This window comes from Carassius auratus, chromosome 6 (assembly GCF_003368295.1).
Source record: "Carassius auratus strain Wakin chromosome 6, ASM336829v1, whole genome shotgun sequence".
NCBI lineage: Eukaryota > Metazoa > Chordata > Actinopteri > Cypriniformes > Cyprinidae > Carassius > Carassius auratus.
The window spans coordinates 8,240,595-8,384,773 of record NC_039248.1 but is presented as its reverse complement, the minus strand read 5'-3'; the positions used below and the strand labels follow the sequence as shown (position 1 = coordinate 8,384,773).

The 144,179-nt window shown below is 36.7% G+C and overlaps 3 protein-coding genes across 4 annotated transcripts; all 3 read right to left on the bottom strand.

Annotated features, from left to right (window-relative positions):
• Positions 1–66,542: 66,542 nt before the first annotated feature.
• Positions 66,543–72,089, bottom strand: LOC113088450 (augurin-B-like). Its single transcript, XM_026255770.1, has 4 exons — positions 71,940–72,089; positions 70,749–70,796; positions 70,015–70,181; positions 66,543–67,140 (listed from the first exon to the last, which is right to left on the bottom strand). Exons 1-4 carry the CDS (start codon positions 72,007–72,009, stop codon positions 66,991–66,993), a joined length of 435 nt encoding a protein of 144 aa, XP_026111555.1. The 5' UTR covers positions 72,010–72,089; the 3' UTR covers positions 66,543–66,990.
• An 8,598-nt stretch (positions 72,090–80,687) lies between these two features.
• Positions 80,688–120,804, bottom strand: LOC113093990 (cytoplasmic protein NCK2-like). Of its 2 annotated transcripts, none has more exons than XM_026259626.1 (4): positions 120,570–120,804; positions 100,182–100,423; positions 85,022–85,737; positions 80,688–81,850 (listed from the first exon to the last, which is right to left on the bottom strand). In XM_026259626.1, the coding sequence occupies exons 2-4, from the start codon at positions 100,405–100,407 to the stop codon at positions 81,656–81,658; spliced, it is 1,137 nt and encodes a 378-aa protein (XP_026115411.1). In that variant the 5' UTR covers positions 100,408–100,423; positions 120,570–120,804; the 3' UTR covers positions 80,688–81,655. The 2 variants fall into 2 exon arrangements, with proteins under 2 accessions (XP_026115411.1, XP_026115417.1); XM_026259632.1 differs by lacking the exon at positions 120,570–120,804 and adding an exon at positions 100,501–100,714.
• A 4,514-nt stretch (positions 120,805–125,318) lies between these two features.
• On the bottom strand, positions 125,319–126,755 carry LOC113088437 (DPH3 homolog). The gene is made up of 3 exons (XM_026255767.1): positions 126,568–126,755; positions 126,143–126,217; positions 125,319–125,749 (listed from the first exon to the last, which is right to left on the bottom strand). Exons 1-3 carry the CDS (start codon positions 126,673–126,675, stop codon positions 125,675–125,677), a joined length of 258 nt encoding a protein of 85 aa, XP_026111552.1. The 5' UTR covers positions 126,676–126,755; the 3' UTR covers positions 125,319–125,674.
• Between the last annotated feature and the right edge of the window lie 17,424 nt (positions 126,756–144,179).

Below are 144,179 nucleotides of genomic sequence, written 5' to 3'. Positions count from 1 at the left end.
CTGTAGTCTTAAATATTAAGATACCCAGGGATGTTAAAGAGGCAATGTGCATATGTGCATTATACTGTAGTCTTAAATATTAAGATACCCAGGGATGTAAAAGAGGCAATGTGCATATGTGCATTATACTGTAGTCTTAAATATTAAGATACCCAGGGATGTACAAGAGGCAATTTGCATATGTGCATTATACTGTCTTAAATATTAAGACACACATCACTTAATAACATCATTTCATATATGTAATTAAATGAGAAAAAAAATGAAATTGTTTAAATATTAAATATTAAACTGTAACTATACTTCCACTATTCAAGCTCGCTGATTGGTTTAAGAATAAAACGCCAATTTTTATCTTAAATATTTTTGCTGCACATGCTACAGAACAACAACAGTTGGGCTAAGTGGTGCCAGCCCAAGTTATTTTCTGTTCATTGCCAGTTCATTCAATAAAGACAGTTAACAATCTAGGTTCTGAATACTTAGTTATTAACCCAACAATAGCAGGGTTAAAAAAAATGTATTTTGTATTTATTTATTATTTTTATTTTTTTTTGCAGTGGGGCACGCAAACATATGTGTTTGGTTGTGTGGGCCGCGAGTTGAAAAAGATTGGGAACCACTGGTCTGCATCATCTTTTCAGTCATATAAATACTTATGAAGAGGCTTTTTTTACATAACTTGGCTCTGTTTTACCTATAGATGCAAGGCAAAATGTTGTTAACTGCCAGTACGATTCAATCAATTATTGAGGTATTTCAAGCAGTTCATGTTGATGGCATGCAGGCCATGCTAGTTAGACTAAAAGAAAAACTGTTATCCTCATCAGATATACCTTCATGTGACATAGACAAACTTATTGATGAACTTACACAAGATCTTTTAACTTTGTTCAATGAGGATCAGTTAAAGTCTGACAAAACCAGAAAACAATTTTTCAAACAAAAGTTTAACTTTGTTGAGCCAAAACAGATATACCTGGGCACTGACAAAGCTGGTTAAGAACGCTTTTTTCAGTATGTGCCAGTTAAAGAAACCCTTCCATCTCTGTTTAGGCAAACATCAGTTAGGGAACAGTGCAGCCAGTCAGAATGTATATACATTAAATTAAATAAAACTATTAAAATAAACCTTTTTAAAGGGAGCATTGCTAAGTTTTTGCTGGGATTTTTTTTTATGTTGTTTTCAAGGAAACTTCCACCAAGATGTCAAAAGAGACTGAGAAAACCCTACCAGCCACACCAAGGCTCATCATGATTGGTAAGCATAAAATATATAGTAGACAACCTATATGTTTCTTTGCCATTTTTATGGTGACTTTTCATATTTCAGGAGATAAACTTCTAACTTCATCTAAGTTGGAAGTCAGCAATAAGAGGAAAGTGACACATTGCATTGAAGAGAGGCTGGATTTTGCTGCAGCACTCTCTGCGCTTTTTGGTTGCTTTTATGTTTTTAATATTGAGTACCAGGTGTCAGACAGTACCACAATTGAGCTAATTCAAAGGTAAGTGTTAAAAATCATCATGTCCAATTATGGTTTTATTTAAGGAATGGCTAGTCCAAATACACACGGTAACAACTACTGTTTTGAAACTTTTTTTGCCAATATGTTTTTGCTGTTGTACTTGGTTCACATAATACAGTTTGATTATTTTTATTTTTATTTTTCTAAATGATAAAATGGATGTCTGATTTGAGGATTAGGTTCTTTGTGAGGATCTACAGTCTACAGTTAAAAGAAAGGTTCAAAATGTGAATCCACATGTCCATATATTTTTGCAGAGCCTTACCGAATTTGAATGGAAAACATCTTATTAATTAAGCGAAAGCAGTATTTATTAAAACTTTTATTATAAAGACATAAACTGGTAATTTAATTTTGTGTTGAATTATTACAGGTTTGGAACAACTTGTGGGTCAATTGTGACTGATTATTATATTTGGATGGTGTATATTTTTTATTGTTTAGTTTTTTTGTTATCATTATATATTGTGGTGATGTGATGTAACTATTTTGTCAGTTATGTTGGAAATATGCCAGGTAAATTGCTAGAATTCACTAAAATGCACTGGTTTTGTTAATTTATATATATATATATATATATATATATATATATATATATATGTGTGTGTGTGTGTGTGTGTGTGTGTGTGTGTGTGTGTGTGTGTGTGTGTGTGTGTGTGTGTGGGTGTGTGTGGGTGTGTGTGTGCGTGTGTGTGAGTGATTGATTTATTTAATTTGCTTTTGCATTGAAAATATGCTTGATGAATTAAGTTACTAAAATATACTGCCGTTGTTGTTTATTTATATTACTTTTGTTATTATATTGTTATAAGAATGCTTGTATTTTGTTTATAATTTTTACTGAGGTTGTAAGATGTCATTCAGCCAATTCTATAGATAATGTTGTTGTTTTTTTTTGTCTTTTTTTCATTTTAGTTAAGTTCTGATTTGTTTAATTTTGTGATATATTTCATGTTATGTATTTGTTTTTCCCAAATTAATAAAATATATTTGTATGAAAATGTTATATGCTTTCTCTTTTTAAAATTCTGTTGTTACACAAATGTTATATACAGTAAATTTATACGCAGTATTATACTGATTGGTTTTGTGTCATTACAGTCAATAACTGCCAACACTCCTGCCAGTTATGCACTGTAATTCTTTATTGTAAGGTGTAACAGTGCAGGGGGGCCAGTAGGCCAGTAACTAGCTTGTGGTTACATGGTCCACAAATATCTCCCCCAACCCCCTCTAGATACCATATGTTATTACAATATGTGTTATTACATATATGTTATTATAAACATATATGTAAATCAGATATTGAAGTTCCTTCTTCAAGGAAAGATGAATACGGTTTGTTACCTTGTCCTGTCATTTTACCGTGTACCAAATACTTTAATATATGGATTTATGCTCACCATGACCCTGTCTGTTTAGTCATGCTCTGGCAATTTATTCCATACATAAGGTAAAACTGTTTTACTGAAGGCCTCTAAATTCATAATGCATTGATTATTCTTGTTATTTGTCTTCCCACTGTCTGACATCCAGACATCAGCCATACATATGCAGTAACTACATCACCACAGAGCACAATATTACATGGTGCACATTAAGGGCTGAGTGACATGGTGTCAATACAACAAGGTTGCCTCCGCAATAAAAAAAACAGTACCCTCTGTATCAGAGATGTTAATTCAATTATTTACTCAACCAAAGATATTGTATTGTTGTAACATAGTGTAAAAGCTCTCACATAAGGATTCAGAATTTTCACATTCACCGATGCATGCTGCACATTACATACCAGGGTTTCTGCATTTGAAAACAAGCACTTAAGATTCCTCACAGCCATGACTCACAGGTATCTGAAAGGTGAGCAATATGACAATGATCTCATATTATAAGAAGTCTGACATTTGAGATGGTCCAGAGGAACATTAATGAGTCTCTCTGTAGCGCTTATGGTCATGAAGTGTGTGGAGTGCATGACATGACATATCTGAAAGAAATGCAAAACAGACCAAACCGTCACAAATCTAAAACGTCTAGCCTGATTTGATAGCAAATGCTGGGAAATTGATGATGGGATCTTGTTACAAGACTTGGGGCTCTGAATTTAATTGGAAAAAAATAGTTTAAAAAGGTAACAAATTGTTATACATATGCTCCAGGTCAGTCAACTGACAGATTAATGAGGATTTTCTTGGTATGAACGTAGTTTCTCACATCATCAGTTATAAGTTCAGTCTTATGTTATTTATGTGATGACTTAATGAACTCACTTTCATTTTAGCACTTTTTTTATTGCTGTGAACACAATATAACATTTTATTTCTTATTGTTGTGACTATAATAATAATAAGTGCATCTATTGTTAACATTTGTATGCTGCAATAAATAGTTCATAAAACTTAGAGAGGGATTAAAACCTTTAAAGGGGTCATATGGCATTGCTAAAAAGAACATTATTTTGTATATTTGATATAATGCAATGAGTTTGTTCAGTTTAAGAATCTTAAAACACATTATTTTCCAAATAATGAACATTACTGTTGCTCCTCTGTGCCCCGACTTTCTGAAATGTTTTATTGTTCTAAAAAAAGTGAGGTATATGCTGTTTGTGTCACATTGTCTGGGTTGTGTTCCCTGGGTTTCCACTAGGTGTCCTCCTTTCCCACGGTGTCTGTCACCTTATCAACTTCCTGTTCCCTTATTTGGTCACCTTCCTCCTTGTTTGAGTTAATTGATTGTTCCCCACCTGTCTCCAGTTCCCTCATCACCTTCTGTGTATTTATACCCGGTCTGTCTGAGTCTGTGTTACGGAGTCCTTGTTTAACGTCTAATGATTATTCATGTCCGTCAAATCAGTCTTGCCCTTGCCTTGTCTTCTTGTCTTGTTTTCATGTTTGGATTGTGTTTGGTATTGACCCCTGCCTGGACTGTTTACCCCTTTGGATTGCCCTTCAATAAATGTCATACCTGCAATTGGTTCTCTCTCCGTGTTTCCTGTAACACCGATCGTGACAGAAGGACTCCGTCAAAGTAGGAACCAGCGGTGTGTCGTTTTTCCGTTCCCCAGCCAAGATGGCGGAGTGGAGAACCAAGTATCTTCGGTTGTCCGCCCTCCGCCAAGAGGGCAATGAAGTGGGGGCCCTGGCTCAGGTGTTCTGGTCCCTGGCCGAGGGCATGGGTTACAACGATGCAGCCCTAAAGGACTATTTTAGTGGCGGGCTGGATGACCCAGTGTCTCAGGAGAAGATGGCATTTTCAGAGACACTGGAATTCTGGGAATTTATGCGTTACTTGCAGCATCGGCTTCAGTGGGATGCCCCAGCCATTCCGGTCTCTTCCGTTGGGGTGGTCGTCAGCCCAGCACCACTGCCCAGGATGGCTACCAGCCCAGCCCCATTGCCTAAGATGGCCGCCAGCCCAGCGTCACGAGACAAGATGGCCGCCAGTCCAGCGCCACAACCCAAGATGGCCGCCAGCCCAGTACCACAGCACCAGATGGCCGCTAACCCAGCGCCAATGCCCAAATTGGCCACCGGTCCAGCGCCACAGCCCAAGATGGCCGCCAGCCTAGCGCCACAGCACAAGATGGCCGCTAACCCAGCGCCAATGCCCAAATTGGCCACCGGTCCAGTGGCACAGCACAAGATGGCCGCCAGTCAAGAGTCATGGCCCAAGATGGCTGCTTGCCCAGCGCCGCTGCACAGGGTGACAGTCACAGCTGACCCTCAGGAGTCGAGTCAGGTTCCAGTGAACTCTCCGGAGTTGAGTCAGGTTCCAGTGAACTCTCCGGAGTCGAGTCAGGTTCCAGTGAACTCTCCGGAGTCGCGTCAGGTTCCATTGAACTCTCTGGAGTCGAGTCAGGTTCCCGTGAACTCTCCGGAGTCGAGTCAGGTTCCTGTGAACTCTCCGGAGTCGAATCAGGTTCCCGTGAACTCTCCGGAGTCGAGTCAGGTTCCCGTGAACTCTCCGGAGTCAGGGCTAGTCACCGCTGATCTTCCAGAGTCAGGGCTAGCATGGACTTTCCAGAGACAAGACTGGTCACCGTTGACCTTTCAGAGTCAAGTAAAGTCACCAATGATCTTCGCGAGCAGAGTCAGGCCAGCACCGTTCTTCTGGAGTCCAGTAAAGACACCAGGGGATTACCAGAGTTTCGTCGTCCCATTGGTCCGACCGCACGGAGGTCTGCTCCGCCTTGGGGGGCTCTCGTCCTGACCACATGGCTGTGGTGGTCTTCTGCTCCACCCTGGGGGGCTTCCGCCCTGACCACACGGTTGTGGTGGTCTTCCGCTCCACCCTGGAGGAATCTGGCTTCGACCACAAGGACATGGTGGTCTTCTGCTCCGCCCTGGGGGGCTTCTGTCCTGACCACACGGTTGTGGTGGTCTTCTGCTCCCCGTTTAAGGACCAGCTTAAACCAGCTTATGACCAACCAGCTTAAACCAGCTGACATCTTTCAAAATATACCCTTTTTCAACAGAGATGTTATAATCAATGAGGCTTGAGGTTTTAATGCTCAATAAGTAGCATATTAAGCAGTGAAACCTGCACAATCCAGTTACAAAAATCATTTTCCTCAGATTGTTACTTAAACAAAGTGTATGAGGGGCTGGCTCGTGGCAGATATATTGTTTGTCTTGAAGGTACACTGGCAGCAGAACATGTCATTACTCAAATGAGAGAGGATATTGGGGTATCGGCACTTTAAGTGAACTGGGTATTGACATATTCATTCATTTCCAGCAGTATTATGTTGAAGTCCATGAGAACTGAAACATGAAGAGGTAGCATGTGTACTCCTTTACAGAGATTATTCATTAATTTGAAATTTGTTAGACTAGCCAGCTGAGCTCATCTTGTTAAATCATGACAGTCTTCTGATCCCTGAAGTCTCCTGCCTTGCCAAATGTGCAGAGAAATACAACTGTTCCTATGGTCTACATCCAAATCTTCAGAACCTCTGTGACCCATTTGCTCAAGGCTAATTAAAATGAATCTCTTTGGGAGAGAGATTTCGAAAGCTCGGGGAGGGATCAGTTTACCATGAGAGATACAGATCCTGTAAACAGACAAACATTCACACCACTAGGAAATACAATGAATCATCATGTCTACAGGCAGTCACAGATGACCATGAACCCAAGCTGACCCAACTATACTAAAAAAGCTTTTATAAAGAAGTGTTCCACCAGAAAATCTGGACACCAACTACCTTACATTTTTAAGTGAAGTCACTTCATGTCATGGTTAAAAGCAGAGAATTGCTTTTTTTTCCCTTGTCACTACAGGAAAATAATGAAATCCAAGTTTTTCTTTTCTCATAAAACACCTGAGATATTTGCCCTAAGGATACTTTTAGACTATTTATTTTTGGATATCCTTGAGGCTAGCATAATGTCAGAGTCAAAAAAATAAAGGAAAGATAAAATAAAGGAAATAAAAGAAAAACCTCCCTGCTGATCATTTCCTCCTAGCAAAATAATGCTTTGCTTTTTTCTATCGCTTTAGGTAGTCAAGAAACCATAACAAATAAATAACATTATAAATAACTATATAACCAGTTTTATAGAAGATCAGAGTAATTGCTTCATGTCTCTTTAATTGTTACATTTCTTGCAAGAAAGTATAGACACCAGTCAGAGTGTCTGGAATTGTATGTTTGGATTTTCAGATGTTTGTGTGCCTCTCTGTAACACATTGCTGTTTTCTGATGCACACACCAACCCTACACCTAAACCTAACCCTCACAGAAAACTTTCTGCATTTTTAAATTCCTTTTGATTTGTTTACCCACTGGGAACTCAATGTAGATCCCTACAGTGACACAAGTCCCCATGAGTCAAGTGTGTATTCAGGTTTAAGCCTCCACCGGAATAGAAAAAACATGTACACACACACACACACACACACACACATACACGTCTATGTTACTAAGAGGGGACTATCGCTCTACACTGACCAAGAGGGGACCAGTGTTTCTGGTCATTTTTAAAAAACAAAAATTACATACAAAATTTTCATTTGAGGTCTTTTTTCATAATATAACTGAAAAAATGCATTTTTAATTTTTTTTAAAAACATGCCAAGTGGGGACCTGAGTGACGTCTACCTATCCAACAGAGGACCTCCATAGACTGCAATGCAACTGTGTGTGCAAACATTAGGGCAATTGTACCAAGTGTTTCTTTACAATCTAACTGTATTTAAATGCAACTCTAAACTTTGAAACATTCACACTATATCACCACTGAAGAAATATTCTAATAGAAATCCAAAATGTTTAATAAATTAGTATGACATGCAGATATTTTCGGGGCTTGAGACTAATACAAATACACTTCTCAATATATGAATGCAATCACACAGATAATAAGACAAAACAAGCAAGACACTATAGTTAATTTGAGGATAGCAAAAATAAAGTAAAATAAAGAGCTCTTTAAGGTAACAATTGCATGTCCCCAGTTAGATGGTGATGTGTGATGCCTGTTAGACTGAATCACCTCTTCTTACATCACAGACACATTGTTAACATTATATGTTAAGTTAAGAAACTACATTATATGTTAACTTAAACAATATTATATGTTAACTTGCTGCATTGAAAAATTTCAGTTGAGTTCAGTAAAACACCTTTTAACCATGCTACTTTAGCTGTTTAACACTGACATTTTCCAGTGGGCTCAATTATTTTATGGTATTATCAACATTGCCATTATATTCAAAAATAAATAAATAAATAAATAAATGTAATTTGTTAAATGTAAAGGCAACCAAACAGATCACGTCATACTTCACCATCTAACTGGGGACCGGTTTGATCTTGGAGGCCAATTTGTGAATTTTTTTAATAGAAAGATGGATGGATGGATGGATGGATGGATGGATGGATGGATGGATGGATGGATGGATGGATGGATGGATGGATGGAAGGAATAATGCTAATGTTGATCTGAACACGTAGGTCCCCTGTTAAATGGTAAACTGCGACATCTCTTTGGTTGCTTTGACATTTCTTGCCAATTTCATGTTAACTTTGAAAATATTCAATTGGCTAAATTTCTAAATCAATGTTACAATCAACATATATTGTAACATTATATTATCATCCTTGCCATAGCATTCAGAGATGGTGAGAATGTGAAATATTGTTAAATGTAAGGTCAACTGATCAGGCGTCACACTTCACCATCTAACAGGGGACCAGTGTGCTTTACTCTAGTGAAATCACCACTACATGCACAGACCTGTTGCCGTGTATGTTTAATATGTACAGTTTAGCCTGTGTGGAATTGTTTTCATTATTTGACTTTTTTCTGTTCAACACAAACAAAAATGACCCTCATTGGCCGATAAGAAACATCAAAGGAGGATTCGTTGTAGAGTGTCTGACAAAATTAATGTCTTGTAATGTATAATCTACGCTCAGCACCGTTGAGTGTTCCCGCGATCATTAAATCGAAACATGCACGCATATTTAAAAGCAATTTTAATACCCCGCATTTTGAGAGTGACTCCCTAATGCTCGCAAGTTAGGCTTCATAACATATCTAGACTGTTATTAGTATGTAGGCTATAACAGGTTTTGTATTTGTCTATAGATCTGTTATCTTTCTCTATTTGAACTTTGAATATATAGAGAGCACTTATTGTTTCTACTTAATACGACTATTATGTTATTTGTTATGTGTTTATTTGTATGTTCAGTTTGTGAAAAGAAGTTCACTTTCAGTCATTCACTCTCAACGTCACATCGGTGATGACTGACTGACAGTGATCCTACTTCTAGAAGCTCATAATTCATGACCGGTTCCAATGTCTAAAGAGACTCAGATAAAATCATGCAGGAGAGAATCCAGGCAGTTGAACAAAACCTTTTACAGAGCTTGAGTGTTGTTGTTTTTACTGCATATGATAATTCATACTCAGAAAGTAGAAATTTTTCAGAGGCTCCATTTTTTTTTAGGGTATTATCAGCATTGCCATTATATTCAGAAATAAATAGATAGATAGATAGATAGATAGATAGATAGATAGATAGATAGATAGATAGATAGATAGATAGATAGATAGATAGATAGATGGATAGATAAATGTAATTTGTTAAATGTAAAGGCAACCAAACAGGTCCCCTGTTAAATGGTAAACTGCGACATCTCTTTGGTTGCTTTGACATTTCTTCAGAATTTCATGTTAACTTTGAAAATATTCAATTGGCAAAATTTCTAAATCAATGTTACAATCAACATATATTGTAACATTATATTATCATCCTTGCCATAGCATTCAGAGATGGTGAGAATGTGAATTATTGTTAAATGTAAGGTCAGCCAATCAGGCGTCACACTTCACCATCTAACAGGGGACCAGAGTTTTTTTATTTTTTTATTTACTGCATTAAAATCTTCAGTTGGCTCCAGTAAATTAAATGAACTGAATGTCTTTCAACATTTGCACATTTGTGGATCCAACTGAAAATTCTCAATGCAACAATCAATAAATAATTTTGAGTTTTGACCTCCACATGTGTATTAGTGCCAGGTGTTGTATGGAGAGCTACAATAAAATACTTTTTAAGCATTGGCACTTTAGTCGTTTAACACACTGACATTTTTCAGAGCAGCACTTGATTTAGGGGCTCCATTTTTATTATCAACATTGCCATTACATTCAGAAATAGGCAGAATATTCTAAACATTCATGTGAAATGTAAATTGTTAAATGTAAAGGCAAGAAAACAGATAACCATTTGGATCTTTGGAGGTAATACATACATACATATATATATGCAGACTTCCTGCATTGAAAAGGATATTGTGAAAAAACAAAACAGCATTTTGAATGAAATCAAGTCAAACTTTATTCTCATAATCTCTCTAAAAATAGCTCTCAGGGTTTATGGGCTCAGTACTGTTGACCCAAACTTCTCTTAACTGAAATTATTCTGTTGAGCACAAAGTATTTAACTGTTTTCCAGTCTCTTCCATTATCCTTTAGAATCCTGTTTGCATTTATGCATCTTTCACAGTCCACTTTTCCAGGAGCCTTCATTTCCTCAAAGTAGATCTTGAAACAGTGTTCTATGACTTTCCTCTCTGTTTCTGACCAGGGCTTTCTGGCTCTTGCTATTTAACAAAATTACAAGATAAAATATATATATAGTGAATAAATATATGAATGAATGAAAAAAATGTAATGTCAGTAATACATACTTTACAAAGTTGAAAACATGAAAAGACAATGATCTTCAGCTCTTCAGTATTGTTTATGCTGAATGGAACATACCGTTTTGATTTAATGGCACTAGTGATTTACTGATGTATCCGAGACTGAAGGCTGAAGTCTTTTCTGAATTGGCATCCCTTATTTCAGAAAGATCATCATTTGTGTCACTATTTCCTGAAACCACATGGACATTGCTGTAGCTGTTTTTGGTTCATATTTGATAAGACCAGTGATCAAAACCTGTAAATTCACACCAGTATTTATATCTAATCATTTGAATGCTTATTGTAAACTCTACAATAAGTCTTTGCACATAGTTTTGACTTCCTGAAGGCTTTCCTCAATAGTAGGATGCTCTTCCACTGATTTGCTCATCACTCTGCTTAAGATAGTCTTTCATCCCATTGAAGACTGAAGTTACTCGTTCTGACATGTAGAGACAGACCAAGTGGATCCTGGGTGTAGGGTGTAGTTGTCTGATCAGGGTGTTGTCCATCCGTCAGGATGTAATGGACCAAGCATCCTGCTACCTGTAATATAGAAGATTCATTTATAACAATCTCTAGTAATGGCCACCTGACTAAGCTGTACAGAATTAATACAATTAATAATGATATTGTCATGAACGCTGAAAGTGACATGCAGAACATTTCAACAAGTGCTCTTTTTTGTAAAACTGATTTTAATCAATGCTTTAATTAATTATTTTAATCATATTTGTTACAGACTAAAATTTATTTAAAGTTTCACTTTACAATAAGTCAGGTCAAGTCAATTTCTATTTATAGAGCACAACATTAACACAACCATCATTGATCCAACGTGCTTTACAAGAAAAGGTTAGTTTAAAAGCAACAGAGATCAAAAATTAAAATAAAAAATATGTATATATACACATTTAAAAAAATAAAAACATACATCAAAAGAACTGTTCACAGCATCACTCAAATGCAAGGGTGTAAAAATGAGTCTTTAAGTTTGATTTAAAAACACTGAGCGATGGACAGGACACATTAACTAACAATGAGAAATACATTTGTTTAAATATTTAAGCTTTGTTAACATTAAAAAAAATACAACTGTTTATTTTTTGTTAATGTTAGCTCAACTACATTAAATAATATTTATTAATACATTATTAAAATCAAACATTGTATTTGTTAATGATGAAAGTAATGTTTACTAACATTAATAAACACTTTAAAAGTGATTTTCATGTTAACTAGTGTTAACCAATGACATCTTATGGGAAAGTGGTACTATTTTATGAAATATAGTAAAGACCATACCAATGCGGATTGTTTTTTCTTCACTTTGATCAGTAATCTCTATTGTGCTGTAGTGCTATCTGCTCTGTTCACGCTCTCTTTCTCCCCCGCAAACATCACACCTCTCACAGGATCAACACCTGACCAGTGAGTCTGGGATCAGGAAGACTGGTTTAGTGTTTTTAACAGAAGACTTTTCTGCTAATCAAGGCTGCATTTACCTGATCAGAAATATTGTAAAATGAATTTAAAATTGTGAAATAGTATTACAATTTGAAATAACTTTTCTTATCGAATGTTCTTTAAACTGTAATGTATTTCTGTGAAGTGCAGCTGTATTTTCAGCATCATTCCTCCACTCTACAGTGTCACATGATCTTCAGAAATCATTTGAATTAGCTGAATTGATGTTCTTTTATGATCAATTATTATTGGTTCTCAATCATTAATAATGATTCTTATATTATCAGTGTTGAAAGCATCTTTTCCGTCTTCATAGTTTTGTGGAAACTGTGATATATAGTACTTTTTAGGATTATTTAATGAAAATAAAGTTAAAAATTACAGCATTTATTTAAAATAAACTGAATAGACCTATATAGAGATATCTATAGATATATTGTCTATATATACAGTATACGTATAGAGAGAGAGAGAGAGAGAACTGTTACTTTAAACTGTGATAATATATCACTATTATATAGTTTTCACTGTACTTTTTATTATTAAATAAATGAAGACTTGGTGAGCAGAATATACTTTTAAAGACATTTAAAAATCGTACTGATCCCAAACTGATTTAACATTGTTTGTAACAAGTTTGCCAGGTTAATTCCATTATTTTACATTAAAACTCAAAGGAAGTTTGACTACTACAAATAAATAACAATTCATGAAATAACTCTGAAATGTGAGCTAAAGTTATTGAAATAGAAATGTACCTGTCTCCATGGCCAGTCAGGATCTCGGCAGTCCAACATCATTTCTTCTCCTTTAGTGATGTTTGTGGTCACAAATGCACACAAATGTGCTCTTTTCTGTTCATCAACAATCTGTTGGTCACAAACACATACACACGCACATATTAGCTTTAGAGAATACATACATTTATGATACAAGTTTAATATGTGTCCCAGTTGTTTTCGAGTTCCAATGATTATCAATATTTAATATTTTATCAAGTATGATTATCAGTACATTACAATCTTTATAACTGTGCATCAAAATTAAAATACACTAAATATTCAAGCCACTGATTATCTATAATTTCTGTTGTTATTTTTTCACACTGCACACTATGAACTAGTAATAACATTGCACAGTGCACTTCTTGAAATTCATAAGCTACTATGCCAAGTATTTAATTAATATTTGCAGTCATACAGTATTGGAGACAGAGTCTTAAATGATAACTTACCATTCTCTTGACTCTTGACTGAAATATGTCTTTATCTTTCCCAGATGCGATGAATTTCAAAGCTTCCTTTTCAGGACAGTCTCTCCTGGGTCTCATTTTCCTGTGAAATATTCAAGATTTTTTTAGGGTTCACTGCATTTGCCAAAATGAAAAACAATATTTAGAAACAACCACAAAAAAAATCTATCAACAAATGAACAAATATATACAGTAAATAGAGATTAAACAGCACTAACATTTACTAAGAGACTACATACTGTACAAATTTTAACAGTCTGCATGCATTTTTGCCAGACATTTATTTTTTAAGGCTACCATTTACATATTATCAGAATCTAAATTCAGAATGTATAACTTACCTTTTCAGTCTTGAATGGAAAAAAGAGATGAGAAATGGCCTTAGTAGGCTTTGTTGTATGTGGTCCCTTGTAGGCAATGTAGGAATCTCAAAAAGCAGTTTGTCCTTCAAGGTTTTGGAATTTTATTTCACAAAAAAACTAAAAAATTCAATGTAGATTCTGTCAGGAAAACAGTATATATATAACCCCACCCAGATATCTGGAGCGTGATTGGATGAGACTCAGTTTTTGGTACTGTTGCTGTGAAGGGCAGGTGATAATGCTCAGGAATGTGGAGACATTAGTGTTATTAGCATAAGAAGAGAGCACAATCAGTTTACCAGACGCTGTTGGGGGAATCGGGGGATGTGGGGATTCTTTAAAACAAGTCACTTTGACCGGGATTGGTTTGCTTTTAGATTATGTAGCTTGAAAAATAATCAGGGAATTTTTTTTTTTTTTACACTCATGGGCATTTAGTGCTAGAAAGATTATAAAAGTATTAAAAACTATTTGTGCTGTATTCAAAGTCTTCTGAAGTCATACAATAAGTTTATGTGAAAAGTTTCAACATTGAGGTATTAATTACTGAAAATAATTCCACTCTATAAACACAGTCATCATGAAATACAGCTGAATTTGAGTTTGAGATAAAAGACAACAAAACTGACGTAATAAATGTCCCTGTCCACAGCGTCTGTTGATGCAAAGGTATCTCAATGAAACCAGTGAAATACCCTGCACATGGAAAAACTGCACTAAATGGACAAACTAAAGATTGACGCCAAGGGCTCCTGACCAAGAGTCAAGGATTGAGAAAGTGTAAAAGACGGTCCCCAATGAGACTGTGAATTGTGACGCCTGTTTGGTTGCCTTTACATTTATCAATATTTCATATTCTGTTTATCTATGAAACAACAATGTTGATAATAACACTAAAACAGCCATTCTTGCCATCAGAAATAGTTAAACTTAAGTAAAAACATAAGACATAGAGTGACTCGTCAGGTCGAGATGCAATGCATAAGAGAATGGCCAGCATGCTGATGACTGTTCATACAGAAGCTGATCATACAGATGACCGGTCATACAGACCGCTTCATACAGACAGTGATCATATCCTGATGTAACCCATCGCTCTCCAGCTGGAGGAAGTGCTGCTTTATAATCACAGAACATTCACTCACTATTAAAATGATTCTGGCTGCTAGAAGGGAGAACATATCCTACAACATGAGTAAGTTCTACATTTTCTAATCACTTATTCTACAAATGTTGCAACTATGTTTAAACATGTTTAACAAAACTGTCTTTACTTTTTTCTTTTAAGAAAAGTCAAGTCAACAGTTCACATTGTTCACTCTAAACAAGAATATCACTTCATCAGAAAGTTCAGTCCTCAAGAAAAGGTATGTTGCTACTCGATATATTTTGAGTATAAAATGTTCTGAATACAAAAATATATACTCCCCAAAATGGAATTGCCTCAATCAACAAGAATAATAGATGTCAATCTCATTTCAAGACAAGTAAACCTCTTAGTGTTAGTGTGTATTCATCTGAATATCTTTCAGTTTCAGGGACCAGCTTTAACGTTTAAACTGTGAGTTTTGGCTGTCCATGTTAAAGACTGGAAATGTAACAATAAAATAAACATCCTATAAACACATTTTTCAGCAATTATGGAACCTCCAAAGATTTGAGCCATAATTAATAATTTGTATTGTATATTTTCTATCAGCTGCATGCAGAATCTGGATTGTTGGGACTGCTACATTGGTCGTGGTGAAAAGCGAGCAAGGGAAACCATGGGCACCAATCTCAGTGTGTCCTCCCAGGTCCAGTGGTTTGGAGTGACCTCCTTCCTTTCTTCCAACAGTGTCTTAAAGAAAGAACTGAACAAATGAAGATTATGCTTTCTTCAATCGACCAGAGGCACCACTGGAGGAAAGGTGGACAGAGTCAGGAAGTTTGTGAACAATGTGATGGCCAAGTTTGTTCTCTGTTTTAATGGAGCATTGTCCATCATCCACACATAGTGTTTGACAAACCTGAGCTATATTTAAATGATGAGGTTCATTTAAGCCCTAAGGGAAATGATATATATATATATTTTTTACTGATATTATCCAGTGTTTGAGAGACCACAGAGCATAAGCCTGATGCCGGATTGGTGCATGTTTTGGGAAAGAAGGTCTCCTGTATTTTTAAAAAGTACCCAGCAGTGTGTTCAACAAATGCCTGACTTAATAAAAGTATTCCCCGGACTTACTGCTATGATCTTATTTTATTTATCTAGTATTTTAAAATAAAATAATATACAATGCCTAAAATATAAACAGCTTCTTTGCAAAAATGTTGAGTTTCAACCTAAATTTAATAATAATAAATTAATATCTGGTATAATTAAATACTATTTGTATCATTTCATTTATAAAATACACTTAAATAGACCTGCTTTCTTTTCTGGGCTTTGCTTGTATGTCCAGATACCTGCTCGCTGTGAGAGGCCAGGTGATAATGTGGAGACATTAGTGTTATTAGCATATGAAGAGAGGAGACCATCAGTTTACCAGACGCTGCTGGGGGACTGGGGGTGTGGGGATTCTTTAAAACAAGTCACTTTGATTCAGATTGATCTGCTTTAAGATTATGTAGCTTGAAAAATAATTTCATTTCTACACAGGTCATTTCTACACAGACTAAACTGAACATGCTAAACTTACACAGCAACAGGTCTGAACCTGAACTGTACTACTAACTTAAAAAGATTAAGAACACTGCAATTAAAGTCTTTTAAATCATTGATGCAACTTATAAAAATTACATTTTCTGAATGAGGAATTGTTTTATTTTTTTGTGTGGCTTAACGTCGGGTTTTGAGTAGACTTTTCTATTTAAATGATTAATTTTAAGTTTACTCCGTGACGTCACGTTGTTGTTCTAATCGACGTTCAGAAGAATCCATTCAACACGGCGGGTAATCACAAGTGACTGGAGCAAACTTATGGAACAACTTGTAAGTACATCAAAACAATTGTGAAAATGTCTTATTGAATATCAAGATAAAGGGATGTTTTTATTTTTGGGAAATGCTGTTTTTACACAGCGCCCAAGTGCTTTTGAATGTGCATTGATTTGGATTCTATTTTAGCATCACTGCTTACAGTATGATGTTAACGTCTAAGAAGGACACTAATCTTAACGTTAGCTGGCATTTCGTCACTAAACGATCTGAATGTCACTGATGTTAACTGTGATGTTCAGGACTGCGTTTCTCAAAAGCATTATGAGCAAGTCGATTGTTGAGACCATTTGGTGTCAAATGTTTCTACGCTCATCTTAGCCATACAGTGCTTTTTTGGGGAACTGCCCTGATAAACGTGAGTTTGTTTGTTTTTTGGTCTGTTTTTAAACAATAAGCTTCTAAGAGTACTAATCCAAAATTAGGTTTCAGCTTATACACAGACATGAATATTGTAATATATTAAAATTACAAAAGAAATGTACAAACTTGTAGTAAACCTTTACAAATCTTTCTTAAACTGCAGGCTGAGCTGGATGCTGAATAGAACAGAGTGAGCCTCAACACTTCAGGTACTGTAACTTCAAGTTGTGTGAAGTGTCCGAACATAACAGGACACAGACTTGGCTTTTTCTTTTCCAATGTCGGTTAAACACTTTACGTTTTTGTGGTTTTCTAGGTTTCACCATATCAGAGACCTGCAGGATTTCACAGACATTCATGACAGTCTAAACGTCTGATCTTCATTTGAGGGCAAATCACAAACACTAACTGCCTCCATCACTGTTTTTTTATTATTATATTTTTTTTTACATGATGTCAACATTAAGGAGCCCTTCATGCTTTCCCAGTGTACATGTGTGAGAATAAATGTTCTTTAGGACATAAAATGTAAGAATTAACTGCCATAATAGATCTGAAATAAGAGTGGTGGAACTATGACGTCAGAGCTGTGCGTTGCTTTGAGATTTTCATATGTTTTTTTTTAATGGAGTTTTTCAATTTATGAATAAAATAATGCCTGTGGTAAACATAACTTGACGATGCTTCTATTTATTTTCTACAGTGTAAACTGCACACACTCACAGCGTAAAACTTTCTTATTTAAATTAAAATTAAATTAAAAATTAAATGTATGCATTTAGCAGACGCTTTTATCCAAAGCGACTTACAGTGCATTCAGGCTAACAATTTTTACATATCATGTGTTCCCGGGGAATCAAACCCCCAACCTTGCGCTTGCGTGCTTATTTTTATTATTTTTTGCTTATTTAGCTATTTATTAAAAACATCGTTTTTCAAAAATGAACATAACTGCTTCAATATTTGTGTCTGATGTTGTCTACACTGGATGTGACACGATCCCCGTCAGTGAAATGATGCTCGTTCTGTTTATGATCAAATTTACTGACACTACGTTCAGATGATGTGACACTATAGTGTGATGTCATCAACTCTGGACACACTTTTAGCTCAGCGGGGCACAGCACAACTCTCACGTTCGGTGTAGACACGGTTAGACAGTGTCTGCTCTATTACAAATAATTTATATTTAAATCAATCAATAAATAACCTAAACCTGTGGCATTACAAGATGGACAATATAGCCTAGAAAATATATTTCCACTTGCTCTGTCCTCCATCCATGACACTGTCTAACTGCGGAGCTGCAGTTTAATCTGAACAGCTCTGAACGCAGAGTGGATGGTTAGATGCATGATGGGCTAGTATTAAAAACAATAAGGTCTTTCCAGCTTTAAGGTAATTCTGCCTTTATATATAATCTTGTCTCAGTTTTAAATTTGACTGTTAAATTATAAAGAATGACATTTTAACTGCTTTGGAACTACTTCTTTGTCATCTGAATATTGATTTTAAGTAGGGGGAAAATCAATTAAAATTGTAAATCAGATTTTTTGTGTGAAAAAATTAGTTTTTTGTTTGTTTGTTTTTTAGGCCATATCGCCCAGCTCTAGAACGATCCCATGGTGAATTACTCTTCTGGGTTCTGATGTTAAAGTTCCCCCCACTCTGTTGGCATTACATATTAATGTCTACTTTAGTCTCTGACGATAAAGTTTTCCTCTCTGTGCTTATTCCAGGATGAATTGAGTGAGACATCACTGACACAAGCCCCTCTCCTGCTGATTGTGTTATCATGGACAATGTCCTGCAAGCACTGCAGCTGTGATGAGATGATCTTCCAGTGTTTCACATTCAGAAATACACAGATCGTGCGGTTTAAAAAAGGCTGAATATTTTTTTGAGTTTTTGATTATTTTTTTAGTTAGTATTTGTAATTTATAAAGTACCAAAATAATTGCTAAATGAAAAACATTATGTATGACAGTTTTAAGTACACTGCACTTAAACATTAAGCAAAAAAAAAAAAAGCTTTTTAGCTTGACTTGACTAAATTAATTCATGTAATTATTAAAATGTATAAGTAAATAAAAAAAATAGAGTTGCTTAATTATTCTTTTTTTTTTTTTTTTTTTGATAATTGGTGTCCACAAAAAAATTGAGTATTTAGAACTTATGGGTTTTTAGAGCGTAGAAGTGATTTCACTAAACTAAAGCACACTGGTCCCCTGTTAGATGGTCAAGTGTGATGCTGGTTGACCTTACATTTAGCATCTTCACTATCTGTGCATGCAACGCCAATGTTGATCATAACACTAAAATACCCGTTCAACAAACACTGTAAAAAGATTTTAGGGTAAAAAAATAAAACCATATTAATACTACTAGTGAACAATCAAAAGTAATTTAAGTAATTTTTAGTAATATAAGTAATATACTAATATACATTATAGTCAAAATTGTGTATAAAGACAGATAATATGTGTAACTCATATGTCATTATTACATTCAGAAATAATGTAAAAAAATGGCTAAATAGAATTAAGCTTAGTAGGCTTCTCAAGGGCAAAATCAGCTAAATAGACGTCACAATTCACCATCTAACTGGGGACCAAAGTCATTCTAACAGAATCTCTTGTGTGTCTATTTCCACACTGCTTAAACTCTCAAGCGTTCTCAACCGGTCACATACTGACAGAAAACACTGTCTATCCACATGCAGGTGCTCCATGGCTTTGAATGAGAAACCTTTAGCATCAATATGCAGAATCCATGGCCAAATGTTATTTCCTGATGAAATAATATATTGGGGTACACATACTCATGGACATTTAGTGCAAGAAAGATTATAAAAGTATTAAAAACTATTTGTGCTGTATTCAAAGTCTTCTGAAGTCATACATTAAGTTTATGTGAAAAGTTTCAACACTGAGGTATTAATTACTGAAAATAATTCCACTCTATAAACACAGTCATCATAAAATACAGCTGAATTGAGTTTGAGATAAAAGACATCAAAACTGACGTGATAAATGTCCCTGTCCACAGCGTCTGTTGATGCAAAGGTATCTCAATGAAACCAGTGAAATACCCTGCACATGGAAAAACTGCACTAAATGGACAAACTAAAGATTGACGCCAAGGGTTAACTGTAAACTGACATTAAGAACTTTTACTTACAAACTGTTGTTAAAATTAAATTTAAGATTTTAAGATGAAATGTAAGATTTTTTCAAGCATTTTTTACAACATCTGCTGAATAGTTAGTTAAATATGCTACTCATGTCAAACAAAATTGTTTTTGACAGAAAAAAAGTTGTGTTTCATTAAACTCGAAATAATGTAAAATTTGCGTATTAAACGAATAAAAACTATAAACACCGTAGTCCACGATAAACCCTTTAAATTTAACAGTATTCGTCAGTAATAGAATTGTTGAGTTTTAAGTTCCAGAATCTTTATAGTGCGTTTGTTATTCGAGAAAGGGCAAATCAGCCAGACATGTGTCGCACATCACCATCTAACTGGGGACCAAAGTCATTTTATCAAACAAATGCACTCTTTACTATTAAACGTACTGACCTGCAATTGTTACCTTAAAGAGCTCTTTCTGCTGCTTTTACCCATACAATGTCAAAAGTTTTGTTGGTGAAAACTGAAGTGTAAATTTGGTTCAATGATGTTCAATAATTTTTTTCACTTGAACAAAATCAGTTCATTTCAATGTTTCCATGTTTAGGTCACCATTTTGTTCACTACTGCATGGTCATTTCTACACAGACTAAACTGTACATACTAAACATACACGGCAACAGGTCTGTGCATGTAGTGGTGATTTCACTAGAGTAAAGCACACTGGTCCCCTGTTAGATGGTGAAGTGTGACGCCTGATTGGCTGACCTTACATTTAACAATAATTCACATTCTCACCATCTCTGAATGCTATGGCAAGGATGATAATATAATGTTACAATATATGTTGATTGTAACATTGATTTAGAAATTTAGCCAATTGAATATTTTCAAAGTTAACATGAAATTCTGAAGAAATGTCAAAGCAACCAAAGAGATGTCGCAGTTTACCATTTAACAGGGGACCTACGTGTTCAGATCAACATTAGCATTATTCCTTCCATCCATCCATCCATCCATCCATATATCCATCCATCCATCCATCCATCCATCCATCCATCCATCCATCCATCCATATATCCATCCATCCATCCATCCATCCATCCATCCATCCATCTATCTATCTATTAAAAAAATGCACAAATTGGCCTCCAAGATCAAACCGGTCCCCAGTTAGATGGTGAAGTATGACGTGATCTGTTTGGTTGCCTTTACATTTAACAAATTACATTTATTTATTTATTTATTTCTGAATATAATGGCAATACTGATAATACCCTACAAAAAAATGGAGCCTCTGAAAAATGTCAGTGTTAAACAGCTAAAGTGGCATAGTTAAGAGGTGTTTTACTGAACTCAATTGAAATTTTTCAATGCAGCAAGCTAACATATAATATTGTTTCTTAAGTTTTAACATATAATTTTGTTTCTTAAGTTAACATATAATGGTGTTTTTAACTTAACATATAATGTTAACAATGTGTCTGTGATGTAAGAAGAGGTGATTCAGTCTAACAGGCGTCACACGTCACCATCTAACTGGGGACCAAACTCATTTTATCTAACACATGCACTCTTTACTGTCAGAAGTATTGACATGCAATTGTTACCTTAAAGAGCTCTTTCTGCTCTTTTTAACCCATAAATTTGTTTTGTTGATGTAAATTAAACAAACTAATAATGCTTTACTTGAGAAATTAATGTAATTATTTTTCTTCTCGCCTTTTATTGTTTGATTAGCATTAATGCCAACACTTAACTCAAGCCACAAGACAAGATTTTTACAGATATAAAAAAGGAATCTTAATGACCAACTTCTGGTCTAAAAATGTTTGACTGGAAAAATCATCTTGTAATCAATATAATTTCAGTTCTACTTTCTGAGTATGAATTATCATATGCAGTAAAAACAACAACACTCAAGCTCTGTAAAAGGTTTTGTTCAACTGCCTGGATTCTCTCCTGCATGATTTTATCTGAGTCTCTTTAGACATTGGAACCGTACATGAATTATGAGCTTCTAGAAGTAGGATCACTGTCAGTCAGTCATCACCGATGTGACGTTGAGAGTGAATGACTGAAAGTGAACTTCTTTTCACAAACTGAACATACAAATAAACACATAACAAATAACATAATAGTCGTATTAAGTAGAAACAATAAGTGCTCTCTATATATTCAAAGTTCAAATAGAGAAAGATAACAGATCTATAGACAAATACAAAACCTGTTATAGCCTACATACTAATAACAGTCTAGATATGTTATGAAGCCTAACTTGCGAGCATTAGGGAGTCACTCTCAAAATGCGGGGTATTAAAATTGCTTTTAAATATGCGTGCATGTTTCGATTTAATGATCGCGGGAACACTCAACGGTGCTGAGCGTAGATTATACATTACAAGACATTAATTTTGTCAGACACTCTACAACGAATCCTCCTTTGATGTTTCTTATCGGCCAATGAGGGTCATTTTTGTTTGTGTTGAACAGAAAAAAGTCAAATAATGAAAACAATTCCACACAGGCTAAACTGTACATATTAAACATACACGGCAACAGGTCTGTGCATGTAGTGGTGATTTCACTAGAGTAAAGCACACTGGTCCCCTGTTAGATGGTGAAGTGTGACGCCTGATCAGTTGACCTTACATTTAACAATATTTCACATTCTCACCATCTCTGAATGCTATGGCAAGGATGATAATATAATGTTACAATATATGTTGATTGTAACATTGATTTAGAAATTTAGCCAATTGAATATTTTCAAAGTTAACATGAAATTGGCAAGAAATGTCAAAGCAACCAAAGAGATGTCGCAGTTTACCATTTAACAGGGGACCTGTATATATATATATAGTTAATTATTAGAGGCATTACCTCTGCCCTTGAACTGTTGACAGCTGGCTGACTCTAATTATATTACTACTTTTTATTACTATTATTATTATTTGAAAAATAAAGAAACTAACTATAATGACACTTCTCAATGTATCAGTATTATAAGTACATATACGTATATTGTGTATGTATACAGTAAAAACTACATTTATTCAGACACCTTGAACATTTCAAACGCTATCACAGTTTATTTGCTATAGTTTAGATAATGGTAATAAAAGATGACAAGAACTCAGAGTTAACCTGTCAGAACAAATTCATCTTGATAATATCAGATAGCACTTAAGCAAAAAATGGTCAGGTCTATTGTCAGAATAATTTTTATCAAATTTACTGGTAGTCTACTTTATGAGGAATTTTTGGTTATAATATGTCAGTTTTTCAGAATTATATATTGATTGTTGCATTAAAAAAAATAAGCACACTGGTCCCCTGTTAGATGGTGAAGTGTGACGCCTGATTGGCTGACCTTACATTTAACAATATTTCACATTCTCAATATCTGTGCATGCAATGGCAATGTTGATGATAACAATAAAATACCAGTTCTTGACATTCAACATACACTGTTAAAAAAATTTGGGGTAAAAAATATAAAAATAAACTTTTTTTAGCATTAGAGTGAAATAATAATGCTAATAATTCAGACACTATTTTGCCTCACTGTAATGTGGTCCTCCTGGATGTTTGAGAATAGGAATGTTTTAAGAGTTTAGAAGAGTTTAGGAGTTTAAAAGGCTGGTTTGTGTTCAATCTCCTCTCAGAGCCTCAGAGTCTCTCTGGAACAGCAGGCATTCAGACAATAGAGGAGTGTGAACGACGTGTGTGAATTTGCCCTTACAGTTCCTGCCCCGGCCTACAGGGGTGCTGCTGAAAATGAGTTTAAACACACACACACGTCCAGGTCCCCACTTGGTCAAAATTAAAAAAACTTCACCAGGGGCTTTTTCAGTTAATTTTAGCATGATTTAAGGCATGTCTAACAGGGGACCTGAAAAATGTCCCCTCTTAGCTCTGAGGTCCCCTGTTGGTGAGTGTGTAACGACACCATGGTCCCCTGTTGGATAGGTAGACAAGTACACACACACACACACACACACACACACACACACACACACACACACATACACACATGCATTGATATCTAAAAACTGATGTCAGAGTCTGTGCATCAGTGCACTCCACTGGGCAAAGATCTAAAGGCATAAACATTTCTGACAGACATAGCATTTGAGTTGGATAATTGTGTTATTAATTTTTTACCTGGACATAATGGATTGCTAGATAGAGATCTATCAACACCCAAGTATTGTTTAATTCTCTCCAAATATGACAGTGTTTTACTGTTAGACTAGAACTGTTAGACACTGTGTACAAAGAATAAATGAGGTGACATTTTTTTTTACGGTTTCATAGTATATAATGCTTATCACATGCTTATGTTTTTACAGCTTGCTCAGGTGTTGTGGAGACACTTGCTGAGATGCATTGTCATAACTCAAATAACTATAGAAATACAAAACTTAATGCATGTTCAGAGCTTAGACCTATACTGTAGGTTGCGTCAACATGAAATGAAACATTTAGACTTGGCCGGATGTTGGGAGTTGCTAGTGGACAGAAAAGAAAGATGCAACTGTAGCAGGCAAGAGCAAGAGGTTAAGTAAATTATTTTGTTCCTTTCATTCCTGTTCTTCGGCCTATCAAAATAACTAAAGGGATAACTAGGTCACACCTGGTGGTCTTACCCAAAACCACCTGGACAGCAAAACAGCTACCCTAATTTGTTGATGCTGCATATGTTTTGAAATTTCAGAGAGACTTGCTTGTGATACATTAGAAAAGGAAATCAAATAAATAATTTCTATCATATTCTGACAATAAGGTTGGTTATTCTTTACATGCTTTATGATGATTCAAAGACGAGCCTTTGCTGTCCTACTTTGGAGAATACAGGCCGCTTGGTGAGCTTCTAGTTAGAAGTATTTAGAGACAGTTGTGAGTATCCTGACAAGGATAACAAATCATCAATCATGTTAGTGTTTAATTACCCATCATGAGTGTTCAACTCCTTAGAGCAACACAGCTGAGGACACCAGTATTCACTGACAAAAAATGAAGCAGTTTTTTTGTTGTTGTTGATTTTTTGGAAGTGATTTTGAGAAGAATTTGTCTGTTTCCTATTGAGTTGTTTGTCAGTTTAACAAATGTTTGGTGTATTTTGTCGTTGACGTACTGATGAGGGTTTAATGAAATTCCGGAAATATATCAGCCTCAATAAAATCATTCTGTCAAGCATGAACCAGAATAAATATTTATTTGGTTCTGGCCATAAATTAATCAAGAGACTATGGAGTTACCTTACTATTTTACTAATATTTAATATGCAACAAAAATATGCTATAGAGAATATGCTATAGAGATATACATATCCAAATACATATAGATATATACATTTCTAAAATGCACTCTTGATCAAATTGCACATGCTTTGTACTTTCTTTCTTTTGTGCCCAGAATAAGTTTGTTAGGATTCCGCATTGTGTTGTGGTGTTGCAGGCCAGAGATGTGCAAAAAGCCTTTTTTTATTATTTATGGGTGTTGTTTTTGTGGACACTTTTGGTTCTGTGGACTTTTAGAAAATACACTTTTGCAGAAAACACTTTTCACACCCTCATTATTTCATTGAATTTGTCCACTAACAAAGTTCAACAGTGAATATGCGGTCTACAGATCAGGAGGATTTTATTGTCTTTTATTTTCCAAAAATAGTGAAATTCCATTCAGTGTCATTCATCGTTGTATTCTGTTATGTTAGTTACAGTGGTTTAAATTACATTTTGAAACATGCAATGGAATACAATAAGCAACTTCTTGCTATGTCTAATTTCACAGCTTGCACAACACCATTAAATTGTATTTTCACACTTTTTGAGAAATGTGACAAAATTCCAACTTGAATGGAAATGATAGACACTAAAATAATGTTTTAAACTGATATTTACCCTGGCTCTGGGTTTATTTTTTAATTAGCTCTGTTAAATAAACTTAAAACTGAAATTAATATTTCTCATTCCATCAGCAGAGAAGAGAGAGAATTGACAGAAACATCTGGAGTTAATTATCATCAATAAAAGCAAAGCTATGAGACATTTATTATAAAGTTTTGGGATGATTAAGTTCATTTAAATCAAAAGTTATTATAAGATCGATCATATTCTGTTATTATTATTATTATTAATGCTAAATAAAAACAGTTGCCTAATAATTTTCAGTTTCCTTGTTAAAAGTTCTAAATGATTTAAAAATATTTTGAATGCCTATAGTTAGTTGTTTTTTTGTCTTCAGTTTAAATTAACATTTTGTCATCATTTACCCACCTTTTTGTTGTTCCAAACCTGTACAAGTTTCTTTCTAATGTTGAAGATAAAAGAAGATATTTTGAAGAATGCTGGTTGCCGCATTGACTTCCATAGTTATTTATTTCCCTACTATTGAAGTCAAAGGGATCCAAAAACTGTTTGGATCTTCAGAATTCTTCAAAATATATTTTGTGTTCAACACAAGAAGGACACTTATGCACGTTTGGAATGACATGAGGGTGAGTAAATTATGATTTTGGGTGAGCTATTCCTTTAACAAAGGTACTTGTACTTCCAGTACAAAAATAGAGGTGCTTAAAAGGTTCTCCACAGTGATATCATAGAAGAACCACATTTGGTGCCACAAATCAGTGGTGGCTCATTGGGGGAGGTGGGGGAGGCAGGGGAGGCACGGCTTCCCCAAAATGTTGAGATGAAAATGGGAGGATTTAATGTTAATGAAATTCACAATTAATTTCAGTTCATGTCTCAGAATGCATATTTTTGTTTGTAATTTCACAGCTGTATTCAGAGCCGGTGTTCTGTCGATTTTTCCTACCCTTCAATTGTTGCTACCTCCAATTAAAACAATGAGATATAGTCATGAGATATAAATGAATAAGTGAAATAAGTATTAATAAATATATTTAAGCATTTATAATGTGAAGCATTACAATTTAAGCATTTAAAAATGGTTTGCTAGTTGGCAGGTATTGCATTAAAATCACCATTTTATTCATGCATTTATAGCTGCTTATCAATGATTTATAATGCATTTGTTAATGCGTTATTAGTCATTTATAAACACCTTTATAAACCCTTTATAAAGGAAATCTTAATATAAAGTGTTACCATAATGATAATAATAATCATAGGCAGGGATCCCCAGACCAAAACAATTAGTGTGCCTCTATTTTAAAACCCATGAGCCTCCATTGCCACAAAGAACCATTCAGTCAAAGATTCTTTAAAAAAACATATCTTTCTTACCTTTTTATAATCCAAAGAAACTTTTATGAAACAGAGTTTCTTCAAATGTTAAAGTTTTTTTTTATTTTTTTTTTATGAACCATTCAGACAAAAAAGGTTCTTCTATGGCATCCTGTAGCACCTTTATTTTTAAGAGTGTACACTTGATTGTATTTGGCAATATTAATAATGATATATGCCATTATGCCATTAACCCCATAACTGTCACCGTCCCACCTGTCTTTTTCTCTATAAAATCTTTTAGTAATCATCATTAATCATATATCATTTGAAAGCTCAGAAGCCCAAGATTCATCCTGTGAAAACCATTTTGACATCGCACATTGCTTTACCATGGAAATGGTACTTTAAAATCTAATAGCGGTCACCTCCCCCTTAGTAGGCAGGGTCAAGTGTCATAAAACATAATACATTACGGTCTTCTAGAACTAAAACTTTTTATAATCTTGGCAACAAACATATCATTGGAAATGTGTCTCAGGATTACATATTTGGGGGTTATTTTGAGGTAGAAGTAAAAATTCACAGAGAAATCTATAGAAAAATTAATTAAGCAAAATTCTAAAAAGTTTTGATGACTGCCAGTGGCTGTGTGTGGTATGACGCCCTAAATAAAATCTCACAGGAACCTCAATTTTTTTCATATCAAATTCAAATTTATAACATAACTTATTTAGACACAAGGCTTTAATTTCATACCAATTTTAGATTAAAACCTGTTAAGTAAAATATTTATAATAAATAAAATAAAATAAAATATATCGCATATTATTTACAGTACATTTAAACTTCTATAACTTTTTGATACTTCAATTTTTTTTCGATTTCTTCTTTAAAAAGAGACCAACCTTATGTTAATATTCCAAAGTGTTCAGAAATTACAGCAATTTTAGTTTGAATAGTGCATGTTAATGCCTATTTAAAAAAATGGGGGGTGACAGTATGTTACATTTATGTTCATTCTGCATGAATTTGGGCAATAATGACATATGTTTAGTTGGGGACGAGTTTGTGTGAGCAAAACAGTGCAAAAGGACAGAATCAACTGAATTATGTAAATCCTGTTTGGCATGATGCTTGGATGGCCATGTTTGTGGTCAGTCATCTCATGGTGTGTGTTGCCCTATCCAGTCTGTTGTGTAAAGTTGTATCTGCTGTTTCTATGTACTGTAGACTTGGTTCTTGTTTTCTATGTCAGGCTTTAATAGGTAAAACAAATCTTGCATCAGGGGAAAGCAATGTGTGATTATCAGAAACACAAACTCTCTCTTTCTGTTTCTAATTACAAACAAGATTATATTATTACTCATAAACTTGTTGTTCACACATTCTTAGGTTTCATGGCCAGGGGAACTTTCCCTTTCCATTAGGGCAGTATGATAATTTGACTGATGTTTTCTAGCATGACTGTCCATCACATCATCTAGATGTGACCGTAAGCGGAGCAGTTAGAGTCTGGCTGGCACTCAGTGGCTGATCTATCCCGACATCTCCCCAGAACCGTGCTGAGTTTCAGACCCTGTGCATAGCAGGTCTCTTGTCTGTCATTTCTTTGAATTTCTTAAGAATTTCTTTCTGCTGACAGTAGCACAACATTACCAAGACCAAATCAGTATATTTACATCATGTTTACTAGTTTCAGTTGTGGAACAATGGACATTTAAATATTAGATCCATTGATTGATGATGCCATGTCTGCCACAAAATGGAATTATGTTCTCCTGTCATAGTGTTCTGTACACACATGGTGCCATGATTCATTGAATTGTTCAATTTTGTCCATTAATATCCAAGGACTGCTTCCTGGGTCACCAAAGGTCAGTAAGTGCACTTCCTTTCACTTAAAGGAAATCTCACAGACTGACCAGGATAAATAAAAGATACAACACAGCAGGCCAGGTTAAATTATTCTTTGTCAAACAGTGTGGGAAATATTGCATAAACTAATACATGGGCAGCACTGTAATAATGCAATGGAGGGCTCATAGTTTTTAAAATAGAGGAGGGTCCGTGTAACGCTTTGCAGTGCTTTGTTCAATTTGCACCATCAAAATTAACAAAATGAAAAATTGGCTTCAAACTTTCATTTTCCATTTCAGCATTATGTAAGCATTATATCATAAATTAATCCCATTTATGCTATGGCCAAGATATGCTAGACATGATGTTGTGAGCATGTAAGATGTAGTTGCTGCAGCAGTTGTTAGAGTATAAATAATATCTGTAAAATTCTAAAGTTCAATGCCAAGCGAGATATTTTATTTAACAGAATTCGCCTACAAAAAACAACCTGTTTGGACTACATCCCTCTAGTTCCTGCAGTAATGACATCACTAAAACAGCTTTTTGACTAACCTCTGCCCACAAAAAGGGAGGCGTGGCCTTGTTGCGCTCCGACGTAGAAGAGGAAGAGCTGCGTTTGTGTTATTTTCATCTCTGAGTCCAATCACCTTTGTTTGGGCTTCCCAGGGACGATGAACTTGGAGATTAATGGTTACAATTTATGTTTAACTCGGTTCCCGAAAATTATAATCCACATGTAAAACTATGTGCAGCACATTTTGCTGAGGACAGCTTCCTCAATCTCAATCAGTTTAATGCCAGATTCGCACAAAGATTATTCTTGAAAGATGGAGCAGTTACTTCTTTGTCTGGAGACGGTGTTGTTTATGGACCACAACTGGTAAGTGTATTTTATTATTTAAGTTGGTGTGTTTAACAGTTTCTGTAACTTATTACACAAAGGGCAACACTGTTTAGCTTTGTTAACTAGATGTTAAGGTTGTGCAAAAAAATCAAATGGGATTTTCATGCGCATCTCGTCAGTAAAAACGCTCCTGTGATTATAAGTACATCTCCAGCACATGCTCCTGCCCACTTGCTTCTCAAACCTACTCCAAAACTAGAATCGTGTTTCCAAGAGGGCCGCGTGCACTAAGCTGCTGTCGAATCACAACACAGGAACCGCTGGCACAATCAGAACTGGTTACGTATTTCTGAAGGAGGGACTTTATAGAACAAGGAAGTCATTAGCCTGTTTTTATGACAGTGAAAACAGCGGTATACAGATAGGTGAACTGTGTGAAAAATACTGGCTTTTTTTTTTTTTACGCGAAACATGAACACGTTATATTGCACACTGTAAACACAATCAAAGTTTCAAAAAAGCACGAAAAACAGGACCTTTAAAGGCTCTCAGAGAGCACACAGAGAGGACAGGTTCACAACAAAACATGGTAAAGTCCAAGAATGTTAGTACCAATTATCTCTATGATTTACTTGTCTTGGCAGAATAGATCTGCTTCACATGTTACTATTGCAAATCAAGTATCTCTTGTGACAGCCAAGACAAAGACAGACACGGATATGCAGTAAAAGTGGTCTGACTCATAATATGTATCTTGGGTGGGAAAGATCAGAAGTTACTTAGTGACTTAATTAGTATTTTTCAGGATGATTATGAAAACATAATTACATATAACATGTAATTATATGTAATCACTAATTCTCAAATCTCAAATTCTAAAAGAAAGTATTTGTCATTAGAATCCCAAACTATTAACTGACAGATTTACTGACAGCTTGTAGCCTAACATCTTGCAATTTTTAGCTTGCACTTCTAAAGGCATGTGAGAAGATGTCTTAACCCAATTTGTATCTGTGTTATTAGTAGATTACCCACACTTGATTATCACCAACCCTATGCTAATTTGAACGGCTCTTGGTAGATTGTGTCGCTCATTATGGATTTAATCTGGCTTCATCTGTGTTCTTTAAACTTTACATTGTCAGTAGGTCACCTGCAGAACTTTCATCTGTACTTTTATGTGATTGCACTCTCACACTAATTTGTTTAGAAAATCTGGTCACAGTTGTCTGAAATTCAAGAATGATCTCATAAACCTCTTACTTCAAAGAGATGTTGTTTATTCTGAAAGAGTCCATATACAATTACTTCACAGCTTTGAGAGAAAGCATGCATGAGCAAGCATGCTTTTTAACAAAACACAAAGAAACAAAAGAGCATGAGAGTTGCGTTTATTTTAAGCCTTTATTTATATTGTTATGTATTATTTTATTTTAAATAGAATAGAATAAATATCTTATTTAGTGCTAGTCTGTAACAGGTGCTTTAGAAACCCACCACCACCACAAAAAAAAAAAAAAAAAAAAAGGTTTTTCTGGGCCTAGATATTTCAGATAATTTAAGTATTTTATTCTTTATGAATCTCTTCAAATGAACTTTTAAAATAAGCAGTTAAGCAATAACTCAGTATGTGTGCTTTTACAAACAGCACATATGGAATCTTTCATGGCGGTTTCCCTCCTTTTCACGCTTGCCTCATTGATCTACTATGGGAAAAGTGTGAGGGCATAAATATGTTGGCTAATACAATTGTTTGTGGGATGCAGCTGGGTGCTGCCCAAGAATGATATGATCAGTTGGAGTGAAGACACACACAGTCCCTCCTGGTGCTTCAAACCATCAGATAAGCCAAAAGTTCTCGAAGCTCCCGTGCACTCTGCCCTCGGCAACTTCTGGGAACATGATTTCCCCAAAGAAATATGCAGAACACTATGCTCAAATTTTGTGATGTGCAAGTGGGGGAAATTATTTATTTGGTACTCAGATATAGTGTGATGAGTGCTTTTTCAGCAGCCCCTTTAGATTTTCAGAAAGAGGAAGCCATAATTTTCCCTGACAGTACACCACTTTTCTTTTTTTTAACTGTCACATTAAAATGGTTATTTGTAGTTTGTTGTTAAAGAAGAGGTCAGGGGAAATTTCTCCACCAGAAAGTTCTGTCTTTCATTATAATATGAAAAGGAGTCAATAGTGAACATCAATAAATACTAAAAAGTACAGTGCCACATAGATTAAGATATTTTTTTATAAAACACTAAAGGCAACAGTAGCCCCTACTGGCACATAATGGAGGACAGAGGTGTGAGGTGATGGAATGGGGGATGGTAATTGTGTGGCTGCTTGCTGAGTCTAAGAAATTTTATATGTGCTACAACATTGTGATCCATACAGCTGATCCCCAGCTTCCAGAGCCCCTGCCCCCATGTTAACACTGTCAGACTCATCCAATTGCAGGGAGTAGGACGAACTTTAATTGAGCTTGGTGTCATCTTGAACCTCTTATTTTTCTGTGAAACACTGCCAAGCTGCATCCAGCAGGAGTGATTCTAGGATTTTCATTTCAGGGGGCTCAGCCCACAATATATATATATATATATATATATATATATATATATATATATATATATATATATATATATATATATATATATATATATATATATATATATATATATATATATATATATATATATATAGTGACAAGTCAGCTGCCTCCTCCCTGATTATCATTGGCACCCCGTCCTAAATCGCTGCCCTTCACCAGGCTCCCGACAGGAGTGGGTGTGTGAGAGAGGAGGGGTGCTGGATAAGCCATGGCTGGCGACGTGTGATGGGGCACACCTGAAGGAGCCTGAATGGAGCCTCATCACCGCCGCTGTTTAAAAGCCCAACGCGCCTCTCCTTGAAAGACCGGTTTCTTCCCCGTGCATGCATACTGGTGTCCTCGTGGTTCCAGGAAGGGAGCGTTGAGGGACTCCCGCACCACCAGAGACGTGAGCCACCGGACCCGCGGTCCGGACGAGAACCGCACCTGTTTACACAAACGACGACCAGAATGCTGGACCGTCTATCCCCTGCAAGTGCCGTGCCTGACGAGAAGGATGCGGCCACTAGAAGAAGCCTCCACCCCTCGGGCCCTGGACCAAAGAGGGGAGCGCGTGTGTGTCAATGAACACTGCCCGACCACATGAACCCAGTAGCATGTGAGGACAACGGTCCCCTGTTTATTTTGGACACTCTCCCTCTTTTGCCACGTTTATTCACTCTCTTTTTGTTTTATTTTCTGGTAATAAAAGCCCACTGTTTCTCTCATTGGCTCCTCCCATTACTATATATATATATATATATATATATATATATATATATATATATATATATATATATATATATACAGTACAGACCAAAAGTTTGGACACACCATTCAAGTTTTCAAGTTTTCTTTATTTTCATGACTATGTAAATTGTAGATTCACACTGAAGGCATCAAAACTATGAATTAACACATGTGGAATTATGTATGGAATTATATACATAACAAAAAAGTGTGAAACAACTGAAAATATGTCATATTCTAGGTTCTTACTTTTGCTTTGATTAATGCTTTGCACACTCTTGCCATTTTCTTGCCAAATGCACAGACACTATTTAAAGTGAACAGAGATGACATACCTGAATTCAATGATGAACTGCCTTAACTATCATTTTGCATTATTGAGACACTGTTTTCCAAATGAATGTTGTTCAGTGCTTTGACGAAATGTATTTTGTTTAAAGCACTATATAAATAAAGGTGATTGATTGATTGATGAGCTTCAAGAGGTAGTCACCTGAAATGGTCTTCCAACAGTCTTGAAGGAGTTTCCAGAGAGATGCTTAGCACCTGTTGGCCCTTTTGCCTGCTGTCTGCGGTCCAGGTCACCCCTAAACCATCTCGATTGCCAGGTCATCTGGCGCAGCACCCCATCACTCTCCTTCTTGGTCAAATAGCCCTTGATGCCTTCAGTGTGACTCTACAATTTTCATAGTCATGAAAATAAAGGAAACTCTTTGAATGAGAAGGTGTGTCCAAACTTTTGGTCTGTACTGTATATAAAACATCTACATTAATGCGTTAACACATGCAATTAATTTTACAATACTTAGGGGTCATATGATGTGATTTCCAGTTACAAGCTCTTGGTGCATAAAGAAGATCTGTAAAGTTGCAAAGACTATAGTATCAAATTCAAAGAGATATTCTTTGTAAACGTTAAAAAGGGATAATTATAACATGCCCCATTATTTGAATAATGCCGCCCAAATGTTCACACAAAAAAAAGAAGGGTTAACTTTTATTCTCACTTTTCTCACTGCTGCCATGTCCTGGAGAAGCTGTGTTTTTCATTGTGAAAGTGAAACTATTTTGTTTGGGCTTCCAAAAGAGGACACAACTAGAAATCAGTGGATAAGTTGTATTTACAGCAGTGTTCCAGAACATTTCAACCCAGATATGTGTGCATAGCATATTACAGAGGATGAGGACTGTTTCCTGTGAGAGTACCCTGCAACGTGATGTTTTATGAACAAATTACAGGAGGAGCATGAACAAATAATCAACACGTAATAACAGCATCATACTTCCAACCACGAGAGATAATCAATGCGGCTAATCAACCATCAGTAATCACATCCTCTATCCCAGTGCTTTCCAAACCTGTATTGGAGGCCCCCTGCCCTGCACCTTTTGTATGTCTTCCTTATCTAACAGACATGATTCCATTAATCAGTTCGTTTGTAGAGACTGCAAGAACAAAATTGGGTGTGTCTAATAAGGGAGACATACAAAAAAGGCTGCATCTGAAAACTTAGGCAGCTGATTACCTTGATGCCATAGACACCTCATGAAACTGATTTCGGACAAATTTCTGAGGCAGCATAACCAGGGGCGCTGCACAAGATTCCGTGCCCTATGCATAGGCAGTCCTAATGGCCCCCCCTCCCCTTGAAAATATATATTCCAGACTTTTCAAAGGCCCTCTCTTCCTTTGGGGCCCTGCAGCATTTTAGGGCAGGGGGTCCTCCAGGACAGGTCTGGGAACAGGTCCGGCACGTGGCATAGGCAACATAGGCAGTTGCCTAGGGCACAAAATGAATTGGGGGTGCGGCAGGAAAGTAAATTTTTTTTGTTCAGAAGTGCGCCCTCTTGTGACATATTGTGCACGCCTAAACCCACATATTAGGCAAAATTATTTCTGAAGTTAAGATAATTTTAGTACTAATCGATCATCAAATTGATGTTAGAATATAATAAAAAATAAAATAATGTTAGAATATAATAAAATTGGCATCAATGAAAAATCATAAGATTTGACAACATTATGGGCTAATTTAAATATTTTCTGCTTCATGACGTAATTATGATATGTCATCATAATGCATTAATTATGCGTGGCGCGCGCAGTTAAAACCCATTTAATCCCATCGGTCACAAAAGTGACCATAAAAAAGGTTTTCATTTATAAACTCGTTGATGTTTTAGTGCACTTCCTGCAAATATGGAAAAACATAAAGGGTAATTAAATATGTGCAGTTTCACATGATTTCACAGATTATTTCCTGTTTGCACCTTGAGAAGATGATGGCTGCATCAAAGCTTCAAACTAGTAAAGTGTCTCAACATAATGTCAGGGGATTGAAGACAGGAAGCAAAATGCAAGTAACGGTTTATTGACAAATGAATGTGAAAGGCTTTAGCTGATGGCTGGTGGCACAGGGACCTCGATGACAGCACAGGACAGGTGAGAAGGTGAGTTGAGCGTGCTGGTGAAGGATGATGAAAGGTCCAGGTGATGATGAAGTAATCCACAGTGAAACACAGAACCGGAACAAACCCACAAGAATGAATGCTGTACAGGAGGGAAACAGACATGCAGCACGGAGGACCTCAAACAATGATCTGACAAGAGACGAAAGACAGGGCATTAAGTATGCTGTAGGAATTAGATGCAGCTGCTGCTGATCACTGATGATCAATGGAAATGCCCGCATCAAACAATCAGTGTGAAGTAAACACCTCTATGCAAAGGCGTGAATGGAGGGGGCCGCGACTTCGGATTTCAGACTGTGAAAAATTGGTGGTATCCTAAACTACATTTGAACGGAGATAGGCCCATAGATGATACTGGTACCATATTGTGTACTCCACCATTGACAGTTGTTGGCTCCAAGAGGAAGGATTCTTGGAGACCAGACATCGCAACACCCTTTCCAAATCTTGGTAGGCTCTCTCGGTTTGAGCATTGCTCTGGGGATGAAACCCTAAGGAGGTCGTTTCCCGCAATCTAAAAAATTCTGGCCAAAATTTGGACACAAACTGGGAAACCAGAAACCACGTCTGTCAGGAGGCCATGTAAGCGAAAAACGTGCTCTACCACAGTCAATGCATTCTCCTTGAGGCAGCAGTTGAAATAACCCATCTGGGGGTCGATTGGAAGTCTTACCAGTGGCACAAACCCGAGCAAGCCAAAATAAAACTGTGAACGTCGCAAGCCATAAGTGGCTACCAGAATGATTGCTTGACCACAAACTTAGTATGATTAACTCATGGATGACAAGCCACATTGGAACAGTGTCCCCACTGAATGACGTCAGACCGTAATCCCCCCAGCTCAAATAACCGATTCTGACAAAGAATCGGCTTTGATGTTCTTGGAACCCAGTGGTATGAGAGATTAAAATCAAAACGTCCAACAAAAGTGCCCACTGAGCCTGCATGAAGTTCAACCTTTTGGCGGTTCTAATGTATTCTAGATTCTTATGGTCGGTCCATACTATAAAAGGTACCCCAAGGCCTTCTATCAGTGGCAGCATTCTTCCAATGCCAACTTTACTGCCAACAACACTCGGTTACCAATATCATAATTACGTTCGGCAGGGGATAACTGATGGGACAAAAACTTGCATGGGTGCACAGTTTCGTCTTTGGGAGAACATTGGGATAGACCTGCACCTATCCCCACCTCAGATGTGTCGACCTCTTCCACAAACTGATGTGATGGATCAGGGGAAATCAAGATGGGGGCTGAAACAAAGCAACCCTTCAGTTTGGCAAACACAGCCTCGGCTGTGTCTGACCACCTGAACGTAGTTCTGGGGAAGGTCAAGGAGGTCAGAGGTGTGTCTAGTTGGCAGAAGTTGAGAATAAAACACCAGTAGAAGTTGGCGAACCCCAGAAACCTCTGTAGGGCCTTACAGGAATCTGGACTTGGCCAATCTACCACAGCCTTATCCTTCTCAGGATCCATACACATTCCCTCAGTCAAAACGATGTACCCCAGAAAAGGAACAGACTGTGCATGAAAGCGCATTTCTCTGCCTTGACAAAAAGCCCATTCTCCAGCAACCTCTGAAGCACTCATCGGATGTGCTGCACATGTTTCTGGAGAGAAGAGGAAAAAATCAATATGTCATCCAGAGACATATGAACTGGTCGACCATATCACGCAGTACGTCATTTACGAATGACTGGAAGTCCGCTGGGGAGTTGGACAAGCCGAAAGGCATTACCAACTATTCAAAGTGCCCTCTGGGGTGTTAAAAGTGGTCTTCTATTCATCCCCCTACCTAATGCGGACCAAATGATAAGCATTAAGTAAATCCAATTTCGTGAAGATTGACGCTCCCTGCAACCTCTCGAAGGCTGAAGACATCAACAATAAAGAATAAGTATTCATCCCCCATGATGCTCTTCAGTACCAGATAATCAATACAATGTCACAGAGACCCATCCTTCTTCCTGTCAGGAAGTTCTTGGCCATTGAGGGCGTGGTTTGTGAGTGAGTGGTTTGAGGGGAATCTGAAGTTTGTGCGCAAGTGCATGGTCCATGAAATTACCTTCTGCCCTGGAGTCCAGAAGTGCTTGACAGTCGTGAACCGTGACACATGAATATATGACAAACACATGATCTTTAGGGTGTTTAGTATTAATATATGCATTCACATATATTTATGTTGATGGTCACAATAGTGACTATAATAGTTTGATTACAGTGAACTCAGATATACAATATAAATCAGATTGCAGTTCCTTGTGAAAATGACAATAAAATGTTGCAATGACAAAATATTGCACTAAATGAAAAATTCAAATGTTACAAAAAATGTAGCAAAAACTACGACTTTATTCAGCATTGCCTTCTCTTCCGTGTCTGTTATGAGAGAGTTCAAAACAAAGCAGTTTGTGATATCCGGTTAATATAAAAATTTTATGTTATATTTTACAAAAAAGAAAATTTTAAATGCAGTGATGGTTGATTTATTTATTTATTTTTATCTTGGTGTGCCTATCAGTGTTGCATAAGTTTTTTAATGCATAATAGTAACCCTATAATGTGATCAAACAGTTTAAAATAGCTATCAAGATATCCAACGATTTTAATGACTGCAGAAAATTTTTATTTCAGTACACACATTGTCCCACCGGTCACAATTGTGATTGAACATAAAACACAATTTTTTTTTACTTTTCCCAAAAAATTTAAAAAAAAGAAGATTATTTCAAAGTGTTACTAATGACTCATCATTTGGATATTTTCATGTCTGGGGAAAAATATGGTATTAAACAGGTTAAAATAGTTTTGCTATTTATGTGCTCTTAAAGTATTATTTCTAAAAAAATAGTGAAAAAAATAAATGATCTTGGGCACAAGGCATTAAGCGACATCAATAGCCTACAGAGATTTCAGACAGGAACCACTTTGGCGAGTTTAATTGAGTTTATTAAACACAATTTATCTTTGGTGGTATGGTTCCTTATGGGGGTTCTTGCTCCCAAAAAAATTTAACACACAAGAGCTTTAACATTAACCCCCCAGAACCATGAGTTTAGAAATACATAACAATTAAGACTTGTAATAAAATCTTTAAGCAACATTGATAATCATGTAGATGTGGCAGTGGGACGTCTATCCTGTAGCCTTGTTATGAAGATGAGTGTCTCTCCGCAGTGAGGTCCATAGCAGCTAAGATTTTGGAAGTCTTAGTGATCTGAAACAAAGAAGACTACAGCCAGAAGGTGCGCAGTAATGTGCTCATGCTTATAATGGGGAGGGAGGGAGGGTTGTGAGCCATTGAGCATACTTACCGAGCAGTAGTGCCAAGTATATATATGTCCCGTGTCTAATAGGAGAGTGAAAGTGATTGGAGCAATTTGACAGCTGACCGCATCAGCTGTTCACAGCCTTGCCTCCGTAGCCTGACTAAACTAACACTGCTCTCGATAAAAATTACAAGTAAACGACTATGTATTAGCCCGTGGTTTTTATGTAGTATTTTGAAATAGTCTATTTAGAACATCTTAACTGGCAACACTAACACCATGGAATGGGTTGAGTTAACTGCTTAACTGCTTTATTTTCTTTAAAATAAATTTAAGCTTCCGTAATGTTGTTTTAATTTCAGTTACATTACTGCTTGCTTTTAATTCACCAAAAAGTGTCTCTTTTGAAAAAGAACAGGACAAGGACTATAATCTAAATAAAGAGCTAAATAAACTTATCACTGTATCTAAACCAACAACATGTTTATTAGATCCTGTACCCACTAAATTACTGAAAGAACTGTTACCTGTAGCCGAAGAACCGCTTCTCAATATCATAAACTCGTCGTTATCTTTAGGACACGTCCCAAAACCATTCAAGCTGGCGGTTATCAAGCCTCTTATTAAGAAACCAAAACTAGATCCTAGTGTACTGGCAAATTATAGGCCTATTTCAAATCTTCCATTTACATCTAAAATTTTAGAAAAAGTTGTGTCTGCTCAATTGAGCACCTTCCTACATAAAAATGATCTGTATGAAGAATTTCAGTCAGGTTTTAGGCCCCACCATAGCACAGAAACTGCACTTGTTAAAATTACAAATGACCTGCTCCTTGCGTCAGACCAAGGCTGCATCTCATTTCTAGTCTTACTTGATCTTAGTGCTGCGTTCGACACCATAGATCATGACATACTCATAGATCGATTACAAAACTATACAGGTATTCAAGGGCAGGCTCTAAGATGGTTTAGATCCTACCTGTCTGATCGCTACCATTTTGTTTACTTAAATGGGGAGTCATCTCATTTATAATCAGTAAAATATGGAGTGCCACAAGGATCCATCCTAGGTCCCCTTCTATTTTCAATATACATGTTGCCCCTTGGTAATATTATTAGAAAATACGGAATTAGCTTCCACTGTTATGCTGATGATACTCAGCTATATATCTCAACGAGACCAGATGAAACTTCCCAATTATCTAAGCTAACAGAGTGTGTTAAAAATGTAAAAGATTGGACGACAAATAATTTTCTCCAATTAAATTCGGATAAGACAGAGATACTAATTATTGGACCAAAAAACACTACACAGAATCTTGTAGATTACAATCTGCAACTAGATGGATGTACTGTTACTTCCTCTACAGTCAGAAATCTGGGTGTTGTATTAGACAGCAATTTGTCTTTTGAAAATCATATTTCCAATGTTACAAAAACTGCATTCTTCCATCTTAGAAACATTGCCAAGCTACGAAACATGTTATCTGTTTCTGATGCAGAAAAGCTAGTTCATGCATTCATGACCTCTAGACTGGACTATTGTAATGCACTTCTAGGTGGTTGTCCTGCTTCGTCAATAAACAAGCTACAGGTAGTCCAAAATGCAGCAGCTAGAGTCCTTACGAGGTCAAGAAAATATGATCATATTACCCCAATTTTACAGTCTCTGCACTGGCTACCTATTAAGTTCCGTATCAGTTACAAATTATCATTACTTACCTATAAGGCCCTTAATGGTTTAGCTCCTGCGTACCTAACTAGCCTTCTACCACGTTACAACCCATCACGCACCCTAAGGTCACAAAACACTGGACTTTTGGTCGTTTCTAGGATAGCAAAGTCCACTAAAGGAGGTAGAGCTTTCTCACATTTGGCTCCCAAACTCTGGAATAGCCTTCCTGATAATGTTCGGGGTTCAGACACACTCTCTCTGTTTAAAACTAGATTAAAAACACATCTCTTTCGCCGAGCATTCGAATAATGTATCTTTTAAATTGTGAGTGTAGTTGCATCTGATCAAAAGTGCTTTTTTATTCATTAGCTTGGGTTAAACTAATTTTACTTTGTTGGATCAGCAGCTATGCTAATAATGTCTGTATTTTGTTTCTATGTTTCGCAACGGGATTTACATCCCGTGGTAACTAGGATTTACACAAGCTCCAGTCTGGATCCAGAACACCTGAGAAGAGATGATGCTGACCCTCAGAGGACCTCAGATGATGCTAACCCTGAATCAACAAACAGAACTAACAATTATTGCTAAATGTGTGACTGAATCATATAATAACTTAATTAATAATATTGATAGTTCATCGTCTAGCTGACTACGTCTTGTATTATTATTTTTATTTTTTCTAAAATCCTGTCAAATGTGCACAAACTACTAGCTACTACTAAATATTGTAGAAACATATTTTTCTTTAAAGTTGCTTTGTAACGATTTGTTTTGTAAAAAGCGCTACAAATAAACTTGAATTGAATTGAATTGAATTGAATCTAGCATTCATAAAATGAAATAAATGTGTATGTTTGAATGTCATTTTCCACTGTATGCACAAAAGTGAAATTAAATTTATAGACTAGCTAGCTAGCTGGCAAACATGTAAAAATTAATTACAACATGTAGCCCTTATTTTGTTGCCTTTGTCATCTGTTCAACTGTTTTCGGCATTTCATATTGCTCATATTTCTATTTGTTTTAATAAGTACTTGTCACTGTAAGCATAGTTGTGGGAGTAGCTCATGTCTGGTCTCTTCAATAGGCTATTTCAACAGATTCACTCATAAAAAGTCACTTATTATAACTATTTATTTACAACTTATTTATGTTAATCCGTATTTCTGATATATTTTATTATAGTTAAGATTTTTTTTTTTTTTTTTATCTGCATTTTCAGAATTTTGTATATGTGGGGGCCTAGGGCACCAACAGAACCTGGGCCAGCCCTGTTTGGGAACCACTGCTCTATCCAACCACCAGGAGATAGAACAACACAGAAATTTGTGTACAGTTTTATGGAGAGTCATTTTAGTCATTTTTAGTGGGGCTATAGCTACGCCCATGGCATCCAGATTGGAAAAGATATTTATGGTTTCTCACTCCCATTTTGATACGGTGACTTTGGCAAGTATCATTGTGATAATCTGACAGGAAACCACATTGACAATTATAATGGGGTAACTTTCTAAATTCACACATTCTATGAGAAAGTTGTGGCTGATGATGATTTTTTAGCACAGCTGTAATTGGGGATGGGTACCGAAACCCGGTATTAAACTGGCCCCAGGGCTAATTTATGAAAGACCGTAGTATCAGTAAGATCTGATGGTATCGGTTCTGCTTTCGGTACTGGAGGAAAAAAAAAATAATGTACTATGTACTTTTGCTTAATAATGTTGTCGTGCACATTGAATCTCGACAAACATTTCTAATGTGCGATCATATTAAGACATTTGTCCGTGAGATCTGCGTGAACTCTCATGCACGCCGCGGAGGCTGTCTGTCAGTCACACACACACACACCACAACGAGCGCACGCACATGACTGTACGTAAAAATCCTGCTTAATAATAAAGAGTGACGATGGCGAAGAGATTTGCTTAATGTTATCGTGCACATTTTATCTTAGCAAACATTTCTAATTTGCGATATTATTAAGACGTTTGTTCTCTGTGAGATCTGCAAGAACTTGCATGCGCGCCGCGGAGGCTGTCTGTCAGTCACACACAAGAACGAGCGCGGTACACGCATAAGAGTACGAAAACTACTGCTTAATACAAAGAGTGACGATGGCGGAGAGAGCACAACGTTCCTAACTGTGGTTATACTTCACTAGAGTTAATGCTGACAACCTCGTTGTCATAAGTGCAAAACAATATTTGCATGTAAGGGCGGAAACACAAGCAATCCGTCAAAGCAAAAGTGCATTATGTGTATCGACTGCCAAGCTAGCTCGTTTCTGGTTGTTGCCCCATCTACGTCAGGTATGTATGCAGCTACTATGAACCAACCAACTCCTCCTAACACCTCTGGTCCAAGACAAGCCCATTATTAATTTTACATAAAAAAAATAAAGAAATGTTAATTCTGTTCTCAACTTGTTCTAAAAAAAACACACTCACACAACACATAGTACCGATAAGAATACCGTTAAAGTACCGGACCGTTAACCAGTATCGGTAAGAGTAGTAATACTGTTAAAACCTTAACGATACCCATCCCTAGCTGTAATGGACATGTGCATAATACAGTATGGTATAATTTGGACTGAAGACAATTTTGTCTTTGGTTTGGTAATAAATATTAGTGTGAATTTTAATAATTTACAGGCTTCTGTGAATACAGTGTGTCCACCCAATACTTGCAAGAAATACATCAAAAAGCTCAACTGTGAAAGCACACTTTGTGAAAGTATGCGTTACGTAATATTAAAGGGATAGTTTGTCCAAAAATTTAAATTCTGGCATCCTTTATCAGGAGAATACAATCAGAGTTATTTGTGAAAGTTATCCTGGCTCTTCCAAGCTTCATAACGGCAGTGAATAGGTGTTATATTTCAGTAGAGCTAAAGAAGTCAAATAAAGCGTATACATCCATCATAAAAAGTGTCCCACATGGCTTAGGGGTGGGGGGCGAATAAAGAAAGTCTTTTTGTAAGAAAGTTATTTATATTTAACACATATAAACAGCCATGTTTAGCTTCAGCTAACTGTCGTACCCAAGTTCCCATTAGAAAACCGCTCTGGGCAGATGACGTACTGTACTGCATGTAACAGCAACATGAATCAGTGCAAACTATTCAAATGCATATTAATAATGTATGTATATCTTGTAGACATATGATTACATTATATGAAACCATATAGTTATCTCTGGATTATATACACTAGATAACAATCAATTGCAATAAAGATTTCCTCCATCTGCTATTTGCGATTTTGTAATTATGTCTAATAGTTCCATTACAATAACCATTATTACTTGCTCATGCATTTTAATGTATAAATGGTAATAAATGGTCAAGGTGTGAACAACTATCCCACACAGCTTGCATCTGAGTAATGTGTGCATAATTATATTTGAGACATATAGCCTTCTTCATCACCAAAGCTCTCAACATAATGACAATTCCAATCCTTTTAAACCTCAAATTATACCACTTATCTATATTCCCCAGTGAAGACTGTAGTTGAGCGTATCTAGGTTTTCCTATAATGAAAGTCAGGATAGCTCACTAGATGAAATGGGAAATTGTGTTACATTTCTGGCCTGGTTGGGAAAATGAGAAACACTCTTTTTGTTAGATAGAGTTGAGAGTGATTAGAGTTCTGGATTCTATCTTTTATTCATCTTCTGAGGTTCTTTTGATCCCTTTACTTGTTGCTCTGGCCAAAAAGTGTGAAAATAAACCCCATCACAATTGATTTTTTGTTCATCAATATAATAAACCCTTGACAAAATATTATTCTTACAGTGTCAATAAAAAAGCTATACCTTACACAAACATTCCACGTGCCATGTGGGTACATAAACAGTAATGACTGAGATAACGAAAAGGAGGGAAACAAAAGGCAAAGAAATGGGCAGAAATCAATAAGTGCACCAATCAATGGCAGTTATTTCAGATGTCCATATGGTGCATATAACATCTCTAACAATGTTTGCAACAATTCACATATTTGACAGAACCATCCATTGTAATTACACAATGCAACCCACAAACACATTATTTTTTGTCTATTTCTGTAAAGCAAAAATTCGGTAATGTAAAGAACAAATACATTTCATACAAATGTGTTGTAACACCTTGTAACACAATTTGTATTATAATTGTATTATTATTATTATTATTATTGTTGTTGTTGTTGTTGTTGTTGTTGGAAATGCCTTTTTACAAGCAGATAAAGATGAGAATTGCATACATGCTATCTGCTGATTAACAGTCTCCTGAATGTGAAAGAGCAGTTTTTATAAGGTGCTCTGAATAAGAACATCTGATAAATGGCCCAAATGTCAACATAATTGTGCCTTAAAAAATATATAGAAATTTCCCTTTACATTTGGAGATATTTTTGAGGAGACACATCTACTTGATTTGTCAATATATCATATTCATGCAAGCACTGTAAGAAAGAAAAAAGTCTATGAAGAAATGGATGTTGTCATATTTTTATATACCAGAGTATATTTTTTGAGTGTGTAGACTATGAGTGTTAGAGAGTGTTTTTATTTAATTTTAATGATTTATTTTTTAAAACAGCTATTTCTATTTTTTTCTCTCATTTTAATAATGGCATTCTGACATTTTCACATTGTTAATATGAAATCCAGTGACAAATATCAAATAACTGCTTACTCCATCAACATACTCCCAGAGTTGAGCAAGATACTTGGAAAATGTAGTTAAGCTAACAGTTATTCTTCATTAAGTGAAGGTTCATTTAATGAAGAATAACTTACACTAAATGTAACAGCCCTGTGAAAAGTAGCAACATGGCAAAAGTAGCTTACTACATCTAAGCTATTAATCTTTATATGTATATATATATATATATATATTGAACCAACATCATAAGCCAATGCTCTCTCAGTGATAAAAAAAAAAATCATCCGTCAAGCAGATAGGCTGGCATAATAGTTCAGTTTAATTGTTTATTCAATAACTGTTCCAAACCTATTTGGTTACAAACATCAGTATCATGTACAGTGCCCGATTGACTTCATAATGTGCAAAATAATTTTTTACTGTCAGCCAGAAACCCCCTATTGTTGGTATTGTGGCTTTATTGTATACATATACATTTATATAAATGTTTATATATTATTTGTAATAGGGCCACACCCATTACTTCCATAAATCTGGATGTCCAAATCATGCCCGTACCCAAGTCAGCAGGATGTGTCTGTGAAGACACCTGCCAAGGGGGCCGAATAACAGACTGATGAATTCCCGAGAACCACGTCTGGGTGGGCCAGAACGGTGCCACCAACAATAGACATTCCACTTTGACCATCTGTACTCTGAACAGAACCATTTTAGAGCAATGTCAGTGGGAAGGCATAAAGACTGGTCCTGGGTCATTCTTGGGCTAGAGCGTCCAATCCCAGAGGCGACAGAGGAGACAAGGAAACCAGAGCAGGCAATGTGTATGCTGTAAGCAAACAAATCCACGTCAGCTGGGCCGAACCTCTGCCATATCAGACTCACCAGCTGAGGGTGCAATCTCCAATCTCTAGCCTCCAAACTTTCTCTCAGGAGCAAGTCCGCTTCTGAGTTCTGGTGACCCGGGACATGAACCGCATAAAATAAAATAAAAATATGTATAAAAAACATATCAAAACATATCAAAAGTTCTGTACACAGTATCACTCAAATGCAAGGGTGTAATAATTAGTCTTTAAGTTTGATTTAAAAACACTGAGCGATGGAGAGGCCCTGATAGTAAAGGGTAAACTGTTCCAGAGTTTAGGGGCAGGAACAGCGAAAGCTCTGTCACCTTTAAATTTATAACGAGAACAAGGGACAGATAGAAGAAGCTGGTTACAAGATGTTAATAACCTAGAGGTTGTATATGGCTAGATGGGGAGTCGTGGCCTAGTGGTTAGAGAGTTTAAAATTAACTCTGATTTGATAGGGAGCCAGTACAATTAAGCAAGAACAGGCGTAATATGCTCCCTTTGGCTGCTGCAGTCCAGTCACACTAATGGGACAGAATTCCTCCCAAACGGGTGGTCACCATAGAAGCTTGATGGTATAACCATACAATAGACAGATCTTCCCTCATGAGGCCCAGATACACCTGAGTTGTGGGAAAAACCTCTGAAACATGAAATGGATACTAAAATCAGGCAAGCCATCACTAACTACAAAAGTGGGGCTTGGATGTCAACATAGACCCTGCACCAACAGCGATCCCTGGAATCTCCAAAAGCTATGGCACGGAGAATTTGACACAGGCAAACTCACTTATAGGTTGCTTACATTCATGCAAAAGTTCCAGCCCAATGCAACAGCAGGGGTGAAAAGAACAGAGTAATTAGTCATGCAAACCACTGCTTTTTAGCATGAAGCACCCAATGTTTCTATAGCACATAATAATGTATGCTGCAGTCACCTACTGCAGCTAGTCATGAGAATCAGTGTTGGTAGCGAAAGTGCCGCATCGATCACATGAAGTAGACTGTCCAAGGTGAGCATTGTAGGTTGCCATAAGAAATACTCTACACGTGAACTCATTCACAAAGTAGTTCAGTTTAGTGCATCTCATTTGGGTTGACAAGAATAATAATTAGTCATGCAAAAAGTTTTCATAGCCTGAACTGTTAAAAACCACGTTGCACAACAAATGTGTGTTGGAAAACTCCTCAGAGCCAGCTCATAGGACCGAGTCAACTATTTGTTCCAGCCAAAAGCAGCTGCATAACTGAAATAATAATAATTTTTAGTAGCATGAAGCGTCCAAAAACCATAGTGCATGACGTAAGTTAGCTGCCTAAAAATATTCACAGGAACAAGATTTGGAAGCGTAAGAGCCAAAAATAAATTTACGTGCCTTCGTTAATGCAGAGAAATAGTGAGAGACATGAAAAAAAAACCTGCTCACTCTGCAGTCCGAGTCACTATGGCAATAGGTGCAAAACAGGTTGCCATACAAATTACTTTACATTACTCTAGATACGTGAGCTCACCCACTGATTCAAAGCAGGAGCAGAGCTGAAAACAAAAAAACAAAAAAGTTAACAGCAATAAAAGAAAGATTTTTTTTCTAAATATATATATATATATATATATATATATATATATATATATATATATATATATATATATATTTAGAAAAGTATTTTCTTTCTTTCTTTTTTTTTTTTTTAAAAAGGTCATTTAATGAGGACATGAAGTGCTTTATTCACACTGTCATTGACATTTTCAGAGCATGAAAGTCAGAAGGAGTTTACTACATGTTCACCTGTGACAAGCTCCCTGAGGGACATGCCAGTGTGTTTCTATCAACTGTTACCTCTCCATGCATCTCCCCCATCTAAAGGCCAGAAATGATGGCATGATGGCATGTTGGCATGTCTAGTGTCAGTGGGGGATCTAGAACACGGCTTGTGCATTACTGAGAGGAGCTGATATTCTTCCACTAGACTTTGTGGTAAGCTTGATGTCAATTTAATTAACAAATTAAAATTAATTTCATTTTGCCTACTAGATACAATGGAACCATCATCACACAACTCTTAATATCAATAGCACTGACTTCGCTTATTTTATTAAATAATTAATTAATAATCACATTATCACATCAATAATTATTAATTAATCAAAAACTTAAGTGTTAAACTATTACTACACAAATACACACACACACACACACACACACACACATACAATCAACAATAAACAATAAACATGAATATATACAGTATTTATATGCATCTTTATATATATATTTATATATTTTACCAAACATCGACATTTTAAAAACTGTATTTATTAAGTTGACTTGAAAAAGACAACTTACTAAAATCTGATTTAAACTTCTTCTTCTTCTTAGACCAAATTATGACTATTTTGACTCAGACTACTATATCTTTTCCAATTTACGGTTATCATATATCAAACTATCAAAACAACAACAAAATGTTAGTCACTTGCTAATAATCCTAGCAACATGCTAGTTTTTTGCCAATCATGCTGGAAAGTGACAAGCTAGTTACTTGCTAATCATGCTAATGGCATGCTAGTCACTTGGTAGTCATACTAGTCACTTGCTAATCATTCTAACAACATGTCAGTAACTTGCTAAGCATGCTACCAGCATTATAGTAACTTACTGATCATGTTAGCAAAATGCTAGACACATGTAAACAACATGCTATTCACTTGCTAATCATGTTAAAAACATGCTAGTGACTTGCTGATCATGCTGGAAACATGCTAGCGACATGCGAGTGTAATGACCCTTATGAAAATTAACCATGGTTTTACTACAAATAAAACCAAAAAACCATGGTTACTATAGTTAACCCATGGTAACCACAAATTAACCATGGATTTGCTAAATTAACCATAGTTTAACCATGGTATTTGTAGTAAATCTGTGGTCATACAAATGGTAGTCAACACACCAAAAAACCATGGGTTACTACAGTTTTACTATAATAAAACCATGGTTATTTTTCGTAAGGGGAGGAGTCAGTGGCGTTGGGATCCATGTGCAGCTTTATTAACACAGGAAACAAGTCAAACAGGCAGAGTTAAATCAGTAGCGTCAAGTACAATAAAGGCAGGGCAAAATCATGAACAGGGTTCTTGCAAATGGTTGATGCAGGAGGCAAGCAGAGTCAATGAGACAGGCAGCAAACGATCAGAAACTGATAAACAGTCCAGACTGGGCAACAGAGAATCACGCAGGGTATAAACACTTAGAAATGTCAGCAATAGAAAATCAAAACTGCGCAATGAGAGTGGGGGAAGGCACTGTTTAAATAGTCTGGATAATAAGAAACACAGAGGCAATCAGTCTCAGGCATGGGGTTATGGGAAATGCAGTCCGAGAAGACTGGTTAGTACTCCGCAGACGGTTCCTTCTGGTGGTGATAAGATGGAGCCACAGTTAGGGGTGTGACGGTTCCTATATAACCGTGAGACCGGCGGTTATAGTTGAACACCGTCATTAGAACTCAATAACCGCCAAAACCGTGTCATTAAAATATTTTTTACAAACATTTTTTAGATAGGATCATAAGATGCGCAATATATCGGGAGACATGGTTTTTACCACTTAATGAAGTTTTGTAAATCGTCAGACATGATATTTACCACTTCATAAAATTTTGCTTTGTAGAAAACCTTTCTTAAAAACGAATTTCGTTTTGTACAAATTTTGTCTTAATTTTAATAAATGTTTCATCAACCAATTGCATGTATTTTAATAAATAAAAAGCAAATATAGCAGACAATGATAACCGACATGGAAGCACCAGCGCGCCGCGTTCACTTTCACTGCACTGTGAACTAGAGCGCATCTCATCGTAAATGAAACTCAGCGTAAGCCTATGCCTCATACATTAGCAATAAATATCTTTGCTGCATCCTTTCTAGAACAGACAATGGCATTTTTTTGCGGCTCGCATCAGCAAAGCACTGCATGGCCATAGACCGCAAAACAATCAGCGGATGGCGGGCGGGTGCGGCTTTGAAATTTGCTCAAAAAACGTTGGCGTGGATGATGAGTTTTGTGACCGATCTCCTTAATAAATGGAGGTCTGAAATCTCTGCCCCTTTACCGATCAGAGCGCGCGCTGACACGGAGTTAACCCGCTATCTCCAAGAACAACCAATTGACTCTATGGCAGATCCACTAACCCCCCCCCCTCGACGGTTATGTTATGAACCGTCACATTTGACTCACGTCATAACCATCATCACCAATTCTGAAACCGGCACACCCCTAGCCACAGTGACTGAAATTGTGAAAGAGCCCCCTCCCTGTGAGCAGCTACAGATGCGAGGAGGCAAATGACAGCGGGGTCTTCTACTGGATCTCGTGGCAGGATTTGTCTGGGTGGTTCCTATAAAGGTCTGTTGTGAGAGAGGGATCCAGAATGTCCTCTGCACTGACCCAGGGCCATATCCCTCCCAGTCCACTAGATACTGGATTATTCTAAGATTATAAGAGTCCAGGATCTCATGAACTTGATATGCCTCCTCACCATCTATGATGAGCTCCCTGGTCACCAGCCTCCTCCTGGACCTCTGATCCTCTTTGACTACCTGTGGGCATAAGCAGAGACACATGGAAAGTGGGTGAGATACAGTACTTTGAAGGCAGAGCCATACGGAATGAAACAGGAGTTATCTGTCTGAGATTTCTGATGGACCTACGTACCTGGGACTAAGCTTCTTGCAGGGAAGTCGAAGACAGAGGTCCAGAGTGGACAACCAGACCTATTGGCCTGGCTAATAGTTGGGGTTGATATGCTGACGTCAATCAGCTTGTTCCCAAGTTTGGCAAATGGCTCACTGGAGGTAAAAATGTGCCTCATTCCAAGTCTCCTCATTCCATTGAAGCCATGAGTTGACGGCTGGTAAATCTCAAGGTTCCACAGACCATAAGAACAAAGGTGGTTGAAAACCCAGAACACATTGTAAAGGGGTGATACCTGTTGCAGGTTTGCGGAGGGAGTTCTGGGCATACCCGTCCCAGAATAGGTTGCGGTTCCAATCTGATTCCTGATTCCAATGACAATATGAGCAGAGGAAATTTGTGAGTTCCTGATTCAGACATTCTACCTGTCCATTGGACTGAGGATGATAACCAGAAGTGAGGCTGACATTTATGTTGAGTCTATGGCAGAAGGCAGACCACACTCTGGAGGTAAATTGAGGTCCACTATCGGAGACTACGTCCCTGGTGAGACCAAATAATTTGAACACAAAATTACATAAGGCCTCTGCTGTCTCTAGAGATGTGGTCAGTTTTGGGTCAATTACTGTGAGTATGGTGGTATTGCCCCATGATGGAAGAAAATCCATGATGAAGTCTATAGCTATGTGGGTAGAGATTGTAGGATGCTGGCAGGCAGCTGATGAGAGGGTTTAGTCACATTACAGGTGGAACAGTTTTAAATGAAGGATATGGTATCAGCCTGCAATATAGGCTCCCAGAAGCGATTGCTGAGCAAATGAATTGTGGCTGTGATGCCTAGATGCCCAGAGCTGGGGGTAGCATGAACCAGATGAATGAATCTTTGTTGCAGAGTAAGTGGTATGTATGCAAGATTGGGTGGCATTTCGGCTGGTAGGGGGTCGGTGGTTAGAGCCTCAGTGGTCTCAGTCATGATATCCCATCGTATGGGAGCCAGAATAATGTTGGGAAAGTGATGGTTTCCTTGTCTGGAGGTAATGTGGATGATACATTGAGTCTGGACAGAGCATCTGCCTTGGTATTTTGAGGGCCTGGACAACAGGTTACTGTGATGTGAAATCTGGTGAAAAACAGAGACCATCTTGCCTGTCTAGTCTAGGATTTCAGATATTCAAGATTGCAATGGTCATTGAGAATGTCACTCCTCAAAGGCTACTTCTGCAACAACAGCAGCTTAAAAGAAATTATCAGAATTATTTGAATTACTAATCATTGAAAAATAATAAATAATAAATAATTTAAAGTATTTCCATTACATAGCCATGCACAATAAAAAGGCACTCTGGATTGGTTTTGATCAAAACAATACAGAACAACACAGAGAGCAGGAAAATAAAGAAAATTTCTAGGAGGGAGAATTGGACAAGGAAGAGGACTAGTTGGATGAGGAAAATTACTGGTTGGACCAGGGAGAGAACCAGGTGGACTATGGAGAGGAATAGTTGGATCAGGACTATCTGTTTTGGTTGATCTACCAAATCAGACATCAATAAACTACAGCAGACAGTCAGGACTGGAGAGAGGATTATTGTTGGCCCCCTGTCCAGCAACCTCCAAGATATTTACACCTCCTGAGTGAGGAAAAGGGCTAAGAAAAACACTTTTGGACCCCACACACCCAGTCCACTCTGTCTTCCAATCGTTGCCTTCTGGTCTGTGCTAGAGAGCACTGACCACCAGAACAGCCAGGCACAAGAACAGTTTCTTCCCACAGGCTAGCTTCAGACTGAACAATTAAAACATTCATAACAATACAAAGTCCATCATAGTTGACACATTTATACAAACCCAATTCCAAAAAAGTTGGGACACTACAAATTGTGAGTAAAAAAGGAATGGATAAACGTATGTATTATTCACAATAGAATATAGATAACATTTCAAATGTTTAAAGTGAGACATTTTGAAATGTCATGCCAAATATTGGCTCATTTTGGATTTCATGAGAGCTACACATTCCAAAAAAGTTGGGACAGGTAGCAATAAGAGGCTGGAAAAGTTAAATGTTCATTTAAGGAACAGCTGGAGAACCATTTTTGACATCTGTCTCTTAGAAGTCAAGATGAGCAGAGAATCACCAATTCCCCCAATGTTGTGGTGAAAAATAGTGGAGCAATATCAGAAGGGACTTTCTCAGAGAAAAATTGGAAAGAGTTTAAAGTTAACATCATCTACAGTGCATAATATCATTGAAAGATTCAGAGAATCTGGAACAATCTCTGTGTGTAAGAGATTGCAAGGCCGGAAAACCATACTGGATGCTTGTGATATTTCGGGCACTGCATCACATACAGGAATGATTCTGTAATGAAAATCGCAACATGGGCTCAGGAATACTTCCAGAAAACATTGTTGGTGGACACAATCCACCATACCATTCGCCGCTGCCGGCTAAAACTTTTTAGGTAAAAAAAGAAGCCATATATAAACATGATCCAGAAGCGCAGGCGTTTTCTCTGGGCCAAGGCTCATTTAAAATGGACTGTGGCAAAGTGGAAAACTGTTCTGTGTTCAGACAAATCTAAATTTGAAGTTCTTTTTGGAAAACTGGGATGACATGTCATCCGGACTTAAGAGGACAAGGACAACCCAAGTTGTTATCAGCGCTCAGTCCAGAAGCCTGCCACTCTGATGGTATTGGGTTGTATGAGTGCATGTGACATGGGCAGCTTACACATCTGGAAAGGCACCATCAATGCTGAAAGGTATATCCAAGTTCTAGAACAACATATGCTCCCATCCAGATGTTGTCTCTTTCAGGGAAGACCTTGCATTTCCCAACATGACAATGTCAGACCACATACTGCATCAATTACAACATCATGGCTGTGTAGAAGAAGGATCCAGGTACTGAAATGGCCAGCCTGCAGTTCAGATCTTTCACCCATAGAAAACATTTGGCAGATCATAAAGAGGAAGATGCAACAAAGAAGACCTAAGACAGTTGAGCAACTAGAAGCCTGTTAGACAAGAATGGGACAACATTCCTATTCCTAAACTTGAGCAACTTGTCTCCTCAGTCCCCTGACGTTTGCAGACTGTTATAAAAAGAAGAGGGAATGCCACACAGTGGTAAACATGGCCTTGTCCCAATTTTTTTAGATGTGTTGATGCCATGGAATTTAAAATCAACATTTGATATGTCATTTATGTTGTACTCTGAAAAAAATATTGAAATTTAAAACTTCCACATCATTGAATTCTATTTTTATTCACAATTTGTACAGTGTCCCAACTTTTTTGGAATTGGGTTTGTACATAGAAAACAGAAAATTGTTCATTTGTGAACTGCACACTAACATATCTGTACATTCATTTAAACAATGTTACATGTTTTTTTTCTCTATATTTCTACTTCAGTATATAGTGCATATAATTTTCAGTTTTTCTTATATAAGTGTTTGTAATAATAAAACTTCCTAATCATCGGGAAGAAGGAGGCGGGAACCGGCGGACAGTCAAAACAAAACTTTAATAATCAAAATAAACACAAAACAGCGCATCAGCCCCTCATGGACGACTGATGCGCACAAATAAAAAGCAAACACAACTAAAAGCCCAGGCCTGGTCCTCTCTCGTCCTTCACTGTCGTCGCTCCTGTTTTATATTTCCCCCCATCTCCTCCGTGGGACTCGAGACCGGTGAGTGTCGCAGGTGTCGCTCATCTCCAATCACTCCACCGGCCTCGCTCGTTACCACGTCCCTCGGCCCCGCCCCACTCGTCACAGTGTTATATTACAGTATTGTTCCTATGCAATTCCTGTATATGTCTGCACTATCATGTATGTTTGCACTATGTTCATACTTTCTTCTGCAAGCTCCTGTCACCAAGTCAAATTCCTTGTTTGTATAAAATACTTGGTAATAAGTCTTTTTAATTTACTTTTGCCAGTAAAGCCTGTACTGCAGCTACTCTGTCACTTTTCTTTTAAATTCCATAAAGTACTACTGAGTTCACTTTGCTGTACACATACTCTCTAAAATGAATCTACACTTTCACACTTTCACACACACACACACACACACACACACACAAACACACACACACACACACACACACACACACACACACACGCACGCATGCACTCACACACACACACACACAAACACACACATACACACACACAAAATTAACTAGCTGAGGGATTTATTATTATTATTATTAGTAGTAGTAGTAGTATTTTACAATCATTTTGTCACCAATTTCAGAACCTTGATGTAATTTTTCAAAACTCTAGATACAAAACCCAAAACATTTTTCTTAAAACGGGCTGTCCAATGTTCAAAACCTTTCATATTGTGTTCATATCTTTAGAGAAGCCTTGGATTTGCAGAAGCATTGGTTCAGAAACTAATTTATTATAAAATATCATATGAACATTACTTTAGATCACCCACACACAAGATACCCATAATTCACTGTTTAGTTTTCAGTACAATCATTAAGTATAGTTGTTCAAAACACTATTTCTGCACATTCAAACACTATTGAAATAGACTAGAAACAAAAGTACAGACACTGGAATCATCAAAAATAAAATAATGATAAAATAATCAACTTACAAAAAAAAAAAAAAAAAAAAAAAAAAAAAAACATTAAATAAGAAAACACTGGATAAGAAAAAGGATAAGAAAAAAAAACATACAGTAGACATACGTAAAATTTCAACTGGAGTGTTCCTCACTTTAATTCAATGATTTTATCAACAATGTCTTGTGGATTTAACCACAGGTTCTCATCCACATCAAAACGGATGTTTTCATTAGCTAAAGATCTTGGAAAAAAATCTTCTGGCATGGCAAATGCAGGCCTGACATTGGTCTCCTCCTGTGATGTCAATGCACACATCGTCTGTGGCGGAGAGGAGTTACTTGTTTGAGAGGGTGCCTATTGTCAACCTTCCACCTCTATGTGGAGAACATTTTTTCAGTTGGGTTATAGTAAAGAAAGGGGGTATGGGGGAAATATAAGGTGATAAACTGTGGATGTGCTGAAATCATGATTGCTCTCAGTGTGGTCACTAGGAATTATGGGACTATTGCCCTGATTTTGTGGTCAGGCCCCACAGTGAACATGGTTCTGGGCTGCTCTCAACCGCTGGGCTCTCAACCTCTCCTCCATGTCATGGCTAGGTTAAAGCATGCCTCATCCAAAGATATGATTGGTTTTTATCAGCTTCCAGCTGTATCACCCTCTAAATTTACTGTAGGAAAAACAAATACTGATAACAATGATAACAATCATATGACATATTTGGGTTTTTTTTTTCTCCCAACAACAGGTATCTTGAAACTGATTATACCTGAACATACTCAGTCCTTGGTTGCTTCACTTTCATAATCTGTTATTAGTGGAAAAAAATTAGTAAAAAGGCATTCTAACCATGATCTTGCCCATCCCAATCCCCCAACCCTTCAATTTTCCGTAGGCTGCCGCAATTTTTAAGGATATTCTAATGGGCCGCTTTGTTACATCACAAAACCCGCAAAACAACACTGTAGTCCAAACGAGCCATTCGTTGTGGATCTTGAAAAGGGATAAAATATATATATATATATATATATTTTTTTTTAATTTATATCTTTGTATATATATTTTTTTAATGTCCAAACATACACACTATACACCGAGTAAATTTCAAAAAGTGAAAAAGCATAATAAGACCCCTTTAAATTTCTGTCTTTTTTGAACTTGCCACATGCTAGCAACTTTGCATTCAAAAATTTCAACTCAGACCAATGTTTTGTGTCTAATTATTTACTATTGTGGTAAAAAGCCACGTAATAAGAGGGATAATGTACGTCCAGCTGGTGAACCAGTGAAACATGCTACCTATCAGATTACTACCAAAACTATATTTGCATTGTTTTAAGAGTAAGTTTAGGGTAAAGGTACACATGGGTGGGTAGGTTTAGTTTAGGGGTGCTGTAGTTATGGACATTAAAAAAGCTTCAAACCATGAATAAGATACTGGTAGCACAATCTGATGGGTGGCATTTTATTTTTTGTATTTTTTTTTTTTTTTTTTTTTTGCTATCAATATGTGCTTCCTATCTCAGTTTAATGGGAGGCAGCACGATCTGAGTGGGTAGCACAAATTGTTATCGGCTGCTGATAAGCCTGTCAGGCTTTGTTCTGCTATAACAACTGGCTGGATGTATTATCCCTTACATATAGTATATAGTATAAAGCACTTCCTTGCCAATGTCATACAGAACTTTGCCGGACTCCAGAGACACCTCTCAGCCTGGGTGTCAGACATTCCTGTGATCTCAGCATGTGAGAAGAGGCGAGGAGTGCTTTAAAATTTAACCAGACCACAGGATCTCTCATTCTGCTTTATAGGATGTGCAGAGAATATAATTTCAGTGTGATTCAGTTCAATCATCTGCAGGAAAAAAAAAAGAAAGAAAAATATAAATATAAAATGATTATATATATATATATATATATATATATATATATATATATATATATATATATATATATATATATATATATAAATCATCACAGCATGGTAAAACATATTTATATATGGTTTGCATATGAAATTTATTTGCGTTGTAAAAGTTTAATTGTAGTTAATTGATTAGGATCTGTATTTTTTCAATTTCTTCAGAAACCACCAACTCAACCGATGACCCATTTACCAATTTTTCTGCTTAAATTCCTCTTTTTTTTACTTTTCTTACAAATATTGTTAAATATTTCAGTATTACAATTTGCAAAAAAAAAAAAAAAAGGATTGCACTAATATTTTTATCGAATATTTGTAAAAAATAAATAAATAAATAAATAAATAACTCCGAGCAGGTGTTTCAGCGGGTGTTAATCTTACAGAAATTTCAGTAAACCCCATGTGGCTAACTTCATGACACCATAATCATGTGTTTTGATAACTGAGAAGACACATCCATTATAAAATGTGGAGAACAAATGAAAACTTTCTCTTTCAATTGCTCAGACACGTCATTGGAAATTAACTTCAGCCATAGATTTCTATTGCTCAGGGCTGCATTTCCAGAAACATTCTTAACGCTACATCGTTCATAAGTTACATTATGTTGAACCTTAGCATTAATACATGTTTCCTGAAACGTTCTTACTTAAGTATACCTTCTGTAAGTCATTCGTTCGAAAGGTTAGTCTGGACCACTCTTAGCTATACCTTATCTTTGTTCACAGTTCACTCCGCTAGTGACCAGCACTGTGCAAAAACTTCTTCACATTTCAGTCCATAAGACTGTAATTATGTGACAAAAAAAAGTGCAAAACCAAATAAATATTACAATTCTAAAGTTGTAATATACCCAGTGTTGAATTAGTGTTCGATTTATTAAAGTGTTTTTATGCAAAGAATATCACTAATATCACTATACTGATGGCTGTTAGTTTACCCATTGTAATAAAGGCTACAAAGGCACATCGGTTGGCAAACCATTAGCAGCACATAATTAGGAGTCTATTTAAAGGGAATGAATGTGATGAGGAGTTTGGTCAAATTATGGTAGTGAATAGTTGTCCTAAATCAAAGACATCTGCATCCGCAGAGCCAGTTAGTTTATGTGCACGGTTTCATAATAGTGTCAGAGTGTTAGCTACAATGTCAAAAGATACAATTCTACAAAAAAGTAAATTGTTGGTCCAACTTTGTAGAGATGAACTTGACGGAGCTACCCCCTAAATTTGGATTATTTTATAAATGCAGTGGGGCCCAATAAATTCAATTTCAAATATTTCTAAAGTGTTTCTTTACAATGAACATCAATTTCTGAAATATTTTACCCACTCTATAATGTAGTGAAGGATGTATACTGTATATTCCTGTATATAGTGAACATTGATTCTCGAGCCATCGATATCAACCATTCAGCACCACCGCCATAAACAGCACCTGCTAACGTCATGCGTAAGAAGGTTTACCTTCAAAATCCAAAGGTATAGTTCGGGGAACACACCTAGGAAACTTTAGAGAACGCAGCCCAGATCTTTAGGGAGGCTGTACATATGTATTTGTTTTCCATGGGTTTCCTGGAGGTTGCAGAGTTCAGTGATTACTTTTTTTTTTTTTTTGGATGAGCCATGTGATCCTCCAGCATTTGAGACTCCAAAGTGCACTATGTGTAAATAGTGATATATGCTGTAAATAGCAAAATAAAAAAGTTTAAAAAGTAAGATAGTTAGATGCTATTTGCAATAAATGTAAATAGTGTAAATATTAATAGTTTATTTTATTTTATTTTTTTGTTTGTTTGTTTTAAAAATAGACGTCTCTCTAAAGTGAAATGCAATGGAAATAGGATAAAAATTGTACAGATAAAATCTGATTCAAACTCGCTTGTGTCAAAGTCCAAATCTGTTTAAATTATAACTCTTCACATCATTTCTCTTGTTAATAGATGGATTATTTTTTATTTTATTTGTATTAACTGGACAATGTGGGTAGAGTTATTTTAAAATAGACAAGAATGGCTATTATATTATTTTTTTTAAATCAGTCTCAAGCAATATGGTAAAAAAAAAAGCCCTATTGCTCTTTTTTTCCTTCCTTTTCATTAGTTTTGAGTCAAGCTGATTGAAAGTCAGCTTGATGGAACACACACCACAATTGGCACTATTAAGCAACACAATCTGCTCTGGTACATTAATGCATACACAAAAGTTTTGTTCAGATCAAGCAATCTGTAGATGTGAATAGACAGTAATTGATTCCAGCACTATGCAGAGAACAGCTAGCAATGCCCAATTCTCTACAATGACCATTTTCTGTTGAAGGTTAGCGAAGCCTATATTATGCTAAATACCACAATTACATCACTCTAATAATTAGTAATAATTACTGAATTATTGAGCACATTATCACTTTTAAGATAATGAAACAGGAGATATCTCAATACCCAAGAACACAGACAAGGCTTCCAGCTCATCAGACTACTGGGTGCTGGCAGAAGAATTAAAGGGTGAATTTCTCACCCACAACACCATGACATCTGGGTGCATTTTTACATGCAGAACACATCGGAAGCATTTTGTAGCATAAAATCTTGACACCTCAAAGGGAAATCAATAAAGCCATGCTCAAAATCCAGATCAACTGTTTGTGATGGAGTGATGACTCAAATGTGGCACAAAGGTAAAGAGAAAGATAAATAGAGATAAAAAAATAACACCAAATTAAATGAAAACATAGAAAGATGAATGTTAAACATGGTCACAAGGGTACAGAGTATAGGCCCGTTCACACCAAGAACAATAACTATAAAGATAACTATAAAGATAATGATATTAGCGTCCACACCAGCGAACGATATTGTCTGTGTATTCTAAGCGGACGCGCGTCTGCTGCTTTAAATTCTCAAGCTCATTACAGCAGGATTGATTCTGATTGGATGGCAATGTTTTATCGTTCATCAGAAAAAAAAAATAGTTCTGAAAGTGATTCCAAAGATATCGTTTCTCTGTGACTTTATCGTTATAGTTATAGTGTGGACTCTGCAATTCTTTAATATTGATGTGACGAGTGGGGCGGGGCCGAGAGATGTGGGAACGAGCGAGGCCGGTAGAGTGATTGGGAAATCCGCGACACCTGCGGCCCCACCGCCGGTCTCGAGTCCCATGTAGGAGATGGAAGGATATAAAACTGGAGTGACGATAGTGAAGGACGAGAGAGGACCAGGCCTGGGCAATATTTTATGTTTGCTTTTTATTTGTGCGCATCAGTCGTCCGTGAGGGGCTGATGTGCTGTTTTGTGTTTATTTTGTTATTAAAGTTTCATTTTGATTGTGCGCCGGTTCCCGCCTCCTTCTTCCCGGTGATTATGGAGATTTTATTATTACAATTGAGAATGATTTTTAGAACTATATCTTTATCGTTATCTTTATAGTTATCGTGCTTGGTGTGAACGGGCCTTTAGTCTGGATACAATTATAATGCCTGAGCAGTATTTTTGTTTAAAATATTGTCAAGAATAGGGTTTTCACATGTGTGTTTGATCTTCAGATGCACTGGTATTTGTAGCAGTGTTATATAACAGATCTCAGCACTAAAGACAGAAACCTACAGTATTAGTTTAGAGAGCTGGATATAAATGAAGGATTTTGAAGCAATAACATCAGGATGACAACTAAACCCAGGGCTCTGATCCACTGAAGTTTTATACTTCAAATCTGCTGTTTACAATCACTGTCATCTGCACACTTACACAGACACTTTAAAGCATAATAAATGATCTACCACACAAACACAGTTTTCTGTATGAAAACTATGAAAAACTAAAGCTAAGATGGCACAGATGTGCATGGCTGGCCGTCTGATACCTGATTTATTTGTTTTTATTTTATTTTGTTTGTCTTTGTCTTTGCAACTGCCATCTAGGTTTATGATTGTCTTATTTTGATTAACATAAAACACACTGTGGCTCTACAGCTTGAGCAAGAATGTGGAATACCATGCTCACTCCTTCTTCCAGTCCTGTCCGAGGTGCCGCGGGCCCTGTGTTGGCTTCCCTGGCCTCTTTTGCTTGACTTCAATCACCATGGTTTCAAAGGTGAGTGGGCCTGTCACCAATTAGTTTATCAGCATTCTCTGGAGCTGGCAAAGGCTTGTATTGGTCCGACTGCATTGGAAATCTTTGTAGAACACACTATACATTGGATGCCATATCTCCGTAAAGGTGAGAGTGTATGTCTCCAAAATCTTTGACCGCTGTGTCGTTCATCACAGTCTGTAGGTGACTCTTTGTTAATCAAAATTGCAATGGTTAATGCGAGATTGCTTTAAAATAAGATATTTATTATTTATCTTGTGTTTTTTTGGATGTTAGATTTGGGACTGATATGTGGCTATCCTCTGGTGATCTAAGTCCTTTTGCTGGCCTGACAAATTTATTAACTCTCCATGATTTTCGGGCAGGGACAGAGGTCTAGCCTCAGTTTTTAAAAACAGCTTGTTCCGTCGACCTGAAGAGTTTGAAGACTTCACTAGTTTTGATTTGTAATCCTTCAAATTGGATTATGTGGAGCAAGTGTTGTGTGTACTAGTTTATCGGCCACCCAAATTCAATAGTCTTAATCCATGAATTTTCTGAACTCTTAGAGGATATTTTATTGAAATTGTATACATTTTTAATTTTGGAGGATTTTAATATTCATTTGTGCTGTCCTGCTGACCCCCTGGTGAAACACTTTTTGAATCTTTTAGACTCTTTTGTGTCGTATGCAGAACTAACATTATTAATTAGTTTTCAAGGGCATTTTTGATTAATCATAATACTTCTACCTTTGAAAGTCATCCACTATATCCGGATCCCGAAGCCTGTACTGTGTTCTTTCAACTCTGGTTGTTCAACCATTTTTGATTCTATTGCTCCTTTGAAGGTGAAACATGTAAAAACTTAGATCCCTGGTTTAATGATACGACACATGCTCTCAGAAAAACTTGAAGAAGAGCAGAGTGTAAATGGTGGAAGGACAGGCTCCAGGTGTCTTTTGAAATTTTGAGGGACTCCATGCATTTCTAACAAAATCTAGTTAAGGCACCAAAGGCTAAGTGCTTTTCTGCTATTATTGAAAATAATTGTCATAGACTTAGAGTACTGTTTAATACTATTTTTTTTATTAATCCATCAAATAGCATTGGGCCTGTGATTTCAGTGGAGGCTTGTGAGAATTTTATGAGTCTTTTTGTCTCAAAGATCCAAAATATTAGTTCTTGTAATTCTTGTAGCAAGTGATCCCTCGTCTCCTTCTTGTTACCCTACTGTGTTTTATCATTTAAAAAATCTTCAACTTTCTACCTTGGCTAAAATAGTTGAACAATCGAAGTCATCGGATTCCCTTCTTGTTGTTCCATCAAGACTAATCATACAAACATACAGACTACGCAAATTACAGGTCTATTTCAAAACTGCCTTTTTTTTATCAAAGGTGCTGGTGAAAGCTGCCCTTATTCAACTGCAGTATTTTTTTAATAAGAATTCTTTATTTTAAGTTTTCCAGTCAGGGTTTAGGGAGCATCATAATACATAGTCTGACAGAGTCTTCGCTTTTGAAATTTCTCAATGATGTTTTACTAGCAGTAGACTCTGGTGACACTACAATTTTGGTGTTAATTGACCTTAGTGCAGATTTTGGCACAATAGACTGTGAAGTTCTTATTGCTTGACTTGAATGCCTGATAGGGATATGTGGTACTGTATTGAACTGGTTTAAGTCTTATTTAACCAATAGGAGCTTTTCAGTTACCCTGGGGACATTTTCATCATCATCGGCCTCCCTTACATGTGGTATGCCGCAAGGATCTGTTTTGGGAGCCATATTATTTTCATTGTATATACTGCTACTTGGATATATTTTTAGTGAACATGGTATATTGTTTCATTACTATGCTGATGATATGCAGATTTATGTAACAGTAAAGAAGGAAAGCAACTTTTTAGAACCTCTTCTTGCATGCTTAAAGGACTTGGTTGGGTGTTAATTTTCTGCACCTAAACGAAAGTAATACTGAGACTATTGTTTTTGCACCCTCCAATGCATCTGGGTCTACTCAAATTGATTTAGGCCCTTTATCTATCTATGGTAAATCAATTGTAATAAAAATTAGGTGTAATTTTTGATGATTTCTTGAAAATTGATAAACAGATCAATAGTGTGGTTCGATCAGGCTTTTTTCAACTAGGAACCCCTTTCAAAGATTAAGCTGTTTTCATCCTTTTGTAATTTTGAAAGAGTGATGCATGCTTTTGTTTATTCTCGTCTGAACTACTGTAATTCCTTGCATGTAGGGATTAGTCAGACCACCTTACCATGAGTATGGTATGTCCAGAATGCTGCTGCAAGGTTGTTAACAGGTTCTTGGGAATCGGATCATATCACTCCCATTTTTTTGAAGTGGTTGCTGGTCTGTTAAAGAATTTATTTAAAATTTTACTGTTGTTTTTTAAAATCATTAAATGGCCTTGCACCACCTTATATTTCTGATTTGTTACATATGTACACTCCATCAATATCTCTTAGGTCCTCTGACAAAAACTCTTGATTGTTCCTAAGTCAAGACTGATATTGTGGGGAGACCGTTCTTTTGCAGTATCGGCCCAGAGGCTTTGGAACAGTTTGCCATTTGGAACAGTTTTACACATAAGAACTGCCTCCACTTTGGTGTAATTTAAGTCCCTTTTAAAGACTAATTTGTTCTCCTAGGCTTTTTTTGCAAAATGCTGCTCAGTGACATGGTGGAATTTTGAATGTTGTTTTATGTTGAACATATGCTCTGTGCAGTGTAAGTGATGTGTATATATTGTCTGTTTATCTATGTTTTTTAGAATCTGTACAGCACATTGGTCAACTTGTTGTTTTTAATTGTGCTTAGGAATACAGTACATTTGCTTGCATTGCCTTGATTTCCTGTGCATATTTTCTTCTGAAGCACACATGATAAAGCACTGAAGGACCTAATTACTGTAATAACAGATGTGACAGATAACAGATGAATGGGCGAACATTCAGCAGTATGATTCAAATTTATATTGTCTGCTGTTTATCAGTACTGTAGTTGTATCTGCTCTATCCTCTGGCGTTATAAGGATAAGTGTGGAACGTCAGTGCAGTCACCGCCCGCAAATGGAAATGGAAATGAATCATTCTATTGTTAAAAAAAATTGTAATACATTTCCACTGTTTAATTTTCATGTTTGTAATAAATGGTGAAAATCAAGATGGAAAAAAAGCATTGATTCAGACATAGGTTTGTTTATATTCCTTGACAGAAATAAATATGTGCCTTGATTTTTAAGTAAAAGTACCAAACAGACTTCAACAAATCCAAACAAAGATAACTTTCAAATCCCCTTAATCTTGTCGTTTAGCCTACTCAATTAATATAGTCTGTTCTTGGTTATTCTTCTTGATCATAAAACATTAGAGGACTTTATATTTTGACCAGTGTGCTAGGTGAGTTTACACATGAATTGTGAAGAATCAAAGACATGTAGATACTGTAAACCTACAGTATGTTTAGAGCACTATACAACAGAAATTTTTTATTTTGGTTTGTTTAAACTACAATTTGTGGATGCTGCAATTTATTTATTTTAAAAGTTTTTTCACATGTAAAAAACTCTCAAACAGTCTCTTATGCTCAACATGGATGCGCGTATGATCAAAAATGCATTGTGTGTGTGTAATACTAAATGTTTTTAAATGTTTTATATATATATATATATATATATATATATATATATATATATATATATATATATATATATATATATATATATATATTTGTTGCTTAATATTATTGTGGCATGATATGTTTTTTCCAGTGTTTTTCGAAAAATCATTTGTAACATTATAAATCTACTTACTCTCACTTTTAATCAATTCAATGTATTCTTGATGAACGAAAGTAAGTTCAAATAAATAAATAAATAATATTGACCCCTTCTTCTTCATCTGCTTTAATTTTTAATTTTATTTTTAAACTTCCATGTTTGCATGTTCCAATCAAGATGCCTATTAATGTACTACAGGTGGGGATTATTCAGCCACCCTGTCTGCAGGTATATGCTAGCAGGTGGCCAAAATTAACTGTCAATCTATTGTAAGTGAGTCATTGAATCATTTACCCAACTGATTTGATAACACCGTACAGTTTTGCTAAATAAAAAATCCTATGACACACCACTAGGAAGTGAAATATAGGGGAAAAAAAACTAAGATAGAAATGTACTGTTTTCATAGTTGGAATTGTGGCATTATAAGTTTCACTTTAAATGTATGAAAATCAAGCTAAAATGGAGTTGCCAAGATTTAAGATACAGAAGATGTATATAATTAGCAAGTGCATCGCATTATTTACTTACATGTTATAACAGTTATAACATATTGTGGCAATATAATACACTTTAATACACTTCACCAAAATCTCATGATATAGCCTATGAAGCGCTATATGCATGAGATATTTAACCTGTTAACTGTCACCCCGTTCCGAATACAGGAAGCCTACGTTGACTATACTATATTGCAATCAAATCTAATCTAATCTTGACAGACTATATATCGTTGGAAAGGTCTAAGACTCCCAAATATATATTTTACCAATATTTTTTGGTAAAAAATTATGTAGGAAAAGTAATAGACTAATTTATGACAAGAGTGCACCCTCAGAAATCTACATTACAAGAGGAGTTTTGACCTTTGTTTTAAAAAAAGACTAACTCGTTGCCTTCGCTATCACATTTTAGAAATCATCAGAAGTTATATATCACTTGAAAACATAAAATCTCAAAATTCTTCCTTTAAAACCCATTTTAAAATCAGACATTGCATTACCACATCAAAATCATGTTACAAAATGTTTTCAGTCATGAATTATAAAAATTTAGGTTTGTATCATGCACAATCAAGTCTATCTTCAAAAACATGAGTGACAGTTAAGGGGTTAAAACGTACAAAACTATTTTGGCTACAACTAGGCGACAAATACTAAGACTCTTCTCCACTCTTCAAACACACAAAAAACATCAGCATTATAGACATATTTTTATTCAATGTGCATTCATTCCTCTCTAGGTTTTGCTTTGCTTACCCCTAAAGAAATTGCATAATCACACTCACATAGTAATGTGTGTGTGTGTGTGTGTGTGTGTGTGTATAAACACACATCATCTATGGGGCATACTGTAGGTTCTGTGAATATACATTGACTTAGAGCATTAGAATGATTTACAAGTCAGGCAATAGTCTCCAGGTTTCTGAGTGAATGTTAGGTTCTAGGGCTCTTAATAGTAATCATAATTAACATTAGCCCCGTGTCTGTAGGAACTGGGGTCCTGTTGGCTCATAGGTGCATTCTCATCATGATGATGCTGCCGGCCCTGGTCATTTGATCTGGCCTGGTCCATCCAATAGGAGAGATCAGTCTCCAGTCTCTGGAAATACATAGTGGTGAAATGAGACAATGGATCATGTCAGGAATTCAGTTTCAGTCTCAAAGGGGGAAAAATGGACAGATTTTAATGAAAGAAAATATAAAATTAAAAATAAATAAATAACCCAAATTACAGTGTTAAAGGGGTAGTTCACCCAGGGAAAAAAAATATATATATTCTTTCATCACTTACTTATCAAACCCAAATGAAGAAATGTAAGTACAAACCCAATAAAAAAAAAAAAGTTGGGACACTGTACAAATTGTGAATAAAAACAGAATGTAATGATATAAAGTTTCAAATTTAAATCTTTTATTCAGAATAAAACATAGATGACATATCATACTGTGAGAAACGCAAAAAAATAAGTTGATTTTAAATTTCATGGCATCAACAAATCTAAAAAAGTTGGGACAAGGCCATGTTTACCACTGTGTGGCATCCCCTCTTCTTTTTATAACAGTCTGCAAATGTCTGGTGACTGAGGAGACAAGTTGCTCAAGTTTATGAATAGGAATGGTGTCCCATTCTTGTCTAATACAGGCTTCTAGTTGTTCAACTTTCTTAGGTCTTCTTTGTTGCATCTTCCTCTTAATGATCCGCCAAATGTTTTCTATGGGTGAAAGATCTGGACTGATGGCTCGCCATTTCAGTACCTGGATCCCTCCTCTACGCAGCCATGATGTCGTAATTGATGCAGTATGTGGTCTGACGTTCTCATGTTGGAAAATGCAAAGTCTTCCCTGAAAGAGGCGAAGTCTGGATGGGAGCATATGTTGTTCTAGAACTTGGATATACCTTTCAGCATTGATGGTGCCTTTCCAGATGTGTAAGCTGCCCATGTCACATGCACTCATACAACCCAATACCATCAGAGATGCAGGCTTCTGGACTGAGCGCTGATAACAACTTGGGTTGTCCTTGTCCACTTTAGTTCGGTTGACATTTCATCCCAGCTTTTGAAAAAGAACTTCAAATTTTGATTCATCTGATCACAGAAAAGTTTTCCAATAGCCACAGTCCATTTTAAATGAGCCTTGGCCGAGAGAAAATGCCTGCACTTCTGGAACATATTTAGATATGACTTATTTTTTGACCTATAGAGTTTTACCCGGCAACGGCAAATGTCACGGTAGATTGTGTTCACCGACAATGTTTTCTGGAAGTATTCCTGAGCCCATGTTGTGATATTCATTACAGTAACATTCCTGTATGTGATGTTGTGATCTTCTAAGGCCTGAAGATCACTGGCTTCTAGTATGGTTTTCTGGTCTTGACCTTTACGCACAGAGATTGTTCCAGATTCTCTGAATCTTTCAATGATATTATGCCCTGCAGATGATAACTTCAAACTCTTTCCAATTTTTCTCTGAGAAACTCCTTTCTTATATTGCTCCACTATTTTTCACCGCAACTTTGGGGGAATTGGTGATCCTCTGCCCATCTTGACTTCTGCGAGACACTGCCACTCTGAAAGGCTCTTTTTATACCCAATCATGTTGCCAATTGACCTAATAAGTTGCAAATTGGTCCTCCAGCTGTTCCTTATGTGTACATTTAACTTTTCCAGCCTCTTATTGCTACCTGTCCCAACTTTTTTGGAATTTGTAGCTCTCATGAAATCCAAAATGAGCCAATATTTGGCATGACATTTCAAAACATCTAACTTTCAACATTTCATATGTTATTTATATTGTATTTTTAATAAAATATAAGTATGTTTTTCAAAAATTATCCTTTTGTGTTCAGACCACCAACAGGAATGTTCAGTGCATAAAGCTTTTCACACGGATTTACCTGTTCAGATCAATGTCTAAAAACAGTAGAGATTGAATGAAAATGCTAATTCATGTTCTGACAGTAGGTAGGGTGCATAGAAAAACAGAAATACTCCAGTTACCCCATTCTGACACTTGCCTGTTATGGAGATGAAAGGAACTAAAAGTAATGGCATGTTTTCAAACAGCCATTTAGATTTTAATTGGTGTTCATCAAACAACAACAAATACAAGAGTACAGAGACAAGATATTTATTCAATTCAGCAATTCCGTCTGACAGTTTTATGTTTGCTTCAAATTTCTTTAGAAAGAGGTATAATTTTTCTGAAAAAAAAAAAAAACAGAAACTCCAGGGAAGGTTTGATTTTTTTTAAATTCACAAATTAGCAATAAAAACGTGATTAATACACAAAGATTCTTACATATAGCCCCTTTATATTAATCGCATTTGTGTGCTTTTAAAATAACTATGAACTTATCTTTGATGGAGCTCTGATTTCGAGGGAGAACACATTTTCTCACATTGCTAGTTCTAAAATATTCCACTCTTATTTTTGTAGCAAAATAAGCCATTTGTGAATGGAACTAAATAGTAGTTTTATGTAACAACAGTTGCACTGGGCATGTGAACAAAATACCTCAAATTAAAATGGTTATCACACAGAATTCTGACACCAAACATTCATTCTGGTGTGAACAGGGCTTTTCACTAAAGAAAGTCAAATGCACATACTGTACACACAAGAGCAGCTGTGTCCAGCAGGACACAGGTGTCTGTTGTTCCAGTGTTATAGTATGCATCAATAGTCAGCTTCACTGCACTAATGACATAGTGAAGTGTTCAAAGCACTCTAGCTTTAGCCTTGTCCTCATAATAACTACAGGCCAGGCCTGGCTTCATTTGATTTTGCTGATAACTACTTGACATCCAATGGTTATATAAACATTTAATTCATTCATGCACTTAAAAATAAAATGATAAAGAAGGCTGCATGATAATGCAGTCAGTGTAAGTGCAAATGCACTTTTTGGATGTGTTTTGACAATTTTGCATACAGTAATTGATGCAGTTTGTGTGACCAGTGTTTTACTCACTGCCTCATCATAGCCCATGTACATGAACTGCTGGATCCACTGCTGGACATCAGGACGGCTCCGATCCCATACATTTCTCTTAAACCTGTGAAAATCTGACAGAAACTCTTTAGCCTTTGACTGCGGCACTGCAATCTGTGCTTTGGCTCTGGCTTCCAGCTCCTTTGCTGTGGAAAGAGAACAGAAAATAAAAAAATAGTCCAGAGTCAGATATTACAGTTGATTCCTATGCAATTTAAAACTAGTTTTACTGTTTCAACAGACCAGAAGAGCAGGCCCCAGATCAGTGTTAAAGAGAAATGTGTGTTTTAAGCACAGAGGATGATAACAGCCTAAAGGGACAGAACCGCTGCCCAATTATCTTGCTCTGACGATGACACACAGAGACTGTGACCTGATCTATTGCCCAAAGCTTCCACACCTCCATGTTATAAATATCAGTGATGTTTTTAGTTTATAATCACCCATGTTATTTTCCCTTGAAACACATCAATCTCTGTCAGCTTTGGAGGTCAGAAGCTGATGAGGAGTTCTGGACAAGTGTGAAGAATTTATGGAGGAAAAGATGGAGGGCATCAGGCTATAATTAATGGATTCATAGTAAATGACTAAACTACTGGCATGATTGGTATGATGGGTAATTAGGTGGGATATGGACTGGTAGAAAGAGAGTTATTAACCATGCATCACTAAAATCTTTCAAAAAGATCATATCGAGGCTGACATCATCTCACCATTGCGTTTCATGAGGATCCTCTGTAGTCTACTCCCAGATGCACCACCTAAAACAAGCAAACAAATAAAGTTATCTGTAATATCTATTTCATTTATGGAAATTATAGTTGACTGGAACTTTCTGAATTTTTTTCACAGATTTTCTTCAGCATTATGTACATTATTCTGACAAAGAGATATTTTTAAAAACTGTTGCTTTGTCCGAATAATGTACAGTTTAGAGTCTACAAACTTTGTGGAATAGTCCCGAATCCTCACACACACAAATCCTGCATTCATTTAGCATTACAATTTTTAAATGTTGCCCACAATGAAAAATGTATCTATATCTCCAAGAGTCCAAACATAAGGACACTTGGTGCACATACTGTACAGTCGCATTCTGAGGAAGAAGGACAATTGATTACAATTTTGCCTACAGGGGGCGCTACTAAAAAAAAAACCCATATTATCAAGCACAATGAATAAATGAAAAAAAAAAAAGCTAAATAAAAAAGCTGCCAACAACCAATCAAAACTTAACAGCAATTGCATTATTTTGGGATTTAACAATGGCCACAAATCTTCATTAATATACGTAGAGTGTCTATATGATGCTATACAACTCTATAGCAATCTACATGAGCATAGCTGAAACAATCTCAAATCAGAAACAAACCAAATGTGCTAAATTTGTAATGCAAGCAGTGCTATAGCTACACAAAGATTTGCCACCCAAACAGCTTTTACAGCATCTGTTTTGCTATTATTTAAATATTTATTTGTACATTTTTGCTGTTTTGGTTTCCACACATGCTTTAACCCTAATAATTGCATCTTATCGCCATTTTAATGTTTCTGGATGTGTAGATTATAAATTAGTGGATTTGATGGCATTACATTTCAAATGGTTTTATTATGAACAGTGAAATGTTGGAAATGTAATTTCTATTTTTACTCTATAAATTAAACTAATGATAATGAATAGTAAATTGGATTAAAATACTTTTCTTTCTTTTTTATCAAGCTGAAAACATTAGTCACAGAGTTAAAAGTCTCACATTTTAGAGTTTCAGGCCTTTACGTTTTATGTCACACTTTATAAAATCCTATTTACAAGGCTTGTAAGTTCCCCCATTAACTAATAAAGTGACCTTGAAATGTGGCGTCTGAGAGCCCAAAAATGGTAGCGAAATCTTTAACTGACATACCTGAGGGTGAGCAGAGAGACAGGATACTTATGAGAAGGACAGCTTGAACACAGAGGCTGTGGAGTGACATGCTGTTGTTCTATCAGGGAAAGGGTCTGATCAGCAGGGGTGAGATGAACGATGAGGCACCATCCTGGACCAACAGGCAAACATTCCTACAGGTGACCTGTTAGCGCTTGTGTAGGAATGTGTACAGGAGGCCAACAGAACCCCCCCCCTCCCCCCCAACACACACACACACACACACCTACAAATACCACAGTGCACTGTGTGATGTTTGATGTGTGCTTGGGTTTATGTGGTTTGGTTGTTTGTACCGATGGTTCATGGTCTCATGGTTTTAGTTAAACCCAACTTTGTGATCGAAAATAGTTTTCATCATAAACTTAGTCAATCAACACCTTTATTGCTGCAAGGACGATTATCGTAAGCAGTAAACAGCATCATTTATTAATATCAGGAAAATTCAGAAATCACTGGCTGGTTTCTAAATTGACATTGCCCAGTCACAGGAAACAGATTGTTGAATATGTAATTTATGCTGCAAGTTTAGTAATCCTATTGCTCAGTTTTCTTTCCTGTTTTTCGAGAGGGTATATTTGAAGGCAGAAGCAGCAATAAATAAATAAATAAATAAATAAAAACTTGGGAGGGAGAGAGATGTTTTTCCAGATGTAATAAACATCTTTCTTTTTCTTTCTAACTCAATTTCCTACCGTAGCTTTGAAGTGCCTGCACGCTGTAGGACATCAGTTAATGCTTATGGCTATTTCATAGGGACCCAAACATACAATAATTGTAAGGCAATAGCCATATGATTGTGTATTTATGGATGTGTATTTTATTTTTTATACGTTTGAGTTCTGAAACACACAAACACACAAATAAACGCAGAACTAACTCTCGACAACAGTCAGAACAAGAGTTTTCATGTCACACAATTCACCAGATGTTAGTCATTTAATAAAGTTAGTGGAATTCAGCAGATACCCATTCTTTATCAAATTCTGATGTTTAAGTGAGTTGAATCTGATCTTCCTTAGTGTAAAATATATGAATGAGAGATAAAAGCGCTATCCTTTACTTTGAAGCATCGATTTTTTCCATTTTCAATAATATTTATAAGAATTCATTACTATTACAGTACATGCATTTTTAACATTTCAACATGTATGAATTGACATGATTAAATGAACAGAAGTCAATTACCAAATTATCAATGTATAAATTAACATTACCTTAATATGAGTTTATAAATGCTGTAAAACATTAGCCTAGATTAATATATTCTATAAAAAACGTTGGTCATGATCCCTAAGCCATTAAAGGAATATTTAAACCAAAATAGTTTCAAGAAGAATCAGAAAGATTTGAGAATTTTAGTATTGCATTACTTGTGCACTAATGGATCTTCTGCAGTGAATGGGTGCCATCGGAATTAAAGTTAAATCAGTTTAATTCTTGTGAAAAGTGAAAAGTTGTTTGTTTATAAGAATCAAATTCATAATTAAGCCATGTTAACATTCACTTCTAGCTAAAACATCAGCTTATAACTTATAATAGCATTTCCTCTACTGAAAAAGTCCACCACCTGTTGTACTCTCACATCAAAATCCACAGATATATGGATGGATTTGTTTATTACAAACACATATGATGTTCACTGATAGTCTGTTAAATGATACATTTTCAGCCTTTTTTAAACTATTGTAAATGGATTGAAAAATGTTACCAACAAAATAACATAATATCCAAAACAAGCCAAATAAAGTTCAAAGTAAAAAGAGAATCGCTGAAACATGTGCTTTTATGATATGTGTTTATATTTCTTTGTATTTTCGAAAAGTTTACACGTGATGTTATACTGGAGTGATTTTGTTACAGTCAAACCGTGTTCCTGCATGTACTGTACTTGTCCCGAGGGGGTTGACCCTCATTCAGAGGTCATCTCTGTGCACCTGGACTGCATTCCCACTGATAACAGCACACCTGCGTGCTGCTCAACAATAGTTATATGGCCATCTACCATACCTGTGTGTAGCATACATTTATATTGATATACTGTATATTATTTGTTTTATAGCAAATACAAATCCAGAATGTGCATTTATTTTAAAGAAGAATCAGGAGCAGCAAGTATTTTGTCAATAAAAGAGTTTGTGAGCAAGATACTTTTACTGGATTTTGGATGCCATTACATAAGGGGTTTTATGTAACTTTTAAACAAACAAAAAAAAAAAATACAATGAACTTTTCTCTGGGTATCTTGCCCTGGCTCAAATCAAGTTACGCTAAATAATAAAGAATGTTTGTCTCCTTTTCCAAGAGATGTGCCATAACGAAAGGGCAAATGGTATCCAAAACACAGACTCAAACTCAGTTGGCATTATTCTTCTGGAGCGGGAGGGTCATAACCCAGGCGGCTGGCGGAAGGGAAGTGAGCCCAGAAGGTTCTGGCCAATTCCTCGATCTTGTCATAGCCAGCGTGAGAACGCAGCTCTTCAATCCAGGCAAAAAAGTCTGATGATGTCAGCGCCCAGTTAGGCACACTCCTTTTTTCCCTTGATTCAGCTATAAGTCAAACAGAAAGGCAAAGAGAGGTCAACACGAAAGATTCGAGAACATATATTTATACAGAACATCAATGTTCAATTCTAAATCATATAGTTTAGTATAGGGTACAATGGGGAAAAAGGTAAAAAAAAAAAACTATACTAAATCTATACACTTTCAGCAACAATGGAATAAAAAAGAGATTATATAACTTATATTTTACCCCCCCCCATTCATCATATTTTAGGATATTTTGGAACCCCATTGCACTTGCAGGATACAAATGAACTAATTTATAATGAGAATTTAAAACTCACCTTGGTTTTCCATGGCCTCTTTAAGGAAAATAGAAGCACATTGAATGTTTAATTAATTGAATAAATATTAAAATACACAGATGTAAAGACAGCATAGATGTAACTCTTGTAAGACTAGGAATCAATAAATGCAAATGAGAAGTAATTACTAAGTAATGTGTAAAGCTTGAATAGAATGAGGCACATCTGGTAGGAAAGTGGACAGTAGCTGCATAACTTTCTAAATTACTGCACTGACCTTAATTTAAGGCAAATCATCACCACTTCTGAAGAAAAATCAATCAAGTAATTTTATTCCTAAAACTGAATATTTAAACTAAATGATAACTGCATATAGAGTAGTTAATCTATACAGTGCTCAGAGTTATTCTTAAGGTCTGGATTTAATGCCAAGGATATCACATTATTCATAAGCTTCCATTCATCTGTTATCCTTGTATGTTACTGATTTGTATTCTGTATTCACAGTGGCTGACTGTTAAACTTGTGCATATGCACAAAAAGTAGAGCTGTCTGTTTCTGTAAGCAGTCCCGTGTTTGAGAGGAACAGTTGAGCTATTGTCTGTTCTCAATCTTCTGCCAGTTTTCTTTCAGACGTTTCAGCATGTTTGACAAAGCCAGAATATTTCAGCTAAAAGGTGCCTCAAATCTGGTAGCCTTTAGCTGTTTCTGCCATCTTTGCAATTTTGATCTAGTTCACAAGAGCTATTAGAAGAATCATTGTGTAACAGCTCTTGAGAGCAAAAAATAAATCAATTAAATACATAATAAATTAATTCAGTGACACTTTCTATGAAGCCTTTTTATAATGCATTGTGATGTATGCATAGTGCCTTACAAAAACCATAATGCATTGTTTAAATGCAAAAGGGTTATCAGTAATCTTAAACCAGCTCAAATTGAAATTAATATTACCATAATAGAAAACCCTCGAATATGAACAGCCACTCCTGAGCACTATAAAGATAGTTATATAAGTTATGAGAAAACACTGATATGATAATTACATTATAATGTCTAAAGAATACACATAAAATACATTATAAATGCAGGCTTCATAGAAATTATAACCAAAATATTAGTGCAAACATACAATTGTGAAGATGTATAAAAATTTATAATTATAAAATAAATCAATTAGATTGGGGTCAATTAGAACTTTTAAGAAAATAAAAACTTTAATTCAGCAATAATGCATTAAATTGGTCAAAAGTGACAGTAAAGACTTTCACATTGCTAGAAATGCGTATTTTTTTTATTTTTATAAATGTTATTTTGACCTTTCCGTTTATCAGCGAATGCTGAAAAATTAGTATCATACTTTCCTCAAAAATACTAAGCAGTTTTAATAACATGTACTATTGCAACAACATTGATAACAGTAAGATTATCAGCCCATTACAATTATTTCTGAATGACCAGGTGGCACTGAAGACTGGAGTAATGGCTGATGAAAATTGAGCTATTTTAAATTTTAACATTTCACAGTATTGCTGTTTTACATAAAACTAAAATCACACTGACCCGTACTGTCCAAGAATGCACAGACTGGAGTGATTTCAGAGAAGCCTTTTTCAGGGTTTCAACCTCTCTTTTTTAGAATATAATGCTGTCTATATGTATGTCAGTTTCAAAGAAACATGCCATGTGGAAATAACTCAAACTATTACATTGTAACACATTCCTGGACAGATTTGTGTACATATTTGTTGTAAATGAAGTTTTGTGTTGCACATAAAGTGTCTACTGAAAATTAGATTTTAAATGTACGAAAAAGTAAATACCTTTACTTTAATGTCCCTTTAGGTCACCGAAGCACTAACAGAAAAAAAACTGTGACATGTCTACCTTCTGGAGAGTGTTCTTCACTTGGCTGGATATTGTGAAAGGGTTTTTCTTTACCATGGAGAGGATTCTCCGATCATCCACCACTGCTGTCCTCCGTAGACGTCCAGGCCTTTTTATGTTGCTGAGCTCACTAGTGCATTCTTTTCTCTTTTCTCTTGTTTCTTCTTTCTTGTTTTTTTTCTTTTCTTAGAATGTATCAAACTGTGGATTTGGCCACTCCTAATGTTCCTGCCATCTCTCTGATGGGTTTATTTTGTTTTGGAGGCCTAACAATCGTCTGTTTCGCATAATTTGACCTCATGATGTGGCTTTACAACAGCTTCCAAATGCAAATGGTACACTTATAATCAACTTCAGAACTTTTACCAGATATATAACAGTCATTACATTAGAATACCTTAGAATTACAACCGGTCATAGCATAGTTTAATACGGCAAAAAACTTTAGCGCCCTCTAGTGAGCAGTACATGCAAGCACCAAAAACTTTATTGGAGGCTATATATATATAAACACACATACTTTATACTTTATCTGTATACTTTATTCCACATTATACTGATATACTGATTCCACATTACAAGTCATATTTCATTATAAATATTTTTTTTTTTTAAATAATCCAATAGATAAAGCAAATCTGCACATTGTTATGGATAATACAGTTTTGTGGGTACAGGAAACATCACCTTTTCCAAATAAACATGCTTCCTATTATTGCTGAAATTGAACAGTACTTTGCCAACTGTTTAACCCTTATTGTCGATAGCCTCCCAATGCAAAGTCCACAGATCACCAGCCTGTGTACATGACCTAGATTACCAAACACCGGCACAATAAGCTGGCATTTGTACCTAAGGTTCTCAGTGGTTGACATTAATGACTGATATGTTAAAGTCTTAGAGCAGTAAGAGTCCTCCATAAACAATTCAAATGCACATGACACCTCAAATAGTGTAACTGTTTTGCCTTTCTGAGAGATGTAAACGATATCTGGTATATTAGCAATTCCTAGAAAAGTGTTTGCAGGTGACTTGAACCATTCAGACTGTACAGTAGTGTGTTTAAAGATCTGCTCATCAGCCACGCAGGGAATCTGAGCAGCAATGAGGTCCACAAGTCAGTCATGTCTGGCAGTATATAGTCCTTTAAATGATGAACAGCTGTTCATGATGTAGGCTACTTACACCAGATGTTGAGGAGGATCATGCAGCAGGCAGAGGGGGGAATGGGTGGAGGGAAACAGTCATAGGTTGTATTTTGTAGGAAGAACCTGTAGATGTGCTTTTACAAGGAAAGTTATGATCTCCTCACTGATGGTAGCATTGCTGTAAACGGTGTGTGATACAGAGTGGTCTGCGCAGGGCAGTTCTGCCAACTTTCCCTGGAGTTTTAGATTTGACCAGTACTCCATATTTTGGGCTCTTTGAATAGACAGGAGAGTCTGCCTTGATGTTCTAGGCTGGAGCGGGTGGACAGTGTTGTTATGGTGCAGCCTGGCTTCCACGATGACAGATGTGTCCTCTACGACTGCATCAGAGACCTCTACAGGTTGGTAGTGGGAGGTCAGTACCTTTCCTCCAGCTTAGGTTGTTTAAGTCTGGCCAGTCTGATGACACACCAAATCCCTGTGCCCGTCCTAGCTTTCCATTGGTCTTTCTTTTTAAACCCAAGAAGCTGTCTTCCCCACAGCATGCGTGTGGCACCTTCCATCTTTTAAAATCCAGCAGCAAGGATGCTCTGGACATTCGCCCCACACTGACATCACAGTTTAGCATGTTGATAAGGTGAGACTGTCTTGTGGCTATGTACTCCCACATGCAATTTGGAACTCCAAGCACCCCCCTCCTGTCTATTCTGGAAGATAAAACATCTTGTAGAATGTTTGTTGAGTCAAAGCTATTTCCTAGCCACGTTTACGGTTCTGTTGTCCATTTCACGCAATACTTTTTATGGGAGATGGACATTTGCAAAAAGATGTTGAATTTTAGAATAAGCTATGTCTCTTATTGCTAGCACTTTTAGAGTAACAGAAACAGGTCATGCGTCAATGAGTTCCAGTCTGGTCATAAACTGATGTGCCATGTCAGTCACTTGCAGAATCCATTCTCCAGCAATGTTAAACTTGTGAGCCAGGTATAGTAGTTGTAGGTCTGATGTCTAGTGCACTCACTGAGTTGCTGGTCTAAGATGGTAAAAGAGGGGGGTTGGCCGGCCCTTGATCTATACCAATGGTTGCCACCGCTCCTCCTCTCATAGAAAACTGCACATTTACTGTGCTTTTCTAGGCCAGACCAGGTCAGGAATCTGGCAATGCATGACAACATGTTTTTAATCACACCTTCATCTCAGTATGCGAAGGCCACATCATCAGTATAACCCTGGACTGGGTTCGGTGACAGGATGTGGGGCAGGGCACGTGTACAGAGCCATTTTAGCCATTGATTTATTGCAATGATAAAGTTTACAGCACTCCATGGACAGCGAGTTTTGATTCCTACTTCAAGTGGTGTTGGTCTTTTCCACAGATCACTTGCATGTAGGAGTCACTATATACATCTTTTATTATGTCTACACACATCTTAGGGAACTGTATCTCAATGCATTAATCATGACTCTATGAGGTAATGTGCCAAAGGCATCTCTGAAATCTAGGAAGACAATGTATAACTTAGCAGATTTGTGCTTAAAATCGTCAATCGCAGTTTTTAAGCAAAAAAACATGCTCATTCATGCCTTGTCGCTCAATGTAAGCTTTTTGTTTGTTAGACAAAATTCCAGCATCAACCAGCCAAAAATGTATTACTGAAAGCAGGCACTTCATAAAGACTTTGTATAAAGATGGCAATAGTGAGATGTCCCTCCATGTTGAGGGGTCTTCTGGTATTATCTTTCTTCAGTATTCTTTGAATGAGTGCTCCCTTCCATGAACTAGGGCCTTTACCTTAAATCAAACAGCTGTTAAATATGCTTTTCAATAGCAAGAACACACACACACACACACACACACACACACACACACGCACGCACACACACACGCACGCACGCACGCACGCACGCACAGTGTTGGGAAGGTTACTTTGGAAATGTAATAGGTTACAGATTACAAAAAGTTAATCTATTTAAACCTGAATCTTGTTCAGGTTTAATGTTATAATAACTCTTTTGTTTACTTTATTAAAGTAATGTAACTGATCACGTTTGATTACTTTTTCAAATGTTTTCAACTGTTAACCATATTCATACAGGATTAACCTTAGTATACTCAAAACTAATTACTGTCGGACTTTCAAAATTCTCCATCACTTGAATTATGATTATAAAAACCTCATTTTAAAGCACAGTCACCACAAAATAAGATTTTAAAACCTCTTTTAAATTTGAGATCGGTGTGAGGTTAAAAGATACACATTTAAAAACATAAGAAATAGTTTAATAAATATATTTTTGAAATCAAATATTTGCATAGTTATGACAGGAAAAACTCTATTCTAATCAGTGCAGCATTCAATTGTTTTCTTTTTCTTTCTTTTTTTTAGCAAGAACGCATTTATTATTAATAACTACTAATGATTTTGTATTTAATCAATTATAAGTGATGTACAATTGTCCATGAATCATGGAAGTGAAAAAATTATATTTGGGTGTGCATTTTTATAGAAACATTTTCTTTTACTGATCAAATGAGCCAAAAGCAAATTCAGGAAGATAAATTTTTCAGTGTTACAAGAGGATGTGGTGCTGGTCCTTCACTTAAGTCACTGTAAAATATTATGAACTCAGCACATTGTTTTTTCTAAAGGATTATATGACTATGAAGACTGAATTGATGGCTATTGGCTGCTGAAAATGTAGCTTTGCAACCACTTAAATAAATTACATTTGACAATATTTTCATTATAATGTTTTTTACCGGGGTTTTTTTTTTTTAATCAAGTAAATGCAGCGTCGGTGGGCATAAAGAGACTTCAACCCCCCATTTTTAAACTGTAAATTACCCAGAAACAATAAAAAAAGCACACAACTTTGCCATTATATTCTTGCAAAATGTTTAATCAAACAAGAGTATTTCAACTTTTTGCACAGCTATTATAGATGTGGAGCTCACTACACTGTCCCCACCGCTTTTTTTTCTCACATTAAATAAACATGGTTTTAAATAACAATGCTCAGTAACATTCATTTGTACCATACTTTTATAAAAGCTCAGAAACCAAAAGCTGATTGGACTCATTTGCAAAGAGACCAAACCATTATTTTCAAATGGTACCCTTTAGTAAAGTAACTTGAACAGTGTTTTGCTGTAATATGGAAGTCTATGGCAACACTTTAATGCTGATACAGATGTGTCAGTCTGAACGAGGTGGATATAGTTCTCTTATATATCTAATATATATATATTAGACGAGCAGTGCTTGAATGTGAAGGTGGCACATTTGGTTAAGCATATACAAAACATTCATCTTATAAGACCCTCCTGTTAGCATTTCTCAGTTCATCCAGCAGGGGGCGACAAGTACCTGTCACAACTCTCTCTTTGGCAACTCCTATGTACTGTATATACAGTTTCCTTTAATTCCACTGCGTCTGTATTTGTGCACTTGCCCCGTGACAACTTTATAAGTCGAAATCTGTATCAGGTGAAGGCTGCATCTGTTGGATTTCTTGTATTTTGATGTCGGCTAAGTGTGAACAGAAAATAAGGTCAAGGCCATGGGCAAAGTGCTTCAATTATCACTTGGAAAAGGCGATATTCATTAAAGTGAACCACTCCAGGGGAAAAGATGAGCTAAAGCAACAGGATTAGAAATAACACACTGGCAGAAACAACATAATGTTAAATCCTGTGATTTTCCTGTGGGTTGGTATTCAGTAAGTCCCTTGTTTTCTGATGAGAAATGATGGGTAATTAGGAGTTGCAGATCACTTGGCTCAGTATGAGGTCAGATCTGGTCTGGTCCAGAAAGGCCTGTTTGTAAGGCTCATTTGTGTGTGGAAGGTCACTGGAGGGGTTTGATAAGGTAAAGCTTCTCTCCATGTTCACTTGTAAAGATGGGAGCTTTTTTGTAGTGCTCTAACAGTTCATCCATAGTATTGAAGCGGCGTTGACCGATGCAGTAAACTCCATTCGACAGCTGCACTTTAAAGTGTTTGTTCTTCCCGACTGCTTTCAGAGACACTGAGAAATCACTCGGCTGGAGAGAAGGAGAGAAAAAGAAACAGAATGTTAGTTTAGTGAACTTCAGCCTACAGGTGGCGCAATAAGCCATAGATTCCTTTTCAGCTCCCCAGCATTGCACATTTCTGGTGTTTTCCTTATTTAACAAAGCTGAATAAACTCATCTGCTGATAGTCCTGAGCTGGGTGTATACAATAGAGAAAACATCCCAAATATGCAGTAACAGAACTGCTCTAGATTGAAAAGCATGTTTATTTCAATGACATGTACAGGTGCATATAAAAGAATAATAATATCTTTAAAAAAAATCACTTTTTGGTAACTTATTTCAAAAAGTGAAACTTTCATATATTCTAGATTCATTGCATGTAAAGTAAAACATATCAGTTTTTTTTTTTTTTTTTTAATGTATTTTTATGATTAGAGCTTACAGCTCATGAAAGTCAAAAATCCAGTATCTCAAAATATATTTCCTAAGATCAATCAAAAAAAGAAAAAGAAAAAAAAAAGAAAAGGGATTTGCAAAACAGAAAAGTTCAAGTTCTTTAATGTATGTTAATTTATGGACTCAATACTTGGTTGTGGCTTCTTTAGCACAAATGACAGCTTCAGTGAGGTGTGTTATGGAAGCGATCAGCCTGTGGCACTGCTGAGGCACTATTGAGCATTCAGCTCGTCTGTATTGTTGGATCGACTTCATATGGGGTTCAGGTCAGATATGTTGGCTGGCCAATCAAGCACAGTAATATTATGGTCAGTAAACCTTTTGGAATTAGTTTTGGCACTGTGCTAAATTCCTGCTGGAAAAGGAAATCTGCATCTCCATAAACCTTGTCAGCAGATGGAAGCATAAAGTGCTCCAAAATCTCCTGGTAGATATCTGCATTGACTTTTGACTTGATAAAACACAATGGACCAAAACCAGCAGACGTCACGGTACGGTAAATCATCTCTGACTTCAGAAACTTCACACTGGACTTCAAGCACATTGTTTTCTCTCCAGTCTTCCTCCAGACTCCAGACCTTGAATTCCAAATATAATGCAAAATTTACTTTTATCTGAAAAGAGGACTTTGACAGTTATTTTTTCCTTAGCACAGGTAAGATCCTTTCTGTTTCAGAAGTGGCTTGGGAGCCCTTTTCCTGAAGACTTCTGACTTCTGAGAATGAGAATGAACTCTTGATGAACTCTTGATGCACTGACTCCAGCTTCAGTCCACTCCTTGTGAAGCTCTCTCAAGTGTTTGAATCAGCTTTACTTGACAGTCTCAATCTTGCGGTCATCTCTGTTGCTTGAGCACCTTTTACTACCAAATTTCTTCCTTCCAGTCAACTTTGCATTTAATATGCTTTGATACAGCACTGAACAGCCACCCCTTTGAGTAATGACCTTCTATGACTTACCCTCTTTGTGGAGGGTGTCAATGATTGTCTTCTGGACCATTGCCATGTCAGCAGTCTTTCCCATTATTGTGGTTTCAAAGAACAAGAGACAGTCTTTTAATGATACTCAGATGTAAACATTCCAATATTTCGAGATACTGGATTTTTGGCTTTCATGAGCTGTAAGCTCTAATCATCAAAATTAAAATGTTTTAAATATTTTACTTTACATGTAATGAATCTAGAATGAATGAAATTTTTACTTTTTTGAAATGTAACAAAAAAAAAGGACTTTTTCAAGATATACATTTTTAGATGCGCTTGTATGTCCACGATAAAGAAATGTAGCTCTAAATTTATCAAGCTTTTAAAAATGTACTACTTGTTTCATATGGTTTTAAAAAATAAAATCTTACAGAAAAGTAAAAATTTAATGGGTCTAAAATGTCATGGAACAGTAATAAAAAAAGTTTCCTTATACATTAAATATATAGAAATATATCCATCACTATCATTTATTATCAATTGTTTATGTTTTTTGGTCACACCACAATACATTTTACAACCTAAACTTACCAAAGTACCTTATATTTTAAGAAAGTTGTCCAGAAAAAAGGTGTTATGATATCTAATGTCTAATAAATAACATGCAAATAAAACAATTAGAATAAATTACTGAAATTTTTCTGTAAAACACTATTAACTGTTAAGTGACCTCTAATTTAGAATAAAATAAATAGGGGAATAACTTTATTGCATTAGATATGTCACATTGCTTATACATGATTGGACCAATTTCAGTGTAAGCTTTCTAACCCAGAGCATAACCTGTCCCGGGGCAGACTATTAGTTTCTGGCGAATGGCAAAAAACACCAGTATAAGCTGAGTGACTTACATAGTGCCTAAAACCCAAGCATGGTGAATGATCAGTGTTATTTTAGTATTACTTACATACTACTGTAGTTCTTATTGACATTTTGAATGAGTTTTATATATATATATCTATATATCTATATATATATATATATTAGGGGTGCTCCGATCACGATCGGCCGATCGTTATGCGCTTCTCATCAGTAAAGCCGGTTTTCTAATCAGCAGTTAATTCCATCAGGTGCGTGATTTCACATAGAGCAGCTGTTACTACACAGAGCCGTTGTTAATAGAGAAGATGCGCAAATCACGTTAATTTTCAGCGTATTTCGGTGCATCTTCTCAGTTAACAACGGCTCTGTGTAGTAACAGCTGCTCTATGTGAAATCACGCACCTGATGGAATTAACCGCTGATTAGAAAACCGGCTTTACTGACGAGATGCGCATTAACGATCGGCCGATCGTGATCGGAGCACCCCTAATATATATATATATATATATATATATATATATATATATATATATATATATTTTTTTTTTTTTTTTATTATTATTATTATTATTTTTTTTTTTTTTCGGGATTTATTTTAATAGAATAGTTACATTTATAGTAATTTTTTTTTTCATTGTAGTTTTTAAGAATATTCTGAATGAGCGTTTATTTTTATACTTTCAGTTTTCATCGTAGAATTGTTATATTTAAAGTCATTTTGTTATATGCTTTTCACCATTTTTTTATTTAATTTATGTTTATTTCAGTTTTTGTTTTCATTTTATTTCCAGTTCATAATGTTTTAACTGTTTTATTTACCCATAATAACCCTGCAAATGGCACCATGGACACAGCACTCAAGTGACTTTTCACAGCTATTGAAAGCAGTTCTCTGGTCACTGCATTTCGATTAGATCCAGATAAACCCTTGACTCACAGAGGACTCGCTGTCCCGCACAAGGAAGTCTCCCTCCACACCCCTCTCGTTCAGTGCACTCTCAGCCTGGTTCCGTGTCACGCTGCCATAGTACCAGTCCTTTCCGGCGAATTTCCCCGTGCGGGAGGGTCCCGTGTGGTTATTCTGCTGGGAATGGGAGCCCGAGGCTAATGGACCATCATTGAGCACAACCACATAGTTCTTTGGCACCAGACCCACCTGCCCACGGCAGTTCTTACACCTCCACCATTCTGGGTCATTCTCTGGCTTCTCCAGCACCTCCATCATCTCGCCCTTCTCAAAGTTCAGCTCCTCATCCGTGACGGAACTGAAGGGGTAAAGCGTCTGAACAGAGTGAAGGACTCTGGGGCCCTGACCGTTACTGAGGTCTGGCCTTGAGGTGAAGACAGCGGGAAAGTCAGCTGACGTGTCCTCCACCTCTTCCTCCTGGACGTAGTTGGAAGGGAACCAGCCCATCTGACCATTATAGCTGCCCCTCCACCAGCCGTCACTGCATTTCTCCAACACCATCAGCTGGGCTCCCTTCACCAGGCTGAGCTCATCCTCCCGCTCCGCATTGTAGGCAAACTTCGCCACCGCTGGAGTGTTCAGGTCATATATTCTTTCTGCTCCACCCCCGTTAGACGAGTACTCATCCGTGCTGGGTGTTGGAGAGGCTTCCCGTGTGCTCATTTTGCGTTTCGTTTTTCCCAAGCCTGAGATAGAGAAACAGAGGTATTACACATCAGACACAGTCATTATGTAAAACTCTGAGCTCTGCTAATTTGAAGTTGAAGAGAAAGGGCCGGGACATTGATTAAGGCTGTAAATTCTTCAACACTAATCATTTCCCGCTGAAAGAAGACATGTGATGTCATTACTGCAGCGTACCACATTTCCTCTTGTGCCCTCTATTTGTCCTTTTTCACATTCTCCAACCTCATCCATCACATCTCCTGTTGCTGCCAACCATCAAAATATTATATATAGATACTTCACCTTTTGTAAGCTCATGGTCAGTAAGATTAGTGTTGCTTTCAAAAGAAGATTCTAATAGTCAACAAGGCTGCTTTTATTTGATCAAAAATACAGTCACTTGATCCTTCAGAAAAAGGAAAGAAGAAAAAAAATTAAGAGAAAGGCGGTCCACCCATATAGATAGGTTTTTCAAGTTCAAGTTGCTTTATTGGCATGACATTTAAATTATAGTACTGCCAAAACACTTTAAGTATATGTAAATACAGAATATATTTACCCACCAAAGAAGTAATTGAGAGATAGAGAGAACAAATTTCAGTATCTCTTGTAGTGGTGTACTTGGGACAGACCAGATGAAAGTGCTTCTTTATCCTTGATTCAAATCACAGTGTCTGCAGAATCATCTTTTTTTTTTTTTTTTTTTTTTTTTAACAATAGGTGAGTAGGCCGATATTTTATGTTGCTGCATAAAAGGCTACATCACAAAATATTGTGTTAATAAATATGTTTACAGTGCTTGCAACAATGCTACACAGAAACAATTGCTTATCTGGGCATTTTGAATACTGCAACATGAGACATTGAGCAAAGACAGTGAGCATAATGACCCACCTAAAATATATTAAAACATAGTCAATAAACACATCTATATGTTCACACACATTAACACACAATCACACACAATTGTACCCAGCAGTTTCCTTCCTGCAGCAGATGATCCACACACCTGTTTGCACACACTTATCTCACCACTGCCTTTCCACTCAGCAAACAACACACACACACACACACACCCTCTCACTCTCTGTCTCCACCCCTAAGCTCCCCCCTCCATCTCAATAAACACCTGCAGAGCATTCTAAATGACAATACCTTCTTCACTATACTATGAAAGAATAAAAAAAAGAATGCAGGTGCTCACGTTGTCTGCTCAGCTGAGGAAAGAGAGTAAAGGTGGCCTAGTTTTAGAAGCGAAAAGCATCATGATATACTGTGTGTGCATTGGGGAGGATTGTTGTGGATGATTGTGTACATTCACACATGGTGTGTTTCCATTCAAATGAGGAGGACATGTGTCTAGAAATTACTAGAATGGGGCTAAATTCTAAAAAAAAGCTTTATGTTTTTCCCCCCTCAAAATTTATTATAAAAATGCAATAAAAAAAAAAAATTACCTGCCAGATTTAAATTTGGAGACAGGGTATTTAATTACCTTAAAGATCCAAAAAAATGACAATGTGTACCCTTCTTCTTTGTATGCATAAATATAATAAACAAGAACTCACATAGACAGGCATCACATCAGTGGCACTGTGTATGTAAATGGCCATGTGGCGTGAGAGTGTGTGAAATGTCAATTGCATGAGTCTCACAATGATTGCATGAGAGTTAGTAGCAGCCCTGTAAATAGGAAAGGAAATTAAATATTCATCAAAAGACATATTGGTCAATGACATGAGGCTCGTGTCTGAATTTATTACTTGATAAATTAAACCTATCCTGTACATTTTTAATTTCTGAATTTGAAGAAATTTTAATATTTTAGGGAGTACTCGAAGTTGGCCGGTACTCACCGCTACGCACTTCTATATCTCAATGCTTACCACCTCTTCTCACATGTTGGCAATACTTTGCCACTCAGAGATAAAGCATTAGCATCTGGGTTATTAGTAATGACACTCTATATATATATATATATATATATATATATATATATATATATATATATATATATATATATATATATATATATATATATATATCACACTGCGTGAATTATCTCATCTCAACAATGAGAGTCAGTCTGGTTAACACTATCTGCTATAGCTGATAAGGGCTTCCATTATTGTGCATGTGCATGTGCATGCACACACACACACACGTAATCTGTTGTACCGGCAATATAAAAAATTTTTTTCCACTGTCAAAATTTCAATTGCGATGATTTGCATATTCCAGCCAGTTCATAAGAGAGCACCAGCATTTTTCCCACTTCAAGCACTGAATAAAATTCACTTCATATACAAACTTCTCATAACTGTAAATCAGTTTAAACATGACGCATGAAGTAAAGGGCACATGATGAACACGTTCTGCTCAGTATATTGTTTTGCTTGTGGCAAGACAAGGAAGAATAGCAAACATTATTTGTTGAGGAAGAAAACAAAAGCCGTTCTGTGAAATGTTTTTACTACTGGATAATAAACACTAATGTACAATTAATGGAAGCATGAAATTCATCTCAGGTACACATACTAACAGACACACCAGGGACAACCTGTACGTAAATGCACACAAGCATTTTAATTTTTTTTCTAGTTTAAAAGTGTGTGTTGGGATTTCAGAAAACGTGCTTAAACTATTGTTACTCAAATAATTGTTAAATGGCAGTGGACTGCTGTTTTTGTGTAACTTTAGCCAGCAGTACCCAAAATTCTCTTGTCTATTTAGTCTAAATATACTTTCTATGTTGCACTCATTGCAAAATGAACATGTCTATAATAAAAAATAAATAAATAAATAAATCTTGGTTCAGTGAACTGATGACTCAAGATCTGGATCGATTCTGATTCTTGAATTAATTGTTTGGAGGTTTTAACCAATTTGACAGAAGTCGTTGTTGATGTAATCTGAAATTATTAATTAAAAAGGAATACCTTATATGATGATGAATTTGTCATTTTCTGTGAAAATATATTTAATTAGCATTATTTTTCAAAAGTATAACAACAAATAATAGTGTTAAATAGTTTGGGACACATGCTGAAAAGTTCATTTAGTTTGCTTTATTTCAAATTCTGAATTATGATTGGAGCTTTAAGGACAGCAAAGCTTTTTATGTCCAAACTGAAATAAAATAAAATTGTCCAGGCATTTATATATTTCTATTGGAGGCTTATTGGGACTCAGATGCTCCAAGTTTTACTGAGGTATTAAAGCTGTAGTCGATTAATTAAAGAAACTGTGCATCGACTACACTTGTTGTGTCAAATCATGTGATAAGGCTTTGCAATTTTGGATGTCCCCATCTTATATTTACTGTCGCTATGGTTACAGGTCTCAGTCACATATAGAATTCATACAGTCTGCTTCTTTTATGATGTCATGGAATTGAACAGCAGTATTGTAGTCACTTTGGACCGTGTGTTTGACAAGGACAAACAAGATATGTTTATTCATTAAAGTAAAACTATAAAAATACATTAATACAGCAAGAATTATCAACTTGTTTAATTCCTTAAAATTATTTTTCTGAAAAGAATCAAATTTTTCTTTGTTTCTTTCCATCTTTGTGTCACTGCTTTCAGTGGGGAAAGTGGCAAGAAAGACAGCAATAAAAGGTAAAAATAAAAAAATCTGAATGTGTAGCATCTGGATACATTAGAAACTGTATTAACTAGTGTTAAAGTGAAGCAAGAATCTTCTATGTGAAAAATGTTACTGTATTTCTGAATATGTCCTTCATTTCATTCTTTACATGGCTTTTTCCATCTACGTGTCATGGTTTGAGCCATCACGATGGAAAATGTGGTGGAAAATATAACAGCAATAAAAGGTAACTCCAATCTCAGTGTTTTATATGAATACATTTCCAGCATGAACTTTTAATTCTGGGAAATCACCGTATTTCTGAGCATATTCTTCTCCATTTCTCTCTTTGTATGACTCTTTCCAACTACATGCCATGGTTTGAGCCATGAAAACGATAAGAAAGATGTGACTACAACATAAGGCAAGTAAAATCTTTGTTTTGCATATGAAAAAACAAACAAACAAAAAAACTTAAGTATCAATCTTGTTTTCTGGAACAATCACTCTTTCTGAGCACAATCTTCTGTTTCTTTCTTTGCATGAGATTGTCCTACTACCGTAAATGACTTGGTTTGAGCCATCACAATGGCAAAAAAGGTAATAAATGTCATGTGACATCAAAAAACTTTATTAACTTGTGTTAAAGTGCAACATAAATCTTTTATTCTGAAAATCTAAATGAATTTCCGAATGTTCTTCTCTTTCTTTATTAGCATTACTCTTTCTAACTACATGCCATGGTGTGATCTGCCATGATGACCTGGCAAAGTAAATCATCCAACAGCAATATAAGGAAAGTCCAGTCTGAATGTTTTGTATATGAATACATCAGAAACTGTATAGTATTGTAAACTTTATTGTACATTTTCTTCAATTTCTTTGCATGACTCTTTATGCAACGGTTTGAGCCATCACAATATCAAACATGGTAATACATCAAAACACTGTTGTTACACTAGTGTTAAACTGCAGCATGATTTTTTTTTCTGTAGAATTTCTGTATATCTGAAATTCTCTGTTTCTTTCTTTGCATTATTCTCTCCATCTGAGCCATCACAAAGGCACACCTGGTAAAAAATAAGATATGATATAAATAATATGACAGCAATAAAAGGTAAGTCAAATATCAAAGTTTGAATACATCAAATAAATATTATATTCTGAAAAATCGTTATATTTCTTAGTATATTCTTTGTGTATTTCTTTGACTATTTCCAACTACATGCCACAGTTTGAGTGTTTCAAACAGTGCACAGTTTCTTACATCACAATGGCAAATGTAAGAAAGATGTGACAGCAACAAAAGGCAAGTCCAATCTAAATGTTTTTACGAGAATACATAAAAAATTATTAACTACCATCTTATATTCTGGAAAATCGCTGAATTTCTGAACATTTTGTTTTCTTTGCATTACTCTTTCTATCTACATGCCTTTGTCGGAGATGCCACAAATGGTGAATATGGTAGGAAAGATAACTGTAACATTAATCTTTTTTTTTTTTTTTAAGAAAATCTTTGCATGTTCTTCTGTTTCTGTGCATGACTCTTGTTAACTACATGACTTAGTTTGAGCAGTCACAATGGCAAAAATGGTGACAACATCAAAAACCTGCATTATATCGAAGTACAACATAAATCTTTTATTCTGAAAATCAATGTATTTCTCAACATGTTCATCTGTTTCTTTCTTTGAATGCCTTTTTCCCAACTGCATGCCATGGTTTGAGCTATCACAATGGTGAATATGGTAAAAAAAAAGATTATCTGACAACATCACACACACACACACAAAAACATGAATCTTTTATCATGGAAATTCACTCTATTTCTTAATATGTTCATGTGCTTCTTTTCAGTATGACTCTTTCAAATTATATGTCACATTTTGAGCCGTCACTGAGGTATAGTCTAGTAGTTCAGTAGATTCATACTGCAAGAATACTCAGAAGTTTTCTTTACATCATACTTTAAGTATACTACTACTAGGGGTGTAACGGTTCGCTGAAGAAAAAAAATGAACTGTTCGGTTCACCACACACGGTTCGGCACGCACTGGCACCGCGGTTCAACTTAAATCTGACAAAGCACTTGTAGTAATATGGTTTGCTATAAACAGCACGTTAAACTACGGAGCCCCACACATGACACGCAGGAAAAAATATAAGGCTAAATCGTAACTCGATTTATAAATTGTGCGCACGATTTACTAATTAGTTCCCTTGATTTGCTAAATCGTGCGCACGATTTAGCAAATCGAGCGAACACAATAGTAAATCGAGGGAACGCAATAGTAATCATATGCACGTTTTAGTAAATTGGGGGAACGAATTAGTAAATGTATTTATTTATTTTTTCTTGCATGTCATGTGCGGGAGTCTGTATAAAACAAACAGGGTTCAGGTAATATATGTTTCTGTTGATGGATGTGCATTCTGGCTTCCCAGACATTACAACAACAGCGATGAGAGAGGAAAAAAAAAAAAAAACACCTCGACAAATCTTTCACTTTTGTTCAAGTCATTTATTCCGTCATCACCCTGATGGTGATATTGCTCGCTCACAGATGAGATCTGAATAGCACACATTAATATGTGTTTAAACTAGACTCATTTAAGCTTTACCAGTTTAAACATTTAATAGTCAGAGGACGCAAGTTTGCAAACACAGTGAGAAGATTTGTGCGTGTGCTTATCCAAAGCGCGCAAACCCGCACCTCAGAACAAGCGGAAATATTAAGCTCTCTCTGAAGTATTTTGTTTAAAATTGACAAATTCAGACAAAAATTTTGTCAGAATGCCCATCTTGGTAAGTATCCTATAGAAGACATAGATGGCTGAACGTAGGCCTACTGGATCAGTGCATTCTCTTAAAGTGACAGTCTTTACATTAATCGAACAGCAACAACAAAGAAATCACTCACTGCTCTTGGTTAAAAAGTTTTTGTAATTTTAATAATTTAAATGTTTTAATGTGTATATATTTTGTTGTATGAATATCTGAACATACAAAACCTCCAAAGAAAGAACAGGGTATCTGCTTGTACACAAAAACATTTTATTATAGCTTCATGCATTCTTTTTTTAATATTAAATGTGGGTAATTTCATAAAAAAAAAAAAAAAAAAAAAAAAAAAAACATTTTGAATAAAAAGTTGAAAAAAGACTATGAACTGGATTCAGAATGAGCATCAAAACGTAGATCGATCAACACCCCAAAGCTTGACTGTAATTATCACCTCTTCATCTGTCGACTTTTATTCCATAACGTTACAGTTTTGATACTGTTTCATGTCAAATGATCATGTTATATCTGTTAGTATCTGTTGTTTCTTTTTTTCTTCTTCACTTGTTCTTTTGGAAATTCTGTAAAGAAGATGTGTACTAGCGCCCTCTACCAGATAACAATGAAAACACAGATTCTAGGTCAAGTTCAAATATATTTAGACTTTTTGTAAGTATAGGCCAAGTATACTTAAATTTAATTTTAAGCATATTTCTGAGAAGTACATGAAGCCCATTTCTGAGAAGAATAAAAAAGTAAACTAAAAACATACTTTCCTATTTTTAGTTTAAAAGAAGTATGCTAATAGCACACTTGAGTAAACTTCTTTTTTGTAATGGTTATCTCAACAATGCACATAAAAGCAAGTAGAGACAGTCTGGTCTTCCCTATTGCTATCTCTGCTATCGCTTATGAGGACTTCCATACTTCCATTATCACACATGTGCACACACACACACACACACACACACACACACACACACACACACACAAAACAGTATCAGATCAGTTGTTTGGCAAATGGTTCGTTTAATAAATAAATTTATGTTGTACCAGCAATAAAAACCATAAATTCACATTAAAGCTGCGGTGGGGAACTTTTGACGCTCTAGCGGTTAATAAACAGAACTGCTTGTGTCTTGCGGAAGAACATCGTAGCCGGAGCTACTTCTCTCTGTTTATGTCTATGAAGAATCATAAAGGTACTGGGTTACTCCGCCGCGGTACCCCCGAAGCAATCTAAAATAGTCCGAATATAAACACTTATTATAGGTGAACCCTAGTGATTCAGGACAAGCTAAAAACACGGTTTGGAAAATGGATTCATGGTGTACTAGCTTATTATGTTCATTTTTCTACATTTTGAACAGTTACGGACCGCAGCTCTGATTGGTTGTTTTTTTACCGGGAGTGCATGACTTTCTGCAAATGGCAATAGGATCACTGGGAGGAGCCAGAGGAGCTTGATTTTTTTTCACAGATTATCTGTCTCATATTCTACTGTCAGGACATAATGACAGGTTTAATAAATATGTAAAAAATATTTTTTTACAAAAGTTCCCTACAGCACCTTTAAAACAGGAGGAAAAGATCACATTGTGATGCAAATCCAAGTGAAATGGACTATCACAAAAGAAATAAGGGTGGAGACTTGATTGTATCAATCAGTTGTTGAAAGATCAGCTGAATGTGAGCTTGTGATCATTTTGAAAGAAAAGGTTTAAGATTAGTCAATTGACAGGAGAAGTCTGGCATACATCATCAGAGAGGTCTGGCATTTTGTGGAAGATGAAGTCATCATGACATATTCATTAAAAAAGAAAGGCATTTACAAAAAAAGATAAGGGGAATTTTCATTTCATGAAGTAGTTTTTCGTTATTTCTTTACAAAAGAGTCATAAGTGTGATGTAACCAACATGCAATATACTATGAAAAATAGAACAATGAATCATTTAAATATTAGATCATTTCCACTGTTTATGACGAGGCAAGGTCAGTTCAGGGTTTTCTTTATTAGCAACAATAACAAACAGGAAACTTTTCACCTCAGGCATGATGATCCCAGTGCTTCATTAAAATAGTGATGTTCTCTATTAGCATACTATGACATGAGAAAGTACTGGTCTAAAACAAGAAAAAAAAAAAGTAAGTGGGAATCCTCTAAAGACAACAGCTTTGAGGCATTAAGGTCAAAGTTTTCCACAGAAACAGTTTCTCAGGACAGCAGGATGCAGCTCTTTACAGCTGGATGTTGTGGTCGCACTAAAACCAGTGTGAAACATCTGTGATTTATGCGAAGCCAAATACATACTCGGTCAAGCTCAAAGTTAAAAATTAGGCTTCATGCATCATCATAACACTCCTGGTAACAGACATGAGTCTGTTTAGGGTTGGTTGGGGAGATGGAGTCATTCTACTGCTGTTTACAAGCAAAACAATGATCGAGCCTCAATTCACATCATCTGGTAGGTTTTTCCAAACAGGTGAATTATTCACAATGCCACACCAGAAAAATGTAACACTTGTCACACAAGATGGTTTGATCTCTACAACTGGAATTTTCTTCAAAAGCCACCAATCACGCACATCCAAACAGTCTAGCCAAGAACAAACCTCTCTTGCAAAAGAAGAGAACACGGGTGGGAAAATTAACCTTCACCTCAGGCTGTTTTCACAATACTTGTAACTGTGATGTTATTTATGACAAAGTGTGCCATATTTCATCAAGATTGTGCAAGGAAACAGAGCTTTATTCACACAAACTAAAATTAAACCAAAACCAGATCTTGACACCAAGGCCACACATTGTTTCCAACAATGTAGGCTAAAAGAGTAGGCTCCCCTGGTTCATCTGCTGTAATGTTTTCAATATAGGCTGACTTGAAATAACTTGAGCAAATAAAATACAGTGAACCAAACATCAGCGTGCCCACCTCTGTGTCACCGTTAGAACATGACTGAAGTACAAAGCCTATTTCCAAAATAAATAATAGTTTAGCATTTGGATACATCACAAATATTGAATTGTGCCGAATGAGAGAGGTGGTATACACGAGCACAATTCTCCATTTTGCAAACAGTTGAGTGTGCAAACCTTTAAAGTATACGCCTTTGTCAGTGAGAGAAGCGTTCAGAATCAGCACATGGTCACTGTCTAGTGGGTTTTGTTTTCAAGTGCGCAACTCATGGCATTTTCTGTTCTTCAGAGAGCGGTTATCAAAAAGGGTTGCATTACTGGGGGTTCATTACTGGATTGAGGGTGAAATCCACTAAATTTTTTCAATAATACTGTTTTCTCATTAACATGTCACTCCAGGTTTGACACCAATGAAATCAAATGTCATTGGTTATCATGAGTATCATGACAATTCATCACTGCTGTCAAATCCCCTGCAACTCATCATGACATATCATAATTGAATATAAATAAATACGACTTACAAATAATCATTTCAGTGAATAGCTTCACAGACAGTTTCTCTCTGTTTGCATAAAAATATCATACAGCCTTATAATCAGGGTTGCAAAAAATTTCCAGTAAATTAAAAAAAACATTACAGATATTCTGGAAACTTTCCAGGATTTTATTTTTTATTTGTGTATGTGTGTGTGAATATTCCTGGGATTTCTGGTTTCCAGGTTTTTTATCGAAAAATGTTCACCCCCTTTGCCACCCTACCTAGAATACATTACATAATTCAAATGGACTAGCCTACATTTACTATATTATTGTAGTTAAAGTGATGGTTTTCTTTCTTTTTTTTCTTTCCATCAGCTGTCCAATTTCACTATAATTGCATTGGGAAGGGCTGCGCAATCATTCTTCAAATTTTCGATATTTGTGCTTGATGGAAGAAATTAAGTCAGCTTTGGAACAACATGGTTGTGAATTGATGACAATTTTCACTGTCTTTAATTCCTTTCTCTACAAAGCTCACAGACTTTCCTCATGCAGAGAAAATTAAATCTTTATACACTGATAAGAAAAAAGACTGAGGGAAAGCGCAAGAAAATAGAGAGAGTGAGACAGATGAAGGCTGCCAGAGAAAGGGTAACCTTGTCACAATGGATGAGCAGAGGGGAGGTAACCTTGACAACTGCAAATTGTGTGCAGGGATGAAGGCAGGAGCTGTATGCATGAGCGGCATTGACAGAATGACCTCAAACACGAGCAGAGATGAGATTATGAGGCCAGCAGGTGAAAAACACCAATACACCAGCACACCCATGTGTGTGTGTGAAAGAGAGAGAATGAGCAATAGAGAAACGAGCACACACACTTCATTTATGTAGCCCATAAACACCTCACAGACGGCAGATGAGCACATTTATCAAAGCACACTGAAAGAACAAAGAGCCTGTGAGAGAGCTGTCCTCACTCTGTCCGCCCAGGATCGATAGGCCAGTAGACTGAGGAAGAGGATGTGCTTTTAAAACATGACATCCGAGGCCAAGCATTGAGGCTGCCTGTACGGTCATGACAGTTTTTGACTGTGCCAAGTAAAAGAGGCATTAGAGGTGGCAGAGTGTACAGTGTATTTTTGTTCTAGAGAAAGTGACGTAATAAAAAAAAAAGTCATTACTTACTCATCTTCCTGCCAATCTAAACCCCTGTGTTTTTATTTATTTAATTACTCAGGCACCACTTAACACAGTTAATTTGAAAGAAACATGGCAAAAAAAAAATTTGATGAATGATTTAAAACATTCACAGTCAATAAGAATCTTGCCTTTAAAAAAAAAAAAAAAAACTTGCGCATTTAAGGCCCCGTCCACACGGTGATGCGTTTCTGTGAATACGCACACATTTTTTAATCGGATAGGCGTTTCGTCCACACGGATCCGGCGTGAAACTGGGTCCCAGAGTGGATAAATTTGAAAACGCCGTCTTTGCGTTTTCGTCTGGATGGCTAATCAGTATATTTTCTGAAACGATGACATCATCAGCCCACGTCTCCCCCTTGTCAGACACCTCTACGTCACGTAACAGCAACAAAAACACGAACAAACACTGAACGATTGTCTTTTTATTAACTAACATTAACACTGATTAATAAATGCATAGTTCCATGTTCGTTTGTGTACCACGCGCAATGTTTATGAAAATAGTCCAAGTCTTCTTCTCTGTTTTTAGTGTATCTCTGTGGAAGAATTACAGCGCCACATACTGGTCTGGCATGTATACTACATCATTTTGCGGTTTCGTGTGGACGCGGATATTTCTTGAGACGAGGAAAAAAAAGATCGGATTGGGGTAAACTCCGTCTCCGTGTGGACAGGGCCTAAAGCTGCAGATGATATAACTTAAGCATCCATTGGTGTGTAAATGCTAATACAGTTAATATTATAGTAATCATTCTTTGAGAACAAGCAATAATCTGGGATTACTTATATCTTTCTCATTAACACAATGGTGATAATCTTTTAGTTCATATCATGTGATGATCTAACCCATAACTTTATATATATATATATATATATATATATATATATATATATATATATATATATATATATATATATATATATTAAAAAAACTGTATACAATAAAGTCCTGGTTTGAATTTATTTTTTTATTTTTAATGGACAGGCTCTACTCTAAGAGTGATTTAAAACGGCAAAATGTTCTAGTTCAGAGAGGTCTGCAAATAACAAATGAACCAAAAGCAATCAAAACAGCAATTTAACAATGATTTTAATGAACAAGAAACAGTAACACAGCCAGCAGGATCTCACTGCAGAGGTTCTCGCCCTCCTTCCTCCCATTTCCTGCCTTCGACTCCATGCAGGGATTCATGTGTCAGTAATTAAGCGTAGCATGAAACGTGCTTCATAAGGAAAGTGAGGGAGGGGAGAAAAGGATGTTCTAGAAAGGTTAAGGTCAAAGAGGCAGAGAGCTGAGGCCCATTTAGCCTTACAGGGAAGGGGTGGTACAGTGTGTGTGTGTGTGTGTGTGTGTGTGTGTGTCTATTTGTGATTTGGACGTCTTGTAAATAGCTGTCAGCAGGAAAATAAAACGGAGAGGAGGATGTTCCTAATTGCTCTCTCTGTCTCAGAAAGCAATGTTTTTTGCACTCCACAAACATCTCTGTCTTTGTGTACGTGTCTTGATTGCTGCCAAATCCCCCACCTATCGGAATTCGAACTGCAGATGTAATCCATATGCTACTGATCAAAAGTTTGGAATTATTAAGATTTTATTTTTTATGTTTTTGAAAGAAGTCTTTAAAAGGCTGCATCTTTTTTTTTTTATCAGTAAAAATTGCGAAAGAATATTAGTTCGATTTAATTTTTAATATTTCAAATGGTTACAGTATTTGTATTTTATAATATATAAAATAAAAAAATCTTAATGATTACAAACTGACTGGTACATGAGCCGTAAAACACAAATTAAATCAACAGTCTCTCCATTTCAATTTAATTTACCATGAAATGTTCTTACTTAAACCACCATGTTGTTGATAGGAAGATTAAAGAGGACGTTGAGGAAAAGATGCAACTGCCATTAGCACGGCTCATTTCCTACCATCTGCATATCAACTGCCTTTAGCTTGTTCATCCCAGGTGGTTAAAGCATAAGTGCGACACAGAAGAATCTCCACCACAATAACAACAATAATCAACCATGCTTCTATAAAAACAAAACCACTGTCTGGAACAAAGCAAAGCTCCTCCGAACATACATTCAATACGCTCCATGAAACAGCTGATCGATCTGTTCACCTCTCTCCCTTGTGTGATTAACGGCTGGAAAACTAATTAGGTTTTACAACGAAAGCCTTTAAATTAGTGCTTCCTGCTTACACATCCTTGATGATTAAGGTCATTTGTTTTTGTTTTTGCTTTTATGAAAGCTTTGAATTTCTCACATGAAATCAGGGAACAAGTCAGAAATGTCAGAGGAATGGAACCATCCTAAATAGTTAATGGAAAAATAAATAAATAAATAAAAGAACAATGGAAAAGAAAAAAAAAATCTGTTTGGATATTGCTTACTTTTAAGAAAAAATCCTCAAGTGCTTATTATTATTTGAAAAACTCATGTGGTGGAACCTACATTCAGAAACAAACAAAACAGGAAATGATATCATCATGCAAACCCCTCCAGACACTCATGACTGCGTGTCAAGGTTAATAAATCTCTTGAAATATTAACCTTTTCATGTCAAGGTAAGGTTAGATGATACACTACCATTTAAAAGTGCTCACCAAAGCTGAATTTATTTGATCAAAAATACTGTAAAAACATAATCGAGTAAAATTTTTCAAATAAACGTTTTCTATACATCATTTTAATATTCTGATTTGCTGGCATTATTTTTTTATTTTAAACAATATCTATGGTTTCAATGTTGTCCTACTTGACTTTTTTTGGAACACGGTTTATTTAAACTAGAAATCTTTTGTAACATTATAAATGTCGCATTCTCTATTCTTATTATATTCTCTACTCTATAAAAAATGTATAAAAATAAAAAAAAGCTAACACTAGCTTCATCTTTTTGAATTCTATCTTTTTCTTTAATTTATTATACAGTTAACAAAATCAAACGGCCTCTAACACTAGCTTTCTCTATTCTTTATCTATTCTATCCGTTTTATTTTTATATATAAAAATAAAAAACTGTTAAGCTAACTGAGACTTGTTCTAGCACTTGCATATCTTTGCTCTCTTGTCTATTTTGATTGCTTCCATTGTCCTCATTTGTAAGTCACTTTGGATAAATGCGTCTGATAAATGACTAAATATAATGGGTTCAATGTCATTTTTGATCAATTCAATGTGTCCTTATAGAATAAAAATATAAATTTCATACTTTTGTATAGAAGTACATATATTGGAATAAAATATTTAAGATGTGTGTACACTCACATTTACTTGAGCTGAAAAAAAGAATATTACTTTTCACTTCAAATATTTAGTTTTTGAATTGAAATATACCGTATATATTTTAAAAATGTTTTTAAATTGTTTTTTCAAAACCAGAAGAAACTGCCATAAATAACAATTTTTACACATCTGTCACCCTGACATTACTGGATAACCCTTTATTAAAAGAAATCAATATAAACAAGTCTCTTACCAAGTGTATCTTTGAGATTTTTCACCAGAGAGCCTTTCTTTAGACTGTTCTTGCGTTCGACGTAATTGGAAGGGACATAGCCTGTTCTGTTGGATGCATTTCGTACTCGCCACCACGTTTTTGAATCATCCAGGAGCCACAAGCGCTCGTTTTTCCTAATGTCAAGTTCCTGGTCTTGCTGTGCCGTATAGTCCCACTTGGCAATAACAATCGCCTCCTCTGACATCTTTCATGGATTCTCTCTGAAATATAAAAAAAGGACAAATTTAGAATCCTTGTCTATCCCAAAACACAAAGTACAAAAAAAGTGTGTACATGCCATAAAAACAGCAGATTGTTATGAGTCAAGATGAATAATTTTTTAGTAGGCTTAAGGAGATCCTGGACTCCTGAGAACCCATGTAGTTAGCCTCTCTAGATGCTGAGCAGCAACCGCAGGAGAAACAGGACGGATCTAGAGCCCAGTTACCCCTGAGGTAAAGCTGGTTTCTGAACGAACGGCTCTAAATGTGGGAGTCTCTCTCTCTCTATCTCTCTCTCACACACACACATACACAACACAAGGGCTACATTTACACACACCCCACTAACAGCAGCCTTGGCCCTCAAACAGCTTTAAAAGCCTCCCCTTTTCACCTCCCCATCTTAAACACCGTAAATTATTCAGCAGATACACTGAAAGAGGAAAAAAGAGAGATATATTGAAATAAAAATAAGAAAGTGAATAATTGTGTGTCAGAATATTAATAAATGAATGAAACATCCATGTGAACTTACTGAGCAAACCACATAAGCAGGTTTAAAAAAAATACAAAATAAAGATAATATCCCACAACATGGCTACAAGTAAAAGAAAGAGAAAACAAGAGACAAATGAAAAATGATGTCATCATTTACTCACTCTCATGTCATTCCAAATACTTTTTTTTTTTTATCTTTGGAAAACAAATAAAGACATTTTTGATTCTGATTTTTGTCAGTCTATGCATAATCAAAATATTCAAGCTTCAAAAAGCACATGAAAAGGCATCATAAAAGCTATCCATATGTGAATGAAGCACAAACATGCATGCATGATGACACAAGGAAAAAAACTCACTGGTTCTTTAGCATCAAGCACGCACAAATATATAATAAATCACTGACAAGTTTGAGAGTAAGTAAATAACCATTTTCATTTTTGGGTAAATTATACATTTAATGAAAAAAATATATATATAAAAAGTAGGGGTGTAACGATACGCGTATTCGTATTGAACCGTTCGGTACGACGCTTTCGGTTCGGTACGCGGTACGCATTATGCATACCGAACGGTTCGTTGGACTAATTAATTATATTTGAAAAAAAAAAAAGAGAAATATAATGATATGCGTTCAACAAGGTAGCCCAATAACCCAAACGACGTAACAGGCAACGCCCCTGACACTCCCGAAGAAGAAAAAAACACCAACTTATGTTTATGTTATGTTATGACTCAGTCAGGCGCTCGCTCACTCAGTACGCGCTGAAGGCTCGTTGCAAAATGGCCAATGCGTTTAACAGACTAGAAAAAGAAGATGACTCTCAAACATATTGTTTGAGATGCATGATTCCATCCATGAGCTGCTCGATCAGAGTGACATGAGAGCCCCTCCTTAGAACATTATTTGTAAATCCATGTTATGGTAAGTGTGCACGTGAAGTCTTTGCACACTTTCTGAAATCCACACTGTGGTAAGTTTGCACACTACACTAGTGCTCTGCATTCTTTCTAAAATCCTATATAGTGAGGGCTTCGCGCGGTTGCTTCATTGCTTTAAAAAAAAAAAAACACCAGCGTGAATACTTGAAACATGTCAACTCATTTACGCCGACATCACCTTATTGTGTCAGTATCTGGGAAAAGACTAAAAAAAGGAGAAACATGTACGCAACAAACTATGCCTGCAGCATTTAGACACCAGTATTATAGCTTACAGGGAATCCAAAGTGCACCCAAACACCAGACCTGTTGGTTATTTTAGGATCTTATATTTCTGGTCTGTTAAATGCATTAGACATTTTGCAATGAGCCTTCAGCGCGTGCTGAGTGAGCGAGCGCCTTAGGGTCCGTTCACATATCGCTCCTAAAAACGCGTGGAAAACGCTAAGCACGTCTTTCTCCTCCTTTCCAAAGCGCTCGGGCAGAAGCGCTCATGAGGCGTCTGTCTTTGCTAAGCAACAATGACGTGCTCTCTCCATGAGACGCGGAAATTTCAGCGAAGGATAAATGGATTTGCAGCTCTAAAAATCGCTTGCAGTAGCTCTGCTACTAAATTTATTTCAAAATTGCAATCCATATACAACTATAATCAGCTGTTCCTTCATCTTGGCTGAGTTTTCAACGTTGTTATGGGAAAGGATGAAGCTGATTGGTTAGTTCTTGTCACATGACCCGCGGTGCGCTTGCGGCATTCTGAAAAGTTGAGATGTTTTTGCATTTTGCTGTATCTAAAACGTACCGAACCGAACCGAACCGAACCGTGACATCAGTGTATCGTATCGAACCGAACCGTGAATTTTGTGAACCGTTACACCCCTAATAAAAAGTTAAATAACCCAAAATCATAGCGTTATATTTTTTGTAAATTTATCTTTGATGTAAGGATTCTTGTATTGTAAAAAATGAATGTTCACATGACAGTTTACATTAAACTATCTTCTGCTGTTAAAAATTTCTAATTACCACAAGAGCATTAAAAACACTTTTTCTGATCCTAGTTTAATTCTTTGCAAAGAATGAGAAAAAATATTTAATTTGTATTTTTCTATACGCTGCTGTAATCTAAAGAATTTCACAAACATTCGTACTGTAAAATCACCAGAAACTGAATTTTAATAACATACCATATATTCACTTAGACGTGCATTTATTGGATTCATGATTCAGCTCAAAGCATTTTTAACCATCGTTTGTTGAAGCTCCATGAATAAAAACACGGCATAAATCCAGTTTCAAGGTTAATAAATTAGCTTTTGCAAAAAATAAAAAATAAAATAGTTTTGCAATGACCATAATGCTGTCTTGAAAAAGCATGCACTTCTCTCTGCTGATTATTAAGCAGCAAATCATACAACAAGGAGTCATGGTCCATGACTTCACTATAAGCCTATTGGCCTAAACTTCCTCTTTCAATGAAACACAGAAACACAAGACAGAAATCTGTGCTTGTTTAGCTACTTCATGTGATGAAAAGCACTCATGAAACCTCCCTGTGTGTGTGTGATTGAGTACGAGTAAGAGTGTGAGGGAGTGTGTCAGTAAAAGATGCTATGATTGTGCTGTGACAGTGCCGTTTCCTGCTCCAGGGACACTCAGTGTGTTGCCATCCAATAACTCTGACAGCTGCCACACACAAACACAGTTTGTGCCGGTCAGCAGAGGACAGAGAACACTTCATGATACTGTACACAAACACTGGCCACTTTATCGTTAAACAGCCCCCTGCACACTTCATCAGTGACAGCAGGCTCCGTTATTCATACTGCAAGCACAAATAGACGAAAAGCAAGTGCATTTAAATGTGTTTAAATGGCACTCGTATCACCACAAATCACGGGTCTTTTTAACTTCTCTTAAATTCTGATATGAAATGACAGCTTACAAATAGCAGCAAGTCTCAGGTATGGCTATAATCCACTACTTTAGAAGTTTAGGAGCAAGCAAACACAGAAGTCATCATTCAAAACTGCTGCCAGATCTCCACATTCCACTCTCTCGTCCCCAGTGGAGTAGGGAAACTTGTCAACTCGCAGATAAAGCTGTCACGTGTGTCAACACTGGCTGATACAATTACAGTGACTGCCTGACAGCCAGCATTTTAAACAGCAAGGGATAAAATCTCCTCTGTAATAAACATGCAGGTCTCCTCCTAGATCTTTCCATTCCTTGTGTGTCGTTGAAAGAGAAACACGCTCTGAATACAGAGAGATCTTCGTTCCAAACCCATAAAAGCTTAGTTTGTCTTTGGAATACAATTTAAGTTATTTTGGATGAAAACCGGGAGGCTTGTGACTGTCCCATTGACTGCCAACTAAATTGCACTGTCAAGGTTCAGAATAGTGCTTTTGCCATCAGTGGCCATCATTATGAAGTGACAAGAAATACTTTTTGTACACAAAGAAAACAAAAATAACAACTTTATTCAACAATTCGTCTCTCCGCATCACCGTAGCGCCATTTTGGAGAACATCCGCTGGAAGCAAGCAGCATGTGCTCTTCTGTGTCAGCCACGCTGCATTGATGCACTGTTTTCCTTCAAATCAAAGCAAAAATAGAAAACATATCCTTGTGGTGCGGCTGACACAGAATAGCATACGCTGCTTGCGTCCAGCGGATGTTCTCCAAAATGGCGGTGATGCGGAGAGACACAGAAGAGACAAATTGTTGAATAAAATCATTATTTTTGTTTTCTTTGGGTACAAAACGTATTCTTATCACCTCGTAAAATTCAGATTGAACCACTGATGGCAAAAGCACTATTCTGAAGATGTTTTTCATACTTTTCTGGACCTTGACAGTGCAATTTACTTGGAAGTCAATGGGAGAGTCACAAGCCTCCCCCTTTTCATCCAAAATATCTTAAATTGTGTTCTGAAGATGAACTAAGCTTTTTACTCCACCCTGAAATTCTCATTTTAGGGTGGAGTAACTCTTTAACCATGGTGCTAAACTCATACAGCCACATTGTGCAAATTCATAATCTGGTTATGCAACATGTTTATGGATTCAAAATGCAATTTATAAAAGCATTCATATTGAGGTGGAGTAGTTAAAAATAAACCTCTATAACCACTAAATATAGTGCTAATGACTGACTAAGAAGGGTGGGGATAAGCAGATGATTTCAAACGATATTACTACACAAATACCATGACCATGACAATCAGTGAACACACAGTGAATCATGGCTAAACCTATACTGAATAATCCCTGTCAATATTAGGAAATGCATTTGTGGGTGGGTAGATGTATTTATAAAATCAATTTGAGATGGGACAGCATCCTTGACTTTAAATGTCGAAAGCAACAAAGTTTTAATCCGTGAATCATTCTTAACCTAATGTTTGATAATGTTTGTACCAAAAATATTGCGGCTAAAATATTTAAACAGCAAATTATTGCTTTTCCAGTCAAGTATTTTTGGTTGCTGACATATCTGTGCACCACTCCTGCATCACGCTAGTATCTTCCTAATTTATCCAGTAGTGGATCAAGAGATGCTATGGGAGCTTTGGTTTCACTCTCGTTTTCAGCAGATGTCCTTTAAAGTGGCAGCTGGAAGATGAAATCAACTGAGCTGAACAACTCAAGAGCACTTGAATTTCCTCTAACAAAAGGGTCTGCCAATCCCAGAGCTTCAGAAATCAAAGAAGCTCTTCAACAAAGGACCTTGGGCATCTCATTCTCCTCTAAACACCTGTTCTCATATCAATGCCATTATAGTGCACAACTGTGCTGAACACAATAAATCACTTTACCTTGAACTGTGAAATATATAATGCGAAAACAAATTAAAAGATGGCAGAATAAGATGAGATTAAACTACAAGAGAGTTTACTGTCATTGTCCATTTAGTTAGTAAAATCATATGTGCACTGTGGAGTGTGTATTAAATAGCGACCCAATTTTGCTTTAGAAGAGAGAGAGAGGAAAAGATTGAGGAAATACAAATGCTTTTGGCAGTAATGCTCTCAGACCACATCTACATCTGCAAGACTCACACAAACACAAGCCACACATCTAATAACACAGTAATCTAGCTCTTAGAGTTACCCTCTTCATCTCCACTTCCATTATCCTAAACACGAGTCACTTTAATGCTTTCGATCTCTTTATGACAGGAAGTACAGAATTGAACAGAGCTAGGGTCATAAGCTAGGGTTATTTCATACAAATATTTCAGGAGCTGATAACAATAACAGTGAAATTTGTGAACTACTCCAATGTCAAAACAATCTAATATAAACACTCTATAAAAATATAGTACAGTATATAGAATATACTACAATATACTTGAATATAAAAACTTGCACTAGCCAATGAAAGTACGGGGTCGGTTTTAGGCAATTTATTATATATATGTGTGTGTGTGTGTGTGTGTACTTGTGTCTGTTAATGACTATATCTTGTGTATCTGGATACTTTTTTTCAGGGTTCAGGCGGTCAAGATGAACCATGTGACTGTGCACTCTTGTAACCCAGTTTCTGGGAAAGCCTTGACCCTGAAAGGAAGAAGGGATCAAGAGAGAGGAAAGCAGAGAAAGGAGGGGGAGAGTGAGGCCACATGGGCCAGCTGTGAAACACAGGAAGTCAGAAAAGTGACCTTAAAGATACAGTTCACCCAAGTTGGTAAAAGTCAGTCAACCTTTACTCACCCTTATATTGTTGACAACCCGTATGACTTCCTTTTTTTCCATGAAACATGAAAGATTATGTTTTAGATAAAGATGCTCAGGTTATTTACTCTTAATGAGAGTGAAAGAGTACTTAGGGCTGTAAAGCTCTTAAAACAAAAAAGCTAGATTAAATACTATAAAACTTTTTTACAAAAAAGAAAAAAAAAAGAAAAGACTGAACTTAATAAAAAAATGTTCAATGAAAAGTGTCCCTCTGATGTTCCTCTTAAAATCTAATTTTGGCATTTGTGAATATCTTCAGCAAATATTGACTTAACTTTTGTATGGAATAGTGCACAAGTCATATGGGGCACTTTTAAAATCTTTATTATTTCATATTTATTTCATATTTATTTGATCAAAATGTGCACTATGAAATATATTTCACTGTAGCCCATATAGAAACATTTTATGCAACATTTTTTAATTTGTTCATCAAACTGAAATATTTATATATACATTTGGGGTTGGGGGTTGTGATTTTTTTTCAGGTTTCTATTATAAATGTTCAAAACAATACACCTGAAATAGAAATCTTTTGTAGCATTATAAACATAAATGTTACATTTGATTAATATCTCATTGCTTAATAAATGTATCAATTTCTTAAAAACAAACAAACAAAAAAAAAAAACGGTGTGAACAGGCATCATTTTAATTCTCTTTTAACCTCGATACTCTCTGGTCATGGTGTTGGTTGTACTAGATATAAAAGAATATGCATGAACATTCATTAAAACATCTACTTTCTTGTCCAATGGAATAAAATAATCATATAGAACATAATCACAACAATTTTCATTCTTGGATGAACTCCTAGCAAAATGGGGTAGAGAAAGGGAGAGATCAGCTAGTATATTTGGCTCAGCACTGCAGTTTTCCTTGTTTGCAGAAAGGAAAATTTGACTCTACGTCATGTAGAATGAATGGAAAAGAATAATAGAAAGAACTATTTTCCTTGCTCTTTAATTTTCACTGTCAACACTATCATTTCAGCTACCAAATGCTGCCTGTTCACACAAACACAACAGATAAAGGAGAAGAAATTACCACTAACAAGATCCGTATCTTTGACAAACACAAGCTGGAGGGCTCTGGTTTGCCCTGACATATTATCACAGCTGAGGGTGAAGGCAGATGAGAAACTTCCTATTCTATTTCAAGCCTGATATGACAACACCATCATTCTCTGAGGTTTCCACTCAAGTCAATTTCTTGCCTTGGTTTGGTTTTCATATGTCACAGCCACAGACCATCCGCACCACATTCTCTAACCATCTGATGCATATGGCACAATGAACTGGAAATACTAACTTAAGCAGAAATTCTAAATCTGATTGCCTGACATGTACAGGATTTCACAACAACAACAAGTTCCAGGACCACAGCAATAAGGACTTCAGAGGTGCAACTAAATGTAGTACTTAAAGTAAACTTCACAGCCTAGAAACTTTAAAAACATTTAAAAGCTCTGAGTCAATTTGTTGAATTTAAAATTGCTGAAAAAATGAAAGGTATTTTCCAGTCTGTTTCAGTCTGCTTTATTCTGTTTCAACAGAAACTGACGCTTGTTTCAGTTGAGAAATCATTGGTCACTTAAAGTATCTGTCTAAGTCTCTTTCTCACCCTGCCTCTTCCTTTTCATCTCGGTTTCGCTGCATTTTCTCTCTCTGCTACTGTTCTCTTTCCAAATTCCCACGGTTTTAATGCACAAGGGTAATGTAAAATATGTTTCCCCCGTTTAAAACTTGACTGCCAATTTGGTAGTTCAAACCACTGATCCCATAAGGTCCAGCTACAGCATCTTGGCGCCAGTGTCGTTCCCATCCTGATTTATCACGCAGGTGCAGACAACAGCCTCACGGCACAGTCGCGCTAACAGGAAACTAAGCTAACAAATTTGATTGACACCCCAATACCATCCAGAAGGCTGAGAGGAAGAAGAAAGAGAGCACTTTAAATCTGTCACAATCTCAGCAACTGCACCAGAGGGAAACGACACCATGCTGTACTTAGCATTCAAGTCACAAACAGCTGTCAAGAATCAATTTTCTGTTTGTCTGCTGCCTCTAATGCTTCGCTGCATTTATGGTTGGATATGGGACATTGCTAATTGATACGAAGGCATTCCACAGCTTGAAGCTCAGATCACAAATAAGGAAGCCAAATTACTTATTATTTTAATTTATTCCAAACTCCAGTTTCTTTTTTTAGAAGAATTTAGTAATCAAAAAGCATAAAAAAAAGGAAATCAAACTTGTACAATTTAAAGATTTATTAAAAAAATTAAAAATAACATTTTTAGGGCCTGATGGAGGTGTGTATGCGGTGTAGTATTCCTTCCTGGGTCCTCTGTGTTCTGTTTATATTTTTCTGAATTCACAGATAATGTGCACAAAGAGATCTGGGACAAAAACATATCTCGGCACATTAAACTCCACAATGTTTGTTTCTCTGTCAACGATAAGTTGAAAAACAGGTTTGTCATTCACTATAAAAAGATCTGTTGGAAACACTGCATACAAAAGCATAAATCCTGGACTCATTTTAAAGATAGTGGCACACTATTTATTTAATCTGTACTTGATTGCATCTTTTGCTTCCAGTAAAACAGTAATTGTCATGTTATTATTTGTTAATCACACAGGAGGGCACTGGTATCGTTAGTGAAAGAACGGAAAAATGAAGCGCTTTGTGAAGATACTCTACAACAACACTGTTTACTTGCTTTGGTGAGAATTGAACATTCAGAGTTCTTTTCCTATTTCCTATCGGCTCCTTTGAGGATGTACAGCATTAATCACAGCTCTGAATTTAAGAGAAGTTGTTGATAGCGTGAGAGGAACTAGGTACAGAAGGGACATGCAAGAAAGTGGAAGAAACACATAAAATAAAAAAAAGACAGAGTGGAGACACTGAGTGTTCTTGACATCAGGGCCTGGTCTACCTCTCTTTCTATTTCAGTCACAAGCTTCCACAGTTTTGAAGTGAAGTTCCTCTAAGGAGGTTCTTGTTAAAACAGACACTCCCTGATGTTCAACATTGCAAACCAACCAGTGAGCACCTTGATTTCTCTCTCTCTCTCTCTCTGATCGCTACAGTGGAAAAGTCCAACCAAATTGAGTTTGTAACACTTCATTTGTATCTGCCACTCAATGCTTTTAAGCCACAACTACTACATCCAAGAACATTCCAATGAATCAAACTGGGGTAACACGCCTCCATGAAGGCAAAATAAAGAATGGGGATGTAAACATTTGTCAAAGAATCTTTTAAGGGAATGATTCATTCATCCTGTATGAATCATTTTGCAAAAAGCCTCCGCATTTTGAAAACATGTGACTGCTTTTCTGTGTTAATAATGGACTGTCCACGAGACTGTCAAAGCAGACATCTCTTAGATTTGTCAGCAGCCCAAATTTTATTATAAAAGAGACTAGTTTGGGTCATCTGTTTTGACTGTTGTTTGATTAAAGGATTCAATGACTCAATAAAACATACACACCTACTTATGTTACAATGCCAACAATGCAGAAATGGATAGAATCAGTGAATGAATCTTTTTGTGAACTAATTCAAAATATTCAAATCACTGATGTGATTGAGTCAAGACACCAACCTGCTATTAAAACAATTCAACATAACACAAGTGTGACTGAAAATGAAAGATTTTAATTATATTAGGCATTTGTTCTGTGTTTATGTCAGCTTTGTCAACAGAATGTGTTCATGCATCGGAACTGACTGTCTTGCGCCTACACGGCAAATGGTAGCTTCCTCTAGGCAACAGCTTGTAGAGGAGGAGTAAATTTGCTCATTTTAACAAATACGACCCTTTTTGGTGTGTCTTCAGGAGGGAAACAATGTGCAATTTCCCTGACATTTGCATAAAAGACAAGCTAAAGTGAACATTACAGCAACTACACTGTGAAAGACAGCAATCATGTCTTTGTTTAAACGTTTATCTCTTTATGTTTGACGTTTTGAAGGTTCAAAACTGTCTGCTGCCATATGCTTTTTCGAAGTACATCCATTCCCACCTCAAATAAGATGTCTGAAATACATATGGTGATTAAGGTGGCAAATTATATAAGGATTTCAATCAATTTTAGGATCATTTTCTTTTTCCTGGAACCAACAGACAATGCTGCATACAATGTCCTCTCTTCGGTCTCCTCTCAAAAAGCACCAACTATTTAACTGACTCAAGATCATATACTGCATACGCCTGCAGCCCAGATTGGGAGAAAAGCAGACCAACAGCCCCAGGGCAGAACATGTTGCCTCCTAACTGCTGGTCGATCGCCAGAGCTCTTTAGTAAAAAGCAATCATTTCTGAACACAAAGGAACTGAGTGTGAAGGTGTACACGAATATGGAGTATCTGCATGAGTAAAGACTAAGTGTGCGAGTCAGAGATGTTTTGTCTGTCTTCACAGATCTCAGAAGGATGGCTATGAATATTAAGTCATGCAAGACACAGCCATCCATTTCAGCTGATGCCACCTTCCTAAAACACCTTTTTACCTTAACCATTGAAAGACAGCCAGATATTCAAACAAACCGTGGGCTGACATTTTTTTAATTAATCAATCTTTACCAAACCAGTCCAAATCAAGGAGAAGATGATGTTTAAAGCAGTTAATTACTAAAATAATTATACTGGTGCAGATGATTGTGGTGGTTCCATCTTGGAGTGATTTGTTTTCAATAAATGTTTTGCACTTGTTGAGCTGAGAGCTTGTACCATTAAATGAAAGCGGAAACAAGCAGTTGTGCTAATGCACTTTATTTGCATCCAAAAAGCAAGTTCAAGCTCTGGAGCTTTTAAATAATCCAAACAGATACTGAAAGTGGTGGGGTGGCCAACAAACAAGCAAAAATCACATCCTTTTTATGATGTTTAATACATTTTTCTGAATCAGCTTGATGTACAGTACCAAGCCTACAGACCCCAAAACAAGCTTTAAAGGCAAAATCTAAAAATAAATTGTGTGTGTACGTGTGTGATTAGAATTAATGGAAATGTTAATCTTTTCAAATAATATTAACATTTAATAACAAGCACTTAGTTTCAAATGTAAAAGTGTAAACAAATGTCTCTACCCTGAAAAAAAAATCATATATAACTGATAGTAAAAAAATTAAAATAAATGACCATAAACACAGTATTTTGACTTTTCCCACTTTTGTGCAGTCATATTACTGCAAGATAGCCCTGTCATCAGATGGTGTAAGAAAAAAAAAACTTTTTATGATATTTTGTATATATATATATATATATATATATATATATATATATATATATATATATATATATATATATATATATATATATATATTCTCATAGTCATGAAAATAAAGAAAACTCTTTGAATGAGAAGGTGTGTCCAAACTTTTGGTCTGTAATATATGTGTGTGTGTGTGTGTGTGTGTGTGTGTGTGTGTGTGTGTGTGTGTTTACTTATTATTTATCAATACTTTCAATTTATCAGTATTTCTCGGTAACTTGGCACTAATTTAACTAGCTATATATATATATATATATATATATATATATATATATATATATATATATATATATATATATATATATATATATTCATGGAAAATGCAACCAAATAACATTAAACATATTGATTGTCTACTCAATATCCTTATGGATCCCACACTCACATAACTTTAATGAAGTACTTATGTGCCACACACACACACACACAGTTTGTGGCACACACTCACAGATCACAAAACATGGTTTGCAGGCTTCCTCCCACTTCTCTGTTTCCTGTGTGATCAGAAAAGACATGCGGTTTCATTATAAAGAAAGCTAATAACTGAAAAATGGAAAAGAACAAGTCATGCCGGAACTCAGAGGAGCAACTGAGCACAGGTTTAAGCATGTTTGTTCTCCAGCTTTTTACTCACACTGGCAATAACAGGTTTTTACATTATGTTCTTAATGGTGATTAGATACTAGCCAAGAAACCCATTTGAAAATAAACCATTTAGAACAGGGAAAAAATAAACAACTGGCCTGAGATCACAGCAAAGATTTCATGTGCAGCATGCACATGTAAACGTTTAAAAAAACCATACAGCATGAGTCATGTAACAAGTGACCCATGAACAAAATGGAACAAATGGATGAAAAGATGTATTATGTGCAAAAAGACTGCTAATTTACATCTAGTGAATTATTAATGTGAACTAATGAAGACATCAGATGCCTAAAATAAGATACTGAAGGGAAGAGAAGAATGATTCAAGACTGGGTAAGAATTCCTCTCACTTTAGTCTGGCCTAACACTTAGAGTGATGCTGCCTGTGCTGGAAATAGAGGTAAAAAAAGAGCAGTATGGCCATCAAGAAGCCTGCCCCTCACTGCCTGCTTCATTTACACTTATCTTTATTTACATGGTCTTCTTTACTTCTCTTCTTTGAGGAATCAAGACTCTAGCAAGAGTTCAGGCATTTGATTTGGTTCTGATCTATTCTGATCATGACAGTGATCACAAACTTGTTCAGAAGTCTTGGTTTTCTGAAAGCATTTTTCTTATTCATTCTTTTCTTTTAATTTAAAAAAGAATCCTGAAGTGGTAAATATATATGAATGAGAGAAATCTTTATTCCTGTAAAAACAAGAACTGCACCAAAAGAACTACCACTACCAAATCACATAAGTTTCTCTAGAGAAAAATATTTTTCATTTATTTATTTTTTTTACTTTTGCACTCTTTTACTTTTAACTATATATTAACTGTAGAGGAAATACAGCAAGAATAATTAAGCCACTCATGTTTGGGAGTTATCAAGTATATTTTTTTTCATATATTATTATTTGTTTAATTGTTTTGAATATATCTCTTCTATAAACAATCAAACAAAGTTTCTCAGTGTATCCTCAATTATACACACAAAAGCGGGCTCAGTTAGATTAAAATGGTCAGAGAGTTTTTGGTTAGGGACTGCTATCTCTAATGAGGCCTTTGCAACACAGCTTAATTATGAGAGTTTTTAATTATGATGTAATGGGGAACTTGATTCCTTTTAAAAAGAAGCAATCTGAGAGAAATCGAGCCAGGATAGAAAAACGATGGAAAGAAAACATTTACCCTTCTAAAGAATAAAAAACAAAGACAATACACATTAAACTGATGCTTGTAGACTCACAATTTATTTCACACATTCCTCAAAAACACAGATTAGGTATCTACATCATCAAACTTTACCAAGAGAGAATAAGATAGAAATTGTGTAGGTCCTTGCCCATTTCACTGAAAGCAGCGAAGGTTGTCTTACTAAAGTCATTTAAAGAGTTAGCAGCCTGCCAACACTTTACACCCAAGAGGGAGTGGGAAAAGAGTGAGAGAAAGGCAAGTAGACAAGCTGTCATTTTGTTTGACAAGCTGTTTTATGGTCAGACAGGAACTCTTTTTCAACCCCTCTGCTCATATGTCTTTGTCTTACCCTCCTTTATCCAAAAGATAAGTCATATTCTGAGTGATCACACAAACACATTTCTAGACTGCAAACATCCAGCTCAGTGCAAATAAAAGGGTAAAAAACAGGTTAACCAAGCTAAAATGCTACGGAAGGAATGAAAATGCATCTTTACATCATAAAAATATGTGTCCGCAAGTTGAAATATCTCTTGACATAACCCAAACACTAGGAAGTGTAGTTATGTAGAAATGTAGTTAACATGCAAAAACGTACTAAATTGTAACAATTTAACATTGCCTGCCCAGCACATATGTAGAATAATTCATTGGTATTTTTCATCATTAGGCCCAAAAAACTGATGAAAAACATTAAGCTAAAAATGTTAGATGTCATGCAAACTGTACAGAAAAAGTGTTTACAGCACACAAACATTTAGACCAATGAGGGGGAGATTAGTTCACATAGGGCTGGATGATTAATCAAAAAGTAATCGAAACCGAAATTCAGAACCTCTAACCGACTTAATTTTCCCATGTCGGTTATTTCGGTTTTTTAATCCTGTTAATACTTCCCCCTTAAAAGCATACTACCGCGTGTGTAGCCACATGACTCTGTCGAACTGTTCACGTGACTTCTTTTACATTTATCATTGTTATGTACTAAAAATAATGATTGGTTTAATGAATTTGTATTGCACTGCATTTAATTTGGTCCATTAAGATTGCCTTAACAGCGAAAGAAAACAGAACTGACTAACTAAGTAAAATAATTCTACATTGTAAATTTCCTAATACAAATAGAATGATAAGATGACCAATAACTCAATGAAAAACGGCTCTCTCTGTTATTGTTCTGACCTCAAACCTCTCTCTGCAGTAGTCTGTCTTCTTTCGACAACAGTTTATTATGAAATATGAGGAATGGTAAATGTAATCACCACTAGATTAAATAAAACCACAGGAGAATGTCTTGTCTATTAAACTGGACACACATGCTATTACAAGGAAAGCTGACAGCTAGGACAGCAGTAGCCATATTTCACTCACAAACACAGTTCTATTAATGTCTATACTAATTAATCAATTTATTCAGTCTATACATGCCGTATAGACTACTGTTCCTGTAAACCGATGCACCACACACCATCTGAACTTATGGGAAACAAACCCAAATGACAACACAGACAGCTCCTGTTTAACTATCAGAATAGTACAGCATATAAAATGCCATTTAGATAATGGAGACACCATAATGTGACAGGCTCGCTCTTAGAAACAGGACTTTCAAGATTCAAGAGCTGGTTCAAGAGTCAGTGACTAAGAGAAAGGATAAAATCTACCTGTTCTTAGAAAATGTTCTTTTTTAGTCATGATTTCTTCATATAAGAGGAGTTCAATCTCAAACAAGCTTGACATGCTTTTGCTTTGCCTCTTAACAGAGATGATAAGATATCTACAGCTATAAACAATGGATAAATCAAGCATTCTGGCAACTACATGCATGGCTCTAGCTGAGATTTAAAATATCACATAAATCCTATAATTTGTAGAGAATATCACCACTTCCTCACATCAAAGACATGTGGTGGTTTGGTTAACCAACAGCGAGTTATTTTTTTAAGCAGCAGATTGAGGTACCACGACTTTTATGATTGTTTTTAGAATGTTAAAATGTAGCAAATGATGATACATCAGGCTATTGAAAAACATTTCTCAATCATCGTACTGCATTGCAATATGTTTTGCCCCCCACAATAAAAAATAAGCATTTAGATATCATCTTACTTAGACATTTAGAGAGATATCATGTCAAAACTGATATTTAAAAATAACAAACTGATTAAATTGTTTGTAAGTAGTCTCCTATACTGTTATAAAGATGTCATTGACTTTACAAAGCTATCAGAATTCTAAAGATAAAAATGTAAAATCTTACAAATATCATCATTACAAATATGCACCAAATTGTATGTTTTTGCTCAGGTTGGGCCTCGTTAATTTCTTATGTTCTCCCCCCTCCTTGAAAATGAACCCAGAAAATTCCTTTAAGCCCATTATTCAGTCCCTCCAGAAAAACGCAGATTATTTTTGTGATTGTTGCGGGCAAAAATCCTTGATTTTGCGGCAGGTTTTCTTGAAAAATGCGATGGAATATGCGGGATATTTTTGCAATCTTATGCGATGAAATTGCGGGAACTTGCAAAAACTGCGGTTTGATGAAAAAGAGAAAAAAAGGTGACCCCCCCCCCCCAACACCCTGTTCTCACTAGGCTACCACCTTACTGTAATGAGTCATTTCTTATGACTTCCTATGATAAACTAGCATACTAAATCACATAATATTTAAGTTCTCATTCTGTTTTATTTCAGACCTTAATCAACACATGGCTAAAACTTACAAAACATTGAGTCAAACAAGTTCTCTAGCTTTACAAAAGGAATATTCAACAACTTCTGTAAAAATAAATGCAAATAAAATATACACACAAATATACAAATGCTGTTTTTCAGGAATTGCAAAGTGCAATCTCTTACTGCTACGTAAATTATTTTACATACTACTAATATACTACTAATATACTTACAACTGTAAGGTTTTGGTACTATTTCGGTACTATTCTGTAACAAAAAAGTACACTCTTACAACTGTAGAGGTGCTTCAACTTCTGAATGAAACTACAACAGTCCACTGTGAAAATGAAAACTAACTGCGTAGCCTCTAACACTGGCCTATCATTCGCCATCCTCATCCTCATCCCTCTCTCAAAATAATTTGCCCCCACTGTAATGTAACACATCGGGTAACTGCTTCGCGTGGTCTTTTGCGCTTATTTTTGTTGGCAGATGAGAATGATTTGCATCCTTCACCCTGGTTTGACCACGGGCTTCACAGATGATGTTCACGTCGCGCAATTACGTCACTTCATAAGGTCACATTGGGAAATAATGGCGATTTACTTGTGTGAAGTAAACGCAACATTTTTCAACTTTATGCTAAGATATATGTTACTTCTTTGCAATGAAAATTATTATTATTATGAAATCATGCTACCTCCGCATAATTTGCTTCCTGAAATCGGCAATTTATGCAGGGAAAGTGCGGCGTATTTGAAAAAATGCGACCCCGGCATAAATATGCGGCCCTTGGCTGATTATGCATTAAATCACGCGATCGCATAATCGCGTTTTTCTGGAGGGACTGATTATTAGATAATGTTGCTAAAGGGCAGGATTAATCACATGGGCAATGCACAACGTCCTCAACATGCAGGGTTGAATAAATATTGAGCAGCACAAAAAGTGTCCAAAGTTAGGTACCTTTCTCAAGGTCTTTACCAAGATCACTGCTCAGCAGGGGCTTATTCTGGAGATCCAGAATTTAAAAAAAATGCCCTGTCAGAAACACGGAGTCGCAACCCGTGTAATTTGTCCTCCTCAGAGTAACTTTTAACAAAGCCTATTTTTGGAGGGCTTCATACTTTTTCCTGGCACTGATGACAAGCTGTGCACTGATGAAATATTGAGATGCTACATATTCCCAGACTGTTAATAAAATATGCATCATCCATGCTGAGCTGCAAATTGCTCTGTTCCTGCGCTGCATGGGGGAAAGAATTAGACTGTAAAGAAAAATTCCTTAATGATGACAAAATTTACAGTTTACAATGTTACATTAAACGCTTTAAATCATTCATTTTCAACTGCACTTTGTAATTTAATTCCAGGTCAAAAATTCCCAGGGATCGAACCATCGTCGTGTGGGCCTTCTGAGAATCATCTGAGACCAATAGCAAAGGCTCTAAAATGCTGTTTCATGATCAGCAATTAAACTCCCAATGGGGCAAGATTCCAGAATTCAGCCCAGGAGAGAGGATGCTATTCTTGGCAGAGCTAACCCCAACAAAGACAAGAAACAGCTATAAGCACATCAGGAGTGCATAATCATTTTCACACACTCCTTTGACCAAAGGGGATTCTGACAGTGAAGACTTCTGTATTTACATTGGTGGATATGGGTCTGAGACCTAGTTCAGCTAAACCAAATAAAGCCTATATACTCAAATTTTTTTAAAGCCTCTAGATTATCGACATGATCAAAAGTTTGCTGACTCGTTGAACACAATCTACATGCTTTCGGTCATATGATCGATAGATTAAACAATTTAAGAAAGTAAAAGACCTTTTAGTATAATTCTAAAAACACCCCTCTTCAGGTTGTGGTACATTTTTGGTTACACTTTATATTGATAGTACACTTTAGACATTAACACATTTAGACATTTATAGACATTACTAACTCTAAATAACTTTGTAACTACGTCAACTTATTCTTAATAATTTGCAACTACATTTAAGTCTCAGAGTAGACTGTAAGGTTAGGGTTAGGGTTAGTATAAAAAGAGTATTGTTAGTATTGACATATTTGCATAGTTTCTCATAGTCAGTATGTTGTGGACCCATCAAAATAAAGTGTTAGAAGATATTAGGCAGACAGCCTACTAATACTCTAATTACTGCTGGTTGACATGTACAGTAGTTCCAAAGTTACTTACTGTTAGTAGAATGTCTAAAGTGGACTATCAAAATAAAGTAAAAATTTTTTGCTGTGAAATCTTGATTTTGGCAAATTTTTATGAAGTACCCAATAATACCTTTGTTGTTATTAATACTTCAGTATGAATACTAATTGGACTGAAGTAACTTAGATTTAGCAACTTGATCATTCATACATCACTTTTTAGAAAAATCGTGCTCAAACGTGTGTTATACTGTCTAAAGATCTCCTTGATTTAAATTACATTTTTGGCCATTTATCACCAACTGCATATTTTTGCCCAGTTTGGGCCTCTGAATAAGATGAGTATGAGCTTCATATTGTCATATCATACGATATGAGCAATACAACTTTTTGACTAAAGATTCTAGAGCCTCTTCCATTTAAGAAAAGATTATAATCTGATTATTATGTCACATGAGGGTAAATGCATAATTGTAAAAGATTCTGTTATGATCCACAGCTAGCTACTTGCTGTTGCTTGCTGAAGGGATCCAAACAACAACAACAACAAAAAAATCTCTCTAATGCTTGAGAGGGACTTTAAACTATGACATTTTTACACATCTGAATAACTGAAATTCATCTTAAATCTCATCTTTCTGGCTGGCAGTATCCTAAATTGCATTCTGATATGGTGTGAGAGAAGGTCAATCAGATCCCCTAAAATGACATAGCTGAACAATTTAGCACACTCATCTTGTAATACTGTCATAATACATGTAAAGCCAACCGGATTTCCATTGTCGACTGCAGTCAACAAGTGAAAATACCAATGGAAATAGTGCCAGTTCATTATGCTTGACCTGTTCTTAGCAAATGAGAGAATTACGGGATTCAGAGAAACGGTCCAATTCTGTTATCTCTGGCAAGCACACTGCCTACAGTGCGGCAGAGAGAGACAGGGATGCTCCCTTTCCAAAGACATATCACAGGACGGTAGAGACTGAGTAACAAACACTGAAGAGAGAGACAGACAGAGATTATGGACCGATACTGAAATCCAATATTCAAACCTTTCTATCTTAACTGTAAGGACTACTGATCAGTTCCTTTTGGTTGGTCCATAAACACCAACAATGCAGGCAACAGCATTAACACAACAGTACGATCAAAAAGAAACAACGGTGTTCAAGGCAAATTAAAAAATAAAATAAAAAAATTAAAATGTTATTTTTTTTTATTTTTTATTCAATTATTTATTGTATATTTTATATATATATATATATATATATATATATATATATATATATATATATATATATATATATATCACACAGGACTGAAATAACGCTGTGAATGACTACAGAATGTTTATTTTGGGGTGAACTGAATTTGTAAATGATTTTTATGCTGAAAAGCTTGACTAAATAACAAATCGTTTGTTAGGACTCAATACATAATTTAATTTAAAATAGTTCAGACTGTGCTGAAAATGAATGCAACCTTTGCAAACAAACAGGCTGAGCCAACATATTATTACAATATTTATAATATTAAATAGGCTATGTAATATGTTTTATTGTTGTACCATAATAATAAGGCAATAAGGCCTGGTTGATATATATATAATCTTTTCAACTCTGCCATGTGGTGTTGCACAATCTACAATAACAATATCACAAAAAAGTCAGCTGGTTGCGGTACCATAACATCAGCTCTGCGCTCTGATTCGCAAAGAAAGATTCGAAGACTCGATTCTTATTGACCTCACTGCTGTTGTGCTGTTGTACTGGTGTGGGCACAAAAAGCTTCATACAGTGTTTAACCAGCGGCAAATTCACAAGACAAAATCGCCGTGTGTGACTTTAAGAGTCTTTGGCGTTTTAAAAAAGCTTTCGCTTCTCGGCTAGACTTTTTTTCTCGAAACGTCTATTACAGTGAACCACGAAACACCGAATACACCTCCCGTGGCGTGAAGCTGCCATACACGCTCACACACCTATATAAGTTTACGCGCTCGTCGTTCTTTACCTTTACAGGTTGTCTCTGGACAGTTCGGAGGAAACGAAGGGATGCGGATGAAAACGACCTTCAGTCCGATTACCCTCGGTGTGTGTGCATTCAGAAGAGGACGATGGAAAATCCCGTTCAGCGTTCTTTTCGTTGTCCTCCCAGTGCCTCGTTCGCAGGCCCTATAGGATCTCCGCTGCAGCGCTCTCGCGCGCTCTCTCGCTCTGCTCAGCCCAGCGCTCAGTGACGTCACCGCTGCCAGGGCTGGACTGCCCTGGGCGAACACTGTTCGTGACTCAAAAGCAACAGGTATAAAACACCAGTGAGAACCCACCCAGACTCTCAAACAACCAAGGGACCCCCAGTACATATACAGTGGTGGGCAAAATTATTAGAAAAATGGTTTTAGGTAAGTTATTTGTATCTTTTGCTGTAGGTTTCTTGAAGCATCTATGAGATGTTGCCATGGTTCTTCTTCAGTTTGTTCTGTTTCTCAATGATGAGATCAGATCTCTGTGTGAAGCACTGGCTGCTGTCAGATTTCTTGTGCAAACAAAAATCTCACTGGATTATTACAATTAATGGCAAAATGAATGTTTCATTGAAAATATATATTTCCTACTGACACACTACAGCGAAAGATAGAAATAACTGACTTAAGAGCAGGTGCAAACTGAAAATTCTAGTGTTGTAATAATTTTGGCCACCGAAATAAATGCCATGTTACCCTTTTCCCCTCTTATTTTAGGCCTATTTGATCATTTTTAAGCAATGTATTCAGTTCAGTTTAGTGAAAGTGAAATGACATACAGCCAAGTACAGTATGGTGACCCATACTCAGAATTCATGCTCTGCATTTAACCCATCCAAGTGCACACACACAGCAATGAACACACACCCGGAGCAGTGGGCAGTCTTTTATGCTGTGGCACCGGGGAGCATTTGGGGGTCCAGTGCCTTGCTCACAAGGGTACCTCAGTCATGGTCAATCAGAATCAAACCCACAACCTTAGAGTTAGGAGTCAAACTCTCTAACCACTAGGCCAGGACTTCTGGCTTGTAAAACGTGTTTACATTATTATATTCAGGAATATTTTAATTCATATATAATTTTGAGATTCTTAAAGGCATAATTTTCCCCAAAATTTGTAAACACAAAACTAAAACTATATTATAGATTTGTATTATTTTTAAAATTGTATGAATATTTTTACCTGAATATTTCTGCAACACTGTACAGAAGTATTATGAAGTTCACAATATGTTATTCTAAAAATCTGATTCAAGTAAAAGGCAATGCCAATGATCTATTGTTATTAGTCTGTAATGAGTGTTTAGTGCTTCTGTAAGCATTTGATAGCAAAGTTGGAAGGATTATACAGTTTTAAAAAGAAAGTTTTTGTCCAAAAAAAATTGAGTTGCTGTGTTTATAGTTTAAAGCAATTAATGTGTCTCAGCAAATGTTAGTGAGAAAGAGGCCACACGATTAATGAAAATAGTGTTTGCTTTTACATGACCATCTGTTTTATGTCATGTTGTTGGCGTCTGTGTGAACATGATCATCTTTGACCTTGACTCTTTTTATTCAAGGATCCTCCTGTGTGTTTGTGTGTGTGTGTGTGTGTGTGGTTGGCAGCCCATATTCCCTCCCTGATTAGCTCAGTGAGAGAGTGAGTTAAAATGCTATTGACTGAGTGCAGTATTCCTGCTGCTGGCTCATGAGGGATGCCACAGTCATCAGAGAGATGGGCCTTTCAATATCATCTGAAGGACAGAAAACTGCTGTCTCTCTCTCACACAAATGCACACCGCAAAGCTGGCTGCTGACAAGCCAAATGGCAAAATTTTGATGACAGGAAATCAATGAAAGACAAATTATGATTTGTTGATATACCGGATGGACACAGTAAAAGGATTCATTCGTGGCCCTAGTCCAGGTTTGGCTCAACCATGCAAAATACACACATCTTACATCTTAGATAGTCAGAGTTTAGAAGCAGTTTTTTGAGAGGTTGAATTTAAAACATTACAGTTGATTCATACATTGGTTGTTTTGTTGAATTCATAAAGCTCAACAATTCAACCCTGCTACAAAAGTTGAACTATTTGGTTCTTGATTTAGACTATAGGTTCACAGTCATTTGTGTTCACATTTCGGCCATAATAGGAGATTCACGTTTTGTTCTTGAGTCACTTCAGTGTTTAATTAGAAACAAATTTAAATGAATTCTGTATTTGGTGTTGTAACTAACCTACAGTTTGAGAATTCTTCTGTACGTTTTATCTTTTTGTTGAAAAATAGCACCCCCTGGGGTCCAAAAGTAATGCCAAGAACTTACACGTTGAGTAATTTTAAATAATTAAATAATTTTAAAACATGAATTTTTATCGACTAGTAGAGTTTTTTTTTGTTTGTTCCTTGAATGTTTCTGTCTTCGTTGTGTTGACTGTTGTTTGTTCAATTATTGATTCATAGGTTTTTGGTTGAATTCAAATGCAATTCTTGCGCATGGCTTATGAAAGAAATTGTATTCGATTAGAATAAAATGAATTTAAAGGATTTTTCATTATGTGACCACACCAAATGTAATTTGAAATGCACATAAAATGTAAATAATAATAAGAGGGATTCTAAAAGTTGCATCTTGTTTTTATTAGTACTGCTAATTTAAAATAAACTATTTCACATATCAAAGGTTTATATTTACCAAAAGACGAAATAATAACTGAATTTACACAAATGACCTGTTAAAAATGCTCAATTCTTAATAGTGTGTGTTGTTTCCTGGAGGATCCAAAGCTTGTTGAGAATCAATTAATATCTGAAACTTTTGTAGTAGTGGTGTAGGAGTCCCTTGGAACTCAGTATCATACACAGTCACTATTGAGAAGGGTAAGTGTAGGGTATTTCTAAAGAAATGGAGGCAATTTAACTATCACAAAACATAAACCCGATTCCAAAAAAGTTGGGACATTGTACAAATTGTGAATAAAAACAGAATGCAATGATGTGGAAGTTTCAAATTTCAATATTTTATTCAGAATACAACATAGATGACATATAACGTTTTTAAACTGAGAAAATTTATAATTTTAAGGGAAAAATAAGTTGATTTTAAATTTCATGGCATCAACACATCTCAAAAAAGTTAGGACAAGGCCATGTTTACCTCTGTGTGGCATTCCCTCTTCTTTTTATAACAGTCTGCAAACGTCTGGGGACTGAGGAGACAAGTTGCTCAAGTTTAGGAATAGGAATGGTGTCCCATTCTTGTCTAATACAGGATTCTAGTTGCTCAACTGTCTTAGGTCTTCTGTCACATCTTCCTCTTTATGATGCGCCAAATGTTTTCTACGGGTGAAGATCTGGACTGCACGCTCGCCATTTCAGTACCCGGATCCTTCCTCTACGCAGCCATGATGTTGTAATTGATGCAGTATGTGGTCTGACGTTCTCATGTTGGAAAATGCAAGGTCTTCCCTGAAAGAGACGATGTCTGGATGGGAGCATATGTTGTTCAAGAACTTGGATATACCTTTCAGCATTGATGGTGCCTTTCCAGATGTGTAAGCTGCCCATGCCACATGCACTCATGCAACCCCATACCATCAGAGATGCATGCTTCTGAACTGAGCACTGATAACAACTTGGGTTTTCCTTGTCCTCTTTAGTCCGGATGACATGGCGTCCCAGTTTTCCAAAAAGAACTTCAAATTTTGATTAGTCTGACCACAAAACAGTTTTCCAATAGCCATAGTCCATTTTAAAGGAGCCTTGGCCCAGAGAAAATGCCTGCACTTCTGGATCATGTTTAGATATGTCTTCTTTTTTGACCTAAAGAGTTTTAGCTGGCAAAGGTGAATGGCATGGTGGATTTCTGTTTTTGGTTTTCTGGCCTTGACTCTTACATACAGAGATTGTTCCAGATTCTCTGAATCTTTGAAATATTTTGCCCTGCAGATGGATGATAACTTCAAACTCTTTGCAATTTTTCTCTGAGAAACTCCCTTCTGATATTGCTCCACTATTGTTCGCATTGGGGGAATTGGTGATCCTCTGCCCATCTTGACTTCTGCGAGACACTGCCACTCTGAAAGGCTCTTTTTATACCCAATCATGTTGCCAATTGACCTAATAAGTTGCAAATTGGTCCTCCAGCTGTTCCTTATGTGTACATTTAACTTTTCCGGGCTCTTATTGCTACCTGTCCCAACTTTTTTGGAATGTGTAGCTCTCATGAAATCCAAAATGAGCCAATATTTGGCATGACATTTCTAAATGTCTCACTTTCAACATTTGATATGTTATCTATATTCTATTATGAATAAAATATAAGTTTATGAGATTTGTATATTATTCCATTCCTTTTTTAATCACAATTTGTACAGTGTCCCAACTTTTTTGGAATCGGGTTTGTACAGTCACTGATCCTGAGTTTTAACATTCAGGGGTATGTAAACTTTTGAACTGTTTCATCTCTATAAATTCAGCTACTATTTTGTGGACTATATAAGTGACTGTTGAGTAAAAATGTGCCACATAAAAAAAAAAAGAAGCAATTTCCCTCTTACTTTTTCTAAAGTATTAACATTTTGCAAATTCTGCATAGCATGTCAATTTATAACCTTTTATATTATGGGGAAAAAAGTGTGTAATTATCTGATTCAATATTTTAGTGCTGAGCATAGGTGAGCAAAACTATTCCATATTTTTCAAGGACTGGAAATTCGTTTTAAACATTGCTTGCTATCATGAAAAATTAGACAGAACCAAAAAACCACCCCATTGACAATGAAGAGGTAATTTAATTATTTCAGTATTATAGTATACAAGTCTTTATACAACGTAATAAAACTCCAGATGTTCTAAATTCCTGAACATGTATTTTCAAGCATAAACAGAGCATATTTTTTAAAAGGTTTTTATTTTATTTTTTTAAATAAATAACTTTAACAGAATAGTAACTTGTGTGCATTATCTTGGTACTAAATGTATCAAGTCCATGTGGTCAGTATCCGTACAAAAAATCTGCATATGAAGTGAGTAACTGTAAAATGACAGATGTGCGTATAAGTCCATTATCAGAGCAAAGGATCGGGTCAAGAGTCATGTCGATGTCTATCTCTCAACTCTGGGCCAGCTCCAGTTTGTTTTCTAATGTTTTTGGTGCTTCAATTACTTCTCCACACATGAACTGCTCCTACAACAACAACAACAAAAATATTATATATTTTAGACTTGGACTAACATAACTAACATAAACTAACATGATTCTGAACACAATTGTCATAGTTTAGCTCAACCTTTAAAACAGATCAAAATGGATCAGAGATCATTAAGTAATCAGAGTAACAGAATACTTGAGAATGTAATTTTAAGGTCTTTCTAAATAATTTTATCTCAGCGTTAATTTTGTATCATTATACAAGAAAACATACAATAAACAAAATTTGACGAAAAGGACATGGCATTATTTCTACAATAAATCTATAACATTAATAATCATATGGTTACAAAATGAGCAAAACAAAAATAATCAGGCCAAGTTGTCTATACAAAAACAGCCCACCAGAACACACTAAACATAGATTACCTTATCATAGATTACTTTAACTATAAGTGAGCAACTCGGACAGGTGGCCACTTCTTCACCATTCTCAAGATCCTCCTGAAAAACAGAAGTAGTTTCCCCTTGACAAAATACTATTTAGTATTAAAAATGTTCTTAAAATATTTGCCACTTAGTTATACACTGACACCACCTGAGTCAATACACACATCTACATTATTAAATCACTAAAGTGGCTGTTTCTTTTTTCTGGCTTATTCGTAGTACAGTTTTTTTGACTATTCCAAAAAGTATCCACTAAAAGTTAAAATGATTACACAAATTCAAATAAAACTCTACATACAAATTACATATAAATATACAAGTTATACATTTAAGAAAGCGATAGTGTTAAGTTATGACTGTCTTAAGTTACATTCGGATCCTCCAATAGAAAAGCACTTTCTTGCCTTCGTTATCGCGAATCTGTCGCCACATGGACAAGGAAAATAATATGTTTCTGTTTCATCATCATACTCAAAATCTTCGATTTCAACCTCGTCGTGAAATACCGTCATTCTAGATTAGTTACTAGTTAAGACGTCCTCCCCGGCGCTTTTCAACCATAGATAGGCTGTAAAAAAAAAAAAAAAAAAAAAACCCGGATACAACATGCGCCCGCTGTGACGTACTGGCGCACAATTTTGACGCCTGTCAACCAGCGAATTACAACAAAAAGCTGTTCACCGTTTAGCCACCAGGTGGTGACAAATGTCTATCCACCTAACGTCTCGCAACAAGTCTCGAGTAATTACAGTTTGAGCAAATTAAATAGATTTCTGGATGTTAACATTACAATTGACCTCGACTGGGGTTTTCAGTACACGATGAAACAATGCAAACAATTATTATTCAGTCATATACAGGTATGCAGACATACTTTACTTTCCCAATGCAATGCACTGGAATGTATTAGGCATTCAGTCTTGTATTTAAGGTCTCACAGATAACTGCAAGGAATATCAGCCACGATCTTTTAAAAAAATTTCATTCATTAATTAGTTTCTGCTATATAAAAATGTAAACAGTAAACTGGATTACACGTATCAGTAAATATCCAAGTATTTAATTTCAAATATATCCTTGTTCACTTGAATCACATGTACCCTAAACAAGACATAAGAACCTAGACGACATTTATTTTTTGGCATCAAACACATAAATACTTGGTCACACGTTTTTACTACTCCTTTGTGTGTGTTTTACTACTCCTTTGTGTGTGTTTCCAACAATGTTGTAATTGTTGGAAAGACCTTAGTTTTGTATTGAATTAGATTTTACAAATTCAAGCTTTCATTTACAGTTAAGTGAGTCTCCATGACTTAACTTGAGTAAAGCCTCAGAGACAAGCATTCATCCTTGTAATGAAAATGGGATTAATTGGTCAAATAGATTTGAGCTATTGAGGAGATAAAAGAGGAGAACAAGATTTTTCCTAGACCTGGTTTTATGAGGTCATGGAAAGAATTTGATATAAAAAATTTAAAAGCAAAATACTGACTATTAATGCTTTATTTGAGAACTATCTGGAACAAAAAGCAATATTCCGCAAAAGGACATTGTAGCAAAATGCAGCATTTTTTTTCAGTACAAATAGGATATGCCCTTATATAAAGCTAAATTAGGCTTGCACAGCGGCAATAACTGTAACAAGAAATTTCCTGTAATTTGAAATGTTTTGGCCTATATATCTTTGATTGACTGCCTGTGATCTTGATAAGATATAGTTTATGATAAGTCTATAAACTGCTATATATTTCTGCTTCCTCATTTCGAAATGGAAAACTTTTACCAGGCCACTCAGGACTGCACATCCATATAGTCGTAACACAAAACATGTTACCATCTCAGAAACCAACCACAAGTTGTCCAGTTCATCACTTGAACAGGGACATTACTGACAAAGGACATTAATGAGGGCGCCCTTGTGCAGAAAGTCCACAAGTGAGACTCACAGAAGTCATAAAACCCTTATATAAGTCATTAATCCCTTATATTGACAAAGATAGCCAGTTATCCCTGTACTTGAATAAAACAGATATAGGCGTTTTGACTGAGGAAACTTGAAGACAATAAACATACAATATACAGTCATGCCCACAAATATTGGCACCCTTGGCAAATATGATCAAATAAGGCTGTGGAAATTAATCTGCATTGTTAACTTTTGATGTTTTATTTGAAAAATTCACAAAAATGTATCGTTTCATTGGATAATAAGAATTTAAAATGGGAGGAAATATCATTATGAAATAAATGTTTTTCTCTAATACACATTGGCCACAATTATTGGCACCCCTAGAAACTATTATGAGTAAAATATCTCTGAAGTATATTCCCATTCATATTCACAATTTTGAGCACTCCAGCATGATTATAAACATGAAATTATCCAGTCATTGCTTCCTGTTTCACAGAAATATAAAGTGGAGGGGAAACAAAGCCCAAATGCCCTTAATCATCCATCACAATCAGAAAAACCAAAGAATATATTTCTGATGTGCAGCAAAAGATGATTGAGCTTCACAAATTGGTAAAGTGGCTTTAAGAAAAGAGCTAGAGCAGTGACAATTCCCATTTCCACCATCAGGACAATAATTAAGAATTTCCAATCAACAGAAAATTTTAGAAAACTGCCTGGAAGAGGTCGTGTGTCTATATCGTCCTAATGCATGGTGAGGAGGTCAGTTTGAGTGGCTAAAGACTCTCCAAGGATCACAGCTGGAGAATTGCAGAAAATAGTTGAGTTTCTGGTTCAGAAAATCTTAAAAAAATTGTCAAACAGAACCTACATCAACACATGTTGTTTGGGAGGGTTCTAAGAAAAATTCTCCTAGCTCATCCAAAAACAAACTAAAGCATATTCACTGGCTTCTATGATCAGATGAAACTAAAATGAGCTTTTTAGAAGTAAACACTCAAGATGGGTTTGGTGAAAACAGGGATAAAAAGTACTCCATATGTACAATGAAATATACAGCTGTATTTTTGATGTTGTGGGTTTAGACACATGGCATCATGGATTCTATTAAATACCAACAGACAAAAAAATCTAAAAGTGACTGACTCTGTTAGAAATCTTATAATGGGCCATGTTTGGATCATTCAACCGTACAATAATCCAAACACAAACCTCAAAAACAACACCGAAATGGGTCACTGAGCTCAAAACCAAGCTTCTGCTATAGCCATTCCAGTCCTCTGACCTGAACCCTACAGAAAATGAGAGGAGTGAACTGAAGAGGAGAAGCTGGGAATCTGAAGGGTCTGGAGTGATTGTGGATGAAGGAATGGTCTCTGATCTCTTGTCAGGTGTTCTCTAACCTCATCAGGCATTATAGGAGACAGTTTTGAGCTGTTAAACTGGCAAATGGAGGTTTAAAAAATAATAAAATAAAAGGGTGCCAATAATTGTGGCCAATGTGTATTAGAGAAAAACATTTATTTCATAATGATAATTCCCCCCATTTTAAATTCTTATTATCCAATGAAAGGATACATTTTTGTGAAATTTTCAAATAAAACATCAAAAGGATTAACAATGCAGATTAATTTTCACAGCCTTATTTGATCATATTTGCCAAGGGTGCCAATATTTGTGGGCATGACTGTATGATATATCTGCGTTCTTCTAGATATCATAAGAATAACGTATATTTATGCAATTTGGGATGTAACGATGATTCACTCAACACACATGATTCAATTCGATTCACATTTTGATTTCACAATTTGATTCACTGTTTCAATGATCAATGAGAAATTTAAGACAAATAAAAATGTAATGTTTTATTATTGTTTGGACAAAATGCTGCACATTTTTTAGCAAAATTGAAATATAACACTATAAGGACATACTAATATAGCACTTGCATATTATTGCTCTTGGTTTTGATTGCTTCTATTGTCTTCATTTTTAAGTAGCTTTGGATAAAAGCATCTGCTAAATGACAAAATGTTAATATAATGTAAATGTAAATAAGAAACCTAAATTGACATTTTAAAACAAGCCCCAAATCAAATAAATAAGTAACACAAATAAAATAAATCTCTTCATATAAACAAAATAATCCTCCCTTTCGAAAGGGAACTCCACGCTGTGTCCACTAGAGGGCGCTTTGGGAACGCTGTCAGCAGTAACCAGTGTTTGAAGCATGAATGAAATTACCACAATGAACTTGACATTGGCAGGCGAAAGCCTATGACGTAAGCAAATGAGCGACTGCGGATATAAAAGGGCACTTGTAGAACACATCATCTTTTTTTGTCTTCAAGCCTTGTGTACAATGCTCATATGAGACGGTTGCATTCGCAGAACTACTAGAGCAGAGGTCTGTACTCGAGTTTTTGCAGCGTTTGCACAAGCCCGTTTGCCTCTCGGGAAGAGTTGGACAAGCTTAATGCTATGCATTCGCGGCGGTTTCTGTTCTGCCAGATTCTTGAGGGAATTAAGTGTTTGATAAGAGTGTGTACGGCTCTCAGGAGAGATGTGATTGCATTGAGAATGCCTGATTCTTTTTGAGAATTTAGTGCCTCTCACCCAGGTTTTGGGTCTCGCGGCTGCCGAGGCAGTTAATCAGGCCGATCACAGGGATTGTAGGTGGGGCATGGAAGGAAACTGACAAGGAAAAATCACATTCTGCTGAGGCCTCCACTCATCAGAGCTTCAGTTAGGCCGTTTAATCAAGTGTTCGGCCCTTGGTGGGGCCACCTTGATTGACAGCCTTTATGTTGAATCGGTTTGACCTTCTCTTGCTTAAGAGAGTCATTTTGCTGAGGCCTCTGCTCACCTTAGCTCTAGTTAAGCTTGTAATCAAGTGTCTCGCCATCTGTGTGGCCGCCTTGATAGACAGTCTTTATGTTGAGTATGTTTGGCCTCCTCTCGCTTAAGAGAGTCATTCTGCTGAGGCCTCCACTCATCAGAGCTTCAGTTAGGCAGTGTATCAAGTGTTCGCCTTGATAGACAGCCTTTATGTTGAGTAGGTTTGGCGTCCTCTCGCTTAAGAGAATCATTCTGCTGAGGCATCCACTCATCAGAGCTCCAGTTAGGCAGTGTAATCAAGTGTTCGGCCCTCTGTGGGGCTGCCTTGATAGACAGCGTTTATGTTGCATAGGTTTGGCCTCCTCTCACTTAAGAGAGTCATTCTGCTGAGGCCTCTGCTCACCTGAGCTACAGCCAAACTTTGAATCGAGTGTTCAGACCTTTGTGGGGCCGCCTTTGATAGGCAGTTTTTATGTTGAGTAGGTTTGGCCTCCTCTTGCTTAAGAGAGTCATTCTGCTGAGCCCTCTGCTCATCAGAGCTTCAGTTAGGCAGTGTAATCAAGTGTTTGGCCCTTTGTGTGGCTGCCTTTATAGTACATTTGGCCTCCTCTCGCCTTTCAGTCAGTCACGTTCGACGTTATGAATGGGATCTCGCCCGAGAGCCCAATCACCTTCGAGTGGTACAAAACGAGCCAATGGTACACAAAGTACCTTGGTCTGCGGAATTTGCATCGCGAGCTCCGCCCCGCAGAGCGGGTATATAAGGAGCAACGCAAGCAACTCGCATTCAACTTGCGAGCAATTCGCTTCGGAGCCAAGCACATCACTTGCTGCAATCACCGGAGTGTTACAAGCAAGGGCTGGTGTTGGTGTGACGGCGTTGGTGCATTCGTGGATGGCTCATGTTCTCATTGCGGGGGCATGACCATCTCGAGACTCGATTACCTTAAAAGGTATAGAGTCCCCTCGGCCACACCCCATTCTAGCTCTTCTCCTCGTAAGAGGGCTACTTCGGCTGTTGGCCAGGGTGATCTGAGGGTTACTGTGTGGGCTTGCCCGATGAGCGAACCTCCTCGGGCCACACCCCCCTCACATACGCCGCAGACGGTTGAGTTTCCGAATTGAGTTTGCTGGACCATCTCAGGCTCCTGACATCTCATTCGGGGCTTGCGAAGAGGACCGTATGTCGATCGCCGCATCACAAAGCGGGCTTGAGTCGTCGGGAGATGAGGGTTCAGCTGCGTTGCCTCCCATGGGAGTGCCAGCGTTGTTCGAGTCCGATCCCGAGCTGACGGCCGTGCTTTCACGGGCAGCGGAGAGCATCGGGCTTTAGTGGAATCCTCCGCTCTGTCCCGAGCACTCAAAGCTGGATGATTGGTTCCTGGGGGCTGCTCAAGCGGATCGCCAGCACCCCCCTCTGGTTCCTTTCTTCCCGGAAGTGCACCAGGAAGTAACCAGTTCATGGAAGGCACCTTTAACTGTCGAAACTGTTCTGGTACTTCCTCCGCCTTCACTGCCCTCGATGGCAGGGCGGCCAAGGGGTATGCTGGGATTCCCCCAGTGGAGCATTCTGTTGCGATGCAATTGTGTCCACAGAGCGCCTCCACTTGGCGTGGTGGTCCCAAGCTGCCCTCCAAGGCCTGTAAGTTCTCATCCACGCTTGTGGCCAAGGCTTACAGAGCTGCGGGCCAGGCCGCTTCTGCCCTGCATGCCATGGCCTCACTTCAGGTCTATCAGGGCCAAGCTGCTCTGGCAGCTGCACGAGGGCAGTGCTGACCCAGGGGTTTTGCAAGAGGCATGCACTGCTACCGACCTCACTCTCCGGGCGACGAAGGTCACTGCGTGCCCCTAGGGTCAGGTGATGTCCACTTTGGTGGTCCAGGAGCGCCAACTATGGCTGAATCTGGCAGACATGAGGGAGTCTGATCGGGCTCAGCTCTTCAACTCCCCGGTTTCCCAGGATGGCGACGCGGTAGAGAGCCTTGCCCAGCAGTTCTCTGCGGCCCAGAAGCAGTCTGAGGCCATCAGACACATCCTGCCCTGGCAGCCCACTGCTGCTTCCACCCCGTCGCCCGCGCAGGCGCCTCAGCCTGATCGTCCCCCTGCGGCCTCCTCCACTCCCGTTCGGCCACAGCAGCAGCCTTCACCCCGGCCACAGCGAGGAGATGGCTGCAGAAGGGTGGCGCAACCCGTCTCTGCCCCTAAGGCTGCCAAACGCCAGGCCATGCGGCGTTCCTGAGACGGGCAACCCAGAGTTAGAGACCTCAGCTCATCAGGAGATGGTATAGCAGGACCACTCCTTCCCCCGGACGAGGGCCGGGGGAGTATCCTTTGTTCTCGTTTTCTTTTTGTTTCCGCCACTGGCCCTGCGGCCGGTGGTACCCAAACCTTCACTAAAAGAGCTGTTTCCTCTACCTCCAGGTCCCAAGAGGCCACGAACGACAGTCGGCGACGGGCTTCCTCGCTGCTCTTGTTCTCCTCTCCCCTTGCCAGTTTCCATGCAAAAGCCGGTTCAAGAACGATTCGCCTTCTCATGCCCTCTTTGCTACTTGGAGTCAGACGAGTGCCCGCACTCTGCCCCGGGCTGTCTGCTCCACCACGCTGCCCCACTGTGCATTTTCGAATGCATTCGTCCGATGGATTGGTTTGCAGCGATCGACCTGAAGGACGCGTACTTTCATGTCTCCATTCTTCCTCAACACAGACCGTTTCTTCGGTTTGCTTTCGAGGGGCAGGCATATCAGTACAAGGTTCTCCCATTCGGGTTGGCCCTGTCTCCCCGCATCTTTTCGAAGGTTGCGGAGGGAGCCCTGGCTCCTCTCAGGGAACAAGGTGTCCATATCCTCAACTACCTCGCCGACTGGCTGATCCTAGCTCACTCTCGAGAGCAGTTGTGCGAGCACAGGGATCTGGTGCTCAGACACCTCGCCCGACTGGGTCTTCAGGTCAACTGGGAAAAGAGCAAGCTCTCCCCTGTGCAGAGGATCTCTTTTCTCAGTATGGAAATAGACTCGGTCGCCATGTTCGCGCAGTTTATGAACGAGCGTGCGCAGTCACTGCTGAATTGCCTGAGACAATTCGAGGGCAAGAGAATGGTTCCACTGAAACTGTTTCAGAGGCTCCTGGGGCATATGGCGTCCGCGGTGGCGGTCATACCGCTCGGGCTACTCCATATGAGACCACTTCAGCACTGGCTTCACGACCGAGTCCCGAGATGGGCATGGCAACAGGGCATGCGCCGAGTGACCATCACTCCGGCCTGCCACCGATACTTCACCCCGTGGTTGGACCCCTCATTTCTATGGGCCGGTGTGCCCCTAGAACCGGTGTCCAGACATGTTGTTGTGTCAACAGATGCCTCTGCCACGGGCTGGGGTGCCATGTGCAATGGGCATGCTGCGTCGGGCTCCTGGACAGGACTCCGACTTCAGTGGCATATCCATTGCCTCGAGTTGCTAGCAGTACTTCTTGCTCTGCACCGCTTCAGGGCCCTGCTGAAGGACAAGCACGTTCTGGACAACACTGTGACCGTAGCGTACATCAACCGTCAGGGTGGTCTACACTCCCGCCGCATGTCGCAACTCGCTCGCCATCTCCTCCTGTGGAGTCACAAGCATCTGAGGTCGCTTCGTGCCATTCACATTCCGGTCAATCGTACAGCCAACGAGCTCTCACGGCAGCAGTCTCACCCCGGGGAATGGAGACTCCACCCCGAGTCGGTTCAGCTGATTTGGGAACACTTCAGAGATGCTCAGGTAGACCTGTTTGCCTCTCCAGAAAATTCCCACTGCCAGTTGTTTTACTCCCTGACCGAGGGCATCCTCGGCACGGACGCCCTGGAACACAGCTGGCCGCTGGGCCTGCGCAAGTATGCGTTTCCCCCAGTGAGACTTCTTGCACAGATGTTGTGCAAGATCAGGGAGGACGAGGAGCAGGTCCTCATGGTTGCGCCTTTTTGGCCTGGCCGGACCTGGTTCCCCGACCTTGTACTCCTCGCAACAGCCCCTCCCTGGCCAATTCCTCTGAGGAAGGACCTTCTTTCTCAGGGAGAGGGCACCCTCTGGCACCCACGTCCCGATCTGTGGAACCTACATGTGTGGGTTCTGGACGGGTCACGGAAGGTTTAGGTACCTTGCCACCACAGGTGGTAGCTACCATCACTTCAGCTAGAGCCATGTCCTCTTCATAACTTGGTGTTCTTCACAGCGTGAGGACCCCTACGTGCCCATAGTTCCCACCACTCCTTTTAGGGATCAGGTGGTGAACTTGCAAACGCTGCCCCTGGAGGAGGCAGACCCAGCCCTGGTGCTGCTCTGCCCAGTACGTGCGCTCCGCACCTGCGTGGACAGAACTCGGTGCCTTGGGACCTCAGACCAGCTCTTTGTCTGTTACAGAGGCCAGCAGAAGGGAAAGGCTGTCTCCAAGCAGAGGTTATCCCACTGGATAGTGGATGCTATTGTCCTGGCTTATCAGGCTCAAGACCTGCCATGCCCCCTGGGGTGAGAGCTCACTCAACTAGGTGCGTAGCTTCCTTCTGGGCGCTGGCGCATTTGCAAGATTTTATAATCTCTGTGTAGAGCCCGTGTCCTCCTGGGTACCCGCCCCTTCGGGCCAGTAAGGACCTGCTCAGTGTCAATCCGCTTGCTGCACCATTCCACTCCGTGGACTGGATGCGTGCGCTATTCCCCTCAGGTGAGTTCCTCAGTCAGAACCCTTGGTTCCTCCAGCACTGTTGTCCAACACTTGCGTACATGCCCTTTGGTCAGCCCTGTGTGGGACTAGGTGCCTCCATGTGTCATGATTCCCCTTTTCTGGGTAATCCCACGCGTGTATGTCCATAGTAAGTCTCTCTGCAGCATGTGTCTTTCCCTTGGCAAGCCCCTTGCCGTCTCTGTCGTTGAAACTTCCACCCTGCGGGCTGGGTACCTCAGAGTTCTTATGTATCACCACCTTGGTATATACCTGCCTTCTGTAAGTCCTCCCACGGGCAGGCAGCCTGCTAGCATATGTCCAGCTGGAATATGCCACCCAGTGTATTCTATGTGAGCTATAGGCCGTCACTCGTGCTGGCCTCTTGACAGAGTGCTATCACTCACACGAGTTGCTGGAAGACAGCCATGTGGCATTTTGTAAGGTACCCCATTCGTAACGTCGAACGTGACCGGCTGAAAGGGAACGTCTTGGTTACGTTTGTAACCCTCGTTCCCTGAAGGAGGGAACTTTAATATGCATTATACAAAGCCAAGATGAAAAGACAAAAAACTATCTAAACTTTTCTAAAGACAGTAAGTTCCCCTCAGATATACATTGATATAAACTACCCCTAAATTAATTGTGATTTGTTTAGCATCTCAACTGTTTTGAATCTTAACATATTTTAATCGATTTTTAACCAGCTAGCAGCAAATTGTTATATCTGTAAATGCAATGCTATCAACAGCATTTATCACTGTACAGAATACTATAAAAATTGCTATCATATGATCTGTCTTGCCACATTAGCCATTGGAATGGCTCAAATCATGGCATGTATTTGGAAAGAGTCATGCAAAGAAAGAAACAGAAGAACTTTTAAAAACATATTAATGCTACTCAAGTTAATACATTTCAGTGTATTCAGTATTTTTTATTTTTTTTTGGTTTCATTTATTAATTTTTCAGATTTTACTTGCTGTCATGTAATCTACAGTATAATTTCTTACCATATTGACGATTGTGATTGCTCAACCAGTATCATGTGGTTTGAAAGAGTCATGCAAAGAAAGAAAGAGAAGGCCATGTTAAGTAATACATAGATTTTTAGAATAAAACAATTTATGTTGCACTTTAACACAAGTTAATGCCGGTTTTTGACATTGTCACATGACGTTGCTTACTTACCATTTTTACCATTGCGATGGCTCAAACCAAGTTATGTAGAATGGAATGTTTGCATGGAAAGAGAGAAAGAGAAAGGAACATGCAGTTCCTCAAAAATGCAGTGATTTTCCAGAATATTAGAAAGAAAAAAACATTCAGATTGGATTTGCCTTTTATTGCTGCCCATGATGTTGTTTACCATTATGGCAGATCAAATCGAGGCAGGAAGATGTAGAGCTATTATCATGTTTGCCATTGTCATGGCTCAAACCATGGCATGTAGTTGAAAACAATCATGCAAAGAAATAAACAGAGAAGAATATGTTCAGAAATTTCGTGATTTTCCATAATTAAAGATTCATGCTTCACTTTAAGTGTTTAATGTATTCATTTATATTTTTTATAGAGATTTACCTTCATAAATAGACATATTGTTGGTCCTATTCAAACACACAAGCGACTACTGCTGTTCAAGGCCATGGCATCACAAAAGTAGCAGAATATTCAAGTTTGAATCAATTACAACTTCTATTCTACTCAGTATTCTATTCGAGACTAACACCTGTAAACATAACAAAAGTGACTAAAGTAAAGTAAAGTAAAGTAAAGTTTTTTTTTTTTTAATGGAAAATAATTTCTTTATGTCTTAAAATGGCTTGAATGTAACCCTAAGGGTGTTACATTGAGAATGCAGAACTATGAATATGCAAATTAGTCCCTGCCACCACAGAATAACTCACTCAGATAACGCTGTAGTAAATGTTATACAATGGCACTGATGATCGTGGATTAACAGTTATTGCTATGTTATTCATTGATGTTTTGAGAATTAAACCATGAGTTAATGTATTCAAATTCTTAATGGATAGAAGTGTAGGAAGCAACAGTACAAACCTCATTCAGAACTCATTCTGTTACAATCAATACTGATTATATTGATTCCTCATTCCATTATAGTCAGTGAAGGTCTACATGGCAAAATTAATCTCTTATTTACATTGTCTACATCTTGTTTTATAAGGAGAGGTTTCACAAGCTTGTATTAATCAGCATTAAACAAAACTCCACCATTTTAAGCGATGAAAACACCTATGATTGGCCATTGAGTAGAATCATTGGCTATACATTACTCATTGCTGCAAAACCATGTTGAAAATAGAAACCTTCGACCAGATATGAAAAGCACCAACCCAGACATTGTAATTGGGCACATCATGTTTGTGATGCAGGAATGGTTCAAAATGCATTTCCTAGATTAGTTGCCTCTTCTGTTTTTTTTGCTATGAATGGTAAGAGTGACAAGAAAGGGTAACACTTTACAATAAGGTTCTATTTGTTAACATTAGTTAATTACATGTACTAATGATAGAAAATACTTCTAAAGCATTTATTAGGAATTAGCCTAATGCTGATTCCATCATTTGCAGATGCTCAAAAGGCTTTCTTTCTTTTTTAGCACATGTGCTTTAAGCTTATTTTCTGCTCCTGGGATGGAATGTTTCGCAGAATCATTTATAGCGCTTCTGTGTACAGAGTATACAAACACAGAGGACAGTTGTTTAAGGTGAAAAGCATAAGAAGACATTCTAAAATAAATGCATTAACTGGTCAGCAGGAATTAGTTTGTGAATTAAGACCTGCATGGGAAAACTTCAAACACTTGGTTAAAAACTCATTTATCAAAATGCTATTAACTACAAAAGCAATGCTTGAGAATCTTAAATTGACAAATTTTTCCAATTTAAGAACACTTAAAGGTGATATGCACAAGTAACAAACACAAGTTCGTCTTGGTGCATCAACCAAATATTAAGCCACTCTTTAGAGATCTAACAATTCACGAACACAGATGTAAAAGTAGAGAATCATTTATGGTTACTTTTATTCAACTTTTCTGAATTTATTTGAGCAAATTGTTAATACTACCCTGGAAAAACTCTGATGTTCTTTTAAAGAATTTCAATGCAATTAAAAGTATCGTCATTAACCTTGCTTTAATCATTAGAAAACCTTCTTAAATCTTTCAGAGAGTGTAGAATTTTTTCACATGCTTCATGTAGTTTTGACCTCTGACCTTTTAGTTTTGTCATATGCCAGGGTTAACAATTAAGCATCAGTACTAAGTTAACACAGACGTTTAAGTAATCATGATGTCTGTTCAAGTCAACATGTAAGTCTGCCCCCTGCATAACTCAATATGTGCACACAGAACAGGAAGGAACTGGTTAATGTAATGTTATTAGTAAATTAACGTAGTTGTGGGAAACATTCATAAATACTTTAAAATGAAGGGATTAAACATAGTGTGCTTTCGAGCTATGTCAAGGGTTAGAAGATCAACCAAACAAATGTAACTTAGCTGGTAGTCATTTGTCTGAGATTATTATGTATCCAACCAAGAGGTTAATGATAGAGAATGCTGTGCAATAATTGGTTTCCCTGTGTGAGACAGCTGTTTATATTTTATATATAAGGAACCATCTATCCTTTATGAGAAACACATACTGCATACTACTAAACAATTATTTCTCACTTTTAATGAGCATGTTCTTGGAGCGATATGAATTGGTTTACATACAGTCGTATTAAATATTTTTCTCAGTATTAATGTAAGCAAAACAAAAACAGGTTTTGGTGTTTATTATGTCTCTCAAATTGTCCGAAGACCCACAAGCATCATATATATATATTTACATGACTACAAGACATATTCAGTCAACATATAATTTTGTAAGAGCACATCTGCCAGCAAAATATATCCGAATGTAAGATTGGGCCAATTAAAAAAAAAATTGTGTTTGTATGGGAAAACACAGTTCCTTTGACCTTTCTAATTCACTTTTAATGAGTAACCAGATGGTATTGTGGTGATATTAATTTAGTTTGTTCCAAAAGAAATCCTATACTTTATCAAAATCACTATAATGAAATTACATGAATGGTCAATTATATAGACCGTAGCAGGTCAGTGCTATTTTAAGTTTAAGAAACAGCAGTTGCAACATAAAACTGCAAAAAAAAAAAAAACGGCAGTGAACATGGAAAAAATATGCATAAGCCTAAATGTGCTTCTTTCAAAAGTCTCATGACACTATAAAGTTTCAGGGAAAAAAAATGAATGTCATGAGTATCTAAACCTCTCCTAACTTAATTTGCTTTGACTCCAGATAGTGCTTATGGTACTCTACAGGACCCAGAGATAAATGGAGAAAACTACAACTCTAATGATGTTATCCTGTGTACGTAAAATGTACCAAAGTCTAAGTTAATTGCAGCTTGCTGTGTTAAGTTGTAAGCTGTGGAATTTTGTACAGCCACTGAGAAATTTGGATACTGTTGTTGGACTTCAGTGGTCTCTTACACAGAGCCTCTAAAGGGGGTCCATTTCATGCGTCAGAGACCTCTTGTATGTGCTGCCTCTGATGAGTAGCAACATTATGTTCCAAAATAAAAGATAATACGGTTGCTGCAAACCTCAGTTGCCCGAACAGCAGATCACAGGTGGTCATTCAGGACACATATTGCATAATGTGAGTTAAAAACATCAGTTATCATGAATAAAGTCATAAAAAGTGAATTTTCACAAAAATAGACAGCAAAATTGGATATAAAGATTTTCATGCCATGTATAAATAATTCAAATGGAATAGACAATGTTTGTACTGTTGATACGCATGGTGGTTGGACTTCTGAATTGATTACTTTCAGGTGGTTTTGGATGGCATTTTAGATGTATGCTGCATAATAAACTTAAAAATATTTAAAAGGAATTTCCCAATATACATGGGACATTACTTATCATAAAAGAGTGACATAACACAGAAAAGTATATCTACATACTGTAAATGGACAAAATCATGTGTGTGATCCTTTTCCCTTTTTCCTCTAACTTATGTTGATGTGTCCTTGTTATAGTGTAAATACCCAAATAAGTCCTGAGTAGCATTAATTAACAGATTTAAGGTTAAGTTTGGTGTGTTGTTAGTCACTAGTATTTTTTTTTTAATCATTATTATAGTATGTGTAACGTGTAACAAGAACCATACACTCTTAAAAATAAAGATTCCAAAATGGAGTTTGTGTAGCAGTGCAATAGAAAATCCATTTTGGGTTCCTTAAAGTACCTTTTAGTGAAAGTTCTTAACCTTTTTTTCTTAGAGTGAATTATATTGGAATAGTGAAGAATATTTAAATATTAAAGAAAAAAAATTGATGTTCGCGGATTTGACCTACAATTTTTTTTTTTTTCAAGAGACCATACAGCCTCAAATTAAATATATTTCTTGGGTATATGTTGTTTTATTGGTGTTTGGCTATTCAGGAAAGAGGGGAAATTGCTTTTTTCATTATTTTCAGTGCTAAAAAAGACTTTTGCAGACTCAGAAGTGAGCTATAATTTATATTTTCAGTGTATCTGAAATACAATTTATCTTTTTCTTCCAGAAATGTTGTAACTTCTCATTTAGGGCCATGAACATGTCTAAATAAGATGTGTTCCAAATTTGAAGTTGATATATAAAAAAAAAAAACGAGGTTCCCATGTAATTTTGTTTTGGCGATATACCAAAACTAGCCACCAGATATCAATCAAACCTCAATGATTTTATTTTATGAATTTTTTCTGTCACAAATGTATATATTTCTTTCTCAATATTACTTATATCTCAAAATAATTGTGAGACTCAAGACTTTTCCAACAATATGTATTTTGTCAAGATTATAAAAAGTTTTGATTCTAAAAGACTGTAATACATTTTGTAAAATGACCCCCCCCCCCCCACACTAAGGGGGAGGAGCCCACTAAAAGATTTTAAAGAACCATTTCCAAGATAACGCAATGTCCAATTTCACACAGTATGAATTTTGAGGTTTTAAGCTATCAAGTGATATATAATTTATGATGATTGCTAAAACGTGATAGGGAAAGATTAAACAAAAAATTATTTTTGCGACAAAGGTCAGAACTTTTATGATGTGCAGTAGTATGTTTTGAGGTGCACTCTTGTCATAAATTAATCTTTTACTGTTCCTACATAATTTGCAACAAAAACAGTGATAAAACATCTATTTAGGAGTCTTAGACCTTTCCAACGATATATAGTTTGTCATGATTAGATTAGGATTTAACTGTAATATAGTATAGAATACAGTAATATAGAAGTAAACCTCTACCAGTGGGACGGTAACAGTTAAGGGGTTAAAAAATGTGGTTAAACATACAATTTTAAAAATCATACTTTTTATGTAATTTTTTTGGACTGTGTAACAAGTACTGATATATATATTTTCTGTCATACTTAATCCCTTCTTGTTTTTAATAATGTGATATTTTTGGAATTGTATTGAAGGCAATTATGGTCAATTTGAATCGCTCCGTTAAAATCGTACCCAGAAACTGAACATAATAGAAGGGTAAAACAATACTCATATACACACTGAACTGATCTATATCTAAGGCCAGGTGGATTGCATGGAGACGTGTTATAGCCCAAATAACACTGTACTATAAAAGGACATCATATCTTGACATTAACACATCTTTTTTAACTTTGTACACTCTTGTTTGACTGGTCAGATTTGGAAATGCTGGTTGATTTACAGCCAGTGTGATGGCCCAGGAGGATCACTGCTGACCTTATAGTGCTTGAGCTGTACCTCTCGTACTGTAATCTAGACAGTTGCTGGATTTATCCAAGGCCTTATCACTGGGCAGAGAGGATGGCACGGCAGCATCGAGGTGTGCGGCACTGCCAGCCCTGCGTACGTGTGATAATCAGCCTGGCCTGTGCACTTATGGTGGCATCCATGGTTCTGTCATCACATTCTCATGTTGTATTGATGGTATGAACTATCAGCACCTTGAAACCCAAGAAGTTGGGTTTCCCTCTGGTGCACTATTGGGACAATCAGTTAGAAATGCTTAAATGGTTAGTGTATAACTGAAATCTCTAAGTTACTGAGAGTATATTTAGCCAGTGTATCTGACATTGGCTTGCTTTCAAGTTTAAATCGGATTGAAATATGCATCAATATATTTTAATGCTCTTTGCACGGCTTCTGTATTTTGATTCGTTTTGCAAAGGTATTTGTGGTGTTAAAATCACTGTTAGCTGCTTGTTTTGTTAGCGGTTCCTTTTATTAGACAGAGATGACATAATATCATTTAGACTGATAGCTTTGTTGCACATAAAGTGTACATGAAGCAAATGCACCACACACACACACACACACACAAAATCATTAGCAATATAGAATGGTCAAGGCTTTTGTGTAGCCTAATTATAAACTGCATCCTCTGGAAATAATAGTCACAGCCAGGGATAAATGACGCATCCATTTGCAATCTGATCATGGGAATTCAAATGTTAACTGATGACTGGCATAACATTTCGGTTATTTAGCCATAAGTACATTTTAGTACCCATGGGAGTGACAGATGAGAATAGGCAAAGTTTGGAGCAAACAGGTGTTGGGACTTACCATCTCATTGTAAACCATCAGCTGCAGTGACGAAAGCCTTCCAGAGTTTCCTTCTATTCCTCCACTCCATCACTAAGCAACTGTACAGTATCACACACAGGCCATTGCTCATACTGTGGCCATAGGGATGGGGAACGAGCCAGGGTGGGGCAGGGGAATCCAAAGGACATGATGGAAAGCCAAATCCTACAAAAGCGATTGTTTTCTTTGTAAATACTCAGGCAAAAGTTAAATGTAGTATTCTGTGGGTATTGTATAGGCAATAAATCCATTCGTGTAGCTCCAATTGTAAAGCATGGCACCAACAATAATTCAATTTCTAGGGTAATAATGAAGTGAATGGTTAAAACTTCTTCTTCTTAAAACTACCTAATCGCCATCTTACAAAAGCCATAGAAAATCCAATGATGGCATGACCTTGAGACATATCGGCACATAACGCAAGAACTAGAAGAAACGCAGCCAGTGTTTGAAAACAAACAAACAAAAAAAAAACTTCTAACCCAACTTCAAACAGTACATAAATAAAAATACCATTATTTTTTTTATTTGTGTGTAAATTTGATGTCTTGCATGTGTAATGAAATGCACAGCATGGACGATTGAAAGAGCATGAATGATTTAAATAAGATGCCGATTGTTAGAAATTCTACACAAGTGGGTTTAATATTAGGTGGGAAAATTCAGAACATGCGGATTTCCTGTTTGATCACTTTGAACTTTGCAGTGTATACAGTAATGAATAGATCAGCAATGCTGATCATCAGTTGTGTTTTGAAATTGATGCTAGTGTGTTGGCATCACAACAGGCTTAAGAACTAGACTTCTTTAGTCCTAGAAGGAAGAACTAGACTTCCTTCATCATGAACCATGGGTCGAACTTCTTTTGTTGATAAAAGAAGTCTCGTTGCTTAACGTTCT

Bases quoted from the DNA above. Each gene is read 5' to 3' on its own strand.
- LOC113088450 (XM_026255770.1), bottom strand. From the start codon at position 72,009: ATGTCACTCCACAGCCTCTGTGTTCAAGCTGTCCTTCTCATAAGTATC. The intron at 70,797-71,939 runs GTATGTCAGTTA...TGCTTGTTTTAG, and splicing joins GTCTCTCTGCTCACCCTCAG to GTGGTGCATCTGGGAGTAGA. The intron at 67,141-70,014 runs GTGAGTAAAACA...ATGTATTTCCAG, and splicing joins ACATGGGCTATGATGAGGCA to AGACTGGAGACTGATCTCTC.
- LOC113093990 (XM_026259626.1), bottom strand. From the start codon at position 100,407: ATGTCAGAGGAGGCGATTGTTATTGCCAAGTGGGACTATACGGCACAG. The intron at 85,738-100,181 runs GTAAGAGACTTG...TCTCTATCTCAG, and splicing joins AAATCTCAAAGATACACTTG to GCTTGGGAAAAACGAAACGC. The intron at 81,851-85,021 runs GTGAGTCAAGGG...CCTTCTCTCCAG, and splicing joins TGCGGGACAGCGAGTCCTCT to CCGAGTGATTTCTCAGTGTC.
- LOC113088437 (XM_026255767.1), bottom strand. From the start codon at position 126,675: ATGACGGTATTTCACGACGAGGTTGAAATCGAAGATTTTGAGTATGAT. The intron at 126,218-126,567 runs GCAAGAAAGTGC...TCTGTTTTTCAG, and splicing joins ACAGATTCGCGATAACGAAG to GAGGATCTTGAGAATGGTGA. The intron at 125,750-126,142 runs GTAATCTATGTT...TTGTTGTTGTAG, and splicing joins TTAAAGTAATCTATGATAAG to GAGCAGTTCATGTGTGGAGA.